The sequence below is a fragment of the Salminus brasiliensis genome, chromosome 1 (genome assembly GCF_030463535.1).
Source record: "Salminus brasiliensis chromosome 1, fSalBra1.hap2, whole genome shotgun sequence".
Lineage (NCBI taxonomy): Eukaryota > Metazoa > Chordata > Actinopteri > Characiformes > Bryconidae > Salminus > Salminus brasiliensis.
In genome coordinates, this window is record NC_132878.1 from 85784155 (window position 1) to 85928333 (window position 144179).

At 38.9% G+C, this 144179-nt stretch overlaps 6 protein-coding genes and 1 pseudogene across 13 annotated transcripts in view; 5 read left to right on the forward strand and 2 right to left on the reverse strand.

Moving 5' to 3' along the window:
* The window catches only part of LOC140565611 (ankyrin repeat and SAM domain-containing protein 6-like), a 15328-nt gene extending 14458 nt beyond the window's left edge, over positions 1-870 (forward strand). For both annotated transcript variants that reach the window (XM_072691630.1, XM_072691640.1), the window contains exon 16: positions 1-870. This exon is cut by the window's left edge and continues 555 nt beyond it. The gene's annotated coding sequence lies outside the window, so the exon portion shown is untranslated.
* An 8399-nt stretch (positions 871-9269) lies between these two features.
* Positions 9270-75061, forward strand: LOC140565620 (uncharacterized). The gene is made up of 9 exons (XM_072691652.1): positions 9270-9409; positions 10537-10626; positions 12395-12579; positions 60587-60699; positions 65887-65976; positions 69055-69187; positions 69269-69402; positions 71184-71392; positions 71839-75061. The coding sequence occupies exons 2-9, from the start codon at positions 10565-10567 to the stop codon at positions 72875-72877; spliced, it is 1965 nt and encodes a 654-aa protein (XP_072547753.1). The 5' UTR covers positions 9270-9409; positions 10537-10564; the 3' UTR covers positions 72878-75061.
* A 7354-nt stretch (positions 75062-82415) lies between these two features.
* Positions 82416-90025, reverse strand: pigm (phosphatidylinositol glycan anchor biosynthesis, class M). Of its 2 annotated transcripts, none has more exons than XM_072658810.1 (5): positions 89589-90025; positions 87581-88107; positions 85900-86158; positions 85677-85778; positions 82416-82724 (listed from the first exon to the last, which is right to left on the reverse strand). In XM_072658810.1, the coding sequence occupies exons 1-5, from the start codon at positions 89769-89771 to the stop codon at positions 82557-82559; spliced, it is 1239 nt and encodes a 412-aa protein (XP_072514911.1). In that variant the 5' UTR covers positions 89772-90025; the 3' UTR covers positions 82416-82556. The 2 variants fall into 2 exon arrangements, with proteins under 2 accessions (XP_072514911.1, XP_072514920.1); XM_072658819.1 differs by having other exon boundaries at positions 82606-82724; positions 85677-85734.
* Positions 90026-91824: 1799 nt separating this feature from the next.
* LOC140565632 (zinc finger CCHC domain-containing protein 2-like) lies at positions 91825-108541 on the forward strand. Of its 2 annotated transcripts, none has more exons than XM_072691664.1 (14): positions 91825-92736; positions 94495-94612; positions 94905-94975; positions 99572-99643; positions 99866-99960; positions 100075-100178; positions 100574-100621; positions 101149-101209; positions 101916-102027; positions 102784-102848; positions 103031-103128; positions 103946-104062; positions 104190-105584; positions 106102-108541. In XM_072691664.1, exons 1-14 carry the CDS (start codon positions 91939-91941, stop codon positions 106158-106160), a joined length of 3213 nt encoding a protein of 1070 aa, XP_072547765.1. In that variant the 5' UTR covers positions 91825-91938; the 3' UTR covers positions 106161-108541. The 2 variants fall into 2 exon arrangements, with proteins under 2 accessions (XP_072547765.1, XP_072547775.1); XM_072691674.1 differs by having other exon boundaries at positions 103034-103128.
* Positions 108542-111482: 2941 nt separating this feature from the next.
* Positions 111483-119169, forward strand: LOC140556066 (leukocyte elastase inhibitor-like; annotated as a pseudogene).
* Positions 119170-123487: 4318 nt separating this feature from the next.
* Positions 123488-130558, forward strand: LOC140565644 (leukocyte elastase inhibitor-like). 4 transcript variants are annotated; one of them, XM_072691706.1, is made up of 8 exons: positions 123488-123584; positions 124832-125010; positions 126345-126461; positions 127077-127217; positions 127948-128065; positions 128755-128897; positions 129589-129756; positions 129890-130558. In XM_072691706.1, exons 1-8 carry the CDS (start codon positions 123494-123496, stop codon positions 130295-130297), a joined length of 1365 nt encoding a protein of 454 aa, XP_072547807.1. In that variant the 5' UTR covers positions 123488-123493; the 3' UTR covers positions 130298-130558. The 4 variants fall into 4 exon arrangements, with proteins under 4 accessions (XP_072547807.1, XP_072547784.1, XP_072547792.1 ...); XM_072691683.1 differs by lacking the exon at positions 126345-126461 and having other exon boundaries at positions 123489-123584; XM_072691691.1 differs by lacking the exons at positions 123488-123584; positions 126345-126461 and adding an exon at positions 124411-124508.
* A 4907-nt stretch (positions 130559-135465) lies between these two features.
* On the reverse strand, positions 135466-143208 carry LOC140565672 (immunoglobulin kappa light chain-like). Of its 2 annotated transcripts, none has more exons than XM_072691718.1 (4): positions 143147-143208; positions 142685-143023; positions 136909-136944; positions 135466-136040 (listed from the first exon to the last, which is right to left on the reverse strand). In XM_072691718.1, the coding sequence occupies exons 1-4, from the start codon at positions 143193-143195 to the stop codon at positions 135724-135726; spliced, it is 741 nt and encodes a 246-aa protein (XP_072547819.1). In that variant the 5' UTR covers positions 143196-143208; the 3' UTR covers positions 135466-135723. The 2 variants fall into 2 exon arrangements, with proteins under 2 accessions (XP_072547819.1, XP_072547825.1); XM_072691724.1 differs by having other exon boundaries at positions 136909-136940; positions 142681-143023.
* Positions 143209-144179: the final 971 nt, after the last annotated feature.

The window sequence follows — 144179 nt, forward strand, 5'->3', positions numbered from 1 at the left end:
AAAGCAGGAGACAGATGAGGACAATCATTGTCATTCTCTGTGTAATACAAGTTATGTACCAAATGTACCAAAAGAAACAGATCAACAGATATTTTATTGTCAAATATTAGCAGAACATGTCTTAATAAGAATTCAAAATAAAGAAATAGCATCATGTAAGGTACTAACAAAAAGAGCAAAATGTACAGCTACAGGTCAGCTTGTTTGTAGCCTGATTTTGTAAATGATAGCTGTCATGCAAAAACATCCACTCTCCATAAAGGGAACTTTACAGGAGAAGGAAAAACTTCCCTAACTTTCAGTGAAAGTCAGTGTAAATATATTTTATTTAAAGTAATTTTGGTACATTTCTATTGGTCCATTCATAATGCAATTTTGAAACAAAGTAGACAACTACTTTTGTGAATATGGAAATGGAGATACAAGTTTTTTTTCATGACTGCAATGAAATATAGATATATTGGGTATATAAAAATATACAAAAATATGCCAGTGACAATAAGTTATCTAGGAATTAAAGGGAAATCAGGATCATACAAGAATTCCTATAGTGACCATAAAACAGCAAGAGGAGTAGGAAATACTCTTCGATTGCTGTCGTAAGCCTGTCAGATTATTCCAACCTCTGTTTTAATGACCAGATGTCTTATTTGTATTTTATAGCTTTTATATCACAGTATTATCAAAGAATATATTAATGTGTGAAGTGTTTTCACATGAGAAACAAATTGTAGTATCATATTATAGAACAGTATTACAGTATTACAGTTATTTAAGTGGTAAATAAGAAAGTGTGTAGTCTAATGCTTGTCAGTATTTCACAGAAAAGAAAAAAGGTTTTGTAAATCATGAAAAATGAGAAAATAAAGTTTAAAGGATTGTCATTTTATTAAAAACTATTTGTGAACTATTTAACAAAGCATGCAAGAAATATTGTATTCCTTTTCTCTTGCTCTCTCTCACACACACATTCTCTTGTCCCCTTTCCTGTTCATTATTAATCAGGCACTTCACTAAGAAACCTAAAACATTTTGCAGCGTGACATCTCCATCATGATCAGCGTCAAAAAAGGAAACGTGAGCATGAAGAGAAGTCATGGCTGGTTAGGTACTGTCTTTCAGACAGTCGTTTGAAGCATTTCTCTGGGCCCTCTGCACTGCACATCAGTACTAATGGAGACTGATGGAGTTGTGTAGCGTTGTGGAATATAGTTCAGCTGTGCTGGAACTTTCATTCCAAAGCCAGGATTTAATGGAAAATGTGACAGTGCTTTTGTGTGAGGATGTGTTGCAAACTGACCCTCTGTCCATGTTGAGAAACGGAAAGTGTTTTTTGTGTCCCTGTAAGATATAAAGAATCTGCAAGCAAACACAAAATATGGAAAACATTGAAAACCATCGTCAACCATATTGAGCCTGGATTATTATCTAAATTATTAGTTATTAGTGTGTGCACTGACAGCACTAATTCATGTTCTAGATAGTTCCGGGTTTATTGCTTTATATGAGTTTATTGAGGTTTAATAATCACTAATACATCAGGAAGTGTTCCATTTTCTAAAGGGAGGTTCTACCCATCAGGATTTACAGACTAAAAAGCACAAATGAAGTGTTTTATTTGTCAGTGTACCTCACAAATTCCTAATCCATTCGTGACTCTTTGATTAAAAAAAGTCAAATCTGCATGATCTGTATGTATGATGCCAGTATGTGTTCCATATAAGAGATTCTCAGCATTTGGTTGTTAAAAAGGTTAAATTAAGCTCTGCCTAGCTTGCATGTTGTGTAATGGACATTGCAAAAAATCTTATTCACCAATAATTACAGACTTAACAACAATAAATAAACTGCATAATGGATACATTGGATACATACATGAATTTGGAAAAATGAAAGACAAGAAGACAACCACATTTACCATTCATGTTAGAATTTGACATCTGACTTTAACCCATCCATGCAGTGAACCCGCACACACACAAACACACACACACACACACACACACACAGACACACACACTAGTGATCAAACACACACAGTGATCAGTGAGCAGCCAACGCTGTGGTGCCCAGGAAGCAGAGGTGGTTTGGCCTTGTTCAGGGGCCAAACAGTGGCAACTTGTCGAGCTCGGTTATCAAACCCACAACCCTGTCATTAATAGCCCTGTCATTAATATTCAGATTTACAGGAGAACTTTCATTGGACATCAGTGTTAAAAGATTTTATTCCAGGTCATTTTGGAGCATTTCTATTGGTCCATTCATCATTAGAATGGTGACACAATGTGAAGGATAACTGCCAGATTCACATTATGTCAAAAGGTGAGAAACCACAAAAATGGGCTTTACACTAGTCCTCTTACCTCAAATGTATGTACATCAACCAAGACATGCTGGTATCTAAAGCTAGCTTTTGTAACTTTGTCATTGGTAATAGTAACAGTCTGTGTGACCTTGTGTACATACTCTCAGTTATGCTTGCCAGAACTGAATCTCATGTTGGCTCTTGGTGAATAACACACGGTCATGCCACCTACCGTTGTAACAGTAGCTGTTCAAATCTCATACACATGGCTTGTGTGTGTTTATTCCTTAAGCTTTGCCACAGCATTTGGGAGTCCAGGTACGGCATAAGCTGCTTAACTACATTCTGGATGGAGAGACTATTGTAGCTTGCATAATGCATTTCTTCTGCTTCACGCATGATCCACTACACAAAGATGAGTCCTTCGAATGGTTTGTGAGAAGGGGATACACAAATCCAGGTTTGAAACCTTTACCAGTGAATTGATTACAGCCTTTATGTACTCAGAGCCTGCGCCCACCTTAGCTTACCAGAACTGGCATTGTCTTGAGGGGCCTTTGCAGTGTCCATAACTGCCTTTGAACGGCGGAACTGTACTGTAGGTGTGAAACAATGAAATAACCTTCCAAAAGATTAAGGCAAAATTCAGATGAAGCAGACTTTCTCAAACCCTGGTTTTCTGTTTCTGCTTCCATTCTGTATACCATGTATTATACAGTAGTACTGTGTGGTGTGTACTCTGTGTTATAAGACATCATGTAATACCCGTCAGTTGTTTTACTGAAACGGAAACCTTTTGTTTTCTTTTTTTAGTGAAAACCACCAACCACAAGCTTCAAAATGTACATTGCAAAGTTGAAAGATGGACTTTAGCCAAGCACGACTCAGCCCCAAAACCTTTAAAGTGAAAAAATAAAAACTCAGACACTATAGATTTATTTGGACAGCATTGGGCTTAAAAACGGAAAAACATACTGAGCCAAACTTGGAGAAATAAAAGACCCCTTGTCCTCCCAATCCATCATCTCAAAACTTCCATTTCTTACTAGTTCACATGTGCACAAATCACCCCGTCACATCCTTTTAACTCTGCCATATCTCTCATTCCTGGCTCCCTTTATCAGAGAGGGAAGTCTGGCCCTTTACCACATAGCAAGAGCCACCTGAATTCCAGCCCAGAGTTTTTTCATCCCCCCTCCCTTTTTTAATCCTCCTCCCATATCATCATATGCTGATGGCATGGTCCGAACTCGCAAAACCTGAACAAAAGCCCTGTTCAGATTGGATTGGTTTATCAGGGGTACGTCTGTAATAAAAGTTTTACACAGCTCCTCAGTCAAGAAGCCCTTGCATCCAGACAGCAATAAAGCCACCATGTGACGAGCGAGTTTAGTTCTTCAATGTTTGATTCACACAGTCACATTCACAACAGTTGCATCCAAAAAGAAGAAGGGGTATTTGTTCTTATTTCACTTTGGGATAAAACAAAGTTCCAACAACAGTTTAATTGTGAGACTTCATTTTCATTTGTGATTCAGAACGTTTTAATTTCTAAGGGACGATCTCAGAGGCTAATATAGCGCAAACCAGTGACCAAAAACGTTGTTTTTCCAATGCGAGGAGACTATCTGGGAATCACAGAGATGTGATTCCAGCGGTCCTGAGATCTAGGACTAAATCCTGAGATCCTGCGAATAGGACTAAAAGGAGCAGACCACCACTGAGTTCTTAAAAAAGCAGGTAGTTCTCAGGAAGGCTGGTTCAAATCCTGGATCATGCTGCCTGCCATCAGCAGCCGGAGCCTGGGAGAGCACAAATAGCCTTGCTCTCTGAGGGTGGATAAATCTCTCTCCCCCTCATCGCTTCAGTGTGGCGGTGGGCGGCACTGGCGTCTGCTAGCCGATGCATCCGAGCTGCTTCTTAGAGCGCGTTGGTTGCCTGGTGACATTGCATTGGTGGCAGGTTGAAAGGAGGAAGTGGCTGGTTGTTCTGTGGATGTTGGAGGAGGCATGTGTCAGTCCTCACCCTCTTAGTGCTGGGAGCATTACATGTGATGGGGCAGGGTTGGGTAATTAAATTTAAACAGAAATTGGTAGTTCTATCAGTCTACTGTGGAGAAGAGAGTAAAACAGACATTGCAGATTCAGATGAAATCACGAGAAACTCCAGTAAAAAGAGAATTATCCCATTAATTTACACTTACAGCTCTTACAAACATCGTTAGGAACCAAAAGAGTATCTCCACATTACTAAAAGCAGAGTTAGGCTACATTCTCTATCATGCTCTCAAAGTGCAGGCCAGACTGAAATGGTCTCAAATATTAGTAAACAATATGGACCACATTTTTTAATGCATCTTATTTTGCACATTTTATATTGTGGTGATTGTTAAAAGTGATTCATCCCCCTTCACGTGAAAGCCATATAAATAACTGCTGTGGTGAATTTAAATTGCTATTAGGCAGCAGTATCAGCAAATCAGTGGAAATAACTTGACAGTCACGTGCCTCTACCATGCGGTTATTCAGCAGGTGTGGTTCTGACTGGCTTCCTGCTTGGCGTGTGTTTCGCATTTCATGTATGTGGAGCACAGCCAACCGTGCTGGCAAACTGCCAGATAAAATTGTCACCTAATCAACAAGACAGTAAAATTTACATCATCTTTTTTTTTTAATGCTGCTGTTCTGCCTGAGGGAAGGGTGTATGTGTGTCTGTGCGTTTTGCATTTGAGAGAACAGCCTAAATGCTGCCAAATGCAAAACACTTCTGACATTTAAATCTTTCAATAATCATTTGAATCCATCTGTAGCTAATGTCCACTACCCCTGCATAGACACAGACGCAAAAAAACAAACAATTAATGTAAATAGTTATAGTTTAAGTCAAGGTAAGAGTTAGCTATGCATTTTCAGTAACTGTAAGCACAGTGTGAGTGAGATAATAATTATTCATTTTTTACCCTTAAAATTAGAACCTTTCTTTGTGCTTCTGTAATATCGCCATTTTGTAGATGCAAGGGTTTTTGGAAGGGTGGTGCGTATAAATATACACAATTTAGGACTAAAAGTATCCAGACACCTCCTTTTTAATACCCTTGATTTTGAAAGAATTGTTGTTGCAGCAGTGTGTCAGAAACTCACATTTTTTAAACCCTGTTTCAGTGCAGTTATGCGTTTAATATGCACCTAGACCACCTAGATATCAGCGACTTGTAAGCATATGGCCACACGGCCTGTTTTGTGCTTGCATATGTGACTATCCATTTATATGTGTTAACTGAAGCTCTGATGTTTTAGTGCAGGGTTTTGTGTCACACTATATTGCCAAAAGTATTTTGACACCCGCTGATTTATTGTTACTTCCAAAATCAAGGGTAGGAAAAATAAATAAATAAATAAAAAATAAAAATCCTGCTTTTGTTGGAGTAACTATCTCTGCTGTCCAGGGAAGGCTATTAGATTTTGGAGCATTGCTGTCAATCAAAAGGATTTGATTGCTTTCAGCCACAAGAGCACCAACTCATCCCAAAAGTATTGGATGGATCATTTCTAGAGAACACAGTTCCACTGCTCCACAGGTCAATGCTGGGGGGCTTTATGCCCTGGCATTAGGCATGGTGCCAATAGGTTCATGTCTGTCTTCTCCAGAGTGTTCTATTTTACGATCAATACCTCTCTATGGGTGGCTAGACAAGCTGCGTGTATGCATTCGGGCATTTGTGGCAGCAGTGGGTGTAAATTAAAGTAGCTTAATGCATTTAATAGAAGGGGTGTCCACAAACATTTGGACAAATAGTGTATTTTTAAATACCCCCAATCTCTACAAAGGAGCCCCAATCATTTTCACAGTTCAGTAATATCTGACAGCCTGATTCAGCTCATGAAGTGCTCGATAATGTGGGCTTGAATCAGACACAGAAAACAGTCAAGGGTTCAGGGCAGCTGAATCTCCAGACTTGATGTGTCTAGCCACTGCTTCCAAAAACCAATAAGTGAGAGTTAGTATTACGCCGTATTCCATTGAAATCTTTATATAAGCTCATGGAAAATGAACTGAAAGAAGTGTGGGACATGCTTACTTTAATCGCCTGTGCTCTCTTGCTCTTTAAATCAGGATTATTTTGTATTTATGCTCCACCAGGCTGCTGTGAGTCACGTGATGTTGGCTGTGCCTTTATGTAACAAGGAGGTCAGACACTGAGCTCCTCCTAACCTGTGTTGCATTTGTTTAAAGCATACAGTAATGCCTAGCAAGCTTGTGCTCACACGTACAGTATTCCCATTGCTTTAGTTCATACAAATATTTTTCTCATTTTGTAATTTACACAGTTCAGCCATCATATTGGCTGTTGGTTGAGCCTGGCAGCTGGGAGTAATTTGGCAAGATGTCAGTTTACTGGACCCTACATTAAACACTAGCCAGGTTGCGTGCAAAGGCTGGCCTCCCTGCTCCAACTGCCAGGGCTTATTGGTGCTTAAAGCAGAGCTAATCTTACAGATTCTATGGATAGGGCTGGGCTGGAATTTGGGCTTACCCCCTCCCCCGTTTCCATGCTGAATGAGTGTTGTCAGGCCCTTGCCTCGGCCTGTCACAACATTGACATATCGGCTACAGCTAACATGCTGGGTTAAGCTTGCTGACCAGAAACAATTCGGGTCAGTGTGCTGAAAGGGAAAAAAAAACATGTGGTTGTTAATAGCTGTGCTCAACTGTACACAACAATGAGGAGATCTGGGGTTGAGCCATATTGTTCTAGTTATATTTTATATATTATTTTTGTTAATTGAACCCCTAACAGTTTTTTCAAATACACTGTTTATAATAAATCACATAATGTTGGCTGTGCCTTTATGTAACACGGAGGTCAGACACTGATCTCCTCCTAGCCTGTGTTGTATTTGTTTGAAGCATACAGTAATGCCAAGCATGCTTGTGCTTCCATGTACAGCATTTCCCAACTGTACAAAACAATGAGGAGACCTGGGGTCAATCCATATGATTCTAGTTATGATTTAAATGCTAATTTAACCCTTAGCCAGCTTTCAAATACACTTATGCTGGTTTAATAATACCAAAATGTGCATCCTGTTTGCTTTGCTGTGAAGACCAAAAAATCACAGTGAGACTGAAGAGGGGTAGCTAGCTTAGTGACTTGGCAAACCACAGTGGGAAGTAGCTAACTAACTAACATTAGCTCATGGCTGCTGTTATTTACAGTGGAGCTGAAAAAACATTATTCCCTTATAGGTTAACAACATATTGCCATACAAAATGCAAAATAAAACAATAATACATTGTGAAGCTGGTTTAAAGAACAAAAAAACCTATGGCATTGACTTCATTTCTGATGTAACGAGACATGTCAACAAAAAGAAGAGAGAAAGTAAGACTATACAGTCAGGTAAGATTTGTCAGCGTTTTTGTTTATTAAAAAAATAACATAGCATAAATTTAAGTTAAAACACAAATGAATGTCCATTCATCTATAGAAATAAGACACAAATAACAAACAGCCCGTATTTCTTGTACATGAGTAAAATAAATAAATACATTTACTAGCTACAGATATTACTATAAAACATTTAATTAAAGTTTAATTTATTGTGTTCATTTTTTATTTTTATTATTATTTTTTTTTTACAAAATACATAAATCTGTGAAGAAGAGTGCGGACCGCTAGCCAATTTCAGTCTAGGTAAGCATACACTATATGGACAAAAATATTGGGACACCTGCTCATTCCTTATGAGGGTAAAGGGAGTCTATCCTGCTTTTGTTGGAGTAACTGTGAGATCTTTACTGTGAGGTCAGGATGTTGGTCACCATGATCACCACCCCAGCTCGTCCCCTACTCATCCCCAAAGTATTGGATGGAGCACCACCATCAGCTCAGTGCTGGGGGCTTTATACCCCCTCCCCAGCCCACGTACAGGCATAGGGCATGGTGCTAATGCAGAGTACAGAGGGTCCTACACTGTCTGTTGGTAAAAGTGGCTGAATGCATTCATTAGAAGGGGTGTCCGCAAACATTTGGACATATAGTGTACGACAAATACATACAATGAGACAGAATACATGATACAGAAATAGAATATTTAGCTGTAGATCCTACTCACAACATCGACTTTATCTCCCCCACCAGCCCACATGCATACACGACCCTTCACGATGCCACAGAACACACACATCTCTCCAGGGAACCGCACGTGGTTCTTCTAAGCCACAGCTCAAAGAACCTCTTGTAGCAGCTTTATGCTCCTACTGTAAGAGTAAGAGTGTAGCAATACGCTGGACGTGTCGGTACCTGACCCTCACACACCCTTCTGACTGCTCGTCCTCGTCTGACTTTCGACTGGTTTCCTCTCAGAGAAAGCTTAAGCTAAGCAGCCTGGCAGAGACAGGAACACTGAACCGTGCAGCTGCCTCCAGTTGTTTTGAGTACGAAAGCTGTACATACGCACACGCCTAACGCAGGACCTGACATTAGCCCTCCTCAGAAGCTTCGTCCCCATGTTTCAACACGGTCATTTTCTGTCCCATGTGTTTCCAAACAACGACGCAGAAGACACAGAGTGCACCCACAGTCCTCCTCCTTGTCCCTCCGTGTGCGCTCATCCCGGTATCCAGCCTGCGCCAGGGAGCCTCGCTCAGCCGTGCGCTCAACTGCTGGAACATTTGGGCTTCTGGAGAGATTTGTAGCAGACTGCTTCGTGTGTAATCCCTCCCCTCTCGCAGCTCAGCTCAGCCCCTGTGCGTGCCTGCGCGTGTATGTGTGTATGTGTGTGTGTGTGTGTGTGTGTGTGTGCACGGTTTGTGAGGCTCAGAGTTGCGTGCGAAGAGACCGGCTTGTCATTCAGAGGAATCCGCCACCTGAAACGCGAGGAAGCGAAGGCGACGCAATTGGGTATAAAACATGAACCACATCTGCCTTGAGCTTTGCACACTGATGAAAGCCTGAGTTTAGGACAGCACTAGGTCGGCTTTGGTCCATCCAGCTTAAATGATGAGACATTACATTTAGCTGCAAGCAGTAACCATTCTTCCCATTGCATCGAATGACACGTCTTATATACTGGAACTAAGAACTGTTGGTGAAGGGCCCTGGTAAGTGTATTTTTCATTTTATGCTGTTCAGATATGAATATATATATATTTTATATTATGGTATTTTATGTTTTATAAATATGTATATATTTTTGGGGAGAAACAGGCAGCATAACTGTTTGACCACTACTAGGCTTTTTCAGCCTGTTGGTTCTTGTGAGTACATAAGCTCAGCGGGGTAAGGTTTGAGCAAATGTGAGAATGCACTTTCTGCACACTTTCTGCAAATTTAATAAGCAACTGCAGCTTATTGGCAAGTTATAAACCGACTGATCTACGGAGGTTCAGGAAGGTCATGAGTTCATTTATGTTATCTGGTGATGATAGCTTATTTTTCTTGTAATCTCAAGATAACAAAAGTTGTTTTCTTGTGATCTCGGGATAACAAACATTGATTTCCCACAACTTATTCTTCTTATAATCTCAATATAACAAAAGTTGTTTGGTCAGGATGACTTATCTTTCTCGTAATCTCAATATAACAAAAGTTGTTTTCTTGTGATTTTAAGACAACAGAAGTCATTTTCTCATGATAACTAAATAACCAAAGTCATTGCTCATGATCACAACTTATTTTTCTCTTGATGTCAAAGCGCTAGGTTGGGATATATAGCATATATATATCTTAGGTTTTCAGCGTATGCTTTAATTTCATGAGACGTTATGAGGAAAAGGAAATATTGGCCTATGCATGTAACCATTTTATAGTCCCCTCCGTCGTGTTCAGTGGAGCACAGTTAAAAAGTTTTTTTTTAGGTACATTAGAATTCAGAAAGTCTGGTACATTTTGGTTCCTCAGATGTTGTTGACAGTTTCATGAGATCTTACTAGAACAAGGACATGAATTAAGTAGCAAAGGGTCATTTACAGATTTCAAGAAAATGTTTACTATACACTTGTTTGTAAACAACTTGTTCATGTGAAAAACACATTTTCTAAAACCACAGACAACATTTGTTATCCTGTTGATTAATGTTCATGGATGTCCATACTGACCAGTGATTGCACAGCTCCGGGATCATCCAGACTAAAGGTCTAATCGTTTAGCGAACTGGGCCCTGCTCACATGTTTCAGCTGACGTGTGAAGGATGAAAACTTTCGCATGTGTCCCGCATCACTCTTTCAGCGCACCTGTTACCTACAAGGAGTGCAAGATGATCCCACCAGGGGACTGCATGTACGCCGGTCGGAAACGGAGGAAGCCCATCCAGAAGCAGTTGAGTATTTTTATAGTTGACTAAGTGTGTATGTGGACTGAGTTTTGAGCTGCCATGATTGGAGATTATGGTATGATTAGTATAGTCATAGAGATAGTTTACATCTCTACAACAGCAACACTATGTAATCTGTAAAGGCGTCTAAAATTGCTGATAAAAGAATGCACAATAAGGTAGTGACAATAAGGAGAGAGAGGAAAATCACGGTGTCCAGTCTGTGAGTAACCTTACCACTGTGTGTGCAGTCTGCTGTGTTTGTCTTTACATCATTGATCCATCAGTGTACAATAAGATAATAACTTTAATATATATTCATTTATTGAAATATATTGTTGTTATTGCTGGTATCATTGTCAAAAGAGAAGGAGGCTTTTACTGCTTGAATAATCCAATCCTTTTGGGGCTTTTTTTTGTGTCAAACACAAAGCATATTGTTGCTGTCAGATTAAAACCTCATATCTCCAAAATGGCAACTTTACAGAAAAAGGAAAAAAAATATATATATTAAGAAGTCCTTCTGGAGCATTTCTATTGGTTTATTCATCATGTAATTTGGACACAATGTAAACAATAACTGCCAGATTCAAATCAGGTCAAAATTGAAAACAAGGTTTTTGTGTTTCATTATTTTTATGAAAAATATACATTATGTGTTTACATACAATATACATTATACATTTATGAAAAGTTTGATGTAATTTCATTTAGAAAACGGTTTCTCAATCTTGGTATAATTGACCACTTTTCACACTTTAACTCTCCGGACTAAAGTCCTGCGACCTCTTTCCGTTGATCAGCACATGTAATAGAAGCTACAGTGACTGAATCCAAGTGCACTTAGTCATACAGCATAATGAAATCTAAACCATGAATGTTTTTCATTTCTACAATTGCCTCATTTAATGGCTTACATGGGCAAACTGATTTGAGACAGCTGGCAGTGGGGTCCACGAATGGAAGTTATATGCTACCACAGGACCACCTCTGTCCAGAAATAATTAGACACTATACTTTCTCAGCACTATAGCAGTGTAACCAATGGTAGTTGCATTTTTGTGTGTAGCCAGGACAGAACCAGTGGAAGCTTTACAGCTGTATGACTAGACGTACTGTACACTTTTATTACTCCTTGACCTTGTTACAACACCATGTATGTGTATTAATCAGGTTGATGCATCTAATAAATGTGTAATGTAAATGGTTACATATAGCAGCTCTGGTTAGTCATTCTCTAGCCCTTTGTCAGTATTGGCTGGATATTTCTGGTTGATGGGCTGTTTTCAACCCTGTAGAGACAATTTGCAGCTGCTACAAAAAGAGTGTTCTTTAACCCCTTAAAAGCCTAAAAATGCCAAAGGTGTTAATACCAACTTCTATTATCAGAGAATAGCCCCATCAATTTGTACCGATGTCTCTGTAGTTACTGAGTAATAAGGGTGTAATAAGCCTTGGAGTGTTAAGGTGTTAAGTGATACCGTAGAAGAACTATTTTTGGCTCCTCCATGGCATCATTCAAAAATCCATTTGTAGCACCTTTATTTTTAAGAGTGTAAGCTGGTGTCACTGCTGTGCTGAAAATATACTCAAACAATATCTGGTCAGCAATGGTCACCTCTTTCCATCGATGGAGGTGTTAGAGAGATAGGCTAAATAGAAGGTGTGCCTGCTAAACATGGTTAATAAATAAAATAGGTATCAGGAATATGTTGCAGGAAGGGTTCTAATAATCTGGCTGTAACTTGTAAATTGTATTTTCATGTGTTCCAGCAGAAAGCCAGCCCCTGTGACGGAGAAATCCAACCCGTCTAAACGACACCGAGATCGTCTGAATGCAGAACTAGATCGGCTGGCCAGTCTGCTGCCTTTCTCTCCTGAAATTATCTCCAAATTGGACAAGCTGTCTGTGCTGCGTCTCAGTGTCAGTTACCTTCGAGTCAAGAGCTTCTTCCATGGTAAGCCACCTGCTTTTAATGCTCACTGTTTATTTTATACACTGAGTTGGGTTTATGCAAATGAGATGATGGAAAATGATTATTGTTTAATTAAGTGTCATTTCACTATGTTGATCTTAGGAAAGCCCAAAATGTATGTAACTTTTACCCTACTAATGTAAGAAGTGGCCTTTAGATTGAAAACCGTTTCTGATGAGTAGTCTGACAGTTAGATATAGTGTTGGCATTTGTCAAGAAAATAAATATTGTAAACTAATGATTTCATGTAGTAATTTCATTTAAAGCCTGAATTCAAATATGAAGTTCACTACTAATAATTTGATACTGGTTCAGTCAAGGTAAACTGAATAGTGCAGTTCATCTTTCATCTGGCCAACTCGTCTGACCTGTTCCACTCACATAGACATTAATAAGCTAATGAGGCATTTTTAAACTCTGCATAACAATTTATCTTAAGGAACACAAACAATAAGTTTATTTTTAAGTTTAAACAAAATAAGTTTGTTTTTAGTTCAATAAAGCCTTAATTAGACATTTCAAAATGTTTTCTTCACAACACATTAAACTTTAGTCATTGTGACCTTTCCATACATTCATTCATTCAGGTGTGTTATGTGAAAAACACTAATAATTGCATTATTATTTGCAATAATCAGAGACCAAACGCAGCTCATAGGTATTTAATTCAGCATATATTCATGGTACTTTAGTTGCAAAGACACTTGTGTACAACTAAAAATGCAGTTCTTAATGATTTGTACATTACATTACATGAATTATGTACCAAATTAATAATGAATAGTTTTAATGAAAGTTTGATGCATAGTGAATAACACATTAACTCATAACTCATTAAGAAATGTCTGATTCTGTCTTAATTTGATGAAGAACAAGTACAAGAATATACCCCTAATTTGAGTTCCTTAAAATAAAGCATGACCAAACTGTTTTTCTAATGTATGCAGCCACACAAATCTCCTTAACTGAAACTGTTTGTAAAAAAATAAGAAATTTGCTTGCAGTAGTTCTACTTTATATATGTATATCTGCTAAAATATGTTATAATAATTGTGTACTTTTTACTGAAGTAAAAAATAAACAAATTATATCTACTTTTACTCAAGCAGTATTTTACCAAATGTGTCATAGAAATGCAGTGTTAACATTGTTAAAAAAACATTCTGCAACTAATCTAAACACAATTGAAAGCATGGAGCTGTTGCGTATATTCCACAGTTTAATCACTGAATTGCAGTAAGTGATAAAAGTGGTTCGTGAAGCTCAGTTTCCCTCTGAGGCACTTGCTCATGTTTGATGGATATAGTATGAAGTTCTAGATAAAGATAAAAATGCATAGTGACAGGCTTCAAGGTTATCTGTTGCGTTCATATGTCGTTAAAAGTTTCCAAATCTTTCACAGATGCACAAAGACACACGCTCAAGCCCCCTTGTGGTCCTTTCTGATTTATTATTAAGCAGGCACTTCACAGAGAAATCTAATAACATTTTGCAGCGCAGCATCTCCATCACACTCATTGTCAAAACACTGCAAGCGAACTAGACCTAAATGAGAACTGGCTTACATACACTTCAGTTCTTAAGTGCATCTTCCGTGGACTACACATGCCATTGTCTCAACTTTCTTCAAGTATTAAGAGAGTGCCCTTTATCGAGGTAATGTCCTAGAGTACATGCTTTCAGACTCTTTAAAAGTTACAGCAGGCATCTGTGGGGAATGTCGTGTGAATACCAGCATCGTATTCTCCTCACTCAGGAACCTTTTCAGCCTTTCATATAGACCTACGCAGATTTACTTTTGAGAAATGTCTTTTACAGTTGCTTGTATTTGTTTCATGTTAGTGAGAGAGTTCAACTCATTAATGGTGCAGAAATGTGACTATATGTCAGTATTTTGCACTATATGTCCAAATGTTTGTGGACACCCCTTTTAATAAATGCATTCAGCTACTGTAAGTTGTACCACTGCTGACAAAGATGGGCAAATGCACACACACACACACACACACACACACACACACATACACACACACATTGTCTAGTCCCTGTAGAGAAGTATTGCCAATAGAACAGGACTCTCTAAATCAGATAAACATTAACCTATTGGCACCGTGCCTACTGCCAGACATTGGCTAGAGGGGTAAATTGAGCTGTGGAGCAGTGGAATTGTGTTCTCTGGAATGATGGTGCTCCATCTGATACTTTTGAGTGGACCTGGGGATGAGGTGGGATGGTTATCATCCAACATCCTGACTTCACTAATGCTCCAAAATCTAGTAAAAAGCCTTCCCTGGCCAATAAAGACAGTTACTCAACAGAAAGCCTAACTGTTTTGTAATACCATTGGTTTCAGACAGAAACAATGAATGGACAGGTGTCCCAATACTTTTGTCCATATAGTGTAAATTGCATCTGGCAGTTGTTCTTTACTGCCAGTTTAAAACTTGATGATGAATGGACCGATAGAAATGCTCAAAATGACTTGGTATAAAACCGGCTACATTGACTTCCATTGAAAGCTATAAATCTGCCATTTCACAATATAGCGATATGCTTCTGCTATGAGATGTAAACTACGACTGCAATCATTTTTCCCATTCATTTAATTTTCTTAATAACTGAATTGAGAGTTTTTTTCAACATTAAATTCTTTTTAAACTCTATTATTTTACATTAAACTTTTTAAATTTTATGTTTTTAAAGCACTTTAAATTGTTTTGTGCCAAAGGTCATTTAAACCTTTGAAAGTGCTGGAACCACAACAAAGAAATAAAATATGTTCCTATGGTAGCACTTTTGTCCTGGTGGCACTTTTGAGACACTACAGTCTCACCACTAGAGGCTGAGAGAGAGTGAGTGTGTGACAAAGAGAGATAAGTAGTTTGTTCTGGACTTTTCAGATATGATTTTTATCTGTCAAAAAAGCAAAAGATGGTTCTGTCTCAATGCTAGCTGTAAAATACTACCTACTGAGGAAGGAAAAAACCTATTTTGAATCCATGCTTGAGAGTCATCTCTATGTCTGCATAGGAAGTGGTGAAAAGATAACAAGCAGCGGTAAACAAACCATATTTGGGTTAGATAAAACCGAACATTTGAGTATAAACGCCACTGACTGACTGTGTTCAGTATCTCTGTTGTTTCTGCTGATCCTCACCTAGTAGTAGATGATAGTGACTGATAGATTTGTTGTTGTTTGGTTGTTGTTGTTGTTGTTTGTGCCTAATCCTAAACTAGTAATTCATTTGAATACTTGAATACAGTGGCACGTACACTTCACCAATCACTGTATGTGTGGAATGAGGAGATTATATTAGCTTAAAACCTTAACTTTTCTACAGATCCTTCCTGTCTTTTCTACAGATACTTCCTGTCTTTGTATATTCTGTATTTTGTGTATATTTTGTTTGCATTTTGTATTTATTTAATATAATCTTTATATAACTTTATATAATATGTTTAGTATGTATATAGTTTTGTCCTCCTGTAGAGCATCAACCTGAGCCTCACCACAAGCATTTCAATGCATAAATGTCCTGACATGTTGTGCAAATGACAAATAAACCTGAAACCTGAAACTTGAAACTTAACAACATCTAAACCATCAGTGTAAAACTTCATTGTGAGCTTCAGTGTGAATTGGGCCAGACTGGTTTTATTTGGACAACCCTATATTCCCTCCACTTCTTTTGGAAAGAGACATGCTTCCAGCAGTTGTTAACTAATGGATGAGCTAAAAATGAATTACATGGCATTAGAAGATTTGAGGTAAATGTGCACACAACTTGGCCTTTGACTTATTAAAAAAATAAACTTTCAGCACTACATATAGTCACTTTTAGAGCCTATTTATATCCCAGTAAACCTATTCTTAAAGAGGGTAAGAGTTGTGTGTTTTAGCACTGTGAATTTCACCACACTCTGTTTAGAGATTTAGCTATGCTTGCTCATATATCTGAAGAACAGCAAATCAAAGGTAGAACTTATATTCAAGAACATTAGTCCACAGTGAGAAAACACAAACTGTGACCAACTGCAGCAGTGTTTGTTTGTGCCTTGTGGTAAATAATATCTCATTAGTAAGTAAAGACCGTCTCTTTACTCTCACTAAACACAAACTGAAGCCTTTAAAGTGGCAAGAATATAGACCCTTTGCTGTGGCATGCTAAATCGTGGTCAGGTGCATCCTGTTTACTTTAATTATGCTTGAGATGGGTCTAGACATTTGAATTGATTGGACATAGTTAGGAAAGAGACACAACTGGGTCTATAAGACTCATGGCATGGCATAGAGTGGGACAAAGCCATGAAACAATATCTAAGACTTTGTGTTTCCTGGACCACAGGGACCTTGAATTCTTCTAGAGTCGGCCATCCAGCTAAATTGAGCATGCAGGCAAAAGAGCATTGCTCAGGAAAGTACGAAAGAATCCAACTGTCGCTCTAAAAGAGCTCCAGACGCCCTGTGCAAAGATGAAAGAACCTGTTGGACAGGCAACCATCTCTTCAGCACTCCATAAATCAGGCCTTTATGGCAGATTGGCAAGATGGAAGACACTGTTGAGTAAAGGACATGAGAAAGCCCAGCTGGAGTCTGGTAGAAGGTGGAAAAAGATTCTTTGGTTTGATGAGATCAAATTTAAACTCTTCGTACAGAACAGTAAGCTCTATGTCAGGACTCCTTGTCAACTGGAAAATACCATCCCTAGGGTAAAACATGGTGGTGGTAGCATCATGTTATGGAGTGTTTCTCAGTTGCAGAGATAGGCAGACTAGTAACAACTGAAGGGCAGATGAATGCAGCCAAATACAGAAAAATCTTAGTGAACCTCCTTCAAAGCGCTTGCAAACTTAAACCTGAAGCATACAGCCAAAACAACACTGAAGTGGCTTTGAGGCAAGTCTGTGAATGTCTTTGAGTGGCCCAGCCAAAGCCCAGATTCAAACCCAATCAAACATCTGTAGAGGGCTCTACAAAGTGCAGTCCACATGTGCTTGATATCTGATGCAGCTTAAGAAAATCTGCCATGAAAAATAGGATAAACTGCTGAAATCCAGGTGTGCAAAGCTTGTATAGTCATTCCAGGAAGACATGCAGCTGTAATCAGGGGCACCGTATTGGCGAGGGATTTAGGAATATTCTAAGGGCCTGTTTCTGACAGGGGCCCTGAATAATGCATTAATTGAATATTTTGGCAGAAGTGTTAAGAGTTGTGGGGCCCAGTGTAATATCTTTTCATGGGGGGCAAAGTCCCTGGCAGGACCCTCAGGCTGTAATTTCTGCCAACAAGGCTTCAACAAAGCACTGAATAAATGGTGTGAATATTTTTTTTGTTCTAATTAGTTCTCAAAACTCCATAAAACAGGTTTTCACTTCATCCTTATGGGTGATTAAGTGACTAATGGGTACAGATGGTAATTATTTTCAATAATAGTGGCTCTTCACTACACAAAGCCCCTGATTTAACTGAATTACTAAGCTTTTGAGCTCCAAAAAAAGATAAGGGACAAAGATCTGTGAAAAGTGAGAATTCTCAGCTAATAACAACACAGGTTGATGTGGATAGGAATGAATCAGCATTGTTCTTTTGCTGCAGTCAGGGTACATACATTTTTGACTATATGCATTTTAAGTATGACATTTTAGGGTGGGTGTGTCATATGCAATAGTATGCTAATACAATTATGTCAGAATATCCCACACTGCATTTTTAAAAGCACTGTATCTGCTATTTGTGAAGCATAAAAGATTTACACTGAAGTGCTCAGTGTGTGCATGAGTCATTTCCAAGTCTTACATGGAATCAACATCAGGCTGGAGTCTGGAATAAATCAAATTACTTAGTACACTTAGAATCTGGTGTACCCAGTAATCCAAGAAGTTCCTCTTTGGAGCTTTGGAGTTTCCACTGGCTGTCATACATTTCAGTCTTCGCTCATGGTCATGATGCTACTCAGAGATGGTGCTAATTAGCTCTTAATTATTTACCCAGAGGTGTGTCCTTTGCTTTCATTGGTTTCAAATTGTCCTGAGAGATTCACTTAGAATGTTTAGAAGTGTTGGACACTTGTGTAATGGAAAGAATCCTGGACTCAAATACTCTAAAGTTAACACTGTCTATAAAATCTTTGTGGCTGGTGTGTCATCCCATCATGTTGACCCCAACTTGAACATTCAGTATCCACTGTGATATTACTGCTCTTCAGCATTTTGCCTTAAAAGTTTGCATTAAATGCTAACTAGGTAAGCTTCACTGCTGGCTTCTGTTACAGAGTTCGGGAGATGAGCTAACCTGTTAACAGATATGCTTGGAAAATCTTGTCTCAGCTAACAAACGTTATTGGATACATAAATATAGGTTCAAAGGAAAACCTGTCTTTAGGAAGTGTGTAGATATATAAAGGCATTTCCAAAGCACAGTCTGACATTTTTATATCTTATGCAAAAGATTTAAGAATTTTGTAACAACAATTTTGAGAATTTCCAACATTTCTTACTTTTTACATTACTTTTTTTTCCATTTGCTAATTTTCAATGTTGTTTTTCCTGGATCTCAGATTGGAAACCAAGTCTGGTACTGGGAAGAAATACTTTACTATTTGAATGGGATGCTTTCATTATTATAAAGATTAGAAGGATGTTCTAATGCTTATGCTTTATGGAACCAACAGTGCAGATCCGCTGGTGAAATTTCTTTCCTCATAGATATTCCACCATCAACTGTGAGTGGTATTCTTAAAAAGTGGAAGCATTTAGAAACCACAGCAACTCCATGTAAGACCATGTAAAGTTACAGAGACGGATCACCGAGTGCTGAGGTGCATAGTGCATAAAAGTCGCCAACGCTCTGCTGACTCAACTCCATATCAGTGCCTATGGATTTAGAAAGGGATGTCATAAAAGCTCCTGTAGGTAAAGTAGGGAAAAAAGTATTTAGTCAGTCACCAATTGTGCAAGTTCTCCCACTTAAAAAAATGAGAGAGGCCTGTAATTGACATCATAGGTAGACCTCAACTATGAGAGACAAAATGAGAAAAAAATTTAAAGAACTTACTTGCAAATAATGGTGGAAAATAAGTATTTGGTCACCTACAAACAAGCAAGATTTCTGTCTGTCACAGACCTGTAACTTCTTCTTTAAGAGGCTTCTCTGTCCTCCATTCATTACCTGTATTAATGGCACCTGTTTGAACTCGTTAATAGTATAAAAGACACCTGCACACAACCTCAAACAGTCACACTCCAAACTCCACTATGGTGAAGACCAAAGAGCTGTCGAAGGACACCAGAAACAAAATTGTAGACCTGCACCAGGCTGGGAAGACTAAATCTGCAATAGGCAAGCAGCTTGGTGTAAGGAAATCTACTGTGGGAGCAATAATCAGAAAATGGCAGACCTAAAAGACCACTGCTAATCTTCCTCGACTAGGGCAACAAAGGAGTGGCTTCGTAAGAAGCATTTCAAGGTCCTGGAGTGGCCTAGCCAATCTCCAGATCTCAACCCCATAGAAAACCTTTGGAGGGAGTTGAAAGTTCGTGTTGCCCGTCGACAGCCCCAAAACATCACTGCTCTAGAGGAGATCTGCATGGAGGAATGGGTCAACATACCAGCAACGGTGTGTGCCAACCTTGTGAAGACTTACAGTAAACGTTTGACCTCTGTCATTGCCAACAAAGGATATATAGCAAAGTATTGAGATGAACTTTTGAAATTGACCAAATACTTATTTTCCACCATTATTTGCAAATACATTATTTAAAAATCAGACATTGTGATTTTCTGAAATTTTTTCCCTCATTTTCTCTCTCATAGTTGAGGTCTACCTATGATGTCAATTACAGGCCTCTCTCATCTTTTTAAGTTGGAGAACTTGCACAATTGGTGACTGACTAAATACTTTTTTTCCCCACTGTATAATTTGTAGGTGTCCCAATACTTTTGTCTATAGAGTGTAGTTCCTTGTGCAAATGTGCAAATGTTTGGATAGTATTGGAATGTTAATGTTAAGATCCAGGTGAAACAGTAAAGTGTTTACTGATGTTTGCTTTTTGTCTCAGTGGAAATAGATTAAAATCTGTCCGCCTCAGTTCGTATGTGGACCAGGTCATGCAAAGAACAAATATATGGGTTGACCTACATCTGAGCTTGTTTCAAAATGTAATAAAAAAAAAAAAAAAACACGTCAGAATCTATATTCAACTCACTGGAATACATTGTCATCAGTCTAAGGTCTTACTGTGACTCGGCAGTCCTGGGAGGAACTAACTGAACTCCCTAGTTCAAAACTAGGATCAAGAATAAGGAAGAATACCAGCCACAGGAATTGGTCCCAGTGGCTTACACACGTCATTCTCACGTCAAAACCCAGACACAGGTCCGCTTTCGAAAGGCTTTCCTGTCAGGCTATGGACGTTTGTCCTTGCTGGATATGAAAGTGCCTGTTCTGGATGCAGGATGTCAGCTATTTTTGTGGAAAAAACAAGTGTTTTGTCTTGTGAGGCACTGAAAGTTGTGTTGTTGCTATGTAGAAATCATTCTTGCCAAACACATGATTAAGGCCATATAATAATGATTCATTCAGCTGTTGGAAAGAATCAAACCTAAGCCATTCACACCAGAAACTCACGCCACAATGCTGAAATGTACGTCTGTCACAATACTTGCCTAAAATGGTTAAAATAGGAAATGCATGCAAAACTGATTTCAGTTACCTCATCTGTTAACTTATTATATTTGAACTGCGGTGGCAGGAGTGGGGAAATCTATCAAATAGCACACTTCTAACTTTGTACAGTACAGTACTAATACAGTTACCAGTAAATCAGTCACCAGCCTTGACATGGGATTCGCCCAAGGCACCCCTACAAATCACATGTAATCACTGCCAGGAATAAAGAACCTGGAGTAAATTCCTTGAATGTGTTCAGAAAGACCAGGAGTGTTGCACGATCAGTCACCCAGCACTGATACAAGTTATCAGTATTGAGCAACGGCAGGTTTAAAGAGCTGCTCTGTGCATCCGTACCCTGTGGTGAGGAATAATGAAGAGGAATGATCTCCTGGTCCAGCGCCATTGTTGGAATATGTCAGCAAGCATTATAGTCAAGAACATTGGGTCTAGACAATGAAATGGTTGTATTACTGACTTTTAGTGCTCCACCATCTATTCTTTAGATCTGATAATTAAATCTGTTATTATATTGATCTGTTCTCGGTTTATCTGGGAAGACGAGAAAAAAAACATTGTAACAGTGAGACAGAAAGTCATTTTGTTTGACATCCAGCCCTTGAAAAAGGCAAATACATTGGAAGGCACTGTAGGCCTAACTAATGATAACTGACAGATGTGTGTACATCATCATTTTCAAATTTTTCTCAATTTCTGACATTTTCTTTGCTGAGGTGCAGCTAAAAATACTTGAAATCTCGAAACTTCAGCTTATTGACTTGTTTGCTTTGACAGGTCAGAAGCTTGAGTGTTGTAGATGTTTCTGTAATGCCAAGTTTGTATCATGGATCATGTTTCCTGGCCTCATGCCAGTAATCTATACTGCATGGTACAGTTGAAGAGATGTCAGGCAGTTGAGTAATAGGCATCCCAGGTTTGTGTTACATGGTGTCAATATCACACACTGTTCTTAAACGTGTGCTTTGGCATAAACGTTTTCATTGGCATTGCTTTGACTGGGCTCCTGTTTATTGATGATGTTCTGTATGTAATTCTGCATTTGGTCGATTATTCTACCGTAAGATTAACAATTATAGAATGAAGAAAAGTTATTTTAGAAGGTTCTTGTGGGATACAATTAAACCTGGCATGAAAAGAGTGTATAACGTATTTCAGGAGCATACATCTACAGTACGGATACATCCATAACCTTTTATTTAACACATTTGCCTTTTTAAATATTAAGAATAAAACAATTTTTACAATGAACACATTCAGTCAGAATAATTGAGCTTGGATATAGGAAAGGTAAATATAATATATTTGCTGTTACTCTTTAGAAAGAATTGTTCTCCTTCAGAAAATTGACATTGACATTATTTGATTGTATGAATATTAAATATAAATGACACAAATTTGGTCTCTTAATCATTTTGATTATCTATTAGGAATACAGATGTGTGATGTTTGTTTTCTGAAATAATTTTGTAGTAAAATTATGTTTTATATTTGTAATTAACATCTATAATTTTAAGGTGTACAGCCTTTTATCTCCAAGTCACAGACATACAGAATGTAGAAATGCATAACATAGAATGGATAGAAATCTGGCAAAACTGATTACTGTGGTACACTGACTTTTGTATTTCCCTTTGGAATGAGAAAATGAACAGTAGATTATTTTGAATTAATGAATAATTAATAATATTGAAAGTAATGTGTAATATAGGTATAATAATAATAGTGTATATAATTAATAATATATAGTATAATAGTATAATTAATAATAGTGTACTAATAATAATTAATAATAATAGTGTAATACTATATATGGCCTATTCAGTGATTTATAGGCCCTAAAATAATATATTTTAGAGCCTATATAATGATTAATAGTATGATCACAGATTTTGTTGTGGAAAAAGACAAAACAAAGCCTGTCTAAACAGTATTAGCTGTTGTAGCACTTGTAATGTTGTAATATTGTAATATTTCCCAATCATCTAATAACACTTGGAAATACACTAAAATGATGCGCTTACCTTGTTCAAAAATGTAATAAAACCTAATTTACCTTGATCATTAATGTAATACTATTTTACAGTTAATGCAATTAAAGTAATTACATTTTAATACATTTTGAGGTTGATCATTTGTAATACATTATTACAATATTGGATTTTTACATTTCTGAATGAAGTGCATGTTATCATTTATCTGGGAATTTAAGTGCTACAGATCAAATAACCCATGCTAGAACAGTAGTAAACACTGTAGTGGATTACTGTTTTTACTATTTTCTAGGAGAGATAACAGTCATCTGTTATCATCTGTTATCACAAATGCTCGATATTGTTAGTTTTAGTAATTTCCAGTCACTGGGCTATTTCCTCTTGCATAGAGCTTAGTGCAGCTGTTTCATGAAGCAAATGTTATCTGATTTCCTGAGAAGATCCTATTTAATCACTAAACCTGCTAACCATCCAAACTCTTTGCCCACAACCTTCAGATCTAACACTCCTGAAAAATAAAACTTTCTAGGCTGGTTTCTCAGACTATTGCCCAAGTTTGGACTAAATGGGATTTTTAATGGTGAAGAATTACTGACATTGCAGTTAAGCCCCAGACTAGATTCAGTCCTTATCCATGAAACCAGGCCTTTGTTTCTAAGTTTTTTTACAAGTCACAATGTGTAACAGAAGCATGTGAGACCAGGTCTGAGGCAGAAACAAACTGAGCAACAGAAAAAATCAACAATGTGTGGGTGTGTATGTGAGGGGGATAGGTTTCCAGACCCATAAGGGAGTAATTGCTCTGAATGTGAAGTGGCAGAGGACAGTTTTGCTGGGTTTCTTCACTGCCTGCCTTGTTGCGTGACTATTTCTTGGCAGGGAACCTTATGGCCTGAGGCATAATTTGTAAGCCAGAAGAGAGGAAGGTATGTCTTAAGTGTTCTGCAGTAAACAGAAGGTCCTCGCCGACCCCCCCCCACTCCCCCTCCCACTGTTTCAGCTTGAAGTATGTGAAAGTCCGACACACTTGGCAGTGTTTAATGACATCATGGTGCACTGTGCGAGAGGGAGAAGGCTTCAAAGAGTGTTATTGGTCAAGATAAAATACCATTCAGAGGCCGTGCAGATTGAGGGGGGGAAGAAAAAGGAGACTAGCAGTAAATAAAGAGAGAAATAATAATAATAAAAAACGAAGCCTGTTTTATACTACGCATATGAGAAATGCTCATAAATATATCATTTTCAAAAAGTGCCTTTATTTATATTTTACTTCGCTTTCAAGTTCATATGAGTCAAGTGCATCGTCAGTGATCATTCATGGCCTGTTTCACTAGGGTATGAACCTGAGGTGACGTACATGCCAAACACTAGAGGTGGGTGATAGAAATTAGAGATAGTATTGAACAGAACCCAGCCACAGAATCTATTTTTTATCTGTTTTGAATAGATAAAATAATTTTTTTTTTTTTTAAGTTTTTCACTTTTTTGTGAAAAATGTGTTTCTTTAAAGAATGATATTTTCCAGTGGCAATTACTTGAACAGTTCAAATATGACTGGGTTGGGAACTGAGAACTTTCATGTTTGTCTATTGTCAGTTGTCTGTGGTAATTTGTATATGTTTTGTAATGGGATGCTGACTCGCTTACAGCAAATCGAATTAACCTACGAGTATAAATAAAGTAGCCTGCCTACCTACCTATTAGATATTATTGAATAAAGAACGTTATACACATTTCCATACATAAGTTAATGTAGAATGGAAACAGTGTGCATATTTTCTCTCTTTAGGGTTCCCCTGAGTTCCCCATATCCTAGTGATAAACATAGACAGAATGTATACAGAACTGATTCATATTTTGCAGGTTGTTATAATTATTACATCTAAATAATCACCTTAGAGCTTAGCTGGTGGCACACACATTAAGCAATTATATAATAATAATATAATGTCAGGTTGATCATTATTAAGTAATACTTTATTACAATGTTGGGTTTTTATTAAACTTCCGATAGAGTTGTTTGCAAAAAGTTTCTGGGAATTACAAACATATCCCTAAAATGTCCCATGCTAGAATTCTACAGTTACTGTTACAGCAGCTGTAGTAGATTATTATTTTGTCTAGGAAGCATAAGAGATGAGCAAACTTCCAAATACTCAGCCCTGATAGTGTGATATACAGAATTGTTGTGAATATTTTACAGATTGTTATAATTATCTTAGGTAATCACAGAATTTGTTAAATAAATAAGTGCCTTTTCTCTAAGTGTTAGTATCAGAATAAAACTAATCTGTAAATATCTGTAAATTAAGGATAGTTACTAACACACCTCACACTCTGTTTCTGAGCTTTGTTTAATTGCTCTTGTTCCCCTTTGTTTTCCAGTTAGACCATACTTAGTGGTTTAACTACACTCAGACCAGCTGTGTCTCATTACCAGCTGGGAAATAAAACTAATCATCATGCACTTCTTAGCCCAAGTGCACCAGTGTTAATAGAGTGATTCGGCTGTCTGAATATTAAACTATATTTTGTATGTGGGGTTCAAAAATCTGCTCAAACAGATCTGAGATTATTTAAACATGGGAAAAAAGTTAGAGTTAGAGTTATTTGAACATGTTTTGTACGAAAAGGCAGATTTTGATTATTCATATCCTTTCCCTTTAAGTTCACGTTCAGACAACCTCAAGTTTGTAAAAATGGGATATTAATGGTGTACAGTTTCCTTACAGAGTAATTCTATTGGAAGATAAAGTTAGGAATTTGGAAAACATTTGAAAAACCCAGCCTAGTTCTTGAACAAGGGTTTTTGGATGAGATTACTTGAGTATGGAGCATATCACGTCATCTGTTAAATATGGTAGAGGCACTGTCATGCTATTGGCATGTGTGGCTTCCAGTGGAACTGGTCACTGGTGTTTATTGAGGTTGTGTTTACAGATATAGATGACTATATAAAACAATGACTGAACTCCTGAATGCATCATTTTTGTTAATCCATTAATATCCATTCGATTTTAAAGCTGAAAGTGCATTTTAATCACATGCTGGTTGCTTAGTTTTCGACTAAATTACAGAAATTGTGCCACATTGTAGTTAATAAATGTTGGACGGCTGATATGTCACTCTATTTGTTATGCTGATAATATGATTTGTAATAAAACACTTCAGTTAAATTAGATGTGTGAATTTAGAGAGCAATGCACATTAGAAGCAATTTCACAAGTGGTCTAGAACTAATAGCATCACTGACATTATTGTGTCAATCAAATCATGTGGAAAATTGTTATGCGTGATATTAACAACTGAGAAACTGAATGTATGAATGAATTCCCCATGAATTGAATGAATTAATTAATTCAAGCATTACTTGGATAGTGAATAATTGGATAATTAATTAATCAATCAAATAATTATTCAATTAATTAACTAAACTTAACTAAATCAAAACTGCCAACAAGAACAAAGAGAGTCTTGACTTTTTTTTTTTTACTGAAAAACACAGAAACATTACTCCATTAAACACACACGCACACACACACACACACACACACACACACACAAACACACACACACACACTCAAAGAAATTGAATCCAAGCTTTATGTATATGGCCCTGAGTATCAAGTTTAAATATCTGGTCACATGAGAGCACATATGTGGGTGTGTTAGTGTGCGTGTGTGTCGCTGTGTGTGTGTGTGTGTGTGTGTGTGTGTGTGTTTGAAGTAGTACCGGTAAGAATTGTTAGCCACTTGAAAACATTGGGTGCCTGGTGCTCTTGCCTCTTGAGTCTTCCAGAAAGTGTCTAAAAATCAGGAATCATCAGGTCCCTGGAAATATCCTAATCCACCCACTTTCAGAGCCTGTGTGTGTGTGTGTTTGAAGACTGTTGTGCTCATATTCTGCAGCTGTCGATGCCTGCCTGGCTGGCATCTTAACTTCCCCATCACAGCCTTGCGTGCGGAGCGGGGAATTCTCTAACGGTGCTAATGGTGCAAGGGTTTGTTTTCATCTGATGCCCCATTTTAAATATGCATTACACACACACACCCACAATGCTCAGTCTTTCCCAATCAGGAATCGGATGCTTCCCAGATGGAGAGAGTAACCATGAGGTTTTTTTTTTTTTTTTTAATGGGGGCTTGTTGCTGAAGAAATACTATAGAGTTTTTATTTAGGAACCTCAAAACTCTGATAAAGAGATTTTTAGAGCAGGTTTGCAGTTTCAAAGCATCACCCCCTTCTCCGTCTTCCGGATTTAGAGGAACTCTTTCAAACCCTTGCTCACACACTGTAACAGTGTAATTTAAGGCCATGGAGAGCAGAGGCCATGGACATGACTAAGCCGGCCCGTTATGATAGACCATAATAACAGCAGTTCACAGTGATGGCCCTGTTTGAAGTTCCATCACCCTCCCCCCCACCCCCCTATTAGACCATAAATGCAGCCTGTCCATGGTTGCCGCCACTCAAAGGACACATTCATGAAGATACAGCCCCCCTTCCAGCAGGCAACCGGATCTTCAGGATAGCCAGGCCTTCGCACGCAATGTTTTGTAAACTTGGGTCAACAACTTTAGTATGGCAAAAATGACTGTAGTTAATGTCATTTCTTCATGTTAGATAAGAGGTTTTCACACGGGTGAATCACACAGATTAACACAGCAGTCTGCTCTGAAATACATGCTACACTTTTTAGGTTGTATTTATAATTATACAACAGTTAGTTCTGACGGCACAATCTGAAGTGTTCTAACCATGCTGTTATTTGTGATAACAGCACAGCTTTTTCGCCCTACAGTTATATCACTCCGCTGACGCATTGCCAGCAGTTGAAAAGGCTAAGCTGAACTAGCTAACTATCCTGAAGTCCTTATAGGCAACTGTGTTCACTCAGAGGCTATCTTTGGAACGCCAGCAGGCAGTTATTTCCAGCGTTATGAGAACTCCCATTCATATTTCAACCAGTATCCGGTCCCCTCTTTTATAGTGTTTCTGGTTGAACTTGATACTTTGCCTACTTATCGCAGACTGCGTACAGGGCTCAACAGTTTTGAAACTGTTCTTGTTGCATAGCTATAACTCATCTGTTGTGGAACTACTTTTTAGTGGAAAGACCTGACAGTATTAAAGTAAGTTCAGTATGAAATTTTGTAAAAACTGTTGTATAAAAGCAATAAAGCACTCAGTGTCATGTCGCCTGTGATGTTATTGGCGATAACATACTCCTGCTCGTGTTCTATTGCTTAAATAAAATCTTATGAATTGGCCCTTTAATATAAAATCATTTGACCAGATACTATGAAAGTCAGTTCAGGTTGCTAAGGCTCAGTGGAAGTGGAAGCTTGGAGAAGCTTAATGTGGTGTAATAGACATGCAATTGAATTGTTATTACTAACATTTTATTACATGTTCATTTTAATGCAACAGAATGAATGAATGAATATATATGAAAAGGATTTGAACTCTTGTATTTGCCATTTTGAAATGCTCCACAATGACCTGGAATATATATATATATATTGAAAGATAAGAAAGTTATTTAGTAAAGTAAAGGTCAGTGATGATACTGGAACAACTCCAAAAATCTCCAAAATGGTGACTTTATTGAAGAAAAAGAAAAGTTGTCCAGTTGTTCTGTTGGAAACTTCATTTGTATAGCACCTTTCATACACAGTGACAAATTAAAGTGCATTACATAAACACAGAAAAAAGCATTACCCCCCGCTAATAATTACAGTTTTTACCCCCAGGATAGCAGCCATAACTGAACAGAAATTCACTTAAAAAAGACCAGCCTCTAAGCTGTTAATCAAGTTTTTGATCAAGTTTTTGATTAACAGCTCATACATCTCATTTACAAAAATGAAACTTTGGGGAATCATCATTTGATAAGTTGGTCATTTAGTGAATCATAAATGCTTCAAAGAAGAAACATTGAGAGGAACCAAGACTCAAAAGGGGAACCCATCCCCCTCTGGTCAACACCGACAAAGAAGTGGCTGGCATGTGGCTAAGATTTGTATAAGTAAAGTTGGCAGTATCATTATACAACCTATACCATGTTTAGCCTTCTGGAAACAGATATTCTAGGTCAATTGCATCTCTCAGCTTTCACTAGATGTTTCAGTGGCCCTTTCGTACTGACGTAATGACTGACTTTCCTCATCTTCAGTTAATTCATGTACACAAAGTCACTCTGATCTGCCAGGTCACTCTGAAGAGAGGGTATGGGGGAGTTGTATTTTTGTAGTTTTGGCTTGGCCCACAGAGAGCACTGTTGACATGAACTGCTTAGGCTGTTACTCAGGGGTAATGCAGGGGTGTTTTCTGCTTTAGAGAATATGGATTCTGAATGTATTTGGCGGTCTGGATTTGAATTTTTTAGGGGGGGGAGGCGGTTTAGGCCCGCCGGCCATATGTTTCCCACTCCTGCTGAAAAGTGTGCTAAATATGAATGTAACATCATGCCTCATTCTTAGCTGCTTTTCAGTGGCAAGACAACAGCTTTGAAAAGGAAAGAAGGCTGTGTGTATGTGTGTCCTGTCACTGTGGATGCTGAGGACAGTAGAGGAAAATCAGAAAACAGAGGGTACCTACCTTGTCAAGACCAAGAAAATTATTCTGACTTTGCAATATAATATTTTAAAGCTTAGAAAAAAGACATTCCCATAATATATAGATACTCTACCTACATATCATCACATATCATCACTGTCAGATCAAAGTCCTATATGTGTGTTTCTATATTTGTACATAATTGAAATGTTATATGTATATATTTATTTACAGTGTGCCACAAATTTGAATAGTAATCGTACCATAAACATAATCAGAATTCAAACTCAGAATTGCTCTTGTTCCTGACATTATCAGAAAGGAAGGCTTTTCCCTTGCACTATCAAGTTACCATTTTAAACAAGATTCTGTTTCACACAGCAATGATATACAGTAACACACATGAAATATAAGCTTGACCCCTTTGTCCTATTAAGACATAAAAACAAGTCTATATGTGTTTGCATGCGCATTTAGTCAGCTGAGGAAATGACTCATATGGCTGAACATTGTTTAGATCACACCATGGAAAAGAAGTTAGAAGCTCATTCCTCTGGGATATGCTGTTTCATCCATGGCTTCCTCACTGAACCGGGGTTTCCCAGCACCTGTTTTCGCTCTCTTCGTTCTCTTTAGGAGAATCACAAAACATGGGAATCACATTGATTTCAGCTTTGCGAAATTGAAGCTTGGCTTAACGGAGAGCCCAACTGAAGTATAAACAGGGTCTATAATTAGGAAGCTTTTCAGAGTAGGGGTTCTGCTTTAGAATAAATAAAGTATGTGTTAATGAGAGAGCTTGTGTAAGCACTTGTGCTCTGAGATGCTCCAGTGTAGTCTTTACTGAAGCTAGCTAGAACTGCAGGTGTATTTGTTGTTATTCATTGTTCATGTGAAGCTGTTACATTAAAAATCATAAATTGACCTTTGGGTCTTATTTACAGAGTCTGACATTCTGATAATTTGCCACTCCATTTGATTTCCTACTTCCCCTTGAGACGTAGCAACACAACAAGCTTCATGGCTGTTTATTCGGTGTTAGGGAAACATTGGTATCAATTGGCGTGCTATGATTTCCCTCAGGAACCACATAGGTTTTCACTCTTTGGTCTAAAAGTTCACTTGAGTCATGAAGTGGTAAAGTAAACAGAAGAACCCTGTGCATAAGTTCTCCAAATGATGCACAGTACCAGTACCACTACAAGCCACATCTCCATATACTAAGCTGTAGCTGAATAAGTGGTTCTTGACTAAGTGATGTTTTTTAGGCATAGCTTGCTGCATTATATAGAGAATACTGGCCAAAATAATAAATTACAAGGTCAAAGTACCATCCTGATTGCACTCTTTTCAGAGAGGTGTAAAAGGTCTTTTGCGGAATGGGGTATTTCGTGCAGACAGGACATTACTGTAAATAAAAGGGTTTTTTGACGGGAAAGGGAAGCTAATGGAATTAGTGCAGAAAATACTTCAAACAACTGTACCCACTGTGGTGTAGCACGCGTTGTGAGGCTTTGGCTCTGTTCTGCTGGAGAGTTTGGATTTAATTAAGAGAGTTTACTCAGCCACATGTGACATTAGCCTGCGCGCTCACAAGCAAACATCTCAAATGACCACTTCCACCTTATCTTCCCCTTTGCGTTTTTACCATGAATGCACCAAGAGATGGACCTTTGAAACCCTTTGCTAAAATACAGCATTATGTGTTGCAAAGATTTATGGTCTGTAGCTTTTCAGTTAAACACCATATTGATGTAAAAAGTGACTTTTGGTAGATATAGAAGAAAGAGGATTTCCTGAAGAATCCAAATAGATGCTGTTTAACATGCCTATTTACAACCCTGTCATTTGGCCTTACAATGAAAGGAGCTGTTTTTTTTTAATGGTAGGGCTTGTGAATAATTGGATGAGCTCTGCTCTGATTGGACGGATTACAGCAAGGCACTGTCATGGCTTATGCAGAAGCAACATTGCATAACATTGCAAAGAATGGCTTATCATTGCATAGCATTGCATAGTGCTGTGCAGTTAGCTAGCTGAATAGATAGTAAAGCTAGTCAGCTAGGGGGTTGGAAACCCATTTGCCTTCCTGGCTTTCTGTACCTCATGCACCACTTCTGAGCACCCCCCCCCCCAACCCCCCACCCCCATACTCAGATCAGGCCTCTGGCAAAGCTGACAGTCATAAGGCATGGTTCTCGTAGCAACCCGTTTTCCAGTATCTAGTAAAGTCTGGCAGTGATGGGCTGCTCTCCAGTGTCACTGATTCACATCCTGGGAATGATTGTCTTAGATAACTGACTACAAAAATAAAAATGCAAGGCACACTGATTATTTGTTAATATTGGAGTTATGTGGTCAAGTTAAGTGCCCTGGAGTTAAGTGCCCTGTTAACAAATCTGTTGTAAATGTTCAAAAATATGCAGACAACGCTTCTTATTAGTAATCTTGCACCACACTCAATGGCAAGCATCAACTTAAGGGTTATAAAGCTTTCCAGCATGATGATCAATTGTGCTCCGCATTGCGACCTGAACTTATTAATGCTATTATGGCTGAATGCCCATCAAATCTTCACTGTTGTTTCCCAACAGCTTTTCCCAGAATAGTAAAGGCCTTTACTGTGGCAGCGAGGGGGGACAAACCTCCTATTATTAGTAACATAATTCCTGGAGAGCTGTTGAGTTTGGGAAAAGCATTCCACAGATGCAGTATTAGCTCCAGACATGTGTTTTCTTACAGCAAAATCCCCAGTGCTGAATTAACACCTTCAGTGTTGAATGAATTCTTACAGTGTTCATGTGTGCCCTGCTACAAACATATGAACGCTGTAAGTTGTTAATTCAAAACTGTTAAAGGGCTCTAAAGACTGCTGGCTGATTATGCAAGGCCTGTATAAATCTCACAGTGACAAACACAGAAGTCAATGGTCACTCAAGTCTTTTTTTGTAAATACATACCCACACACTTTTCTCAACCCACTCAAACCACATTCACGTTGGGCAGTCTTCTCATGATCTTACAAATCTTTACAAAACCTTACCATGTACAGTGGACACATTTGTTGCAAAAAGCTGCTTTGTGACAACAACAGTTGTAAAAATCGCTATACAAAAATAAATTTGACTTGACTTGACTTCACTTCACTTCTGGGAGTTGGATGAGACCAAACTGAAGCTTTCTGCCAAGTCTGCTAAGCTAGAACAGGGTAGCGAACAGGTAGTTGGGCCCACTCCTCCTGAGCAAACTGCTCCAGCTGTCTCAGGTTTGAAGGGTACCTTCTCCAGACCACATGTTTCAGCTCTTGTTTTACATGTTTGATTGGATTCGGATAATGGCTCATAGAAGGCCACTTTAGAGTAGTCCAGTATTTTGTTCTTGGTCATTTTTGGGTGCGCTTTAGCTAAATGTTTTGGATCCTTCTCCTGTTGAAGTATCCATGACCATAAGACCAAGGTGGAACCTCCTCCATCTTTCACAGAAAGTATGGTGTTCTTTGGTTTAAAGCCTCATTTTGTTCATCTGTGAACATAAAGCTGATGACTTTTCCAGTTTGATCTCCAGTTTTATCTCATATATCCAAATGACCTTATCCCAGAAGCACTGTGGCATGTAAAATATGCAAAGTTCAGTTTAGCAAATTCCACTCTAGCTTTTTTATGTTTTTCTGTCAACAGAGGAGTCCTGGGTCTTTTTCCATGGAGTCCGCTGTCGCTCACAAAGCATGTATCTCTTTGGAAGTTTTCCTTGGCTCTTTGTCTCCTATTATCACACTATCCTTCTGTTCAGTCTGAGGTTGATTTTCTTCTTGTGGCCTTGTCCAGGGAAGTTGGCTACAGTCTCATGGACCTTAAACTTCTTAATAATATTTGCAACTGTAGTCACAGGGACGTCAAGCTGCTTGGAGATGATCTCATGGTCTTTTTCTCTTTAACCTGCCAGTCTATAATTTTCTTCAGATTTCCTTAGACAAATGACAGCGTGATGCATACAATGATTCCTAAAGGCAGAGTGACTACTTTTCTCAGTTTGAACAGGATGAATGCATGATTGTAAGATTGAAGACCTGATTAAAGATACTAAATAAAGAAAAAAATCATTTCGAAATATCACTGTAATTATTTTCTAGGGATACCAACAACAAATCTCTCCAGATCATTTTAGAATAACATGAACATGAACCTTTTAGCACCATGGCTTATTCCAGGCATGGGCTAAGGGGATATAAAGCCCTTCAGCATTGAGCTGTAGAGCAGTGGAATTGAGTTATCTGGAATGATGGTGCTCCATCCAATACTATTGGGATGAGTTGAGGAGTTGGAGATGAGATGGAGTGGTGAGCATCCTGAATGCAAAATCTATTAGAAAGCCAATCAATGAGCAGATGTCCCAATACTTTGTAGAATAAGCAATAATTGATCTCCTTGCTGTATTGTATGACAATGTTTCTCAACTCTGGACCTGGAGGCACCCTGACCTGCACAGTTTACTGGACTCCCTGCTTTAACACATCACCTTCAAGTCTATGACAAACGATATGAAAGGGTGTATATTAGACAACCGCAATTAATGTCATCACTTCTCAGGAGGAATGAAGCATTGATTTATGAGCTGTAACAGTACCAACACATTTGTCCATGTCTGTAGCTCAACACTGGGGATAGCCATTTCAGACAAGTGTGGTGCCAAATTCCGATCCCCTTAGAGAGTCTGACTCCCCTTTGCGTGCATGCACATTGTGCAGGCATATGAACACTAGATTACATCATGACTTCTGTTGTTTCTATTTAGAAACATGCTGTATCTATATACACTATGTGCCCAAATGTTTGTGGACACCTGTTCTGATGAATGCTTTCAGCTACTTTCAGCAATATTTCATTGCTGACACAGATGTGCAAAAGGCACATACAGCTTGTCAACTCCCTGTAGAGAAGTGTTGCCAATAGAATAGGACACTCCAGAGCAGGTAAACATAAACCTATTGGCACCTTGCCTAATGCCAGGCACAGGCTAGAGGGGTATAAAGCCCCCAGCATTAAGTCGTGGGCCACATGTTCCTGGTTAGCCATGTCTACTGTAGGCCTGTAGTGCAGTGTTTATTATACTGTTGTATGCTGAGGGCACAAGGGACAGAGGCGTCAGTGAGAGCAGGATGTTGAGGCTTAGCTTGCAGCGCCAGGCAGCGAGGAAATAAAAGTACGGTCTCTTTAAGAGTGTGTGTGTGTGTAGTATTAGCGGGGGAGGAGGGAGGGGAGGATTGCGTGACTACAGCAGACGAGGAGCTGACCTCAGAGAAGTGGTTATGAAAACGATCTGTTGAACGGCACAGGAGACCAGCCCTGCAAAAATGACGGGGCACTTCCTCTCTGTGCACATACATTTGTGTGTGTTTGTGTGTGTGTGTGTGTGTGTGTGTGTGTGTGTGTGTGAATGTGTATGTGTGTGTATATGTGTATCTGTCTGTACTAAAACTGAGAAGAAGAAGAAAGACCTGTTATAGACAAGTAGCTACAACAAAAATAGAGATGAATAAGGAAGTATGTTCATTTACTAATATTCATATTATTAATCATGGTTACTTTTCTGTGAGCTGCCTGCTGATCTGTACATTGCTGCTAAAGCTCCTAGCATATGTACAGTATGTAAAGTTGGGCATAGTAAGATAATGATAAAAGCCAAAGCAGTTACTAGTGCTCACAGCACATGCAGGTATTCAGAGGTCTGCAAATGTTCAATTCCTGACTAAACCAATAACAGCACTGACTAGCTGTACTGTAACTGCACAACTGTAACTGTAATTGCATCTTGTTGCTGACATACACTAACCTTGTAGCTCCAAAATGTTAACTTTACAGAAGAAGGAAAAAAGCTTTTAAAGATTTTACGTCATGTTGGAGCATTTCTATTGGTCCATTCGTCATGAAATATTACACAATGCCAAATTCACATTATGTCAAAAATGAAGATGGAGTTTTTGCATGACATTGACAATATGTAAACCACTAGAGCAATTCATGTTGTGTAGTACACTCTTAAAACTTTAGGTGCTAGAAAAAAATAGTTGTTTATGCATCTTGTAATGGAGAGGTGAGTGTAAAGAATGAGTGTGAAGAACCTTAATATTAAGTGAAGGTTCTATAGACATTTAAAATGTATCTATTACTAACATGTGTATTGGTTCTTCTATTGGACAGGTCTTCAAATCTGGACCTTGAATCCAGTTTCCAGATTGTGTTCTTACTGGAAGTTAAGGGGACAGCTAATGTAATTAATTGGCCCCACCTACCAACAATAACAAAGTCCAGGACTGGAAACTGGATTCAAGGCCCAGATTTGAAGACCTCAGTTCTATAGTATTGCTCAAAGAACCATTTGTAGCACATTTGGTTTTTGTGTACATTATTTATTTCAGTTTATTTTTGTAATCGTATAGGTTATTGTTGCCGTCCTAACAATCAGTCTAACACTGAAAGTGAATATTTCTGTTTGTCCATTGATCATGAACTGCTCAGTAAAAGTCAGTTGGCAAATGTTTAAAGAAGTGCTTTGTTTTTTATGAACTGGACCAAAAAAATATGAGTGATATTTTCAGAATGATCTGATCTGTTTCTCATCAACAATCCGTGGCCCTCTGCCTTTCTTTTTTCCCCTTTTTTGGATTTTCTTTGTTTCAGCATAGCCAGGAGTAAAGGCTCTTGTGGATATTTCCCTCTTGTTTTTCCAGCTGTTGCTCACAGTGGTGTTGGTGTTAGTGGCTACAGTAGTGCCAGTCCACTGTTGTCTCCACTTTTGTTCATAATGTCTGTCTCAAGAGTGGGGTGGAGACAAAACATACCATTCAGCTCATGTAATTTTAATCACCTTGTGGATATTAAAAGAACATTGTGTGGAGTTGTTCTATACATTTCTGTTCATTCACTACTTTGTGCTTCAACAGGTATATGCCACTGGAGAGTTGTAATAAGTGCTACTTCATTCCTGTGTATACAATCATATGCAAAAGATTGGGCACAGTTGGCCAAATGACAGTTTCTATCAGTTTTTTTTTTTTGAAAAGCAGTAAACACAGCCCCTGTGCAAACTTTAATGCACAGTTGCTCTGACATTCATGACATAAAAAATAAAAACTATGTTGTACTTTGCAAGGGTTTGGGAACCTTACAAAGGCAGGACTTAATATCACACCCTTTGGCAGAAATCACAGATTGCACAGCTTTTTTAGCCAACTAAAAGTCTTTCAATTCTTGTAGCTGCAGTCTTCTTTGCAGAAGATGGTTTGACATTTTTTCATGTATAGTTTGAACTTTACATCTAGGATTTCCCTCCACCTGTGCAATATTGCTTATGCCACTGTGACGATACAACCCCAAAGCATGATAGATCCACCCCCACACTTTACAGTTGATATTTGTTTTTTGTACCTTTGCTGGTTGCGTTTAATGATAATGTATAAGGATGTTGATAGCGCCACTGAGTTCTTAAGGTAAGGAAGTAAGTGGCCGACACATTTTTGGGGTGCTGGAAATTACCAGAGATGTAGTAACTCAACACACTCTCGATGAAGCAGCAGTCGAATGACGCCAGCAGTTTCTCAGGCATATCCTCAGGAGGTGCAGTCCCTGTTGGGCCTTCACTTCTATATGCTGTCTCATCTCCAACTGTGATGAGTCCCACCACCATCATATTGTCTGCAAACCTGATAATGGCATTTGTAGAATGGGTAGGATACAGTCATGGATGAACAGGGTGTAAAGGAGGGGGTTCAACACACAGCCCTGTGGAGGTGGAGGCCTACTTTGACATTCTGAGGGCTGTCAGCCAGAAAGTCCTTGATCAATGACAGGTAGGCTAAGGAAGATTTAAGCCCATTAGCTTGGTAGACTTACAGTAGCTTGGTCTGATGGGGATGGTGGTATTAAAGACAGAGCTGAGAACTACAATTGCCATATAGAGGTCCCTTGACATTTACGATGAGTCCGTGCAGAGTTGTGACTAAGGCATCCTCTGTAGATACAGTATAGTGTGAGTCAAAAGTGGATGGGAGATGGTTTTAGTTTTGGTGTTCTGTAGGGTCAGTCCCTCAAAGCACTTTGGTAATGATCGGCATGAGTCACCAGGTGGTGGTCACTGAGACAATAGATAGACAGGATGGACAGGTTGAAGGTCTTTGTGAAGACCTCAGACAGCTGGTCAGCACATTTCTTCAGCACCCTTCTGGTCATAAAATCAGGTCCAGCAACTTACTTATCAATAACTATCTAGCAGGACTAATGTCTTCTAAGGCCAAGGTCCTTATGAGACATAATTCCTGCCTGATAGTTAGCCATTAAACATAATCTCATTTTTAATCTTTCTCACACAGTTTGACAGTTTGAACTATTGGCTGGGTTGTTACTGAAACATAGTCACTAAACTAGGAGCAGGGCTTACCAAAATCTATCCAAAACAACCTGGAAGTTCTTAGACTGGAGCATTATCATCAGGCAAACCAACTACTAATTATTCAGCAAGATGCTTTATTTAATGTTGTTTTTTCATAACAGTCCACACTCCACACAGGCTCTCAAAGGCTTTTATATTTAGTTTCTTGGTTTCAGTATTGGGATAAATAAAGTGCTCTGTGTTCCAGTAAATGTGCCCACAGAATAGTATCAGTGGGCTGGACTAGTTGTAGGTGTTGGACTTGGCACTTTTATCTATAGAATACAGAGTAAGAGAGATCATGGTTTAGTGGAGAAATACAAACAACATAGAAACAGAAATGTCAGAGAGAGTTCTGGAACAAGGTTTTTTGAATAGATGATGTTTGGACAAGCCTTTAGAAAATGAATTGCAAGTCAGAAAATGTCTGTTTCTGGGACTGAATTACTGGTTTGTGAGATTTAACTCATGTCTTTCAACATGATTCTATCAGCAGAGAAAGAGATGACTCTTTTTTCAGATGACTGATTTGTACCACATTTGTAACAGATTCACATTGTCTCTAGATTTATCAATCTGATGTGCAGTTTGTACTTGTTACTTGTACTATATTTTTTAATAGGAATGAATCAGGGGCAAAAATATGTGCAAACACACTAGCAATGCCATAGCAAATACTGGGGATAGCATAGCAATCACATAGCAAAAGAAGCTTCACTCTAGTGACCACATACTGTAGCAACAGCCTAGCAACTGCCTGGAAGTGGGAACCACTTAAGCTGGGCCACCACTTAACAATACCACAGCAACCACCTAGGATAACATAGCAACCACTTTGCAACACCATAGCACCTACCTGGGATACCATGACCACATGGAATAACAGAGCGACCATGTAGCAACACCAGAGCAAACATCTAATTTCACCCTATTGATCACATATAGCAGCAGGCTAGAAAAGTGAAAGCGGAGACCACTTAAACTGCTCAACCATTCAGCATTTTCTACAGAGAAATTGCAATGACATTTTTTACATTATATTTCTTTATGAAATATCAATAGAAATGCTCCAAAATGATTGCAAGAAAATCTTTTTACATTGACTTCCATTGAAAGTAATGAAGGTTTTTAACCTCTCCTGTAAAGTTGTCAAGTTGTCAATGACATTGACAAAATACCTTATATCCTTGCTAGCAGTCACAGTAGTAATTCATGGCATATATTTCTCAAAGATGGTGTGTGCTACCTCCACTATCTGTAACAATCTGTGGTGGTTTAAAACCATAGAAAGCATAGAAACCACATGCTCTGTTAGCTTTAGGCAAAGAAGTGGCTGTCCAATTCAGCAGCTCCTACCAGAGCATGACATGTCCAATGGGAAGATCTAGAGCCCGACTAAGGAGTCAAAGCTAACTCCATAGTTTGCGTGCCATGGTTTGTTTTTGCATGTTGGCCACATGTTTGACCATTGCATAACTCAGCAGCAGTTTATAAATCGTAGCATATTTGGCCGTTTTTTTTCTCATGCTCTACTTCTCCCTGACGGAAAGTTTTTTTTCCTCTGTAAACATGGTAAGTATTTTTTGAGCACCAGATGGGCTGTGATTTAGAACTAAAGACCCGAAAAAAACATCACTTCATACGTCATGTGATTCATCAGGAAACCTGAAGGTAGTGCAATTAGCAGAACCAAGTGTTTTCGTTTGTTCTCTGAATGTAATTGGTTAACTTCAGCCCAGCTTCACTTCAGAAAACTCTTTGAAAACTCAGTACCATCACAGAGCTGTTTACACAGGTGCTGCCTTCCCTGTGTTTTAATGGTAGTCAGGGTGTTCCTCTTGGAAATACACAAGTGGTATCACTTCCTCTAAAAAATAAAATAAAATAAAATAGAGTTCTACATAACTTACTCCTTACTGTACCACATAACACTTTACACAATCATTTTAATAGTTGTTAATTAGTAGCCAATTGATTTATTGCATTTACCCAATAATAAGCCTAACTGGTCAAACTGTCTGCACTGAATTCTACTTTGTTAATTCTACGGAAGAGAGGACAATCACAGCAAAACTTCTGTTTTCTGTCATTTTGAGGACTAAACAGGATTGAAACCATAGTGAGATCAGTGTGCTGTATGCATTTCCCAAATATTAGTTCTCATGAAACCTGACACCATCAGCTCCTGAGGAGACGTTTCTCATGTGTTCTGATAATAACACTATACATGCCATTAGAGATAATGGCAGGCCTTAACAATGCTAAGTCCATGAGTAATCAGACTTGCAGGTGTAGACTTGCCATTCATTAGGAATTACCAGGGTTCTGAATTCAATGGTAAACTGCTGTTTAGTTACCCACCTGCTCACTATTCTTGTTTATCTCATTATAGATATGGTCAAAAGTGCTTTGGGGACACCCAATAGCCTGAGAATATGATTGAGCATTAAGAAGTATACACTGTTCCTGTGAAAGTAGTTGAAGTTTGAAAGAATCCAGTATGAGCCACGACTAATCCATTAAAGCAGGCCTGAGGCATGTCACTAATTGTATTTAGGAACTGTCAGCTGAATCAAATTTCCAAGCTTTAGAAATGGCCTGACTCTTCAAACCTTACTAACACTCACCAACCATGGTGTCCTCTCAACAATTCTCAAAAACTCTGAAAATTATAGTAATTGATGCCCACAAGGCAAAGGGGATGCTTTAAGAAGATAGACAAAGGTTTTCAGCTTGCGGTTTCTACAGCTTGCAGTGTCTACAGTGTGGATTGTTACAAAGAAATGGCAGTTCAAGGGAACTGTGGAGGTCAACATGCGATCTGGAAAACTAGATAAACCCTTTATATAACTGTCTAGAACCTGCAGGATGTTCTTACTGAGTCAAGAGCGGTGTTGCACTGCTCCACGGTGCAGCATTGCATGCTCAAACATAATCTTAATGGAAGAGTCTTAAGAAAAAGTCTTAGTTCATAATTTACTGATCACCAGCAAAACCCCTGCATTTACTGTGTTTTGAACACTGGGAGCAGGTCAACCAGCACCACGTCCACACCACAGTAAACTATTCTGTTATCACAGTTATCACCCTTCCTTTTGAGTTTTGACCTACACCCAAACACTGATTTAAAAGAACACTGAAAATCCAGCTCTTTTAGAACAGTCACCTCCGTGGAAATTATGTTTCACATGTTTCAGCGTTACAAATATCTACAAGACTGCTAAGTAATTGTTTCTTTGTGAACATGTGAACGGCCTCTGACCCTAGTAAACAGACCCATGGACCACCTCTGAAGTGATCTTGGAATGGTTCAATCTCAAGGCTTTTCAAACACACACGCAATCTTCTTAAAAGAGCAGCTGTCCGCAGGTTTGTGTGATGTCTTAAAAAACTCTGCTAGGGCCTGAAAACACTGCTGTTGGAGCTGTGAACAGTGATGCTACTCTGGGTTTTCTGGAGTTGACTGTGACTCTCAGCTTCTGTTGCTCGAGTAAATTCACATTTAAAAAACAGATCTAGTAAGTTGTTTTTTCCATTTCGAAGCAGTTGGATGTTATCTAGTTCCTCTGTTCACAAGTAGCAAAAGTTGTGCTCTAAGTAGCTGGTGAGATACCCGGTTCCTATCTGCTGGCTGTCTTTAAGTTAACAAACGTGACAAACAAATCATTTTAGTACAGTACAAACTTACAATAATGGTACAAACTTAAAATAATGGTATGACAGCTCTTTATATTCCTTTCTATCTCTCATCATTTTTTAAAAATAATCACATTAGTTGCAGTCAGACTGTAAATTAGTAGGTCAGTGTCAGTGAAAAAGCATATTTATACAAATTTGATCTCTTAGTGTCTCAACATGTGGATTTACAAAAAAGAGGCATCAGGTCAGAAGTTGAGTTGAGTTTTATCTGTTCAAACAGCAATGTAAATTCATTGATCTCAGCCCTGTAAATCAGTTTATAAAAAAAAACACATGTCTGAAGGGGCAGTGTCTGATTAGGTGTCAGACTAAGCTGGTAGGACCTGCAGCATATCTATATAGAGAGCAGATACTGTAGCATTTCTTGACTTTCATACCCTTTCTCTGTCTTTTGGAAAGTGCTGGATATTGTTTGGGTTATATCAGATTTGTTTCCAATACTTACTATGAAGAGACAGATCTATTGTGCAAAAATGCTTCTAAATGGCCATATTTTTTTATTGAATCTATGTCTTCTGCTTCTGCTTTCCATTCTTTCTATTCAAACCTACCCCAGACTCCCCAAGTAAAGGCTTAGCTCCCTATCCATGAATCTCTAGTGACACCCCTGGTTGTGCCAATGTACAAAAGCCCCATCTTCTTGCACATAATGTTCAAGAAGCTGGTTTGTTTTGCAAATTCTACTCCTCCCCCTTAAAGAAATATTTCTGGTAAGTCCATGAGTGTGTATAGAGTGTAGCGTGAACAGGCACACTGAAAAACATTTAACGTTATTAAAAGCATGAAGTATTAAAAGGCATTGAGCAGAGGATCTCACCTGCTGGGTCATGTGGTCTCCGTTGTGGCATGTAAATATTTGGATAGCTTGATCCTTCAGTTTGGAAGAGCAGCGAGCTGCCTTAGAAGCATTTATTCATTTCAAGTATCAAGTATTTTGGCCAAACCAACTACAGGGACTAGAATGGGGTTAAGTGCCTTGCATTAGGCATGACATGCAGTGCAATGAACAGAGCCATTAACAAGGACTGGACCAAGGCCTTCTAAAATACATGATCTGCTTTGCCGTCACGCTGTCAGGCATATTGTAAAGTGTTACTGGGTTGTGTTAAATTCCACTTCCAGTTGGTTATCCACTCTTAAAAAATAAAAGTGCTTAAATGGTACTTTGAGTGAAGTACCACTTTTGGTACCACTAAGAACCATGAAGTTTCTTTAGGGTACTTTAAAAGGTTCTCAAACATCTCAGACATGGTTCTTTATGGACCCAAATGTGATTCATTTATGGCATCTCTCTAAGAACCATTTGAAGCACCTTTATTTTTTCACAGATGGAGGCCCACCTTACAAGAGGAATATGGTATGGAATAGAATTGACTTACTACATGCAAACATGGACAGACTTCCATTCATAAGACAGACAGAATATTTCTGAATATTTTTTTTCCTTTTGAAGGGGCGGAAAGTACTGTATTCCTCTACCTCAGTGATATGCTGACTTTAACGTACACAATTAAGACAATGGATAAAAACTTTTTTATATTTATTGAAAATTATTATAAATTATTGTGCAGACGGTGGAATGGCTGCTTTTAATTTGTTCCCAGACTCATATGCATATACAACCTTTGTTCTGAAGGCCTCAAGAATATTTTTTGGATCTAGGCATGGTGATACCACTCACCTCAACAATAAAGAACAAACCAAACTAAATTTCTGAGGTTTAAATAAGTCTCCTCAAAAATGCCTTCTAATGAAGTTCTGATCACTTGCAGCTGATATGCTGCACTTGATTCTAATTTTAGCCATTTTAAGTAGTAATAAATGGGGGGGTGTTCTAACATTTCCTCACAAGAATGATTGCATTTCTATTAAGTATATTTGGTAGATTATTTTAAAAGACATTTCTTCTGTTTTATTACTTTAGTTATATTACCTCCATAGACAGGTTTTCTCATTATTTCACATTTCTGCACCAATATCTCCTAGTATGTTATACATTTGTACCTTCTGTAACTTGCTGTAGTATTGCATTGCTCCATGTTGAACTATGGTTCTAGTGGAACGCATTTTCACTCCAGTCTGTACTTGTACACAGATGACACAACATTAAAAGCCTCTTGACTTGACTTGACTTGAGATGACCTCCTTAGACCTCGCATTCTTACTCTGACAATATGAATACAAAGTTCTCAAAGTAGCTAAAGGAAGACTACTCAGTAGTGATCTTTAAAAGCGTTACAAAACCCTTCTTTGTATTGTTATAGTAGACCACTGGCTTTTACCACCAACTTCATTCTAAATGCCTTAGGTTTTAGATGATAATGTGAGCGTTTACTTGAAATAATCAAAGATCAAAATGCACTAAATTAGTGTGGAGACTTTAAAAGGAAATTTCAGAATTTCACATGAAATGAAAACAGCTTGATTATCCTGAGCACAGTGTTCCCAATCAGATCAGTTATCAGTAATCAAATACAGTGATCAAACCGCATGGGAAGAATTTGGAGAATGTGGTATTGGACACATCCACAAACTTAAATAAAAACATGCAATCTGTAAAAAAAAAACACCTTAAAAGTCGGCACACTGCCGAACTGTACTGGACTCATGCTTTTTGTTGCATGATGGTACACCCATCATTAACTGAAAATGATATAATTACTTCCCTTATATACAAAGTTGCAAGGTTTTGTTGTGGGATTATGCCTCTGTGACTAATCAAGCATAAACATAATATTTTTAGCAAATCATAATGCACAATTACTCTTAGTTAGTCTTCCATAGCATACAAATCTAAATCATAAATGTGGCCTGTGCAAAATGTTAGGCCCCTTATAGAGTCAGGGCTTATTAACACCCCCACTGGAAGAAATCACAGCTTACAAATATGTTTATTGGAGCAGCTATTAAAGATTTTAGTCTTGCAGTTCTTGTTTTTCCCCACTATTCAATGCAGAAGACAGTTCTAGTTCAGAGTTTGTATTTCTGATTTTCCTCAGCTTCAGCCTTTTCACAGATGGTTTGACATTTGCATCCAGGATTTGCTGGTGTTTTGTGGTATATGTTCTTCCCTTCACCTGTGCAATATTGCCAGTGCCACTGGCAGCAACACAGTGCTTCACAGTTGGCAAGGTTTTTTTTCCATAAAATGTAGTTTCTATGTTCTCAAGCATACCTTTGTTGATTGTGGTCAAAGAGTTCTATTTTAAGTTCATCAGTCCACTGTCAGGCCTTCATTACCGCACCCTCCCCCTGGGGCGATCCCAGGCCGCCGCCCACAGGCCCATATAAGGACTTCCGCCTTGTTTCCTGTTCATTTGTGTTGATTCGTGTTCATGTGTTTCACCTGGGACTGGGAGCATTCAAGGAGCTGGCTGACGACTCCTCGGCCCTGTGAATTGATTCTCCACGCGTCAGTGGCGTGTTCATGTTGGCAAGTGTTCTGATCTGATTCGAGAGATATCTAAGTCTGGTTCTAGAGTCAAGCGCGTTGCGTTGCTTTCTGCTCATGCTCTTTGGCGACCCCAGCTTACGAGGCAGTCACGGCGTACTCAGGTTGGGCTTGCCTCGTTATCTAGTCAGGCAGCTAGCTCTCCAGCTACCCTTTTTTGTTTACACAGTGCGCCGCTCTGGTTCTCTGTTATAGTTACTCCTGTATCCCAAGATTTTGTCCCCTTCCTTAGTGTGCCTATTTATTGTATCCTGCTCATCTCCTGTTGCTCCCAGCTCCTCCCAGTCCCAGGTTTGTTGTTTGTCACGTTCTGCTTGGTTTCCTGTTTTAGCCATTAGTTCGCTACGCATTGTTTCTTATCGCACCTTGTTTGTATGCCATTTGTGTTCAATAAATTTTCTTGCTTAGTTCCATCTCTGTGAGTGTTCATCCCGTCTTGTCTGGCCGTACACGCCATGACATCCACAGCACTTTTCATGAGTTTTTTTTAACTCATCTGACCTCTCTCTTCTCTAGATATTCTGTAGCATAATTTGAACATTGAGTTTTGTGATGAGGCAGCAGGTAAAGTGTCCTCCTAATGACTCTTTTTAATGAACACGTTAATGCAAGCAACTCTGCACAGTGGAACATCATCTGGACTTTCACAGTTCCTCTAATCTGCCATTTTCAAATGTAGAAACTCTGCACTGTAGAAATGGCAAGCTTATGGGCATTGATTACATTCATCACATTCTGTATAGACTGCACTCCCAAACCTCCAGCATGCTTGCTGTATGTTGATGCTGACTACTGTAGCCTTGCTTTGAGAGTGAGGAAGATTAGTTCTCATGGCCAAGGGAGAGAAATGGAAAACTAACTCATCCCATTTTCATGGAACCAGGCTCTTTTGAGTGGTTGCGTGAGGAACTCAGTGGCAGGAAGGGTTATTTTTAAGCTACTAATAGTTTGCAAAATCAGCAGTGTTTTCCGTGCTTGCTAACACATACTGAAGCCATTTGAGAGAAATTCCTGTGGCAGTGTCATAAATCAGACTTCCGCCAAGGGGAATTAAAGCAGGGGATGAGTTCTAGAGAAATTATGTGATGCCTTTGACAAAGAAACTGGGGTCATGTGGTGCTGGCTTACATGTACAAGAGTGACAGTAATGCAAATTTCATTTCACCAAGAGCTTTATTCTCATGTTGTGGAACAAAATTCAGTTCCCTTACCAAAACAAACATGCAACAGTACAGAGTATGCTCAGTACTGTTTTAGGTTGTTCTGTTTTTCTTTCTTTCTATTTCTGTATACATTTATCATTGATGTTATGCAACAACCAACCAACCAACCAACAGGAGAAAAAATCAAATAATAGTTTTTGCATGACAGTTCTAATAAGGTTTGAAAGTATTAAGCTTATTTGAATGTGAACTGTTGGCCTGAATATGGCAATGCAAAAAGATATTAAACCAAAAATATTTTTTATGTCATGGTAGATTTGTTATGAACTTTTGATACAATGTAAAAAATTCACATTATTTAAAAAGTGCCATTTTTATATGACAATGATACATATATAATGATACATACTGTAAATATAAATCTTCTCTAAAATTAGTTTATTTCAAGTAATTTTGGAACATTTCTATTGGTCTGTTTATCATTTTATCATTTATTGTCTGGAATTTTTGCGCAGTCTGCTAAAATGGGAATTTTCATTGCAATTGCATAATGAACTGAATGAAGTGTTTGTGTTAAATATAAGCATTTTCTAAATATGCGTCTCAGCCCGACCCTATTCAAAACTTAAAAATTAACTTAAACTTAAAAACTTTAATAACTTTTAACTTAAAAGTTATTAAAAACTCTTGTTGTTTTTTTTTTGTTAGTTTGTTTGTTTTTTTATTTCACCATCATCAGTCTTTACAGCTGTATCTGCACAGCTGGTTGCGGATGGCATTCTACCACATCACCAAAAGCATGGGCCTAGATCCAAACCTGCAACACCACAGGCTTCTGCCATCTAGCAAGCCACCAAAACCTGTTTATTTATTCAGAACATTATGGGAAATTCATTACTCTGGTAGCAATAAATGCTACTGGTATCTGCAAAGCGTACCACGAATTACTGCCACGTGCACCACTTATCCAGCTTCCATCCATTTTAATCGGACTCGGAGTGTCTTTGAAGTTGAGGGAACATGAAGGCCTCATGGTTTCAATCTTGTAATCAAACTGACTACTCCTATTAAATAATTGAAATTCTTTTGATGGAGCCTTCAGCTTTTGCTGTTACTTGACAATGCACATTAATATAACAGCTCTGCGGGAATAGTGATCCAAATGAGTTTAGATGCCACTAGCAATGTTAATCCACTGCCTTTTCATGTTGTCCGCTGGTGCACAAATATAACCCTTAGAAATTGTAGTTATCTCTGACCAGAGGAAGAGCAAGAGTCAACCTTTTCCATGAATTGTTTTTCACCTGTAGATCACCAGCCTAGGGCCATGGAGTCAAACCCTAAGCCTGGTGCTTGGCTGCAGCACCTAACCCAAAGCCCTGGAGGCTTATAGCATGTGACTACACTCCAAGCCAGTTGTTTTATGAAAATAAGTGAATAAACCACACAAATAGACATGCTAGACATGCTTTGTAATTCACTTGTAATGCAATTATAATGTTAACCATTCGGAAAACCACCATCATGGTCCTTTTTTTCAGGCTATCCAGCAGTTAAAGGGTATAAGTGGGTACAATCTTGGTTATGCTACACATTTACATAATTCTGTCGTGGACCATGAAGGACTACCACTCTTGTGGAGTGTGGTGGCAGATCTCTTCTGGTGTTTATTTGCCAAATGCTTAGGAGGCTCATCATGTAACCCCCTTCCCCCAGCCAACTTCAACAGAAAAATCTGCCTAGTAGTAGGCCCATTCTGGCCTCAAATCAACTATGCCACTATTTTATTGTCAATCAAAATGTGTCTGGCTGGTTCTCTCCATTTGTCATCTGTGTAAACATTGAAGTTGATGGACTAAGAGAGAAAAGAGAGACAGTAGACTGGATGAAAGAGAAGTTGAGATTTGCACCTTCTGAGAATGACAGGAAAGGTGACCAAACATCAGTTGTAACCATATTCATTATTGTTCAGTAAACTATGCAGAAGGGCTATTGTTCTTCTAGATGATTTAACTTTGCGTTGTTTCATGGAAGATATGATAATTGTTTCCCCCTATATTGTGATATCTGGTTTTTGTTCCTCATGTGACATGTGACACCTTGGCAGTGCTCAGCAACGTCCAAGCGAGAAGGCTCTACCACGCTAATTTCAACATCTGAAGTGTAAAAAATGACATGTAAACATGTGTAAAGCTGAGTAGGATTTAAGGGTAGTTTACTGTATATATGCAGGCTAAGTTGCACTGGTTCAGTAGGATTAAGTGGGAGCACTGATCCATATCTTCATAGTTGATTCATGACCACCATTAAGGAAGATTGGCATCTTACCCTAGAGTGTTGGGTGTCTTTTCAGTGTGACTTTACACTGCACTTGCCAAGAAGCTTATTGGCCACCATCCAGATTTTTTAGTTCCTGAGTGAGTGTTCTCAATCATGCATAGTAGGTATTTTTGCACCTGGTATACTTAATCACAATCTTATATATCTGATCACATCATCCATACTCTAATTATTCATCCTTACTCTAATTATTCATCCTTACTCTAAATTATTATTATTATTATTAGCTTCCTGCAAAATTACAGTAAATTATGCCATAGACTAACCACTTTTGGCTCCATAAAGAGACTAGAGAGTGTCTAGAGAGTGTGAGTGTGACGGAAATTAAAAAATAATAAAGAGGTTCTTTAAGCCTTTAAAGGGTTCTTCTCACTCTTGGTTCTTTATGGAACCAAAACTAGTTCTTCCATGGTATTGCTCAAAGTACCTTTTGTGGCACCTTTATTTTCAGGAGTGCAGCTGTTCTTTGTTCTCAAAGCCTGTAAAGTACAGTACTGCCTAAAAGCAGAGTTGGTCCCTGCATAGAGCCATGAGTTACTCCTTTGATGAGTACTTATAATTACTTGTTGCATAACAAACATATCCAGTCTTTTATGTTACATAAGAGGGTTTTATTGGAACTTTTATTGGAATGTGAAGGAAAGCCCTTTGAAGAGGACTGACAAAAGAGCCACATTATATTCATCATTCTGAAAAGAAAGAGTCTAAAAAATGACTCACAGGAAAATATTAGTCAAACTGAGCTCAGTCAACTGACTCAACCACAGTTGTTTCTGCACTTGCTGGGTCACTTGAGCTATTATGCAAATGATTCATCCATTCAACTTTTTGAACATTAATCTTCAAAATGGCAACTTTACAGGAGAAAGGAAAAAACGTTGTAACTTTCAATGGAAGTCAATGTAGACAGATTTTATTCCAGGTAATTTTGGAGCATTTCTATTGGTCTATTCATCATGATTTTATACCAATGTAAAGAAGAACTGCCAGATTCAAATAATGCCAAAAGTGAAAAACAGCAAAAATGAAGTACTCTTCTTAACCCGCCTCCAACCTCACTACATTTAGTTCCTATCACAGTTTCTGTACATCCTGGTGGGGAGAAATTCAAATAATGAATGAAATAAGGTTATAAATAAAGCTATATTTTCAACAAATGTGTTGCAGGAAACCTGTATTTACTGTAAGTGGACTCAATGGTTGAACACTGGAGAATAGGAGACTGTCTAAAGGCAGTCCTGCCACCTGCTCTCTGGCCTAAACTAATGTTGTGAACATAAGAACTTGACATGAACAATTCAGCCAATCAGCCATAACAGTAATATCACCTGCCTAAGAGTAGGTCCCCCTGTTGTGCTGCCGTAACAGATCTGACCATTAAAAACATGGACTCCACAAGACTTCCAAAGGTGTCCAGGGGTACCAGGCACCAAGACATTAGCAGCAAGTCCAATAAGTTGTGAGGTGGGGTCTCCATAGATTGCATCAACAAGTTTTAGGTGCCCATGACCCTGTCATTGTTCATCATTTTTAAGAACATAAAAGATTATACAGAGAATAATGTATAATGCGTATGTTCCCTCCGAAAGCACTGGAGCGGCAAGGCCAATTCTGTTGTTTTGAGATGAAAACTGAAATGAAATGAAAAGATAGAAAAAAATGAGGCGACAGATCAGAATATCTGCTGTTATTTCCTGCTAATTACATCTGGATGTATTAAAAACTTCAGTGGCGGACCACCCAATTCTTCGGATAGTCTTAAAATAACTGCATCAAGCAAGCAACCCACTGACATCACTTAACTGTTGCATTCTTTGCCTGCTTTTTCAGCCTTTACCACAGCTTCTTTCAGATATTGTTTTTTGCAGAGGGGATTCACCCTTCGGTCTCCTCTTCAGGCTGTAAAATGCTTAGTTGCATTAAAGTCTGATGATTGACCTGGCTAGTCAAAAACCTTCTATGCTTTTCTCCCTGATGTGTCAGCAGTGTTTTTGCTAATTGACTTGCTGTATGATGAAGTTTCTACAGATATGTTTGGATGTACTGCTGTATAAAACTGAGTTCGGAATTCATTCTGCTTCTATCATTATAAGTTACATCATCAGTAAGAAAGAAGCTTTCACAGTACCTCCACCATGCTTGACAGATGAGCTTTTATGGATAGTAAGCAGGTCCCTTCTTTCTCCAAACTTTTGCGTTCCATCACTTTGATAGGGGTTATTATTGGTCTCGTCAGTCTGTAAAACTTTGTTCCAGAACTTTTGTGGCTCACCTGCATTGTCTTACAAAGTACAAACTGGCCTTCCGACTGCTGATGAATGATTTTGTAGTTTGATCATAATATTTCTGCTATTGAGGTCTCTTTTTGAATGTTGTTTGTAATACATTTGCTCAAATTTGTTTTTATCAAATGTTTCCCTTTTTTCCCCAAATTTGGTACTGCCAATTAACCCACCTGTTTGTAACGCTAGCAATCCTCCCAACACTAGGAGGGTGAGGATTTAACACATACGCTCTTCTGATACATGCAAAGCCAGCCACTAGCATTACCTTTTTCTATTTTTGTTTGCTAGTACACCAGTCTGGACATTCCCATTTGTTGTATTGACTACTTTTAATGATTGATTGATTGATTGATTGATTGATTGATTTTCCATTTTCTTCCACTTGAATTCTCCCATTGAGAACTCAAATCAAGAGCAGACATTCAGAGATGTTCATTGTCTAAACTGCCAATTTAAGAGGCACATCTGGGCAACAAGAAACAGTCAAATGTTTCCAATATTGTTTTTGAAAAATGGGTTGGTTTAAACAAACACATCTAAATATAAATATTAGGGAATAAAAAAGAGATTCTACTTCTATCATCTCTTATTCATCCTCAACTCCTTTGAGAGTTACTGTATATAGAAAAACTAAACAGAAAAGAGGCTTCCTCTTCCTTTCTGGGTTCCTACTCACGGTTTCATGCCACAGAAGTAAGAAAAAAAAGAAATAAGTCCCAGACACATTTTTTTTTAAAACATATGTTAAAGAATTAGGTTTCATTACATTTCAGGGTTAACCTTTTGCAGAGAGCATTCATGGCTTGCCAGTAGTCATCAATATTTAACAGCTGTTGTTCTTATGAAATTCTTTATAGGCTAATGTGGCTTTGCAGGCTTGCACGCAAGGGCTTGGCTGGGTGCCAGCAGTCTGTCACGGACGTTGGGAGATTGACAGAAGGCTTGTTCGCGTGACAACAACACTTTGGTCAGCCAGCTCCTGGCTCTAAAAACAGCTCTCTCTCTCTCTCTCTCTCTCTCTCTCTCTCTCTCTCTCTCTTACTCTCTTCCTCTCTTTCTCTTACTCTCTCTCTTCCTCTCTTCCTGGCCTGCTTGAATGGGGGAGGGGTTTCAAGGGAGTGAAGTTTAAGCAAAAGAGATGGCTGCCAGCCAGTAATCCCGCCCCTTTGCCTTGAGACAAATCTAATGTGTGCAGTGTTTTGTGTGCGAGGGTGTGCATAGGCTTGATTGAATATATATATATATATATATATATATATATATATATATATATATATATATATACAAAAACAAAACAAAAAGACAGTTGTGAATATTCAGATAAATATTAAAGACGTTCACCCAGGTGCCTGATAACATATTTAACATGCGTAACATGAGTGTGTGTATTAGGGTGCTGTGTCTAAACCAGAACTTCCAGAAAATAATACAGATAATAATACAGAAAGTCACGTCTTGGGTTTTGTACTGTATGGTATGTGATCAAGAAGAATAATTATGTTTGTAAACAATGTAACTAGTTCTGGTTTGAGCCTCATTGAGTCTGTTTGAGTCTCATTCCACCCCAAAGCTGCCAGAAAGCTAATGAGCATTTGCCTGGCAGCCAGCTCTATAGTTTCTTACAACTTTCAAATTCTTGTTGTAGCCTCTATGAGCTACAAACACACATGTACCCCATCTGAACTGAAATGATGCATTTATGTGTCTTCACAGAAGTACACATCAATGTTCACAGAAGGTGATAGAGGCTAAAAAGAGAGGTGAAAGAGGGATACTTATACTACTCCAATGTGAAAAAAGGGGCAAGTGTAGTACATCCCACTACATCTGTAGCATACAGTTAAATAACTTTAACCTATATATATATATATATATATATAGAGAGAGAGAGAGAGAGAGAGATAGATAGATAGATAGATAGATATTTACTCTATTTATTCTGATTTACATATCAGAACATTATGACCCCCCCTAGTTTGAAATGAACTTGGCCCATTACATCAGATATCAGCTTCACTTACCATTAAGGAGCACTTTGTAGTTCTGTAATTACAGACTGTAGTCCATCTGTTTCTCTGTGTATTGCGTCAGCCTTCTTTCACCCTGTTCATCAAAGGCCAGGACCACACAGGACCACCACAGAGCAGCTATTATTTGAGTGGTGGGTCATTCTCAGCACTGCGGTGACACTGACATGGTGGTGGTGTGTTAGTAGGGTGTGTTGTGCTGGTATGAGTGGATCAGACACAGCAGTGCTGCTGGACTGAGAACAGTCCCCCAACTATAATATCCACCAAAACAGTGTTTTGCCATGATCAATGTTAAAAAACACAATTTAAATAAAGTGAGTTAAACAGTTGTAGTAAGTAAGTAAAACAATACTCAAACCACTGATTGACTCACAGTGGGCACAAGCTTTAGCTTTATGTCAGCTGTTATTTAAAGTACAGGGAAAAGATTGTCAGTGTCCTTGTAAATCAAGCCTAGGATTCAGACACAGCAGACAGAGATTAACTTGGAAAAACACTGGAGTATTCCTTTAAGGACTGCCAACGCACGACTGCTAGTCATTTTAAATAGATACTTCGCCCATCATTCTCTGTACAGTTCCCAAAACTTTTATGTCTCTCTCATGCAGTCAGACATTGCGTGTAGCTCTCTTCCGATCTGCATGCATCAAGGCAGTTGGATGAATTAATGATTTGTTTTTGTGACTTGATGGAAGGCAGGGTGGAAGTCTAAATTGTGGAGATGGAGTATGCATGACCAAGAACATAGATGTTGCTAAGAACCCTTCCACCCCCCAACCCCTATCTCCCACTGCCAACCACCGCCTCAGCTACCCCCTATCCCACTATACTACGCACTAAGTACGCTCCTCGGACACCAGGGGCTTGCACTTAATACAATCAGTTCAACAGATGTCTTCCTCCTTAAGGACAAGACAACACAATGCAAGTACTTAGGAATACTAAGTGGTAAAACAGGCTTGTTTATTTATTCATTCACAACTAGCATACAGAAAGCTGCTGTAGACATCAGGTTTCATTCAGACCAAATTAACATAGCTGTCACATCTAATCAGTAACTGGTGTGGCTAAATGTTTATGGGTTACTAACATGGATGTTGACCTAGGAAACATTTGACTATTTTTCTTGTCCTACATTATTCTATATTATATTTTGTGGGAATAACTGGATTATTAATCACAAAGTTGTGGGTTTAAAAACTTAAATGTCTAGTAAGTTGCAAATATTGGGCCCTTAAGCAAGGCCCCTAACTAGAGATGCACTGATTGCAATTTTCTAAGCCGATATCAGATTTTTTAAACATATGACTGGCTGATACTGATTTTGGTTGATTCCAATTATCTTTCTTCCTAAGAATTATATCCAGGAGTATAAATGTGACCAGTGCAGTTTATGATCGGTGATCGTTTATGTGGCGCTGTGGTGCAATAAGCACATCTCTACCCCTAACCCTTTTTGCTCCAGGGTCGTCATAGCATGGCTGACTCTGCACTTTGATCCCAGCTTTCTAAACTGGCATATGTGTACTTAAGGTTTATTCCTCCTCCTGTAATGTTGCCATTTTGTAGTTATGAGGTTTTACATATCCATTTTTCATATTTTCACATTAGACACCATCCTTGTTTGGCTGTCCTTTATGTTGTGTCCAAATTTATTGATAAATTGAACCAATAGAAATGCTCCAGAATGACTTGGAATGAAATTCTTCCATTGAAAGTTAGAAGGCTTTTTTAAATTTTATATATAAAAAAATTATATATATATATATATATATATTTATATATATTTTTTATTATTATTTATTTTTTTTTTTTTTTTAATCAAATAAACAAAATGACAATCAACAAACAATTATACTACCCCTTTTAACCTCCACCTTCACTCACCACGCCCCATCCCACCCAACCACCACACACATACCCTTACATACATAGTCTAATACTTTGAAAATGTTTTAGAGTAGTTTTTTTGTTGTTGTTGTTCTGTAGATTTACTATTTTATAGATAAAAGGTTTTGCACAGACAGCAACAATACATAGTTCTGTATAAGGTTGAATTAAACATATGAGATCTCAATTTTATATTTAAACTTGAAAATACACAACGGATAACTGTAGTATTGTGAAAACATCTCTATTCAGATCTGTACAAATCTGTGACCTTTACAACATTAGCGTCTTTGTACACAAACTCACATCTTTGGTTCCCCCTGAAAGCACATATTCAGATGGTTGCTTTGGTCTACTCAACAGATGCTTTTACACAACTTTGTGGAGTCCACGCCAGTTTGAGGATGCTTTATGCTCTGTCGTTAATAACTCTTACAACAGGTTTCCATGCCAACCTTACAGTAGCAGTGTATAACATACAGTGTGTAGTGTGGAGCAGTGAGTTTCTAGAAGCAGACTTCTAGACTTTCTAGAAAACACCTGTGTCTGGCTTTGGGGGATGTTGTGTCTCTTGTTGGAAGTCATTACCTCACATCATTGAAAAGCACTACAGTGTCCGAAGTGTCGCACAGACCCTCCCTGATGTCATCCCACACGAAACAGTCCAAAAATCCGCTATCTAAACTCCCGACCATTAACTTTTCCGTTTTTCCTGTGAACAGCATGAATGAAGACTGTGTTAGCTAGAGAGAGCAGGGCCCGATAATTCATGCCATTAATCATGCCACATATTTACTTTTACCGACCTTCAAGGCAGTTTTGGAAGGCACGTGTGAATGGTTGAGGTGGAAAATGTCATTTGATTCATTTCCGTCTTCACTTTTTTACTTTCTATAATGACCATAAACGTTATGACACACTTTTTAAAATGAAAGTGCCAGAGGGGTTATTTTGAGCTATGGTATAGAAGAACCACTTTTGGTTCCTTCAAAAACCTTTTATGAAACAGTTCTTTAAAGGAAAAGTTTTGAACATAATGTCGCACTTAATTATTTACCTTTTTTTATTATTATTTTTTTTTTTTTTAAAAACATTTTTCTCTGTAATATGCCTATGGTCTCAAAACACACTGTTAATAGAGGTCATGGAGGTAAGTTAAGTTCATATGTTTGAGTTAACAGGTTTCTTTTCTTGTATTTCTTTTATTCTTTTATTTTACTTACACTTTTTCACTTAACCAATTACAAAAATATATTTCTTATTTTTTTCTGATTGGCTCTTTGAAACATATGGCAACAAGCAGCTCAAAACTGTAGTTTAAGATACATAGTCAGGGGCACTGCCAGGGATTTGGGGCCTCATGAAAAGATATTACACTGGGCCCCACAACTCTTAACAATATGTGATTATTACATTTTAAGAGCCCCTGTCAGTCACAGACCCTTAGAAATGTTTCCCCCTCTTCCAGCGCCCCAGTCATAGTTTTAGTTGCTTGATTGAAATCATTCCTAACCTCTCTAGCTTTCTATTTTTCCACATCTTTTCCTACATCTGTTTTGTAGCAGACATTAAGTTAATATAATAAGGCTCAGTTAGTTCTGTTCCACCTTAAATGCTTAATATCTGTCAGTCTATAGAATTTAACTGCTGCATTATTTAAGGTGGAACAGAAAGATTCTGAACAGAACAGTCAATTTTATTAACATAGCCACTATCATTTCTTCAGTTTGTGACTTTCTCAGTTAATAAATGTACCAATTAGAAAATTGCTACTCAACTTTAGCCCACTGTCTCCCACCAAAACCCCCAGCAGCTCTGATTCTCCCCTGAAAAACATTAACCAAACAGCTGCATTGCATCATCCTGTTCTCACCAACAGTAGCGACTCCAGCTGTAGACGATACATGTAAGCTGCCAATAAATAAATATTTTTAACCGATTAACTACAGTGTATGATGGTGCTATTTCTCCATTTACTTTCGACATATCTTTTGGAATTCATGTTTAATTCATGTATCTTTCTACAACCAGTTTGTGATCTAAATAAATGACAATTACTGTGTTTATAGATTTAACAGTAAAACATAAAAGACCATAATACCTTCCAGTAAGTGGGCTATTGAGTATTGAATAATACTCATACTCATTCTGTCAGATAGCTTCAGCTGTACCTTTTACGACTCTGTGAAGGCAAACCCATTTTGTTCTGTTTTCTATTAATTGAAAGGTAAATATATCCACACAGGAACTGTTCAATTGCTGCTTTATGGCCTGTGAGCTACATCATCAAGGGGTCAATGAGCTCATAGCATAGAAAAAAGAGAAAGGAGACGAACAGACAGCTTTTCATGCAAAAATGTTGGTCATGTTGCTTCTTTTACAAGAATCACACAAAAACATTGGCTCAGGGTGTCAGGCTGGGCTAAAAAACCAAAATAACGAAAAAGAAAGAAATCAAGCTAGCGACAACAAGGCTAAATGTAGAGTCGCCCCAGACCCCCCAAGGAAAAGCTTGTAGAGACTCTGCCAAGAACCGTGTAAAAACACTCTCTCCAGGGTTTGCGCAGCCAATCACATTCAAGCGTCCTTCAGCTCAGCCTTTCCACATTACATGCAGCAGGTGTTGCTCATCACTGAGAGAGAGACAAAACAAAACATACGTCCAGGGAGAAGTGCTCAGTGTAGGCCTTTCATATTCTGACTAACTAAAAACATGCCCTATTACATTTTATTGGCCACCCAGGTAAAGCAGCCTAGCGCTGGGCCTGCTTTGTGGTAACTGATCATATTATTGCTGTTAAACAAAAACCTTGTATTTCAATTTTTGCTTCTTTTTTTTTAACTTTTTGACATTATTGCCATTTGGTAGTTCTTCTTAACTCTGTGTCATCATTTGATGATGAATGGACTAAAATGCTGCAAAATTATATTTTGCATATTTTTTTTTTTTACATTGACTTCCATTGACATTCAGAAGAGTTACTATTTAGTTACAATGAGGTGTTGCTCTGACAATAACAATATATAAATATACATACATAGTAGTGTCCAAAAGTCTAATACCACAATGAAACTCTGGGATTTTGTATATTTAAACTCGAAATTCATAAGGGTCTATTTACATACATGAACATTTTATTGTGGCAAAATCTTGTGACAGATGCAACAGTTGTGACTCATAGAAATGCTCCAAAATGACCATGGAATCATTCTTTTTTACATTTAGACTTTTATTGAAAGTTGAGCCATTTTTTTTCCTCCTCCCGTAAAGTCGCTGTCTTGGAGCGTTTGGAGGCAGTGCTTTTACATGACAGCCACAATATGCTGCAGATGCAGTAGACAGAGACTGAGTTAATGTTGAAGTTTCTATTGAACGTTTCCAAAGAACCCTCTTGGCCCCTTTAGTTGTAAGAGTGTAATGCCATTAGACATGAGTGAGGAAGGAAACCAGAGAGACTCTGAAGTGTGCTGGCATGAAGTAAACTGCTGAGACAACCTGGGGAGTGTAGTATTACACAGAGTCGGTGGCAAGTGATGAGTAAAGGGGTGAAGGGATAGAAACAAGGGAGAAAATAGCGAGTGATTTGCAGGCTGTGTTTGGATATGTATCAGGAGAGAAAATTGTCAGGAGTCACGGAAGCAACAGTGAGAGAGATGATGGAGAGGAGGGGCATAGAAAATCTTGTGGGCAGGCCTGGATCAACACCATACAGGGCCCTGGGGCTTTGTTGAATTACACTGCAATCTGAGCAGCAAGTCTGAAACCCCAAAGCTTTGTACAGGGAACCAGGAGCACTTCAGTCCACATCTCTCCGCTTTCTCACAATGAATACATAACATGTTTTGAAATATATAAAATATATTATAAAATATGAAAACATATTTTATACTTATTGTTTTTCATTTGTTCATTTGGCTATTCCTAAAGTTTCTGCCCTCTCTGCACTTCATCACATATTTCTGTGATTCAAATTTGTTGAGGTGGTGTACAGAGGCGGAATTACAAAGGTTGTTTACTTAGGTATATCATCACGTTTTTTTAGGCTACTCAAAAAAATACCAAAGCAAACATATTCAAATTAAACAATAATTGTCATAATTATTATTTAATTACTCACTTAATTTATTAAGGTTTTTTTATGTTTATTAGCTTTTTGTTGTTCATATGCAATACTTCTTGAAAGTAATCAGCAAAACCATTTTGCTGAATTTTAACAATTATATTATATACTTCATTATTTGATTTTTTTCCCATTGAAAACATTTTTATTTATAAATATAGAGATTGCAGTGACTGTAATGACACCCTGTATTCAGGACGTTTAGTGGTTGCTTGAGTTAGTTTGCAATTAGTGGGCGGTTTAGATTGAGCACACTAGTACATGTCATATGCAGCATCCTTGAAAAGTTCATCATTCAAGCACTCTGAAGAGTGGGGTTCTTAGGCTGTGGGTGTATCAGCTAGTTTCACTCCACATATCTCTCTATATACTTCTATCTAAGTATACACTGATCAGCCATAACACAGCCACAACCGCCTGCCTAATATTAAGCAGGTCCTACATATGCCACCACAACAGATCTGACTATTCAAGGCATGGACTCCACAAGACCTCTGAAGGTGTCCTGTGGTATCTGGCACCAAGACGGTAGCAGTAGATCCTTTAATCCTTTAAGTCTGTCCTCTGAGTTGTGAGGTGAGGCCTTTATGTGCCCAAGACTCTGTCGCCACTTCACTGGTTGTCCTTTCTTGGACCAATTTTGGTAGGTACTGACCACTGCATGCCAGAAAAACCCAGACACACATTCTAGCCATCACAATTTGGACTTTGTCAAAGTGCCTAATATATCCACCTCTTGAAAGATGCACCAGTAGATGAATGTGTTTTACCTCAGCTGTCAGTGGTGTTAATGTTATAGCTGATGGGTGCAAAGTTTCATTCACGTAAACCTAAAGTGTTTCTACATGGAAATGGAAATGACGACTGGTTCGAGTCTGCTGTTAAATGTCTTGTGAGTTTGCTCGTCTTGTTAACAAATAAGCGGGACATTTTAGCTGGGTTTTTAAATTGTGTTTAGCCTTTCTTTATTCATTCATTCTTTTTTTATTTCTGCCAGATTTCATCTTTGGTGATTGAAAACTGTAAGCAGAAATCATTTGAGTAATCAGTAAAATGTGATGATATTTTACAGTAATCGTTATTGTCTGGCCTGCTTCAGGGGCACTGTGTCTTTAAGAGCCTCTGGGTAAGAGGTAGATGAAAAGACTTGGAATATGTATGCAGAACCACTGCCAGTCAGACCAGAAAGTAAGAAGGTTTTTCCAAAATAAGGAGGAAAACACATGAGGATAAAGTGTTGAACTAGTCCTATTATTTGAAATGATGTACAAACAGTATTCTGTATTTATTATTTATTTTTAAATGTAAATTATATGAATTCTTTCTTCTGTTTTTTTCTACACAGCAAGCCAGGATAAGCTACCTAGGAAGCATGTCAACCCCTCGTCAATTCAAGAGGTCAGGAAGGAGAGTGCGTCACCCAAAACCAGTGTCTCTGAGAGTGAGCTCCTACTGGAGGTGTGTGTCTGTTACATTACTGTATTTATTATTTGAACATTGTAATATTGTCTCTGTCCAGTGAAAAACATGTATCTCCAAAATGGTGGAAAAGGCAAAAATAGACTTAAAAATAGACTCTGAATGGAAATCAATGGAAAATAAGTGTTTATTACAAGTAATTTAGCAATTTCTATTAAATAATTAAGAATTATTTATGCAGTGTACAGAGCAAATACACGGCTCAAACCATGGAGAAAACTAAAAACAAACAAACACGGAGATACATGTTATTCACTGGACAGCAGCGATTACACATGTAAGTTGTTCTGGTGTTTTTTTTTTTTCTGGACAGTAGACTAAGGAGCTGCAACTGTATTCCACCATTCACAGTATATTTCATAATATCAGTCTAGAAGTTATTTTTGTGGGTCTAGGGGAACACAGTGGTGATGGACAGTGGTCAGTAGATTACTGGTGTTTTGGTAGGCATGCTGATTTTGTATAGAGACTCTAAGATGCTCTTGTAAATATAAAGGTGCTACAAATGGTTCTTTGAGTGATGCCGTAGAAGAACCACTTTCTGTTCCATAAAGAAGCATTTTTGTAACAGAGATTGCTGAGTGTGAAGAAAGTTTTTATTGGTAAAGAACCTTTAGATCAAGTAAGGAAGGGTTCCTTAGACCTTTAACAGCTATGCTAGTAAGAAGTCTTATGTTCTTCTTATTTGCTTTTAACCACTACTTAGTGTGGACAAGGTACCTGCAGGTTTTGGGTTTGCTGGACATTTCTAAAAGTAAAAGAATAGATGTACTGGCATGTGCAAACATAGTACTACTTTTTGTTTTATAATGGAAAAATTGGTCTCCAGGAATTTTATGAGCTTGACAGTTGTGGTCAGAAATCAAATATCCTTCTGCTGGTTTGATGGAGCTGAAGTCCATAAACAAGTTATTGGTCTATGGGCCTGGTACTGCAGCATAAGGGGAAAATTAAAAATGTAAAACTGTAAAGTCCTAAAAGAGATCATATCATTAATATATCAGATACTAAGAGAATCATGTTGGCTTTAAAAAATGTATTTTTTTAATTAAATTAAATTTAATACATATTGGGCCTAGCAGGAGGGTATTTTCACAACAGGATTCTTAATAAGCTGATGATCAATTACGCTAGTGAGTGTTGGTACAGTTCTAATGTATGACTGAGGGGAAAGCTGTCCCAATTTTGCATCATCTGTTAACCATCATGTTCCAGTATGAGGTTTATGATTATTTCTCACCTTTATAAAAACAGAACAGTACTTTTGTAAACAGGCCTACATACTTTCCCCCCACATTGTTAAAAATCTAATCGAGAGTATAATATGACTGTGAGTGAAATGTTAACTTCCTTCAAAGGAAAACAAAACACTGGAAAAAACAAAGTGGAATTTCTCAACAGTTCATAGGCTTGGCATTTTCAGTTGAAATGCTTTGAATAGACTTTCAGTTGACTGTGGTAATGTGTTGCCCCTCATTGCGTGACTTGAAAAACCACTGATTTCGGCCTTCTGCTATTGTGTATACTGGAGAGGGGGGAGTTGCCTAGCCTCCAGAGGGCAAGAATATTCCAGAGAGTCCCCCCACCTCCTTCCTACGATGACTCAAAAATGCTTGGAAAGCCTGGTGATGCTCCTTTGAAGTCCCAATAACAATGTGAAAAAGTAGCAAATGACCAGGATGTCAGCTCAGCTGGTGGAAGAGAGGGGGAAAAACCTGCTTGCTCCTTTCATTCTTTTTTTCTGATTTCCTCTGACTCTTAGTTTCCGAAAGTGCAGCGACCCTGGCAACTCAAGCAAAAAATGTCACTCTTACACAGAGTTCAAATCCTAAAAACCAAGAGTAAATAAACAAGAGAATCAAACTCAAACTGTAATGGAATTGAAATTGGACTGTGCTCTCTCTGGGGAAGCAGGTTAAAGCTTTCCATGGACTAATCGAATCAGAATCCTATGAAGCATGGGTATGGAATTCTCTAAGACTTTGAGATGATATGTTCAGGCTGAGTGAGTGGCGTCTGGTTTTAAGGTAAACATAGACAGAGGTAGCGTTCCAGCATTTGAACAACAAGTCTAGTGTGATACTTCTTGTTTTATAGCTGGACAGGGCAACTTTGGGTGATCAGATCAGACCTGTTCAGTTGCAAGTCAGCAGAACTGCCTAAAAACATCTGATCGATTTATGTAATAGGGTTGGCTAGAGCTCATTTTAATTATTGTTCAGTAAGCATGCACAGGGTCAGACTTTCTTTATATGAATAATTGGTGGAGTACATGAAAAGGAAGATTTAATTTTAAGAATTTGTAGCTGCTCTTACACTTCATATTAACAGTAAGATCAATTCATGAGAGGTTTTAGGGGTGCAAGGTCTGTCCTAGGCACTGAAAAACAAATTTAAATCCCCCGAGCTTTTCCACTTCCTTGTTGATTTTGCAGACTACAACACACCCACATCCACATACCCGTACCGAGCACATTTATTAGGAAGACCTGTACACCCACTCATACATGCAGTCAGCCAATCTCCTGGGATTTTCAGCACAACAGTCTCTAGAGTTTTCTCAGAACGGTGCAGTAACAAAAAAACATCCAGTGAGCAACAGTTCTGCAAATAAGAGAGGTCTATGGAGAATGGTCAGAATGGTTGGAGCTGACAGAAAGACTACAGCAACTCAGAAAACCCCTCTGTACAAGTTTAGGAAAGCAGAAAATCATCTCAGAATACACAACGCATTCAGTCTTGAGGCTACAACAGCAGAAGACCATATCGGCTTCCACTTCTGTCAAGAATAGAAAGCTGAGGCTGCAGTCTGCACAGGCTCACCACAACTGGACAGCTGAAGACTGGAAAAACATAGTCTGCTCTAATAAATCTCGATTTATACTGATGCACACAGACAGTAGGGTCAGGATTTGGCATCAACAGCATGAATCCGTGGACCAGCCCTACCTTGTGCCAACTGTCCAGGCTGGTGGAGGTGGTGGAATGGTCAAGGAAAGGTTTCCTGTTATACTTTGGGCCTGTTAATACCAAGCAATCATCCGATTTAATGCCACAGACCATGTAAATACCATTGCTGGCTATGTAGATCCTTTTCTGACCACAATTCAGCCATCGTCTCTACTTGTCTACGTCCAGCATGATAATGCAACATTTCACAATGCAGAAGTCGTCTAAGACTGGTCTCATGAAAGTAACAATGAGTTCAGTGTTCATCAGTGACCCTTCTAGTCCCCAGATCTGAACCCAATGGAGCAGCTCTGGGATGTGGTAGAACAGGAGATTCACTGCATGAAAGCGCTCTATAGAAATCTGCAGAATTGTGTGACATAGTCATGTCAACATGAACCAGAACCTCACAGGAATGTTTCCAGCATCATGGTATGAAATCCATACCATGAAGAATTCAGGCTGTTCTGAGAGTAAAAAGAGGCCCTACCCAGTATTCATTTAGTCTTACTAATAAATTGCTCAGTGAGTGTATATATACACATATACACTTATCCATACATAGAAATACATATATACTCGCTGGCACGGGACAAAATCGATAGCTTTTGCAGCACACACACACTCTGGCAGGGGCAGAGCCTAGCACTGTTGACCTGCTCTGTCTCACATTAAAGTGGAGGTGACAGGGCTTGGCCCACAGCACACTGCAACTCACGCGATCGCCGGCAAGTTGGCGGCGGAACAAACGCTTTGGCAAGTTAACAAACGGCTGTGTTCAGAGCCCAAACCTCTGCTCTTTCCTCCCTTCCTCTTCTCCACTACAAGCATGCTGCCTGAATGAGACTTCACCAATAAAGCTTCAGTGAGATGATTTCAGTGACTGGCACTGACCAGAGCGAGGAGAAAGGGGAGCTGACATTTTTATTAGACAAAAGGCCACCAAAAACATTACCACTGCTGCTTAGACGTAGGAGTGGTCAATATAGCAAAAATGGAATATTGCAGCAAGTGTAATGATTGTTATTTGGACAGCAGAGAAGGTTGGACACTTTAGCTTGATCCTCAGTATCTTTACGTAGTCATGCTTTACTGATCAGTACTGGGAATGCTTTACTAGATTTTGGAGCATTGCTGTAAGGATTTCATCGTGTTTAATGACAAGAGCGTTACTGAGGTCAGGATGTTGGACCTCATCCCCAAATCCCAGAATTATCCCAAAAGTATTGGATGAAGCACTATCTTCCAGAGAACACAGTTTAGTGTTGGGGGACTGTCTTTAGGCTGTCTTTTGTCTACCTGGCTTTAGGCATGGTGCCAAAAGGTTAATGTTCATCTGCTCCAGAGAGTCCTATTCTATTGACAATACTTCTCTACAGGGACTAGACAAGCTAAGTATATGTGCATTTGCACATCTGTGTCAGCAATGGGTGCAACTTAAAGTAGCCGAATGCTTTCATTAGAAGGGGTGTCCTCAAACATTTGGACATATAATATAGATACAAGCTTTCTTTTTAGCATTATTTTAAAGACATGCCTATTTCTTACTATGCCTAATTTATGTTTTATTGAAGGTGCATTGGTTAATGGTTTTTATGATTATAGCAAAATTTGATAGAGAGCATGACATTTCCAACACTGCCCCACTTTACCGATCTTCACTCTAAAAAAATAATGCCATAATGGGATAATATCCAATGAGCTCCTTGTTACTATGCACCAGTAATGGTGTCACTGGTTGAGGATCACGGCAGTGCCCAATTGCATTCTTCATAAAAAATACAAATTGGGACAAGCCCCCCAGAGAGAGTCAATGTCTTTGCTCTATCCCAAAGTGTTAGAAGCTTGCATAGTGGATAAATGTGAACCGTCTGGAGGACCCTGAGGACTGATTTGAGAACTGCTGGTGCACAGGCTCTCTACAACAGGTCTCAGTTGCTATTATTATAAAGAATGCAGTTGACCAGTGTTTTGTAAATACTGATGATATCTGTGATGTATTCAGAAAAGCGTATCTTGCTGTAATTCATTGTTCTAACAATATCTTTATATCAGCACCCAGACTCAGAAAAAAAAGCTATTCAATGCCATTGTAACCAGATTCTGTGACTTTTTGTTGTCATGCAAAGCTGCATGAGCTCAACACCCTGCAAATATCATATTTTAAAGAGTTTAAAGTATGAATAAAATAAAATGTTCTGTTTTGATCTTTTTCAGTCCCTCAGCGGCTTTGCTCTTGTTGTGAGCAGTGATGGAATGGTGTTCTACTCTTCATCCACTATAGTGGACTATCTGGGCTTCCATCAGGTGAGTTTTAGATCTAGTAGTAACTTTTTTCTATGTAGTTTTGTATGAACCGTCTCAAATACTAAAACATCACATTAATTGGGATAAACATTACTTGGGATTTTTGCGTTAAAGATGTAAGGCCTCATCCACCTGTATCTGGATTCTTTTGAACTTTTATCTGAACTTTTATTTTTTTAAAGCTTTTTTCAGATTTTTTATGGGATTTTAAGTTGTTTATTAATGATTGTCAGGGTGGAGTTTTACACCCTGACATACATTTTTGTGTGGAGAAATATCTACCATGGTAAGAATATCTGTATACATGTGGTAGGGTGTGAGTGAGTCAATGGCTGAGTTAATATTACTCAGTCAGAGAAAGTTGTCATTTGTCAGCCAGTCAGTCAGATAAATAAACATAACAGGCATAAAGAGTGAACAGAGAATGGAAAGAATGACTAGGCCTAATTGTCTGGAAGGTTCTTACAATGGCTTGGCAAAGAAAAAAATGTATCCAAAGAAAGCAAGATGGCTATTAAGTATGATTGGTTTGACAGCTTTTCATTTAAATTCCTCTAAATTTTCTATAGTTTATGCAGACTGTTTGGCCTCTATGACTGACAGGCCACCTAGCCTATGTGCTCTTTGTGTAAGATACACAGAACAAGGGCTAGACTGCCCGGTTGTGTCTGTGTGCCCCAGTATAACCAGCAGTCTACAGCAAATTTTGATATTGTTATAAGAAAACTTTGTACCTTTATAATGGTCACTTTATTAAGTAATGAAATGATATAGCATGTTTTGGACAACAATATCCTGTATTGCTTCCTTAAAGTAAAACTTTCAACATGCCAGCATAATGGATAGAAAACATATTATAGTACTTGCAACAGTAGTAAAATGCAACAGTATACAGCCTTTCACACCGTCACATTCAGTCCACTTTTACATGTCTACTGATTTCTCTCACTCTCGCTGTAAACATCATTCTCTCCCTCTCTGTATCCCTCATGCATATTTGAACTTATCAGATCATGTCAACTGAAGTTCTTTTTAGGAAAAACATGAGGTCAGTATAGAGTCACTGGTCCTAAGGGAGTCTGCACCACATGAGGCGCGTGGAAGGAAGACCTAGACCCAAAGTGCTAATCTAACGTCAAGTCTCCCCTGTCCACAAGCATTTCAGTCCAAAATCATTCAAGTGCTTAACAGCCAAACTGATCTAGCAACAGTGGCGCTAGGATGTCCATACCCCGCTCCCATTCGCTGCTCTTCCAGTGCCTTTAATTATTGATGGGATCAAATCTTGGTATATGCACCCACACTATCCACTTAAATCACACGCGTACACCCTACTCCTGCCGCCACCTAATGAATAAAGTGCTCTACATTATGAATCTAGCTCTCTCACTCCAGACAAGTAGAGAATTATTCCGCCACAACACTCTACTTGATGCCCACTGGGAGACGATTCACTGATACTGACATTAAAATGAAATTGGAAAGAAGCACTTAAGTGCATAGCAGGTTTTTCGTGCTCACTGTTGCTGAATGCTTCCACTTTGAGGCTAATGAAACTTTTCTGTTTTTATCAGCTGTGGAAAAAGATGGGAGATGGATATATGTGCGAACGCTATTGCGAATTAAGAAGCTGTAGCTTACAAATGAAAGACCCCTGAGGTGACTTGTAGAGTGGCTTTTTGTGAATTGTTTTCTTTTAGATATCTTGTCATGCAGGGAGAAATAAATACATAACTAATATATTTATATTATATTTATATAGATAGTGTCACTGTCACACAAAAACTTTGCATCTTCATTTTTGCCACTTTTCACTTTTTGACATTATCTAACAAGCAAAATGGAGAGATTTAACTGGGTCTGTGCTTTTAGCAGAATCATCTTTACAGGCATTTGCAATGTTTTTTGGCTGGATTGTCTTTTTGCAGTGCAGAGACACCGGCAGGTTGAGCAGGATGAGCAGCTGCCCACCAAATGAGGGCTGAAATCTCTGGGCCACCCCAACAACACCCACCATATATCTGGGATTGCGAATGCACCAAACAGTTCTGGCAGAGCAGTGCAGGGTCATTTTTAGACCAGTATTGGATGTAGCATTTCAGAATGTCAGAAGCAACCTAAGAAAAGCTGTGTTTCATGATCAAATTATGCGAGATTATGCATATGCACTCTCATTTTGACTTTCCCACCTCGGCCAAGCTTAAAATAATTTGGAGATATTTGGGTGTTATTTTTTTTGTGTGTGTGTGTGGGGGGGTTGGCAAAAGTTCACAAAGAATTGGTGGATTGAAAACTGGATATAGAATTATTCTTTTGACATTCTTAAAGGATTGCAATTTAGGCAATAAATAAAATCACACATAAATAAGTCACTGTCATACATAACACGTACCTACAGTTTTGCCTTTTTTTAAGTGACACATTTTGAATCTGGCAGTTATTCTTTACACATTGGGATACCTCTGGGCTAAGTTTGAGAGGCTTTTTGTCACTAGTCATCATAATTAGTACCTGACATCACTAATGTCATCAGATCCTCAAAACACAGTTATCAAATCAAGTGTAAGGCCTTTGCAGAAGGGTAGATGCTGTTACTGCAAAGTCCTTATTATTTCCCTTGATTTTAAAAGCAACTTTGGATGAGTAGGTGTCACACTATACACTTTTGGACATATAGCGTAGGTTCATCTGAAGTGTGTTTAACCTTCACTTTCCATAAACCAAAGTAAAGGACCAGAACTTACATAAAACTACAAAGGAATTTGTTTGCCGGTGTCATGCCAGTAGCCAGTGTTAGCCAGTTATCATGGGTCAGTTGTCAGGTTAGGGCATCATATTGTGTCCCTCTTCCTCCCACTGAGACACAGACTGTATTTACTGAAGTGGAAGAAGAGTTAAGTGGTTGGGGCATCATCTGTTTGCAAACACAGTGAAAAGCTCGCAGTCATTAACACAGCCGCTGGCAATTTGTCAAGTCTTCTTTCCCCAATGAAGAGCTATTTGATTTAGTTGTACCTGCTCTCATTAGTCTAACCTCTCCCTCCCTCTCTCTCTCTCTCTCTCTCTCTCGTCTTGTAGACTGATGTAATGCACCAGAACATCTTTGACTACATCCATGTAGACGATAGACAGGAGTTCAGGCAACAACTCCACTGGGCCATGAACCCTTCACAGCAGATGGCATCTGATCACCTCCAGGCCACAGGAACTGGTGTGTTAGGTTTCCTTCCTCCTGCTTTGACCTTAGATGACAGAGGGTGGTCCTTTTTAATCTCAAACATTTGCTTCGTAGGTGAAGACTTTGTGGTCAGCAGCTTATTTCACTCTCAGGAGGCAAGCAGCATTCCTCCAGAGTTTTCGTCCTTCCTCAATCGTTGTTTCATCTCAAGAATGCGGTGCCTTCTGGACAGCACCTCAGGATTCCTTGTAAGTGACAACTAATCTTGCAAGAGACCCTTTTCTCCAAAGTGAGATTAGCTTTGGCAATTACATCTGAAATGGATAGGCTCAAGAAAACACCTTTCTAGGGTAAAACGAAACAAATCTGTTACTGACAGAAGATGAACTGATCTCCAAGAGTCAAAGATGAATCATTCTTTAGACATTTAAACAGGATCACAGAATTAGTGTTTTTTCATTTGTACAATTTTAAAGTGAAGCACCATGCAAAAGTTACCTAAGTTTACTAAGGTCTCAGAATTAGCTTAATTAGCTTGTTATGACTATGGCTTGTTTGTAGTCATTGTTAGTAAAGGCCAAGTGATGCAGATATCAAAGCCATATCAATACCCTGACTCCTCAAACCTTGTCCTAGCATTTGGGAGCCATGGGCTCCTCTAAGCAGCTGCTCAGCACTCTAAAAATGAAAATAATTAATACTCAAAAAAGGGAAAAGGGGAAGAAAAGAGCAAAGCCTTTTGACACATTTCTTCAGTTATATATATATATAATAATATAATAATATAATAATATATATATAATTAAGAAATAACAGTAATTGAAAGAACAGGGGAGAGGTTGAATTGAGGTCTGGCAGGGACTCCAGTGGACTTAGGCGCTGCCTTGCTGGTTCGAGTCCATGGTCATACTGCTTGCCATCAGCAGCAAGTACATTTGGCCTTGCTTTTTCTGGGTGGGTATATGGCTCTCTCCCTCTCACTTCAGTGTGATGCTGGTCAGCACGAGTGTCTAGTAGCAGATGTATCAGAGCTGGGTAACTGCCACTTTCCTCCGCGCGCATTGGTTGCCCAGTGACTTTGCATCGGTGGTAGTCCAAAAAGAGGCAGTGGCTGGTTGCACATCTGTCAGAGGAGGCATGTGTCAGTCCTCACCCTTCCCGTGTCAAATGCATTACATTTATTGTAAAATTGGGGAGGAAAAATGTAAAAAAAAAAATTCATTTACAGCCTGAAATTTAAAAAATCAGCATTAGAAGCAAGATAGAAACAAACTGATGCATTTTGAAAAGTCTTGTAAAAGAAAAAAAGGTGCTGAATTTGAAACTGTTAAAGACTGAAATAAAAAAAGTCATCTTTAACTTCATATATTTTGTTGATCAATTCTCTTCCACTCACTGAACTGTTCACTGTTCAAGTGCTCAATATATCTTTAGAAACTATATATGGTTTATTATATATAGTGAACTGAAATCTGCTATATCTCAGTATTTCTACATTCATATGCTTGCATTTCTAGAATGACTCACTTTTATTGTTTTCATAAATACATTGACCCAATTTGAGAAAAAAAGCCAACAGGATTCAGTACAGATGCATTTTTATTGTGGGATCCACCATGTACAACTGAACCAGAGTAGCTTGGATGCAGTTTGAAGGTTGAGGTAAAGGATAACCACAGGCAAATGCAGAGGCCTCGGTGTGTGGTCAGAACCATCATATTGAATGATTTGACCAATAAGGTGCTCTCCAATATTCAGTGTGATTTACTGTGATTAGAAGTGCTCTTGGCTTACAAAGAGGAAAGAATGAATCAGCTAAAATGAATCAGTATGTTTGCTTGAAACCACTTGGGGTGGGACTGGTTGATTATGTTTCGCTGGTAGTGTTGTTACTCTTTGGGGAAAATGTCAAATTTGGGAGGTTATGTAAGTTTTTCATTCAGTGTTCTAGCAACATAAAAAAGATGTCTACAGTATTTTAAAGAACAGTAATCGATGCTGAATCTTCATTTGCTTCTTTGTTTTTAAGACAATGCAGTTCCAGGGGCGTCTGAAGTTCCTGCATGGCCAAAAGAAGAAGACTGCATCCGGCACCCCCCTGCCACCGCAGCTGGCTCTGTTCTGTGTGGCTGTGCCTCTGGTCTTGCCCTCCATCACAGAGATGAAGATGAAGAGCATAATGATGAGGGGCAAGCACAAAAACCCAGGCATGAACGTGGTCACAGCATTAGATCATAGGTATGAGTCATCATCTTATTGTGAGTTGTTACATGGTTTCGATTGCATTCTCAAGTGAGGGCATGGTCAGAAAAGCAGCCAATCAACCAAGACATTTTAATGTGTTCAAGGGTTGCCTTTTCAGCTTTTCACTGAAGCTATGGCTCAAATAGACCTTCTTACGTGGTGTGTGACACAGAGTGTATATAAGGTATATGAATGGATCACGTATTACTAAAACCACTAGTTTCAGCCTCGGTTTTGTCTGTACTTTTATCCATTTTATTTATAACAACATGAAAAGTGGGTCTGAGTCTGAATGGGTTTCCTGGGTACTGGTTTCCTCCCACCTCCCAAAAATACACAGGGTAGGGGAATTGGCTATGCTCAGTTATCCCTACGTGTGAATGTGTGAATGACTCCTCTGGTTCCACACAACTTAAGAGTATGTTCTTCTCCAATGACAGAGAGGAGCACTTAAGAAGACAGTCAGTGATGAACGAAGGTGGAGACCCACTGTTCCTGAATTGCCCCACTCCAGGTCCACGCCACCATACTCCCTGGGCACCCCTCTCTAAAAACAGCTTCAAGAACAAGACAGAGGACTATTACAGCCAGGAGGAGCCTCTCAACTTCTGCAAGTCCTCTGTCAGTGGACTAAAAGTCCCTCATATGGACAACATGTGGCCCATGAGAAGCTCTTGTGGGTCTGTCCGCACAGGTCATGGCGTAAACTTGTTGCCCGGTGGTAAACTAGGCAAATACAGTCACTATGGAAAGCCCTACAGAATGTCGCCAGGTTATCACAACAACAGGGCAGACCTTTGTGCTCCAAAGCTTTATGGAAGTCATCCACACCCTGGAGAAGTGGAAGGTTATTATGTGGAGGGCATCAAGAGTGAAAATGGCTGTTACGAAGATCAAGGCTATGATGAACATTTAATGGCTGAGTTGCCAATTAAGGTAGAGCAGGACTCTGACTCTGAAAATGGCTGTGATGTTTATGGCAGGCCTTGGACAGTCAGAGAGCGTTACCCAAACTCTTACGATGGCCTACAAATGAAAACAGAGGGTAGTTACTATGAACAGTACTCACCCTGCCAGAGGGGCAAGGCGGGTAACGGACAGCCTTACAGCAGCCACTATCAGAACGTCTGTGGTGTAACTCCACGACCACTGAAGTGTGTTCTCAATAAAGATCTAGAACCTCTCAGCCCCCAGAGGCTGGGACACACAGACCCCCTCTGCAGTAGTCAAAGCACTAACTGCATGGACAGCTACAGTGGTGGGCCTGTAGAGCACAAGGGCTACATGCAGCAGGAGTACAAACTTGGCTATGAGTTCAAAGGGCAGGGACTGCTTCACTCCATCAAGCGCGAGCCTATGGATTCTCCACCTTGGCATGATGGTAAACATGACCACATGGGAGTACAGAGGAATATCATGCCAAATTGCATAATGAATGCTGGGCAGCCCAAAACGAACCCATATATCTTTATGCAATAGTGCACAAGTATTTGGAATTACAGTCCTTGAGGACTGGGTACTACAAATTGTCCAGTCACCCTTTACCTAAGATTCAGGGGAAAAGACAAAGTGGCCAACATATTTAAATGGCCTATTCATGCTTTGCCAACAAATGTGCTATTTTATTGAAGCTGCCACCAGACTGGAGCTTTTTTTGTTGTGTACTGAAGGTAATATTAGCACGGTTGCACAGCTGTCGTGATTTCCAAACTTTTGATTTGCTAAAACCACATAGCCCATGGTAGTAGATCTGGGCCAGATGCTCCATGTTGCAGTAGGGATCATCTCAGCCAACCTCAGACCAGGCCTTGTGCTATGGTCCACCTCACTACATCCCACCTATATCATTGAGCTTACAGTGCCATGGGAGATGGCAGCTCATGCAGCTGATGATCAACAGCGTGAGCCAGCCAGTGGAAGTAGCATAAGCTCTCAAGGGATCTTTTCAAGGCTGCTGAAAAAAGCAGTCAGTCAAGGGTACCCCCCTGGGCAGTAAAAAGAGCACATTGCATCAAATGGGTGATCCCAGGACCCCAGGAATTAATGCTGAACCCTCTGGAGGTGAGGTTGTGGGCCTATCAGTGAAACACTGAGGAAAGAGGGCGCTCAGTTGATAACCCAGAAGATGCCATGGCTTATTTAATACCCCACTGGGTTGTGATGTGCCCCAGACTTGCAACTTAAGTGATAGCTCCATCTGTTCTTACAATATAACACAACATCACTGTCCTGCAATAACCTTGTATCTCCAATTTGACATCATTTGACACAGTTTGAATCTGGCAGTTTAAAATTACTTAGAATGCTCCAAATCTACTTAGAATAAAATCTTTTTACGCTGACTTCCACTGAGAGGTAAGAAGGTTGCTATTTTGGGAATTTTGCATGACAGCGACAGTGTGCATTTACAGTTTCTCATGTGGTTAAATTTTTTATTTTTTTAACCAATTTCTGAGCAAAGCATGAAAAGGTCAGTTAACTGCAATTACAAAATCCAAGACTAGATTTGAAATTGAGGCCCAAATCTGAATACCTCTGCACTAATGGATGCTTGTCTGTCAAAGCATTGGCTAAGTTTGGCTTAAACCAAAGGTCTACCACATTTTTTTTAAATAACCCTCATACTGTATTCACAAAGCCAGTATCCCATTTACCACGGACAAGCACACAGAGCTAAGCCATTTATACGCACACAATCTTTACATTTCAGGACATGGCTCAGGGGCAGGGATGTGCTGTGATTTTATTGTACGAGAGTGAACATCAAGCTTTCTTGTATTGTAAGGATTTTTCACATATTTTTTATTTGAGTGCACTTTTGATTGAACAATATTCTAATACATGTCGGACCCTCACATGATATCTGTGTTAGTGTTTGTGTTAGGTAAGACTGCTTTGGTTCTTGAAACATGACAAAAACACTGTGATGTGGAGAAATGTCATGCAAATGTCAAGTTTTACACTAGTTACCCGTCTAATTTGTGTGCCGCATGCTCTTCCTTAAGGTATTACAAGCATAAAATATTTTAGATCAGCTTTTAAGGTACTAAAATCATTTTTCTGAAAATCTCCTTTAAGAACGGATCCCTTAGCCCAATGTATATAAGCTACACAGAAGGTAACTGCAGAGTTAAATCCAATTGAATTCTGTTTCCTGAAAGATTATTTTCTTATCAGTACACTGATTGCCTCTAACTAACCCAGCACAGTTATCACAATCATTAGACACCTCCCTCACACTCACGTGACACGTCACAGAGCATGTTTTTCCTATTTTTTAAAAGTGTTGTGTCTGCAGCATTCTTATTAAACTTGCACTACGTGGACTGGTAAATCTCTAAAGCAGCTACCTAGACTCGATGTCCAATTATTATGCACAAATGTAAATGCTTTCCCTTTCTCTAGCTCTCGTATTTTTGCAGTTTTTTTAATATTGTAAATTTGATACCCAACAATTTGTATTTATTTGTCTTACCAGAACTTTTAAAGACCTTGCACTGTTCCAGGAAGGTTATAAGAAGACGCTTTACCCCTTACTTATTTAGAAATATGCAAACTAGAGTTGACACTTAATGTCCTTGCGAGACTGTAGCTGCAAAGCAGCGACTCTTAAACTGCATGTTCTCACTCATTTGTTTTCTATCTTGTATTTGTCAAAATTAAAACAATGCAATAAAACGATTGCACAAAACAAAATGAGTCCTGTTATTCTACTCTTATATAAGCAGTATTGTTTGAAAATTGTTCAATAATAATACAAAAGACCTAGAATAGAAAAACAGAATTGACTTTTCATGGGTAAAAGAGTTCAGCGCATGGAAGTGACAAATAAATAAAATCAGATCAAACAGGTGTAAAGGTGAGTAAAAAAGAAAAGATATTTACAAAATTAAATACTGAATATTTACAGTATATATACAATCTATATATTACATATAATACACTATACATACTGTACACACTATACATACTCTCTATGTACAATCTCAAATGTTTACAGATAGGTACTGAAGGTGTGAATTCAGGTGTGGGGAGAAGTCTTTGTGGGTGCAGCATGACTGAGCAGAGGTCACAGTTCCAGTAAGTCAGTGTAGGGTGCAGAGTGTGTTTGTATGGGGTAGATGCTGTCTTGGAACCAGCTGGTTCTGGTCTCCTGTGGACCTTAAACACTGCTGTATCCTCCTTTTACAGCAAACCAATAAAACAGCTGTGAATCTGGCCAGTTCAGAAACCTCAAAACTTTTGCTGCCGTCAAGTCATGTCGGAAACATTGGCTTTAAGACATGAGTCCACCACAAACCCATATTTACGAGCGGGAAACCCAGATTTTTCAATGAGTCCAACTTTCCGAGTCGGAGGCGTCAATAATAAAAAACACTAACTTGGTAAGTTGGTTAGTTATTCAGCAGCGACACAAAAACACAGCAGCCTATTTTTATAATAGTTTACCATCATCCACATGTGAAAAAAACATGAGTGCATGCTACCAATGCTTCTTCTGCTTACCTAATGCTGACAGAAATCATGTCGTACTTCCAAGCTCCAATGCCGTCAGCCGAGGTGGATATCACTTATAATATTTTCACCCCCAACCATCATTTACATAAACCCAAACCACCAGCAAGGGCCTTTCAAGGCTTAACACAGCAGCTAGTATGGGAGACTATGGAAGTAAGGCTAAAAAGGCTTAAAGCTAACACCAGCTGGCCGGGCGAACCGGAGGAAATGCTGCCATAGGTATTTGTGCGCCAGCCGGCTAAAAGCTAACCCTACCCTACTACAGTCTCCTTAGATAGCTACCTATCCTCACACCTTCCCGACTGGAGGCCAAGAGAACGTAGCACTAGCAGCACAATCCAGTAAGACTTGGCGATAACTCCAAAACAAAAATAGGTGGAAATAGGTGTGTAAAACTGCATCTGAGCATTTTTCACCCCAGGTCACATACCATGCATACAGCAAACAACTACTCAAATTAAAAAACGGTGGGTTGGTTGATAAATCATAAGTCAGTTATCTTATATAATAATGGTGTCATAGTCATGTCTCTTGCATGTCCTCATACTGAACGCACTAAGTATAAATCTTTGGAATCAGGACTTGCGGATCCCATTATATCCAGACATGGTAACACAGGAATCCAAGAATGAATGAAATGTAGGACTGACCACTGAGTTTGAGTTTGAAATAAACAGAGGGACACCCGCAACAGTAGAGGTGATATTTATTGCCCCTGCCTGTTCCCTCTCCAAATTCTACAATGTTCATACTGCTGCCACTGGATCATTTTACAGAACTTTATCTAATTTACCGAAGCCAAATTGAGCAAATGATTAAGGTACGTTAACACCCTTTTAACATTTGATGAGTTATAGCTTTTAATAAAACAGAAGCCTTCCACATTTTTGGCCAGAAATGTGGATGATTTCTATATTTCTACATGTATATTGATTATGTACAGGTAGTGTAGCTTTTTCATTGCAGAATGGTTGGCCTCTCTTTAGGATGGAGAACCCTGTAAACCTTTATTTTGAAGAGTGTAGCGTTTGCTTTTTCCCCTACTGTAAACAAGGTCCCACTGAAACCTGGGTGAGCATGCGTGATGGATTACTGGTCCATTTGAACCCATGTGCAGAGTTTACCACTTGTTTACCACTTGTAAAGAGATTAAGTGGGGTTCAGCAGGTGTGTGTGTGTGTGTGTGTGTGTGACTGGAAAACAAGCAATAGGCCAGTTTTTAGAGGAAAACATGCTTCTCTGAGTCAAGGGAGCTGTGCCACTTATACCGAACAGCAGGCTAGCAGGTAAAAGCCCAGCATGCTCAACAGGGGGTGGGGAGAATGATCCCCTGCTCAGGCACATTCTGACCTTCAGATCAACTCATACAGCCAGCAGCTGCCCTACTGCCTTCCTCACTGTGGTAAAGGCCACAGTCTTCACAGACTTTTGGCAAACTCCGTTTTTAATTTAGTTACATTAAATTCAAGTTTTTTTTTCACAGGGGTTGCATCAAAGCAACTTTATAGCTAAATGGGTTTAAGCCAGTGGTGACACTGGCAAGTAAAAAACCCCTCAGAATGAGTAGAGGAAACCTCGAGAGGAACCAAGACTTAAAAGGGGAACCCACCCTTCTCTGGTCGACACCAGATAGCAATAAATAAATAAATAAATAAATAAATAGCAGCAAATGCATGAAATGATGAATAACTAAAGGATATACAATAATGACAAATCATTAAATAAACAGAAGTGAGCCTAATACTTCAATGTACCAACGCAAACTATTGCAAATCCTGCATCCCTTAAGCTTCAAAAGTATTGGGACACCTGCGTATTTGTTGTCTCTTCTGAAATCAAGGGGATTATAATGTTTATCTTGCTTCTGTTGGAGTAACTGTCTGCTGTTCAGGGAAACACTGCTGTGAGGCTTTTGTTGCATTCAGCAACAAGAGCGCGTGTGAGGTCAGGATGTTGGATGATCACCACCCCACTCCATCCCCAACTCCTCCGCTCATCTCAAAGTATTGGATGGAGCACCATCCATTATTCACAGTTCCACAGCTCCACAGCTCAATGCTGAGGGCCTTATGCCTCTCTAGCCCAATGCCTGGCATTAGGAATGGTGTCAATAGGTTCTACTCCAGAGAGTTCTATTCTATTGGCAGTATTTCTCTACAGGGACTAGACAAGGTGTCATCAATGTGTGCAACTCAAACTAGCTGAATGCATTTATTCAGTCTTCATAGGACAGTAACGACTTTAAGTTACAGGAGATGCAAGTCCATAACCGTTGGTGGATCTGTGGAGTTTAAGAGGTTAATTATTTGAATCTTCAGCGGTGGGCATGGTTGCTATGTAGCAAACCATCGATTTCCTCTGGGTACTCCGGTTACCTCTCACCTCCCAGAAACACGCATTGTTGGTGAACTGGCTGTGCTAAACCACCCCATTGTAAGAGCGAATTGTTGTATGTAGTACCCTGTGATAGACAAGCACCCTGTCCAGGGGTGATCCTCCATTGTGCACAGTGATCCTGGACAGGCTTCCGGCCAGGAAGAAGTGGAACAGTGCTTTTCTGTTGCTCTCATCTCTCATGTTTGAGCTTTTGCATTTTATGGTGGCCCAGAAAGAGTCCCACAAAGTGAAGAAAAGAGCCTCCAGACGGGTTTATGTGCTGATACATGCTGGATACTCTAATTTAGGCTACTCTTTGCACATGTGAACAATGGGCCTTATCTTCAGTTTATTTTATTATTTAGAATTTGGTTAACTGACTAGGACAATGGCAGGGATCAGTTCTGCAGTTTAAATATAGAACAAAAATCTGACGTAGACTTTTTGTTCGGACTTTTCTTGAGTTATGCCACTTTCAGTGCAATGAATGTAAATAAATTGGTGCTTCACAAACAGTCGCTGCTTTCTGGGGATCCTTTTCGCTGGATCAGTACATTTTGGAAACATTCTGATAAAACCCAGCCGGCCAACAATGTCATCTGGGGAAATGTAGGTCGTGACGTGGGGTGATCAAAATTCAGGACGATGTCTAACGCCAACGTCAATCTGACGCAGAATAGTGACGACAGCCGACGTTGATATTTCTGATGGCTCAAAGTTGTGATGTTAAGTAACAAAAATCCAAATGTCACATGACATCATCATATTGACGTTAAATAGGAACATTTAGTTGCGAGGTATGGTAATCAAAACCCAATATCTGCTAAACTTCATACCGTTCATGTCCAAACAACGTGGCGTTCTATGGTTAGACATTGATAAGATGGTTTAAAGTCATTGTGTTAATTGCTGGTTTTTGACTGACGTTCAACTGATATGCAGTGCCTGCAGGAACAGTTTAGAGTATTAGAGAACAAGACCCGGTCATCTGGTGTCTGCATCAAGCCAAACAAGGGCTTCTGAATCAACAGTACTGTCATGTCAAAGGAACAGAATACTGGAGCAGCAATGGACTTCTATGGCAGTGAAGACTTATTGGTAAGTGAGGCCTAACGCTATAAAATATGGTTGTTGATTCTAGTTAAAGTTAAGGTTCCACTGAAATGTGCACTTTTAAAAAAGCAAGTGAAAAGCTGTGACAAAGTGCATGCCAAAGCCTGTGTGGCCGCAGGGTTTCACAGCCAGGCATGGTATGCCATTTTCAGTGCAATGAATGTAAATTAATTTTTGCCTAACAAACTTTTAAAAAAAAACAAAAGAGGAACTTATGGAATACCACCAATACTCAACACAAATGCACTGGTTTTGAAATGTCAGAATCTATTTGAAGTGATCATAATGATATTGAAAAGGGTAGCTATATGCTTTGTTTGTCCAAAGTACTATTCTCTGCATGTTTTCAAACATAATAATCCAAATAATAATAATAATAATAATAATAATAATAATATTTCTGACTTACAAAAATATCCAAATAAAAACCAAATAATGTTCCAAGTTTAAAAAGATGGAGATTGTTTTTCTGTTTGTTTTCCTGCACATTCAGACAGCAGGGATAATAAACCCAGAGGTCCTACCACATCATCTCCATTATCTGCCATTTACTGCCATCTACTGCCTTGTTAAAGAAACTACACCTTAAGGAATAGAATATACCTTTTTCCATAAAGAAAAAGTCTTTGTTGTCAAAGGGAATTAAAACGTTTGCTTATAAAAAAAAAACTGGGAGACCACAGGGGTTATATAATTAATTACAATTAATTGATAGTTTACCATTTATTGTGACATAATTTTGCAGTATACAGATCTGAAAAAAACCTTAATCTTAGTTTAAACCACGGCCAGTGTCACAATATATATTATCCCCTTCAATATGTAGATATGGTCAAAAATTCCACTCTAATATAGTGACATAAAAATAATGGTGGGGTTACAAGACGTCCGCTTTTTCCTGGACATGTCCCTTTTTGGGATGAGAAAACTGCGTCTGTAGGTTGTGTTAAAAAAGGGACTTCGCATTTACTCACCATCACCGTTAGTTTCTACAGTTTTAAACATGCCTGTTTAAGTCCCGCCTTCTCACAGCTATTGGTTTTCATTAGTTACCCTCACCATCGTTGGTGTACATGTACCTGCATGTACAATTGGTGGATGTAGATGCCAAGGCTTCTTGACTTCCTGTTAGTAATCATGATTGACTAGAACTGGTAGCTTCTCTGTGATCAAACTGAAGGTGTTCAACAGCACTCATTGAACTGATCAACACACAGTACAATGGAAAAGTCCAAAGAGGTCAGTGCAGATCTGAGAAGGATGATTGTAAATTTACACAAGTCATGAAAATCTCTTGGAGTCATTTCTAAACATCATCAGATCATCCAAGATCATCAATTTAAATGTTAGTACTAATGTTAGTAAGTTATAAGGAGGTGCCGCCTTTTTGCCAAGTCTGGAAGAAGATCCAACCTCTCCCCCTCAGCTGAGAGGAAACTGGTTTGGATTGTCAGGAACAGCCCAAGAACCTCCAAAAGACAAGCCTGCCATTACTGGAAACTGCTGTAACACCAGTGTCACCGTCTACAGTCAAGCAGGTTCTACATCACCATGAACTGAGAGGCTGCTGTCCAGAAAAGAACCCCCTCCTACAGAATTGACAGCTTCAAGCTCGACCAAAGCTCGACCAAAGTTCTGGAGGAAGGTCTCAAGGTCAGATGTGACAGACTGAGTTGCTGGGTCACAATGACCACTGGTATGTTTTGATCAGCAAAGGTGAGGCATTCCACTCCAAGAACAGCATTAAGGTAACATCATGTCCTGGGGCAATTTTGCTGCCACAAAGTGAATGGTGGACCACCAAAGTGGACCACCAAACACACATCGAAGTTCTGACCTCAACACTATTGGGAAGAAAATAATAATAAATAAATCTCCGTCTCCATTCTAACTAATCCCAAAGGTGTTCTATCGGGTTGAGGTCAGGACACTGTGCAGACCAGTCAAGTTCTTCTAAGCCAAACTCGCTCATCAATGTCTTTATGGACCTTGCTTTGTGCACTGGTGCGTAGTCATGTTGGAACGGGAAAGGGCCAATCCCCAAACTGTTCCTGCAAAGTTGGGAGCATGACATTGAACAAAATCTCTTGGTCTGCTGAAGCATTAAGAGTTCCCTTCACTGCAACTAAGGGGCTGAACCCACCTGCTGAAAAACAACTCCACACCATAATCCCCCCTCCAACAAACTTTACACATGGCACAATGCATTCAGACAAGTACCGTTCTCCCGGCAACCGCCAAACCCAGACTCGTCCATTGGATTGCCAGATGATGAAGCGTGATTCATCACTCCAGAGGACACGTCTCCACTGCTCTAGAGCCCAGTGGCAGCGTGCTTTACACGCATCCAAGCCTCAAACAAAGCTGCTCGGGCATGGAAACCCTGAACTTGTTGCACAGGTGGCATCTTATCACGGTACCAAGGTGGAATTCACGGACCCATTCTTTCACAAATGTTTGTAGAAACAGTCTGCATGCCTAGATGCTTGGTATTATACACTTGTGGCCATGGAATTGATTGGAATATCTGAATTCAGTGATTCAGATGGGTGAGTAAATACTTTTGGCAATATAGTGTATATATGAACATGTATGGTTTTTGATTGTGCTGACTGATTTTACCAAAATTAAAAAAAATCATTTATGTACATGAGTGTATTTAAACTGACCACAACTGTGATAGCTGGGATCTCTGAGACGGAACACTGCCTAATACTTTTACTTTATAGTTGCTCTTATGTTGCTCTTTTTTGGAAAATCCATGGGATAACTTCTTTGCTAACTGCGACCCCTGTTGAGAAGCTTTGCTTACATACAGTGTTATATTTGTAGAACCAATTTCCATTTCTATTACCATAGCCTAGTAGAGCCTATGATGCTTAGGCCATCATGTAAGATGATCTTACAAAAGGAGGTAAGTCTTGGGAAACACAAAGATATTTTGCAATTAGGTCAGTTTGCCACCAAAAACACATGTTTAATGCCCATCTGGTTTAAACAAGGATGTTTTTATTAAATATCTCATTGGTTTGGAGTGATACTCCTACTGTAACATATTCTTGAGGCTGATATGTTTTACAAAAATACAAATAATGGTGGCCTGGTGTGCACTATTGCTGTACACCTTTCACCATCCATTAATACCAGTCATTTACTCAATTTTCTTCCATTGCTGGACTGTCTCTGGCTTGTAGTGGGAGATGATCTGGACCATTACAATTGAGTTGATGAAGAGGAACAGCAGGCCAGCCAACCAAATAAGCACAAATGTGTTGCGTCCCTCAAACTCCAAGTAGTATGCTGGCATCAGCCACAGGCCCTATCAAGGTAATTAAAGAATAAGAATAAGAATAAATGTCAAATAAAAAATGGATGTGATTGATCTTTATTAATGTGCCTGTTGTGGGTTGAGAAATGGAATAATGAGCTAATCCATGTTTCTAGCGATGCTAGACTTAATTTACCCTTCAGTTTTTGTAACCCAGTTTCTGTCCTCCTACTAGACAGATAAAGGGGGAAAATTGATCAACAATTTTAGATCTGGGTAGATCTGCTCTTGCTGCCCAGTAACAAGAAGTTGCGAAAAGGCTCGTGCCATTACGGGTGAATGCTATTATAGTGGAGACACAATTAGTCTGAAATATTCAAAACCGTCAAACATAAAAAGAAGAGTGATGGAAGTAACATGAGAGGATAATTCATTCTGGCAGTAACGTTATAGCTTCCCAGCTACGCATAAACAGACAAGCGGTCAGATGGAGCAGCTTCGCTAACATTGGCTGCGGTTATTATTCATGTAAGCTGTTGCCACACAGAATTTTATTTTGTTACCCAATGGCAATCTAGCTCCTACAACTGGAGGAAGCTACCTAACATCCATGGTAACAATGATTTATTAATAAGAATCATTTATTTATAATGCTTATTAGTTATTAATATAATAATTAATTTATCATCGCTTTTGGTGTTTTGTATGCGTGTGGACCAAAACTACAGCATTATACATGTTGTTTTTTGGACAATGACATAGAACTTCAAAAGCCAGAACAAGATTTAGTTCTCCAACAACAACATATGACTGTATTTGTGTTACTTGTTACAAGATTTCAGAAACTCTTTGATTTGCACACAAGGTTAAGAGAAATCATAGATGTTATTAAAAGTATGAAAAAAAAATGTTATTTTTGTAATGATTTAGAGTGTTGGTCTGGAATGAATTGTATAAAATGTGAAAAGAAAAACTTGGAAAAGCTGCGTTAGGCTTTTGTAAGACCTAGCAGAGTCCAAGCTGTCAAAAAGGCTCCGCTTTAGATTTCTTTATCCATAACAGAATTATGTTCCAGGTCTTCAGAGGGGGTTTTTTCAAAAGGGCAAAAATAAAAATCTGATTGGATTAAACATGAAAAATGTTTTTTTCAAAACAGATATGTTCAGCTTGATATTTTAAAACTTGAGACAGAAACCATGGATACCTTTTAAAACCAAATAACAGGATGACTCATGCATCCTTGGGAGGTGGATTCAGTCAGGGTTGACTGTATTGAAAAAAAAATAAAGCTGTGTTCTGTAGAGTGATTTAAAACACTGCATTAAAATGTGGAATTATTTGCTCTTGTTGATCTTTGGATTTAGTTGATCTTCAGATACAGAATATAAAACAGATTAATTTAGTATTAGGACCTCTATGAAAACATTTAACATCTTTTTACAGCTATTTTATTTTACTATCCCAATTTGTTTGTTTATAATGATTAAGTGTGTAAATGGCAAATAATAGTATGCCGCCTCTAAAAGTGGTTCATTAATGATAGCTCTCATCAACAGAAAATGCTAGATCCTATCATTTGTCTAGCAGATGGCCGCATTAAGGGCTATTAAAAGCTCTAGAAATCCTAATCCTGTGATATCTGGATCAACTTCATACAGTCTGAAAATGTTCTAAAAACTGGGACAAAATCTGTGAGATCATTTACAATCAAACATTTTAGGATTTGATTATCTGAACAATTTGGATCAGAATTAAAACCAGTACCAGAGGATCATCTAGGTGTTTCCTGGCTACCTTTATGAGTGTTTACATTCTTCTTGGTTAATAATATTATCCATTATGTTACTCTGGATTTTTCTGACTGTGGAATTAAGACAACTGACCTCAGCCAAGGCAAAAGAAGCCTTCAGTGCTGTAAATGTTGTTTTTGTATTCTTGGTCAGCAATGGATTTGAAACTGGGGGACCGGCAGACTACCAATGTCTTTTTTTCAGTCATCTCCTTTGTTTTTCTTTGTTTTTAACCTGACCTTGTCTCTGTAGACTGTCTTGTCTCCATTTTTGATGAGGCCTAGCATGGTGGTATCACATAACTGCTTCTACTGTGTCGGTGTTACATTAGGGGAGGGGACACCCAAGGGTGCTCTGATCCCCTCACACCTTCCCTCTCTGGGTTGTTAATGTGTTGACCTGTTGATATAATTTTACTCCATTTTTATTTGAGGTTCTTTTCATGTAACTGTAATGAAACAATTTTAAGTAAATTGTAATATATTTTTTTGACTCATGGTCATCTTTTCACATTTCAAACAGTCGTTCAGTAGGACTGGGAGTTTGCATATAGTTTTAGGTTTTATTTTAGTTATGTTGTGGTAAATTATGCAACAACATGACTAACAACAGAAGGGGGCCAAGCACACAATCCTAGTGAGCCCCTATGCCTGGAAACAGAGTGTAGGAGAAGTTGTTTCCCCATTTTCAACACCTTAGGTCTGCCCATCCAGAAGACTAGACCCAGGTCTATGAGATAGAAAAGATTGTATTGGATGCTGAGCTGTAGTGCACAAACAGCATTCTCAGCAGTTAAGAGCACCAGGCTATTGATGACAGGGTTGTGGGTTCGATACCCGGGCTCGGCAAGCTGCCACTGTTGGGCCCTTGAGCACCCTCTCTGCCTACTGCGCGGATGGGTTAAAGGTGGAGGCCAAACTCCATCTGTGTCCAAAACAAATGGTGAGTATGGTTGTCTTAGGTTTGAATAGGCTGAATAGGTTTGATCCAGTAGCAAGCTATTAGCAACTATTGCTTCTCCTATTTGAGTGATCTGCTAGTGTACTGTTGTCTGATGTAAAAAAAAAAACCATTTCATTCAATGTCAATTCAACTCACATCTTGTCTTACAAGTGGATTCTCATGCTAATTTAATAAACAGTATTACAATTTTCCCTGCAATTTACTAAGGGGTTCAGTCAAATTTCACACAATGTAAGAATTGACTTCATACCTGGCCAGCGAACCACAGCAGCAGCAGCCCGACCCCTTGCTTTATGGAGAGCCTCAAACTTGGCAAGACAAGCGGCAGTAAACACAGGTACCAGAGAAAATACTGCATCAGAACAGTGGAAACAAGACATTCTGTAAACTTTGCCCAGATAACAGCACAGCTGATTACTTTATGTTATGCTGGAGCCAATGAGTGTCTGTACTACAGTTGATTGTGACATTACCTGAGAGGTGCACACTTTGTTGAAGCTGACAAAGATGGCTGTGTTGAGAAAGCAGCAGAAGGGCAGGTCAGCATGGAAGGCCAGAGAGGTGAGGACCAGGAGTATAAGCTGGGGAAGGAAGGACACCAGGCCCAATACCAAGCTCCATTCACTCTCCACTCTCAGGTACATCATGTAGAAGTAGGGGGAGAAATTATGACGGATGTCCCGTCTTGTTAAATGGTAGAGGTAGGTTTCATGAAGGAAATCCCAGCCATACCTGGAGAGTTACCACAGAAAAACTAATTCATTCATGTAACATATAGTATAAATAGTATAAGGTATAAAATACTGTATAAGGTCAGTCAATATCATGTTCATGTTCATGTTTGGTGCTACATTTTGTCGTACAAAAACCTTGCATCTTCATTTTTGTCAATATTCACCATTGACATCATGTGATCATCTCCGAATGAATGGACCAATAAAAATGCTCCACAATGACAATAATATATAAATATTAAGTCATTGTGGAGCATTTTTACATTGATGTCTTTTAAGAGTATATGGTATCATAAACCTTTCGGTATTAGTGTTGCAAGACTAACTATTACTCATACTGTTAGTTACTTAGAAATGGTACTCTGTACTCTACAATAGAGCATCTTGTTTCACTTCCACAAGAGTTAAGATACTTTTTCTTTAACTAAACGACTTGTTCACACATTCCATTCTGGTAAACTGGGGGAGGATTTACAGGTAAACCGACTGTCTCTTTCAAGACGCATATCTCCTGTTTTACCACATGCCAAAGGTGTTCTACTGGATTCAGATCCAGTGACTGCAAAGAACACTGAAGAACACTGAAGGTCACTAAAGAACACTAAAGTCACTGTCATGTTTATAAAACCAGTTTGAGGAAACATTGGCTTTGTGATATGGGGCATTATCATGCTGAAAGAAACCATTAGAGGAAGGGCTATTTGGCCATGAGGAGATTCCCATTGTCAACAACAATATTCAACTGGCTGTGGCATTTTAGTGATGACTGATTGGTATTACCAGGGCAAAGGCGTGCCAAGAAAACATTCCCTACGCCATTACACCAGGTTGGGTCTATGTATTTGTGCTGTTGCCAAATTCTGACTGTACCATATATGTGCCTCAGCAGAAATATAAATTCATTAGACCAGGCTAATGTTTTACCAGTCTTTTGGTGAGCACGGCTGCCACATGAGTGGCTGATGAGTTTACAAGTGTATAATAAGTAGATATACAGGTGCTCCTAATGAAGTGCTTGATAGTAGATAAAAGCTAAAAGCCATTGGACCTGGACTTTACAAAGCTAAAAAAATACAGTAGTTGGAACTGATATGGTAAACATTTTCAAATAGCCCAGGCAATCTTACCTTCAATCTTATTACCTACAATAGTGAGTAAATGCAGCATTAGGACTTGTGTGAAAAGTCTTATATTGCAAATTCTGACTAGACCAGTGATGGAACATGGTCTTATTATCATCTTATTATTTCACAGAATTTGCAAATAACAGAAATAACAGCTGTTGAGTCATTATGCACTCCTAATGCATGTAGGTTTTACCGGTGTAGCATTTTACACCAATAAGACCAAATTTGTGAGATGTTGCACAAGGTTAAAGGCACTGATAAAAAGATGTGTTTCCACTCCCACATTAACTTACATATAATAAAAGGCTGAAGTAAACACAAAAAACGCAGCTCCGGCTACAGCAGCAAACAGGACCACATCCTTACTGAAAAGTCCTCGGAATATCCTGAATACACTTCTACCCTGACCCTCCAATTTTCCACGAGAGGATATGTAGAGGGCGATGGGAAGGGCGTAAGTTACTGGGTAGATCTTCATATGGACCGAAAGGCCGTAGAGAAATGCTGCCATACAAAGTCTCTTTAGCTCAAGAAACAGCAGTGTAGAGAGGACCAAAAGAGACAACAGTGCCTCAGCATTCCCACGTGTGGACACTCCAATCGGTAAAGGGTTAAGCAGCCAGACAGCAGAGAAACAACAAGCTGCATCACTGGATAAACCCTGAAGAGACAAGATGCGGTACAACAGGACACCAGAGAGAACATCGCAGGTGACAAACAGCAGCTTCCCAAAGTGGGGGGTCATATAGATGTTTGGCACCAGCATCCATGCGAGGAGTGGAGTGTACCGATAAGTGGACCTGTTGTATGGAGACTCGCCCTATGGAAATAATGAACATCTTCATCATCATCATCATCATCATCATCAATGACAAAATTACTTCAGAGCTTGTCAGCTTCATCTCTATCTGCCACATCTGTAGCATATGACTGATTGTCTGTGTTAATCATTTTGACACGTGTTTATGTCTGTCTAATTTATGTTGTAGAGGGTAAATCAGAGTAACATCACGATAACAATTAACCTATGTATGAGTCAAAAAAGCCATTAGCAGTGCTAATATTATATTCCTCTAAATATTCACAATTTGATAAAGTAATTGCTCCAACAAAAAATGACTAAAAATGCTGGTTTCTCTTCCCTTACTGGGTTCTGATCTGCAGATCTATTGCTTTTGACAGTTAGAACACAGGAAAGACTGCAGCCTGTACTGGGGAACATTTGACATTACAGCATTTTTGCCAGTGATGTCTGTAATCCTGTGACCAAAAATGCAAAAGAAGGCACATTCATGCAGGCTTTTATGGCTCATTTTACCCCTCAGACAAGGGTGAACATGTACTCCTGACATAACTACTGTACCTACTAGGCCTGGAAGGAACAGACAACTCGAATATCTACAAACATTGTGATTTGCATGCATTTTAAAGTTTGCATGCTTGTGAAATCCTGCAACTGTCCACTGTATTCTATTATAGTTTCAGGTAAACAGTATTCACTTCTTTTGGACATACACAGACACACATTAAATGACTGTCGATGAAAATCAATGTTATGATACAAATGCAGCAGACAGAGATTTGCTATACCACTATATAAGTTATGTTGGGATCACTATAATAATAATTTGGTGAGAGAGAACAGCTGAAGCTCTGTTAAAGAACAGACATAAAAGCATCATTTGCTCAGCATCAATACCCATTTCTTGCCTTTTTTTTTTGCTATATGAATCAGCGCATATATCAGTCTAAGCATTTCAGGTGTATTCTTGGTCAGTTGCACTGACAAGTATACTGTTTTTTCCCTGGTTGAAATAATGACATCTTAATTGTCCCATAATACGACTTTGTTGGCCGCTCGACGTTCCAGTGGTATTGCCATGCAAAGCATTTGCATAGAGTAATAATAAAAAAAATTTTGTTTGTTTTAGTTACTTGTTTTTTAGTTTTAGTTACTTGGTTTCTTGTGTTTTTTATGCAAATTCTGATTCTTATTTTTGTATTACACAAACTCTTACTGTTATCATTTGCTTGAGTATTACAGATGTGTGTGACTCAAATCTGACAATAAACAGATGTATTTTCACCTCAATTACCTTATTTTTACACTCTGATATTGCAATTTAGGCTGTCAAAATATTAGCTGTAATACTGGAAGCATGTCTGCTAGGTGGTTAGGCTAATCAATAATCGTATCTACTGTTTTAATAGGGGGAGCGCTGTCTGATAATGTCATTTAGGCATTTAAACCATCAACTAATCTCCAGCATGCCTTTCCATTAACCTACTTGAGAAACTCACCTGTGTCACAAACCTGGACGCATCTGTGAACACGTGATAGTCGATGTCAGTGTATTTGACCACCATGGTTTTGTCTTGATAAACTCCATATCCGACCAAAAATAAACGTATAACAAATGCAAGGCTGTGCAGCACCCAAAAATTCAACAACCTGTATAACACCCTGTCAGCGGTGTGTGCCATAGTTCTTGGGTCATCAGATCACAATAGGTTAAACACACTCGGCAGGGAAGTTCGCTGGCTACGGAAATAAAAGGTAGCGCTAGCTTCAGAGGACAACATATTCGCTGTCTTTCAGCTTAAAAGGTGAACAACCTTCCAGAAAATATGTAATACTTGTTCTTGGAGCATTATAGCGTTCTGGGATTTCTAAAGAAATGAAAGCAACCTGGTTTCTCTGTTGAAATGTTTGTGCTGCCTTTGGTGAGCTCAAATCTCCAGACTTTTCACTTGAAATTTCAAAATAAAAGCCCCCGCACGGAGCCAAGCATACCGTGATGCACTGCGCAAACGGTCGGGGCCGAAGTTGAGCCGAAGAGCCGAGTTGAGCCGAAGAGCCGAGTTGAGCCGAAGTTCCGAATTGAGCCGAAGAGCCGAGGTTCCGAATTGAGCCGAAGAGCCGAGTTGAGCCGAAGAGCCGAGTTGAGCCGAGGTTCCGAATTGAGCCGAAGAGCCGAATTGAGCCGAAGAGCCGAGTTGAGCCGAGGTTCCGAATTGAGCCGAAGAGCTGAGTTGAGCCGAGGTTCCGAATTAAGCCGAGGTTCCGAATTGAGCAGAAGAGCCGAATTGAACTGAAGAGCCGAATTGAACCGAAGAGCCGAGTTGAGCCGAAGTGCCGAGTTGAGCCCAAATACCGGTTTGTCATGGAGTTGTCTATTCAGACAGGTTGAGCAAAGGAGCTTAGCTATCACACTCTGAAGGATCTGAGGTGAAGTTATGATAAATATTACGTAAAAAATGGAATTGTACTATATGCATTTTTCATTTCATTTGTCTAAAATAAAGTCTTTCAGAAGGTTTGATTTTTTTCTCATTCAAAAAACAGTCTATTTCCTCTCTGTAGTAGACTATTCTGTTTTCCACACACATATTAAGGTCACCAAGCTACGGAGACAGCAGAAAAGCTCACTGAATGAAAAGCTCCTTACTAATAACACTTAAACTTAAAAAGGGCTGAATAAACACAGCAGCTTTCCACGTTCTTCTAATGAAATATATATATATATATATATATATTATACAGCCTGCTGTAGTTTACCCAAGTCTTTCTGTTCATTTTGAACGTTTATTTATTTAGTCTTTTCTTCATTTAAATGACCACACAAATTTCTTAAAATACATACATGCTAACCATTTTAATAACTTTTTGTTTTAAACAGGGCTGTATTAATTATAAATAATGTTCAATCTTATTTTCGAGGGAAAAAAATATGTATTTTTGTTCAATATCAATATATGAATTAATAATATGAATAATAAAAGCACTGAGGTTTGTACATTTTTTGCCAAAATAAGTGAATGACTGTCCTTGGGAAGTTGCGACAGAATAACCACATTGTTTTAATGTCATGTTTAAATTTTAGAAAATAATTTTTTACTGTATAGATTCTTCAGGAACTTAGATATGTGATCCAAGCTGTTGTACTATAAGTTAACATTAGCAGTCTAAATTCAGTTAAGGCTTATTATTATTATGATGATGATGATGACGATGATTATTAATAATAATAATAATGACAAGACAACCTTATGTTGGACACAGATGGAATTTTCACAAGCGCAAGGTGAAGGGCCTTAACAGTGGAAGTTTGCCGAGCCCGGGTATTGAACCCACAACCCTGTCATCAATAGCCTAGTGCTCTAACTGTTGAGGCACCATTGGCCTTAAAAAAAAGTCTTTTTAATATATTCCACTGACAAAATATTTCTTGACACTGGGATGACCCACTGGCTATTTATATTTATTTATTTATTTTATTATTTTAATCAGTAATAAATTAACGTTTTCCCTGCTATTGTTAACATCATGAACAAATGTACATCTGTCTAAATATAGAAAAATATTAAGGTTCTCAGGGGGTGTCCGATTTCCCCCCACGTGACTGTATTGTGTGTATTGTATAATTTGCACTGCACTTTAAAAACATGTGAGTTTGCGGTGCTAGGACCCAGCGCTCTCTACGGCAGCTGGGGGGCGGGGTTAGTTAATGATTGACAGGACGTTTCCCCCAGGAAGGCTGAGCAGGGTGTTCAGCAGAGAGCGGAGAGCGGAGACGGGATGTGGAGGTTCTGATCACAACAAGTTTCACCGGCTCGTAACATTTCATTTAGTGGTATAAGATGCTTGTATATGTGTGATAGTGTCGTCGCTGGGATCACCGGAGAGCTGATAATGCTGAAAATGCAGCTACCGTTAAAGAAGGCGGAGGAGGGAGACGAGGCGGCCGAGGACGAGACGGCACGTTCCGGGCTGCTCTCCGAGCTGGCCTTCACAGCTGCTTCAGGCAGACTTCAGGACACTACTGCGGAACCAGGGGCTCCAGTTTTAACCAAAGAATCAGTCTATGAATGGTTCGGCTTGCACCTGAAGCCGGCTAAACGTATCGAGTTTATGTACGGATTGCTTCATATGTGCCAGCCTTTGGAGCTGCGCTTCCTGGGCTCCTGTCTGGAGGACCTCGCCAGGAAAGATTTCCATGTTCTCAGAGACTTTGAAATAAGAGCCAATTCTTCCAGTGATCTCGGTCTGCTGGCTGATGTAACTGACCCAGTGACTAGATCTAAGCTACTGGTCTGCCTTTCTCTTTTGGGATCTGATAACAGGGAATGTGCTGGGATACTATTTCGGATACTGAGCCATGTGGATCCCGCCCTTCTAGTGTCTTCCTGCCCAGGCTCCCCGTTTCATGCTTTTCGCTCCCTGTCTGGGGATTCAGACGAAGATGGGCCACACAACTGTGGGTTTGAACCATTTGTTGAATCTCGGTCTGGATTGCTGGAGCAGCTGGCGGTGCTTTTCACCATGGCTTCGCTTCACCCTGCCTTCCTTTTCCATCAAAGAGGAAAACTGCGACTGCAGCTCGAAAAACTCGAGCATGATCTTGTTGAGCAGCAGACCAGACGTCAGTGCACCAAACACAGCACCCAGGTGTGTGTCGGTGTGTGTGTGTCGGTGTGTGTGTGTGTCTATAAAAACACACGGGTGCTTTCTGAGTTTCGTTTCTGCTCAGCGGCGCATCGGTGTGTTTACTTGGCTAGCGCTGGCTGGCTGGCTAGCTACTTAATGCCCGCTCGCACTTTGTTAGCTAGACACACTCAACGTAAACTTCAAGTTACGACCAGATTTCCCGACTGGTTGAAAAAATATACAGTGTCTCTTTATAAACAACACTGTTAAAAAAAATAGCTGTTAAATAGAAGAGGTCAGCCGGCTAACGTTAGCTAGATAGCATATCTAGCTAGCTAGCCCCCTAGCGTTAGCTCTCTACATAGCTGAGCAAAGTCACCAAACTCAGTCCCTGTAAACAAGCCACGGCTCCACCATTTGGAAAAGGGGGGGGGAAGATACACACATTAATAAACTGCTGTTTGTGTGTAGATAATTTACTATAACATTAGCTAGGTAGACAAGTTAGTCGGCTAGCTAGCTGTTTAGCATCTAGCTAATTAACCTGGTGTGTGAAGAAAGTTAGCTGGCTAGCCAGTGAACCTGCAGCAGCAGTATACTAGCCTTAATATTCAGGGTTGTATGAAAACATGTATGATTTATTGTAAAAATAGGATCTCACACTGACAGTTTCGGTATATGTACTTACAAATTATATTTGAAGAGTAAACAGGTATTTTCTATCTATCTAACTATATATATATATATATATATATATATATATATATATATATATATATATATATATATAATCAATCACTTATTTGAGGGAACAAATAATGAGTAAATTTTATTTATTAAATCAAAGGATCGTTTTAAGTCTCGAAGTAATATTTTTCTACCTTAATTCTTTAGGAGACTCTTCCCTCACAACCCTTTGCCCATACAGGACACTGATGCCTAAACACTAAATTCTGCTGTTGCCCTAAAGCTGGGTCAACAGTTGCTGCTTCTTTCACTGCACTGAAAGTGAAAATGGATAAGTGTTCAGCGGTTAATATTGCTACACAATTTAAACAGCACTTTTTCAGGGGAAAAAAACAAAGATTTCAGAAACATGACCCTCCAAACCAATTTGATCTAATAATAGATCAGTAATAAAAAGATAATAGATGCCACACTCTCTTAGATTTATTTTTCTTTCAATTTTTGCTTATGTGAATGTGAGGAACAGTGCAGGATCGCAGTGGGCTGTGGGTAATTATCTCACGAAAGTGTGATCTGGGGAGGAGCACCCATAAGTACACTTGGGGTAATTTAAAGAAATGTGACACCCTACAGCCTTGCACACCTAGTAGACAAGAGCAAACGACTGGTGCAAGCAGGGGCAATGCCAGGGACTCTGTACCCTAGGCTGAGCAGTATGTATATAAAAATTTCAGACTGTGGATATAATCAGTACTTTTAAAAAAAGGTCAGTAACTGCAGATTTCATTACAAACAAAACGCATTTGATGCTGTGTAGTAGTCCTGTGATATATTTTGCCATATTGCTGCTCCTAACTACACCAATTACACTACACCCAAGTCCCTGGGCAAGAATCCTAACACTACATCTACATGTTTTATAATTAAATTGTAAGATGCAAGTCATTCTGTATAAGAGAGTCTGCCAGATGTTGTACAGGTAAATTGTGGCATTGTGTGTTATTAAATTAATATGACAATTAGTTTTTTGCCATTTTGCCAAATACTAGACTGATGCTGAAATGTACGCGTGTCTCCTTTTTTCCCCCCTAGGGCCAGCCAGAGTGCCACTTTGCGAACTCACAGGTCTGTGTGAATGAGAAAACACAATCCCACGACCTGACACCCGCTCATCACAGTAGAAAAGCAGAGAGAGATGGCAAAGCTCATGGTGTGTGTTCAGTCTGCACAATGGTCTATTGGTAATACATAGAATATAGCCGTAAACAAAGATGGTGGTAATCAGGGATGGTCTATGAATGCAGATACGGTAGGCATCTTCACCATCCACAGATATAGTTGGACACTTTTATTGGAAATTGCAACTGCTCCACCCAGTTTGGTAAACTAAAACAAACAAACAAACAAAAAAACTAATGTGGGCTGTTTTGCACATTGTATGAGGTCTGTGGCTTGTAAAATAGTCTGACTAATAGACTAATATCCTGTGTTTGGCATTTTAGCAGTCCATATAGAGAAGATTGTATTGAAGGGCATCTCGTGGGGCAAGACGGATCGGGAGTACAGTTTTGAGGTATGTACCAGAATATATGTGCATGCATACATGCAAAATGTAATTACTAAACTAAAAAAAAAACGAATTAGATAAACTAGATAAACTAACACCGTATTTATCAACCCTGGTCCTGAAATATAAAATCATAAGTCATTGTTACAAATAAGAAGGCCTTGAGAAGACTGCATGACCATCTCTGTGGAAAGTAAAAATCACAGAGCAGTGCGCTTTGTTTAACATGCAGTCGATAAACAAAAACAATTAAGATACATGAACAAGGTAAATGTAAAGGTAAAGGTAAGTAAAAAAACTTGTGCATAGTCCCCAACAGTAGTTAGAATAGAAATTAACATGCACTGTACACACATTGCACTGTTTAAATGTACTGGATTAATATATAATCTGTGAGTACATCATTTTTATATCATTATCACAATATGAGTTTCCGTGATGAACACATCCTGAAGGTCTGCAATGACGAAACAGATCGAATTACTTCACGCTTGCAGAGCCACAGCGGTGTAATCAGATTTGCTGGGACGGTGCTGCAGGAAGCATGGTAGTATTAGAAGTATAACTTTGCAGAAGACGACGTAAACCCATCTCTCCTGCAAGGAGAGCGAATAACTAATAGCCAATAGCCAAAAGTGCCCAACTCAAAAACACCTCTATCCTTAAGTACTAGCCGGGAAAAATTATTATTCTTGTGTGTTCAAGTAATGGCTGCTGTCACAACAAACCTTTATTGCTTTTTAAGGACTTTGTGTTGTTTATTTGTTTATTTAATGAGTTATCCAAATAAGGTTTAATAAGATTAATTTACATATCCCTCAGAAATGATTGCAAACGTAATTGTAAGCAGTATTATATCAAGACACTACAGTAAACAGAAAATCTATTTCAGTTAAATCTCTATCATGAGAGAAATAATACCACTCTCAACAGTTTTGCTTTGGAGGACAAACAGTGACTAAAGATGTATTCAGGATTGTTTTGATTGGGGTTTATGGTTGATCATGGCAGTCAAGAATGATTGCTTACATGCATGTAAGCAATATGAAAAAGGCTATTCTGACCCAACAACATGCTTGGAGTTTTGTTGCTTTTTCTCAAGCACTCCTGATTAAACTTACTCCATTATTTGCATTTTTTGGTTTAGTAGGTGTTTTAGAGCAGGACATTCACCAAACTGCACTGGACTCCAGTAATTCCAGAGCTTTTCACTAGGTAGCATATTAGTTTTATCATGGTATAATGTTTACTTTTTTTTTTTTATAATCAAAATTTGTCCTCCGCATTTGACCCATCTGTGGTAGTGAACACACACACACACACACACACACACACACACACACACACTAGTGAACTAGGGGCAGTGAGCACACATACACCCAGAGTGGTTGGCAGCCAACTCCAGTACAACTCCAATGTACACTATACGCCCAAATGTCTGTGGATTCCCCTTCTAATAACTGCATTCAGCTACTTTAAGTTGCACCCGTTGCTGACACTGATGTGCAAATGTACGCACACACACAGCTCGTCTAGTCCCGGTAGAGAAGTGTTACCAATAGAACAGGACTCTCTGGAGCAGATAAACACCTATTGGCTCCATGCCTAATGCCAGGAATGAGCTAGAGGGATATGAAGCCCCCCCCAGCATTGAGCTGTGGATTAGTACAACTGTGTTTTCTGGAATGATGGTGCTCCATCCAGTACTTTTGGGATGAGTTGGGGATTGTGGATATGATCAGCATCGACAGTGTGACTTCGCCTTGCTCTTGTTGCTGAATGCTCCAAAATCCCTGGACAGTAGAGACAGTTACTCCAGCCGTTTTGGAAGAAACTGTAAACGAGCAGGTGTCTCAATACTTTTGTTCATACAGTGCACAATAAAATAAGTAAAATTATTTCATATTCATTATAATAATAATAATAATAATGTAAGCAGTGTAGGGGCAGTGGGTGACTCAGCGGTTAGAGCTCCAGGCTATTGATGACAGGGTTGTGGGTTCAATACAGAGGCCCGGCAAGCAATTGAGCAAGGCCCTTTACCCTCTCTGCTCCCCAGGCGCTGCAGCAATGCACGTGTGCTCACTGTCACTGTGGGTGTTTCACTTGTGTGTATGTGTGTGTTCACTGCACAGATGGGATAAAAGCGGAAGCCAAATTCCATCTGTGTCCATCAAAAATGGTAAATATGGTTGTCTTGGCTTGTCTTGCAAGTGACCATCATACCGGAAGAGTGACATGTTGAGATCCTTTCCTTGCTTAAAGCCTGCATCGTGGCATTCAGAACAGGTGACAAATAAGCATTTAGGGCAGCCTGTACTAACCTCAACTTTGGCATAAGGAAACCTAATGACTTCTATGCTTGGTAAAACGTTTGTAGAAATGACCCACAATACATGTAGCAAGGTATTCAAACAGCCACTGACTATAGGAGGAGGACTCTCCTTACCTGTCTCGTTAATGCCAACCTCCCAAATGCTTTCATGCTTTCGCCTGGTGATAAGGGGTTCTCTGTGGATGCAAATGATGTGAGGAGGACCCTATGAGGGTTAAACATGCTAAGCTACCGCCTAGGACAAGCCCAGCATGTAACACCATTAAACCCCAGGAGCTAGGATCTGGTACAACAATCTCTCTCTGAACATCAGCAAGACTAACAAGATGATTGTGGACAAGCGCCTCACAACTCTCTGCACATCAGGAGCAATAGTGGAAGCTGCTTCAAGTTCATGGTTGTGACATCATCTGCCCCCTAAACACTGCTTAGTAAAGAAGGCTCAGCAGCGGCTCTGCTTCCTAACGAGACTGAAAAAGACTGGCAGACATGCACCTTTCCTCAACTGCTTCTACAGAAGCGTCATAGACAGCATCCTAACCTCATCGATTGCACTACCTGCAGTATCCAGTCACTTTACATATGATATAACACACTAAATTATCATTATATGCAAAGGTATTTAAATTTTGTGCACTGTCTGCACTTTTAATAATGATCCAAGCTGTTAAGAACTGTTACTATAATGCACTCCCATCACCTCATGTGCTCAATGGTTGTCTAGACTTTTGTACAGTGTTTTGTTGAATCTGTTGCCTGTATTAATTGTATTTAATGCCTGGCTGTCTGCTGCTGTTTCATGCCAAATGCAGCACTGTATTCTGGAGGAGAAATATATTCAGTTTATTCAACATCAAGGAATAAGGAATGAGTTGGTTTTGACTTTTGAAGATGTCTGTAATGTCAATTCTTACAAAGAAAACATGCAAATTAGCTAACTGTCTCATTAGGCCAGTTTAGTATAAATATTCGGTTCTTTTCATATTAAAATCTAAAAATTGTAAAATTCCTTTTTTTCTGTTTATGAATATATGAAAAACAACTTAACCAAGGTATGAACTTGATGAATTGATATTTAATATGTTTGGTTTCATTCAGTTTTTGCTAGCCTTGACAATCAAACATGGAGTTGAATATGGAGTCCTGTCAAGGAAAACATAAACAACTGGAAAAATCAACAGGGACTTTCTTGTAGTTTTATCTAAAACAACATCATATTTAACATTATTCTGTAAAATAGAACAGATACATGGAACAGACTACTTTTCAGTACTTTACAGTTTCCAAAAAAAAAAAAAAAAAAAGCTCATTTCTGTTTTTTTTTTTTTTGTTTGTTTTGTTTTTTCTGATTTTGGAATCTTAGTTGTATGAAAAGCGTTAATGATGTACTGGTTTCGTAACACTGCCTATGTTTTGCTTGTTTTAAGGTGTTGAAAAGCGTAGTGTTTGTGGGCTTTTCTCTACAGTCGATTTAAAAAAAAAAAAGGGTCTTAATCTCTGCACTGTGGTACATCTATGTGTGGTTTAAGCACTATCACTAGCTTGCTGTTTCTGTGATGAGATTGGACAAATATACATGGAATGCATGAATAAGCTGTGACCTATTGTGTAGCTGTATGTGAGGTGATAGAATCTGACAGGGTATTCATCTTGAACAGAGACACAAAAACCGCTACACCCAGGTCTTTCTCTCCAGACACACATCAACCAGTTATCAACTAATCAAAATCAACTAATATATATATATATATATATATATATATATATATATATATATATATATATATATATATATAATTAAAAACGCAATTAGCTAGAGCTGATGTAGTTCTCGTTCTCCAAGTGTCTTGAACTGTACAATGATGTTGCATTAGCCACAGATTAGATAAGTTGCAATGGATCAATACACCTAACTTGGAGGAAGCATGTGATGGCACTGGTGGCTTTTCTGTGATTGGGGGAGTCCAAACTACTGGGTGGGAATTGAATATCACTCAAAATAGGGTAAAACTGGGGTAAAACATGTCTGTTTCTGATAACCAGCCGTGTTATCCTCTCTTTGGATTGTTACTGAGTGGAGTTTTTTAGCTACAAAATATGGATTTAAGACCAAAATGTTATGGACCTGTATATAAGCTTTACATTTTCTTATGGCCATCATAAATGTTTTGATGCAGTATTGCTGACAAAGAGTCAGCAGTGCAGTTCAGTTGGTAAGAGATCTGATAATCGATTACACCCTAATGTCAATTTTATCTTTTTTTCAGGTAAAGTGGTCGGACTTGACGACAAGCTCAATCACAAAAACACATCTTGAAATGGAGAATTTCCTGCTAAAGGTATTTGCCTTATCTTCACTCAAGATGATACTTTTCACATTTGTGTGTCTTCGTGTGAAATGTCTAAGTATAAGTCAGTACATTTATAGAAACACACTGAATTGAAATTTAGAAGCAGTTCATATGTTTGGCTTTCGATGTTTACTCACTGTGTTGTGGGACCAACTGTATTGTAGTCCTTGTGTTTCTAATTGACCCTGTATCCTGCTCCGTGTTTTCCAGCTTCCAAAGGAACAGTCTACGGACTCTTTTGAGAGGAGTATATTACGATTACTCAACCAGAAGCATGAGGGCAGGGAGGTGGAGCAATCACTAAAGTAAGTGTAGTTTTGGCTTAGTTTTTTTGGGTACACAGTTGGGGGGAGGAGAATCCCTACTTTCACAAACCCACATTGTAACTTGAACTTAAAACAGTGTTTTGTTTTTGTTAGAGAGAAGTTTCTGTCTGCACCACATGCTTTCCGGCAGACGGGGAAAGTCTGTGGGTTTTTCCACTGCGGCTCCTTGTCATCCCCCACCCTCTCCTGCAACCGATGTAAGTCATTAAAGTTGTAAAGTTGTTTAAGTGATGTCTGTCTGTGTGTGTGTGGTTATTTGTACATATAAATTGCCACATAAATGTGATTTCGGTTTTATGACAAAAAGGCTGTAGACAGCAGGTTTCTGGCTAGATGAATTTCCTGCCTGTTATATTATTTAGTTCTTGGTTGTGGATATTATCTACATTTAAGTGTGTGTCTGTGTGAGATTAGCTGCTGTGGATGTTCATTGTTTTGTATGTGTAATGCAACACTGGTCCCACATGGCTTAGTAAGAAAACACATGGGCTTACTCTGCATTCATATTACTGTGATATTCAGATTAATCTGGCAAGTAGAAACTGTCCTGCTTTTGTAACTGTCCTGTCTTTTTGTAACCATGTCTCCTCAGGGAAGCCCTTCAAAGAAGACTGTTCAGAGGCATCAAGTCAAGAGGAAGGTGTGTTGTTGAATACATGTCTAAAGCACAATACATGTCTAAAGCACTTTTTAAGCTGTTAATTGTATGTTAAAAAAAAAAAAAAGAAATAAAAAAAAATGCTTGCTGTTTTGGTTAGTTTACCTATATACCATAATGGCTGGCTGAAATATCTGTTCATACTGACATTTTAAACCTTACAGTAAACACAGGAAGTTGTATTTGGATGAGATGGTTAGATCATAAATAGCTTTAATATAGACATGAACATCTGTAAACCAGGTTGAGATATTGGTACTACAGAGATTGAACCGAAACATAATTCAGTTATGTAATCTCCTTTGTAATCTCCATCTGAATATGGGTCTTAATAAGATACTCAATCTGAATAAATGTAAATATTTGTTTGTAATAATTATTTATTTGTAGCTTGACATGTTATTTAAAACACTGAATACAAATACACATTTATATCAGGTTATAACAGTAATTGTTTTGCTTATAGTTGCATTTGCTTATAGCTCTTTGTTTGTTTGTTTGTTTTGCAGATATGGAATCATATGTTCAGGAGCATCGTAAGAAACCTGGCAACAAAAGTCCTGGTCTTAAGTAAGCACTAATTTATTCTACTTTTAAGCACATAAGTAGACTTACTTTGCTACAATTATAATCACAGAATGCCAGCAGTGCACTTTTATTTCTAGTGTACTGCTTTGGAACCAAAACATTGAACACTTGTTTCTTTGCCAGCTGTTAATTGCTGTATTGTTTGTTTATGCACAAACGGTTAAACAGGGTTAAAGAAAACCCTGACTGTTAAAGGTGTGTACACCTCAAAGCATAATGTATTCTACAAAATTTCTTATTTTCCATAGGATTGAGTCTAGTGTAACATGTGTTGTCATCACAGTGTGACAACATCGACCTACTAGTAGAGAGATTTCATCAAACCATTTCTATTTATTTAATGCATCATATTTCTTGACCTAAATTTCTAAAGAGTTTAAAGAAACCCTGACTGTTGTGTTTGCTGTCAAAACAAGGACCAATACCGTGTAAATTGAATCTGATATACTGTACTTCACATCAGTCATTAGTTTTTTTTTTACTCAAAGCCAAAACCTCAGCAATGATCACTGTCTAAATACTTACAGCTTATACTGTATTTATTGTCAAATATAAGATAACGATCAAGAAAGCCTATGAAGAATGTTGTAGCTTCAATATAAGTGTTTTCGTTTACAGAATTTGGATTTTCAGAGTACACAGCAGATTTGAGTACCTGACCATTTGTAATTTGCATAACGTTTTTCAGCATGAGGAGTGCAGAAGGCAAAAGGATGGATCATGGCTCAGAAAACAACAATCTAACAGAGTGGAGGAAAAAGTGCTGTACATTGAAACCCATTTGCAGTCAGAACACTAAGGTGATCTAATGAGTACTGTTGTGTTGTGTAATAATAATGTTATTATTACGCACAGTTGTGGTTGGAAGTTCATATACACTCATTATGAAAAAAATATGTCATGAATATTTGGCTTATCTTTGAACAGTTCATTTTTTGGGCAGAATCTTTAATAGAATAAAAAATTTGAATTATTTTTTAAATAAATCAACATAAGGTCAGAATATACATACACCAACTGATATTATCAGTTTAGTTGTGCTGAAAGTTTCAAAATGTCTTTTAACTGGTCAATACCAAGGCCTCTTAACTTCCTGTTAGTGATCATGATTGTCTACAGCTGATCTATAGCAGTGCTCTACTTAAACTGCATGTTTAATGACTTGGTTCTTCTTTTAAAACCAAAATTTTAGAATCCAATTTACCACATTTTATTGAACTTTGAATACTGTATTAATGTGCTCCATAGTCCTTCTCAAGTAAATCAAGTTCTTCTGAAACTCATGTTTCTCATTGATACTCAGTCCAACATGGATCACAGCTTAGCCAAACTTATAAATATAACCTATAAAGGTTTCTTACCAAGTTATATTGAGGAATAACAAAAATAGCCTTCGACTTGACTGATTTATGTTCATGCTTAGTTTCTTCATGACTTATGTGTGACCAATAAATTCATATCTGTAGTATATGGGTCTTATAAGTCTTGTAATGTTAAAGGAGCTTTAATACTGCTACAGTGTGCTATGTTGAAAGTCTGCCTCTCTGTTAAAACAGCCAGCAGGGGGAGAGGGAGAGAATTCAAGCACTAAGCCAAAGGCTAGATCAGCCACATCTGATGGGTAAGACTGGCAATGATGCCAAAGATCTGTTTACAGTTTATTTATTTTGGGTTCTGTATCGCTTTATTCTCATTTAATATGTGATCACTCAAATAATGGATATAATGCCTTTGAGAGAGTTTTACTATATACTAGAATTGCTATATACAAATACTATATCCCATCTTTGACCTTTTGCTAAGCAGTGAGAAGAGAGGGAGAGGAGTTAAAGGAGTCCCTTATATCTCCAATGGGGTAATGCCACTGCCATCACTACTGACTCATCACTCCAAGGCAAAAGGTAGACCTTTTTTACTATATATTATCATAACGAATGTTCCAATATTCTTTGATATGTTCTGTCTGCTAGATTACAGTATATACGTACAGTGTAGGTACATTCCAGGCCCTGCACTCCTGTGCTGTAAATCAAGTTGCTCAGGTCCAGAAGCTTTAGAGCTGTTAATTGTTTAAACAATCAGTCTAATATGGCACAGTTGGGCAGTTACATGCTCCAGTAATTTTGCTCACTTGAAAAATATTGGGTTCAAAGTAAATCTCAAAGTTTTGAGATTAACACATGTAGTTGTAAAATCAAAATCTGAAATTCTGACCCATCTCATTTTGATAGATTTTTTTTTTATCTCGAACCCTTCTTCAGTGCATAGCAAAAGCAAAAATTTGCCTTACTGTTCCAGCACTTTCACAGAGTGCACAAAGGTATAAGGCTAGTCTAAACTGACAGGATACATAATTTTAAACCATTCTCAGTGTTTTGTGTTGGTGCAAAGAACTTGAGCTCTCACAGAATGTAGTTGTACTAAAAAGAGCTTCATATGCAAAGCCGGCCTGTCAACAAGGCAGAAGACCATTCTGCTTGCTGTTTGTTACTTTAAGGGATGCGAGTGTTCAGTCAAACATTCATAGTGCTACCAAAGCAAGACATTTAGAATCAGATCTAGAGAATGACACTGACACGTTTTGTTATATTTTATTTATTTATTTATTTATTTATTTTGGCTGGGGTTGAAATACTAATGCAGAGGTTTGGGGAAAACCCAACCACACATAATATTAATCAACATGTGAACGGTTTTCACCCTTTGTTGTCTATTCAGACACTGGCCCATGTCAAAATGCATATGGTGAGACATCATCTGAGAGTTACAGTTCACCATCCAGCCCTCAGCATGATGGCAGAGAGAGCCTTGAGAGCGAGGATGAGAAAGGCAAAGGTAAAATGGTCTGCAATCTGAAATCCCACATACTGTGTTTCCGAACTTCCCATATTGAAGTCCACTTACACCATGACTGTGTTTCTGAGCGTCCCAAACCAAGGTTCTCTTTGTCCTTCTTCCTTAGACACAGACAGCCAGTCCGATGACTCCAGAAAGTCGATTGCAGACTCTGTCCGTGTCTGTCCAGTAGCTGGAGGACTTGCTGAAAGCCTTCACTCAATTGTTTCTCTTGCACATGGAGGCCAGGAATTCCATCCTGAGGGCACGCCAAGGGACTTCCCTCAGATCCATTTTGCTCACCAAGCACCATACAAAATCCACAATGGACCTGAAGTATTAGTGACTGCAAGCTCTCCACAAGTGCCAAATAACAAAGTAGGCGCAGAGCTAATGATGCCACATCCTGTGGTCATGCCCACTCCATCAGGGGCTATAGATAACCCAGAGACATGCTCTTCAGAGGCTCCTTCTGCCATCCAGTCTTTCAACACCTCCGTTCTTGGCCTTCAGCCTCCTGGAAGCCCAGTTTTGCAGCCTATCTTGCATAGGTTTAAAACAGCTGGGGCACAGTCAGTTGCTGAGTGTGGAGTGCTGGTCCCTCCACCCCACCAGTCTCCAATGGGTGCCATTAGTGTTGTTCAGTCTGGCACAACTTATCCTCCAGCTCTTCAGGTGGGCTATGCCAACCCAGACCAAGTCCTTAGCTCGATTACTCCAGCAGAGTCTCACACCAAAACCCCAGGATTGACCCTTCCTTCTGCCCTGCCAGCCTCTTTCAGCCTGCCAACCCCCACCACTGGCATTCCTCCAATAGGGACTATGGGCACTGCTTCTTCTAGTCAGATGCCAGCTCCAGTAGTACCCACCCACACACCTGGACCTGCCCCAAGCCCCATCCCCGCTCTCACACATAGTATTGCTCAGAGTGATGGGAATTCGTACATTAACAGCAGTGCTAGCAGCAATATTCCCCAGCTGCAACAGCAACAGCTACCGGCAGCCCGACCGGTTCTAGGCTGCAATGCCTGTGGGTGTCGGGGCAGCTGTGGCAGCGGCCATGTCCCTGACTACTACTTCCACGCTCAGATGGCTCCACGGCAAGTCTTTAACGTCTCACCAGTTTTTCAGATGCCGTCACTGTGTAGCAGCAGTTACCTAAGCCAGCTCAACCAGACTCCACAGACCAATGGCGCCACCCAGGTGCCGTTTTACCCAACAGCCCCAAGTGCTTTTGCAGGTGGCACTCTACTGCACCCTCACGGCCACACACACTCTGACCATGTATTAAGTTCCCAGGCAGCCAGCTTTGGACTCCAACAGATGACTGCCTTTAATCGCTTCTATCAGCCCATTTATGCTACCATGGTCCCAGGGGCTGGCAGTGGTCCAGGCATGGCCCTTGGTACTGTGAGTGGGGGAATCAATAAGAAGAATGGCAGTATCTCTTGCTACAATTGTGGAGGTAATGGCCACTATGCACAAGAATGCAAACAACCGCTCATTGATGCTACGCAGCAAGGTAAGCAGCAAGATCTAAACACAAACACATGCCAATAGAATAGGACCCTCTGGAGCAAATAGACATACATGAACCTATTGTTACCATGCCTAACACCATGGAAAAGAGGGGTATAAAGCCCACAGCACTAAGCTGTGGAACTGTGTGCTCTGAAATGATGGTGCTCCATCCAGTACTTTTGGGACGAGGGATGAGGTGGGGTGACCACTCTAACGCTCTTGTCCTCAAAGCAATACTCCAAAATCTAGTTAGTCTCCTTCACTAAACAGTAGAGGTAGTTACTCCCAAAAAAAAGGGGGTGGGGTGAACTGTTATATCCTTGATTTTGGAAGAAACAATGCATGGGCATGTGTCTCAATACTTTTGTCCAGTGTATTTGCAAGTGAAAATAAAAATGGATTGTTTGATTAATTCATTGATTGATTGAAGACAGATAATTTTAAGACTATTTACAAAGAAATTGTTAGCATTGTCTTTGTCTTGTGAAATACTCCAGCACCCTTTCTTTCTCTTTCAGGTGGCTTCCGACTGAAGTATGCACCCCATTCTGAAGTACTAGACAACAATCCTGACTGAAAGCCGCAAAGCTTAAAGCAGCCTTGCTCTTTTGTCAGTGCTCCTGGGATTCTTACAGAGGTCTTTCCACTCATGGCAGAAGTCTTGTCATAGTGTGCTGTACATTCACATCTATTTGTTCTTGAAACATGCTTTGTGGTCATGGCAAACCTAAGTAACTACCTGTGGTGTCCACTTGCAACTTAAAGCTACAGGAGGGATCATTTGCTGAGGTAACTTGCACTGAGGACGGGCACAGGACAACAGCTCATGTTTGCTGATCTAGACTTCTAAAAGATTTCTTGAATTACAATTTTGTAAGTTTGTGGTAAAAGACCATGGCTGTATAGGACAATATTAAGTGGGTCAACTCTTGACGTCAGTGCATTTCTCAGTGGTTAAGTAAGAACAGAATGGATCAGTGAGGCCGTTCTGTAGAGAGACGAACAATATTGCAAAGGCAATATGGTGATCATTGTGCAGATCTTTGTGTCATGGATGTATTTGAATTCTTAGGTTGAATTGTTGAAGCTGTAAATGAAAAGGTGATATTGGAGCCTTTTACTATTGTGAAATTATAGATGTGCACATTCAGAACTCCAAAGCTCTTAAAATCAAGACAATAAGGCGTCTAGGATTATTTTTGCCTGAAGACTCTTAATTTTTTTTCTTTTAACTCAGGTTGACATCGGTTCTTGCCATATGTGGTGCGTTTTAGGGGTCTTCTGAATCATTAGCAAGATGATAAAGGGAACATGGCAGAGTTGTACACAATTATGAATGATTGTATTAAATCTTTGACACAGCTTCTTACCCCAGTTATTAAACTCTTATGAATGGATACCAAATATTCATACATATTTCAGATCCCAGAGATCCCTTCAAAAAGTAAATGCATTATTATTATTATTATTATTATTATTATTATTATTATTGTGAAATGAGAGATTTAGTGAGATGTTTTCCACTGCTGACCTGTTTGAATGTACATTTTGATTGTCAGTAGTATGATTTATGTTTAGTAATGCTAATACTAAAATAACTGACTTTTAGAGCATTTTCCAGCTGATATAATGTGAAATGCATATCAAGGCATTGTGCTTATATCTGAGGTAAATGCTGCTGATTTTTGTTTTATAGTGATGCACACTATACCACCTAGAAATCCTGAAGCCTTGATATGAAATGTTCATAAACTGGTAGCTGAAGCAGTAAAGCCTTTTGTTTAATACAGTTGTGCTCTGCATATAATCTGTAGCATAGTGCTTCCACAAGGTGGTGCCAACAAGAACTGCATCGGTTTTAAGGCAAGCGTGGGAAAGTTCAGTCATGAACCAGCAGAGTTTGTAGCTTTTTCCTACTCCTCATTTAATTAACCAGTTAATTCCCAGTTTTAATACATGTTTTCAGGAAAGTCAGCAGACTGTTCCCCATCCTTGATTGGTCGAAATCTCCTGCTGTCATTCCATTGTGCCGTCAGTGGCAAGATGCATTTCCTAAACATGATTTTGGATAAATACAACCCTCTAGTGTTATACTCTGGCAGCCCAAATTTAATAAAGCTGCACCATATTTCAGCCCAGTGTAAGCTTTTGTTAAGTTAAAAAAACAGTAATTATTGTTTGTGAAAACTTTCATTATTTTCAACCAAACAGCTTTAAGAATCTTGATTGTTTGGAACAACATCAAGGATGTTGGGTGTGATCAAGTAATGAATAAGTGAACCCAAAAGCTAACAGTTCTGAAGAACTGGCATATTTGATAGCTGGATTCAGTGGAATTGATTGCCTATTTCCAACAGTGAGGTCTCACATACATGGTTTTGTACAGCACTAAACCTGTGCTTCAGTGTAGTCAAACACTTGTGGAAGTCAATGTAAAAATAATTTATAAAAAAAAGAGCATTTCCATTGGTCTAATCATCATGATTTTTGACAATGTAAAAAAACAGATTCCAATTATGGAATAGCTTGAAAAACAGCTCAAGATACAAGGCTTTTGCAGGACAGTGACCATATACTGCTTACAACTGCAAGATCCTAGGAACTTGCCACTCATACTTGTTAAACTTACACTTTGACAAACCTGTGCTGTATCTCACTGTAACCTTCAGTTGTCTGTTTACTGTTACCTTTGATATTTGAATGATGTTCTGTATTGAAAAGGTCAAGTAGAGTTCCATATTTGCATAACATTTTGCATTTTTGCATAATATTTATTTTCCCCTGAAAATTGAAGCAATAAATATTTGACCGTATTTGACCCAAATAAGTTTTGAAAAATGACTACGATGAGTATACTCTGGGTGGCAGACAAGGTTGCATATGTTTTGCATATACATTTTGTATGTGGTGATTGACACTAATTTAATAAAGGCTTTTTACATGAAGGAAAAACGCAAATGTCTGACGTTGTTTCTTCAATGATTTGTGACTGGTTAAGGTTGTCAGAATATTCAAGTGAACTATAAAAATGAGGGGAATTATTGTATTTCTGCATTGATAACTAAAAATGTGGTCTGATTTATCTAAATAACAATTAGTTAAACACAAACTAAAGTACTAAACATTCACAGTGCAGGCTAGAAAAGTAAGTGAACCTAACCTAAGTTAATAACCTGTGGACCCCCCTTTAGCAGCATTACCTTCACTAAATGTTTACTAATTGGGGGGTGGGGGTGGTTTGGAGCTGAAAATAGGAATTGCACAATGATGAAGAGGAATTTTGGGCCATTCCAAATTTGTTTGAATGGTTGCACAGCTCTTGACCAGCATAGAACATGTATCATTTAATTTTAAAAGGCTAGATGGTCTGCCAGTATGACCAACTTGACCAAGCTGATCATCAAGGGAGAACTTAATGGGACTAGATATATATTGGGACTATATTATCAGTGTTCTTGTTTTCACTGCTAATAAAGATTGCAAAAGTAATTTAAGTTAACCGCTCACTGTGAAGGTATACTCTTTAGACAAAAGTATTGGGACACACCTCTCAGTCATTGTATTTAAGTGTTTAATTCTGTTCCATTGCCACACATGTAAAATCAGGCACTTTATGCAGCCATGCAGTCTGCCTGTCCACACTCTTATGGCACGGGCTTTATGACATGGGTTTCCCTGACTGAGCAGGTGTATACAAGCCCTACATCACCAAGCAGATGAACTGGTGTAAAACACTCTTGTTGGACTATGAAGCAGTGGGAACATGTTCTGTGAAGAGACAAATCTGAATTCTGGCAGTCTGATGGACGAGTGTCGCTCTGGCGAATGCCAGGGGAACATTATCTGCCTGAGTGCATTGCCCCTTAGTTCCAGTGAAGGGGGGTATTAAATCTTCAGCAAGACATTTTAGACATTTGTATGCTTTTCAAACTTGAAGAAGAAGGCCTCTTTCTGTTCCAGCATGACTGTGCCCCAGTGCACAAAACAAGGTCAATAAAGGCATGGTTGGGTGAGGGAGTGTTTGGTGTGGAAGAACTTGACTGGCCCAGCACAGAGCCCTGACCTCAACCCCACCGAACACTGTTCACTGTTTAGTACCTAACAATCCCAAAACTGCCTGTTTCGTTTGAGGAGCGGACTTTCTCAACTGCACATTTCATCAATAGATGTACATTTAGATTATTGCTTAATGGAAACCACTGGTATCAGTACGTCTGTATAAGGATCTAAAATGCAACTCTGACGCTGGTCTACAAAGCCAAGAATGGACCAGCCACTCTGTACTTGATGGCGATGGTCAAAAGCCGATCTGTACTAAGTGCCCTTCGAGCTTCGAGTAGGGCTTGGCTTGACCTGCCATCCTTTAAGATCCACAGAAGACAAGCATTCAGGCTTTCCGTCTTGCCACCTAAGTGGTGGAGCGAACTTCTCCTGGGTGTCTGAACGGCAGAGTCGCTTGCTGTCTACAAACGTGAACTGAAGACCCTCCTTTTCCACAAGCACTTGAGTGAGTATTATGGTCTTCATACTGACTTCTGTGATAATTAGTATCTAAGCTTAGAGGTACAGTGTATCACAAAAGTGAGTACACCCCTCACATTTCTGCAGATATTTAAGTATGTCTTTTCATGGGACAACACTGAGAAAATGACACTTGTCTGTGTGCAGCTTATATAACAGTGTAAATTTATTCTTCCAAAAAATAACTCAATATACAGCCATTAATGTCTAAACCACCGGCAACAAAAGTGAGTACACCCCTTAGTGAAAGTTCCTGAAGTGTCAATATTTTGTGTAGCCACCATTATTTTCCAGAACTGCCTTAACTCTCCTGGGCATGGAGTTTACCAGAGCTTCACAGGTTGCCACTGGAATGCTTTTCCACTCCTTCATGACGACATCATGTCATTAAATATCTGCAGAAATGTGAACGGTGTACTCACTTTTGTGATGCACTGTATCTTTTGGATCCTAGTCTATACAAACTAGCTAAGGGTATTTTCTGAGTAAACAGTGAAGCACTTTTGTAAGTCACTCTGGAAAAGAGCTTCTGCTAAATACCTGAAAAGTAAATATAAAATATATCCCATTCCCATCCCATATATCCCATTTTATCTTATTATGCATGTATTTCCCGTTCTCTGGCAGCAGAGCTTTATCTGGGGGAAGTAATGCTGCCGGTATGATGAAGCATAATGAGTATGCTATTTTGCCTTTTAGTTAACACCTACGTGTGGTCCACCCACTGCTGTAGGGGTCATCTGCTAGTTCGCTGCCAGACCCATCATTCTGGGACAGTGAGAGATTCCACTTTCCTTCTGCCTCACTGTCCCACTGCATTATTCTGTAGTTGGCATTATGCCCATATGTGGCACAGTAGAGCTTTCCCTTAGCTTACACAAGGCCTACAGACAGCACTGAGGCTACACTGCTCATCAGGACCAGACTGAATGTGGCGTACACCTTGTCATGCCTTTATAGGACCCTAAGCACATTTTCATTTAGGTCTCCCATACCACCACCTCAGCACCAGATGCTTCATCATTTCATAGGGAGAAAGATATTGCGCAATACGCTGAAGCACCCGGGACCCGGGCGGCACGTGTCTGCATTTGCCCAACAGTGGCAGCAGTTACCTGTGTAACACTACTTTACCATTTTATTATTCAATGTTCTTTGTATTTTTATCATAATATCTTGGTGCCCTTGGGGCCCCCCTGGTGGTGTTGGGGTCCTAAGCGACCACGTCATTTAAGTCTGCCTATTCTGTAAAGCAAAGCCGACTGCAAGCTGACTACAGGACTTTAGAGGCAGATAATCTGCTGTGTGCTCTGCCTCTCGTTGCTGATTGGTTAACACCGCTGATACATCTTTTGAGAGACAACGTAGCAGCCCTCAGATGCCGTTGCAACGCTTTGAGGCTGAAAGTGCCCCTGATGTTCTTCAGATCTACTGGAGCACTGCTTTGGACCCGAAGCTGCCTGACCGCGGGGGTGAGTGCCCTGAAGTGTCGACACAGCTATACAGCAAGTAACACTATCTGTAACCACTCTGGGATTAACTACTGGCTCGTTATATAGAGTTAAGGGTTAAGAAATATCCACCCTTTATTTGGAGCATGGTGGTGTTGTGGAGCTGTGTCTGCATTTCAGTCTAGACGTGATTCTGTGAGCATTTTTCTTTTAGATTTGTTGTTTCATGTAATTACAGTCTCTGATTACATGGAATCCAGTGTTCATGTCCAGGACGCGCTTCTGTGAAGGCCACTACAACCGTGCATTCAAGAGCTGTCGAAATCTGAGCCCCACCAATGCTCCCACTTGTGTACTGAATTGAAGCACTCCATAAAATTTTTATTTATGATTAAAAAGTGAGAAAGTTGAAGCTAGATTAAAGATAATTATACATACATTTATAAGATGAAAGTATAATGCGACCTCCACCACTTCTCCACCAGTGAAAAACTGTAAACCTGCAAAGATTAAATTTACTTGAATGATTTTGCAGAAGAGGCTGCACCATTTTTTACAGTCAAAGCTCGTGGTTGTGTTCATCTATCACTCCTAAGGAAAAATTATTCTCAAAGAAATACCTTTGTTACCGTACTAATGTACAACTAGGAGCATCTACTTTTACTTCAAATATTTGTAAACCAGAGTATTTCTACTTTTTCTATAGTATAGTATGAAACCTGTGTACTTCTGCCACCTCTAACCATAATGCACAGAAGTTTTCACATAGCTGTGGATCATCACCATAATGCAATTACCATGTGGTGTTTTGTTGTAGAAATTCCTAGGTGACACAAAAACGTACTACCATGCTGAGCTGGAACCTGTTGATTTTAAAACCAAATCAGAGGCTGCACATGTAAATATTAATACATGGGTGGAAAAACCTGTAAACCTGTGTGATCTCTGTGCTTTTCAAAAGCAGGATGCTATAATTCACCATCTGTACAACTTATACAACCTTCAGAAGAGAAGCTGAATGCAGCATTATTGACAAATAGTGCACCATCATTAGAATTAGGGCACTCGTTAGTGTACTCTAGCTGTGTGCGGATTGGGACGTAAATCCCTCTTCTCGTTAAATTCTCTTCTTGTCCTTATTAAACCTGGCAGGATGTTTGTAAGATACTTTTTTTACCAGTGCTGTGAAGTGTCAGTATTCTAAACTCGGTATAGTCCAGTGATCTCAGACTATATGCTTTGCATATAATATATGGTTTCAGACAGTTAGCTAAAATTAATGTGACCTGAACCTGGGCCACATCTGGCATTTACTAGTGACCCACATACCTCTCTGAATGAAGAGAAGTAAGTAAATAAATAAATAAATATATATATATTTAATATATATATATATATATATATATATATATATATATATATATATATATATATATATATATATAAACAATACAATTTAGCATAATAATCAAAATAAATACATTTCTATTTAAATCAATAATGATGTTAATAATAATTATTATAATTCCAATTAATGTGCAGTATTTAATACTACACATTTAAACAAACACTCAGTCAATAGTTTAACAACTAGATCTAGTTTAAAATTTCCGGCAACTGCATCTGGCCTACATCTGGACCAACTGTCCAAGTGGTGAGGGGGCAAATAGGGAATGCAGATGCAGATGGCCGAGTTTTGGGCTATGTCAGTGTTGCTCTCGTTAGAACAGGCTCTTGATATTGCAGAATTTAGTAACAGCCTTAGGTGACAGGCTGCTTCACCCCAAGTGTGTGAAGGAGCGATATCGCAGGTCCTTCCTTCCTCCTGCCGTCTGACTCCACAACCAGCACTGCTCCCAGCGGATCACATACACACACACTTAAACTACACACACATGTTCAGGGAATAGAGATCCCTCAATGTAAAAATACAATGTGCAATACCCCCCACACGTGCAATTAAGAGTCATTTGCAATTACCTGTAAATAATATTGTTATTGCTTTTTCACTTCTATTATTTATATTGTGTATATAGTGTAATTTATCTACAGAGTGTCTTGCTTTCCTTTTCTGCTGTGACACTGAGAATTTCCCCACTGTGTGACTCATAAAGGATTATCTTATCTTATCTCTTAAAAGCAGTGTGCAATGGTGGAACCCCTGCAGTTAATCATCGATATAACATGAATAGTCCTGTCTCAGGAGGGAGCTACTCTTCACTGTCACTTTCTGCAATGGCTTTCTGGCCTCAATGTCAATCTGTTCACTGCATTTATTTTCTAAATGTATTCATGTATCCTCTACCCCTGTAGTCTTTGCAGTTCAGCAAAGCCAAGGATGACGTCCACATTGGCTTCAGCAAGCTCATGGGTGAACTGAACAAAGCAAGAGCTCCATACGCTCCCAGCCTGGCCAATCGGCTTTATGGAGAGCAGTCCTGCAATTTTTTGGAGGTAAGGCATGTTTTTTATAATGGCGGCATGCCTGGCATGATCAATGTGAGTAACTCTCCAGCAAAACTGTGCTCCAGCTTAAAAATATCCTCCAACTGCAGTGCCTTCTACAGGTGCTGGCTAAAGACTAGCAGATTAACCAAAGATGCTGAAAATAGGGAATGGCATTTGCTAAATTGTCTCTGTTCTGTTCATCTTGCATAGGGCAGAACACTGGCTCACTGCGGTGGCTTTTTACCTCTTTGCCCTAAATTTAAAGAAGGATTCGTTTACTTACTACATTTTCAAAACAGACTTGTTCATTCAAATATGTAATTTATTTATTATTTAATCGAGCCCGCTACTTTTGGCAAATCTGAATTGGTGAAACCTTCGGTTCATGTGAAAGGAAAAGCTGAACTTCAGTTCTGTGATTCAATAGAAAATGTAAACTGATTCCAATGTACTCAGTATTTTAAATATAAAAAAAAGAGCAAAGATTAAATTTACTGGTATGATTTTGCAGAAGAGGCTGCACCATTTTTTACAGTCAAATGCCGTGGTTGTGTTCATCTATCACTCCTTAGAAAAATTATTCTCAAAGAAATACTTTTCCCTTTTTTTTTTTTTTACTGTACTAATGTACAACTAGGAGCATCTACTTTTACTTCAAATATTTGTAAACCAGAGTATTTCTACTTTTTCTATAGTATAGTATGATACTTCTGCCACCTCTAACCATAATGCACAGAAGTTTAGTTTTCACATAGCTGTGGATCATCACCATAATGCAGTAATTACCATGTGGTGTTTAGTTGTAGAAATTCCTAGGTGACACAAAAACGTACTACCATGCTGAGCTGGAACCTGTTGATTTTAAAACCAAATCAGAGGCTGCACGTGTAAAAATTAACACGTGGGGGGAAAAGCATACACAAGGTTTTATTTATTCCGTACTGTTTGAACTTAACCATTTCTCTTAACCATTTTCTTAACCATTACAAAACTTCCCTTGTGTTATGTGTAGTTATCATCCACTACCTGATTTAGCTCATCAATACCTTTTAGTAGTTTAAGTTTGCTAGTGATAGAATCAAACAAATCACAGAATCAAAACTGAGGATTCTGTTTTGTTCTTACTGAGGAAATACAAAATACAAAGCCTGTTCTCATGATGTACAATGTTTTTACCAGAAAACACAAACTTATGTGAATGTAAATTCATGTACATTTGAAATGTAAGTTGATTTCATGAAAAAAATATCTTAAAAGATCTTCAAGTACATACTGGCAAATAACCAGCACATATTTACCATATTAATGCTGTCCTGTTTTGAAGAGTGAGCCACCTGGTCATCTGGATTTATAAACTTTTTCCTGGGTGCTGTAGTTCTGTATTGTCCTCATACTGACCAAGGCAGATATCACACGTTATCAGTAGAACTATATACTCCATAGTCTAACTGCTGCAAAGCTAGATGTTATTCTTCTTAAAATGTGCCTTTAACAATTCAATGTTCATTTTAGAAAAGATCAAGGACTTGCTGGCTGAAGGAGATGTTGACGAGTTGACCAGACTTGTCTTGGTGAATGCCATGAAGGGCAACTGGGAGAAGCAGTTCCAGTCCGCAAGGACAACAGAGGTTCCATTTAAGCTGAACAAGGTAATCAGGGGCCAAGCACCCTCTTAATGATCAGTCATATCCTCACTGTCCAGCAAAAAAGGGTTCTCCGAAATGGCATCTTTACAGGAGAACCTTAGGTTTTTGTATGACAGCAACGACAGTCTCCTCAGCATTCCAAAGGACATTGTGTTACATTAGGCTCTCATAGTTTTAAAGAAATGGATCCTATGGTATGCCATTTATTTGGTGAGAACATTTCTCCAACCCAACGTTATTTTACAGAGCATTAGATAAAAAAACATAAAAGAAGCAAGACAATACTAATCAAATTACACAGAACACAACATCACAGAAGACCAGACCTACAGCCCTGTAGACAATTTGAGGGTAAATTATTTGTAGAATTTAGCTGATTGAGCCACAGCACTGCAGACTGTACTATTCTGACAGAATTTAGGGAAGGAAAACCCTTATCTCTGCTGAGTTGTGGCCTGGAATGAATCCAGTTTGACAGGCATTGGTGCAGATATGGTGTTTTCAGTGACTATGGTGTAACTTTAGCAGAAGACTGGTCACTTTGAGTAAGCTGTGTCTAAAATAAAGAAGTTATGTTTTATTATATGAATTAAATGTTGCGTTTTCTATTCGATTCATGCAGAAAGACACTTAACCAGTGCAGATGATGTATCAGAAAGCAAAGTTTCCTCTGGCCCATATCCCTGATATGAACTGTCGATACTGGAAATGCCGTATGCAGGAAGCATGCTAATCATGCTACCCAGTGAGATGCAGGACGACACTACTGGGCTTGAGAAGGTAAAGTATAGCATTTAATTTAAGTGAGTTAAACCAATGGCAGTCTACTTAATCAATGTATAAGACATACAGGAGGAAAACTTTATTATTATTATTTATTTATTTGACCAGTAGAGATTGGTGTTTGTAACAATGTCTGCTACGTCTTTGCTGGTTGTATTCAGATTCAGATGCCGCTTCCTGAGGGCAGCCATGAAGGAACTGTCAGAAGTAGCTGAAAGATTTAGTCAGTGATTGTGGATAAGAAGGGAGAGAGCAGCCTTAAGGCTAGATTACTGCAATGCACTTTTGTCAGGTTGTTCCATCAGGAACCTCAATAAACTTCAACTAGTTCAAAATGCTGCAGCCAGGGTCCTTACTAAAACTAGAAAAAATTACCATATCAGTCCAGTTCTATCAGCACTTCATTGGCTCCCAGTTAAATTCCATATTGAATATAAAATTCTTCTATTAACATATAAAGCCCTACATGGCCTCGCTCCTGAGTACCTGCAGGATCTTATTACATATTACGAACCATCAAGATTACATAGATCTCGGGGTGCTGGTTTCCTAGTAGTTCCCAAAATTCAGAAAACCTCAGCAGGGGGAAGAGCCTTTTCTTATAAAGCCCCCCAACTCTGGAATAAACTTCCAGATAATGTTTGGGACTCAGACACAGTCTCAGTCTTTAAATCTACGCTGAAAATCCATCTGTTTAGTTTAGCTTTTGGTAATTCATGTTTCCCCTTAGATAAAGGTTGCAGGTCCAGGGCGCAGACACAGGGAATTGTAGTACACTGAGATGCTGGAGCTGTCGTCTCGCTGCTTACACGCGATCACTCAGATTTGTGGACGGTGGAGCAGACGGACACTAGTGTTTCAGGGTGCTCCCATGTCTGTGTTACCTTCTGACTCGCTCCTTTTAATTAGGCTGTTATAGTCAGACCTGCCGGAGTCGTCAGACACACTCTGATACTGTTCAACATTCCCTGCTCTCCATAAAATCCTCTCAGAACTAACTCTGTCTTTTTACCTTCTCAGAGTAAATGGTCACCCAGCCCGACCTGCTGGAAGATTGCCTGCTGAGGTCCCCTCTACCTGCGTCAGAACAGCTGCCACCTACCAGTACAATCAGCAGGCCCCTCCCCCACCACTACCCATGTCAGACCAGCGGCACACCCTCCTACCACTGCTACCTGTTAAATGACCATGCTAAAACCTAAATGGACTCTTAACTATCTGCCACTATTAATATCACCACTATTAACTGTCATTACTCTCATTACTCTGACCATCACTGCCATGACTATATTAAGTTATACTACACCATGATTAATACATTATGATTATGATCAGAGCAGTTCAACAGTAGATGGTTTGTTAACTTTTATCAATAACTTATAAATAGTTCTGACCAGAGGAGGATGGGTCGGGTCCCTCTTGTGAGTCTTGGTTCCTCCCAAGGTTTCTTCCTCTAGCTCTGTGGGAGTTTTTCTTGCCACTGTCTCCATTGGTTTGCTCACTGGGCGTCTTGGATCTTTCATGTCTTCTTGTGTTATTTCTTTTTTTCTGTCTTTTACTAATTACTAATTGGGTGGGGAAGTACACTGTGTGATTGAAGTGTTGCATGGGGTGGGATCATCTCTCTGTATGATTTCACTTCAAACAGCTAAATGTTTAACAAAAGATAATAACGGGAATGTTCATAAATAAACGGGAATTGGGTCATAAATGCAGACAGCAACAAAGAGGAATGAGAGAGATGATCACGGAAGTGAGCTAAATGAAGAGAAATACTGACGAAGGGAGGTACCTTCCTGATAGAGCTTGAGATGTAGTGGGTGTTTAGAATGTTGGGAAGAGAAAATGTGTAATCCCAGTTGTGAGGTGCAGGATTTTGTCCACTTCCTGTAATATTTCACTTATATAATTTCTAGGTATCTCTTATATATTCACATTGACACTTTTTTCTTTCAGCTTGAGCAAAATTTCACCTATGAGAACTTCATGGAGTGGACACGGCCTGATATGATGGACAATGTGGAGGTGCAGGTGTCTTTGCCACGGTTCAAACTGGAAACGACCTATGACATGAAAGGGTTGCTCGTCAGCATGGGCATGGTGGATGCCTTTGACCCAGTCAAGTGTGATTTCTCACACATGTCACCTTGTGACGATCTAGTGCTGTCCAAGGTGGTGCATAAATCCTCTGTGGAGGTGAATGAAGAGAGCACAGAAGCAGCTGCGGTGACTGCTATCAAAATTTTACAGTGCGCTTGGCAGTGCCAAGAGAGATTTGTGGCAGACCACCCATTCCTCTTTTTCACCAGACACAAATCGTCTCAAAGCATTCTCTTCTGCGGACGATTCAGCTCTCCTTAAATATCTAATGCTTTCATCGTCTGTTTGGTAATTTGGCAAAATTGAAAATGAATGTATTAAATGGTTATAGGCAATTGTGTTAGGGGATCATAATTCCAGCTAAACATATGATCAAAAATTGAAGGCACTGCTGCTTTCAGTTTAATTAACCTGTCCTCATCCATCTGTCCCATACAGCTTTCTTTGTCTTAATCCTGTTATGTAGTCTATAGTGTTAAGAAATGGCTTGTCTGATGAATTATTATTATGAGGTGCAATCATCACAATAACTATGCTTATTTTTGCCATTGAAATAAGAACTGTTATAACTGACATACACATTTTTGGTATACCTGACAATAACATTTAACTGAAACAAGCATGGCAAATATGTCTGTTTTTTTTTTTTTTTTTAGCAGGGACGCTAAGTGTTTTCTTGTTTGTTGAGTAGGGGTGTGGTATGATCTTTGCAGCTTTCCAGACAGGAAACCCCAATTTTCTAAACTGGATAAGTACATTCTTTGACTGAAAATAGTAAAGGGTGGTGTCCCTTTTGGATAGTTTATTTTGTAGCATTGATTCAGTGTTAACCATCTGGTTAAAAAATAAATAAAGTGAAAAACTTCAGATATTGATTTCATGCTGATTTTATATTGCTCAATTATACATTGCTGTTAGGACTCCTGTACACATATTTGGCATGGTGCTTCCTCTCTTAAATTAGTTTTTGCAGGGTGCGATGTCTGCTGTAAATTTCCTGCCTGGAAAGCTGCAAAGATCATTCCACACCCCTACGCAACAAACAAGAAAACACACAGCATCACTGCCAAATTTGGTTCCTGTGTTTCAGAGCTGTGTTCCAGGGCTTGTTAATTAGTTGGATCCAGTGTGTTGCTCCCAAATTAACAAGCCCTTCCTGAATTTAAGGTAGTGTTTTTGAGCAGGAATTCACTAAGACCCTGCCCATACTCACCCCACTTACAAAACATACTACTCACCTACTGATAATATAATGGTAGTTTCAATTGTGGAATAGTTCAAGACCGCAAAGGGCGAAGCAACTTTCACACAAAAGTGTGGTCTCACCCTGGCAAAAAATACTGATGATGATATTTCCTTTGAATTTGAAATGCCTTTCTCGTGAAGAGTTTAACACTACCAGTAAGCATTTTGTGAAATGTTATGACGCACCAATTTCATCACTCTAAAACACCACAAGGCACCATTATGTGTTGCAAAATAACTAAAATGCACTGTTTTAGGTTCATGCCATGGGTTCAATATTTAATGCATATGAGCTGAAATTTATTTGTAGTAGTAGTGACTGTTATACAGTTGAATTTACCTGGTAAACACACACATTTCTTGCCATTCCTATTCAGGTTTGTGCTTCACATGTGCAGATCCACAGTATTATCAATTTACGTGTCTGCACCCTGCTGAAAAATCCAGCCTAGCCAAGATGAGCTTTTGCTTGTAGCTGGTTTCAGATGGTCTAAGCTGGTCAAAGCTGGTCTTTGATGGTCAAGCTGGTTGAAAAGCTGGTCATCCAAGAGAAAATATAGCCCTATGCTGGTAAGCTAGCTGGTTGCTCCTGATCAGCTTCATATATATTTCTTTTGAGTTTGAGGGACTAGCTAGCCCACCAGCATGACCAACTTGACAAAGCTTGATCGTCAAGCTGGTCATACTGGGGGATTGGTCTTAGCCATGCTGGACATGCTGGTCGACCAACTTGGTCATATTGGTTGATCATTCTTATAGACCAGATAAACCATCAAAAGCTCAAACAAAAACATGCCCCATGCTGGTCAAACCAAGTTTAACCAGCTGACCAGGTTTTTTCTTTTTTTCTCAAGCATGGCAAGGTGAGATTCTGAGTAATTACAACCTTCAGACCAAGAACTTTGTAACACTAAACAGCTTGGATGTGGGAGAAATCTGATCATGTTAAAGCAGCATTAGGCAAAAATTGTCATTTCTTGCTCCTGTCAGGAACTGGAATTTGTTATAACCAGGATACAGAACTGACATATAGTCTGACACTGTAGAGCAGAGTTTCTCAACCCTGGTCCTGGAGACACACTACCCTGCACATTTTAATAGATTTCCTGCTTTAACACACCCCCTGCTACTCTGAAAAGGCTTGTTAATGTGCTGATTAGTTGTATCAGGTGTGCCTCCAGGACCAATGTTGAGAAACACTGCTGTAAATCAATACTGTGGAATGTCATGCAAATATGACTCTGGTCATGGCTAGTTCTTGTGTGTGTTGCCCTGCCCTCCAATGTTACATTTTCTGGCATGCTGAGTCTGGAGTAGCAACAATAGTGTTGCTATTTTCTCTATTACTGGTCAGATGAACATCAACATGATTTTGAAGCTGTTATTTTAAGGTTAAAATGCTACATAATGCTGCTTTAATGAAGAACATGGCATAGCAAAGCTGTCACTCTTACACTTGTACTACACCATACATGTACTAAACCATGGAGCAGAGCTCACCTGCATAAACTTTAGGATATGGTTTTACTCCACAACATAACGTATGTGAATATGTGCCTTTATGTGGCAGCAGCCTTTATTTACAGGATGTGATGCTGCTAGTGTTATTCTGCAGCATCAATGTGGCATTTTGTCCTGAGATTACAGAAGAACAAAAATTTAATTGTGAAAACTCCAGTGATCCACTAAGAATGCCATTCGGCCCAGTTTCTGCTTTAGTTTAGGACTATGTTAGATGTTGGTTTGTTTCATGATGATGACTATTGTATTATACCCTGGGTGATAATATGTTGTGTTTTTTTTCGAAAAGGTCCTCTTTTCTGAATGTAAAAAATTCTGTGTTCAGATTTATGCAGCTTTAAACATGTTTCTTTAAGAGAGAGACTATTTAACAGAAAGGGGGTGGGCACATGGAGATTGACCAAATAAATGTAAATAAACACAAACCAGTTTCAGATAACTATTCTGTGAGTTTCAAATAAGAAATGAAATCAGTCACACACAGTTATAGTCTGTCTGACACACCAGGAGGACTGAACAGTGTCGAGTCAAATAGAGGATTTTCTAGTATCTGACTATTTTATTTATGTATTTTTTACATTGTCATAAAAGTGTAAAATGTGGTAAAACCTAAACTGTTTATTGCTTGATTTTATTTCATTTTATTTTACGTATTTGATTTTTTTAACTTGTGAGAGCTGAACTGAAATGAAATAATTTGGCCATGTAGGCAATTAGAAAAACTGTTTATGAATGTTGGTTAGTGAATAAGTGTTCATATATTAATGTTTATTAGCATACTCCAGTGTTTCAGTGGTTTACTTTAATGCCATATCGTTATCTTTACATGTTACATTTGTAATGTATTTGTAATATCTTGCTTACAAAAATATAGTTGATATATAAGTATGCTGAAGTAGGTTGAAGGCAGCAAAGATAGAATTGGTCACTTGGATCAATGGTGTCAAAGGTTATAAATGTAAACTACTAGTTTGTTGCTTTCTCTAAACTGCTGACTATGACAATACCTCCAAAATGGTGATTCAGTAAATACATGTGACTGTCAAAGACAGAAATAGAAAATAGATACGTTTTTCTGTGATTTCCACAGTGAAAATGAGTAAATGCTGACACCAGAAATTTGATTTGAAAGGTTTTTCCTTAGTATTAAAATAAACTGCCTAATAACTAGTGAATAATTGTGTTTCAGTAAATATCAATTCCAAAATTGCCAATGAAGGGGCACAGAAATATGGCATTTTTTCTATCTAGCATCAATCATACATTTTATTTAATATAATATTTAGTTACTATGTTACTTTGTAAGTATGCATGTTCATTATCCCTGCTGAGACCAGGTTTAGCTGATAACTAGTTTCAGCTGGACCAAGCTGATCCTTCAAAGTCATGAAAGTTGGTTGACCAACATAGTAAATGTGTTTTTTTTTTCTTTAGGTTTGCTTTTATTATGGTTTACCTGGTCTGTCAGCATGACCAACTTCACCAGGCTGGTCATGCTGGCCATGCTGGTCAACCAGCTTGGTCATGCCATTGGGTCAGCCATCTTGGACTGGCTGGTTGACTAGCTTGGTCAGGTTGGCCATGCTGATAAGACCGACTAACCCAGTCAGCATGTTAATGTGGAGTGTGGGCTAGGTGGGTTAATGGACAAAGCTTTCTGGCTCCCAGTTGGACTAACCATAAAGGCCCCACATGGGCATGTTATCTGGGAAACCATCAAACTCCAATAACCTGCCTCTGCGGGGCCTCATATTTTACTTGCTTAACCAGCTTGAGCTGCCCAGACTGTTCAACAGGAATATTTGCCCGTCCTATATTTATTCTTTAATAAACTTTTTGATGAACGAAGTTGGAAATGCTGCCTACATCCTACATACTTTAATAGAAATCCAATAGACGGAGTACATAGTGTCCAATGCTTGGTTAATGTCAGTTTGCCCATTTTATCTTATGATGCATGTGTTTCCCTTTGTGTGCCAGCAGAGCTTTATCTGAGGGAAGTGGTGCCACTGACAGTGCCATGAGGCATGATTACCCTGCCCTTTCGCCCTTTGGTTAACATCTGCATGTGGTCCAGTCACTGTTGTAGGGGTCATCTGTCAGTTTCCCAGTTCTCTGCCACACCCATGGCTGAGACAAGGGTGAAGCTTACATAGTACTTGCGTCACATGCTTGGGGTTTAACCCTTATGGCTCATGACTCCACCCCAGTGTCAAGCTACATATAAGCCAGGTGTTCTTCTTCATATGTACTGGAGCACTGCAGTGGACCTGAAACTGGATCGAGGTGAGTGTCCTAAGGGTGGGTTGAACGCCTGTATTGTAGAACCTAGTTGGTCGTTGCTTATGGTCTGTATATAGTGCTGTAGGACACTTGAAGGGTTGGGCTGAGCTCGACTTTGGACAAGTAGAAGCTCTCTATCTGTAAACAACCCGCTCTGTAACCCCTGAATCGCTGCACAGAACTACGGAAATGTCAGTAGGTTGCTGTGCATGTTAGCTCCAGCCAGCTAGTTCACTTGTGAGCGTCGCCGTGCTAGATAGCAGTAGCTAGGCTAAAGCATTGTAATCGGAATTAAGGCTGTAATCTTAGTGCAGACGTGCTTCTGTGGCCAGCGATTGTAGTTTATCGCTTAAGTTAAGCACAGTCTGCGGATTTTACAGAGTTCCGTGTTAATCTCCAGCCCCCTTTTCTTGTTAAGGCCGCGTCCCAAACTACGTAGTACCACAGCAAGGCTGCCTTCGAGTGATCCCGGAGAGTGGGACGTCCCAACGCCATGCAAAGTTGTATTTGCAGGTGGAGAAACTCTGTGTTATATCTCAATAATGTTTAGCGAGTGTAATTCGACCTTTACCACTTTTCCACATTTTTAAAAATGTGGAAACGTGGAAATAATAATAACTAGCTACCTGCCGTGCTTCTGTGTGATCTGTGTGCTTTTTATGGCAGTAAAATTGCAAAATAAAAGAGCGGGATACTACAGTTAACCACCTGGTAAAAAATACCCATCCGAGGAGAGCTCGAATACAGCGGAGTAGCAGATAAAATAGTGCACCACCATTAGAAGTGCACTCACTAGTGTCGCTTGTGAAGTATACAAGTGTGCGGATTGGGACGCACTCCGCTCTTCCTCGTTAACTGGAGGGGCGTCAACTGAGAGGACTGAAGACGCTCGTTTCGTCGTTTTCTGTCTTGTCATTACGTATTAAGGTACTTTTGTGTGCTGGCAGTGTTATAAGCTCAGTAATCTCGGGTTATAAACTCCATATCTGCATGTAAGATATGGTTTCAGACGCAAGTTGTAGTTTGTTCATAGCTTCCTATTCTCCTGGTCTCTGGAAGGGTTGGGGAATGTGACTCATGAATAACTTATGCAGTCAGTGTGGGCTGTGCAGCACAGCTGCTGTCTTAACCCACTGAGCCCTTTCTGTGTCTCATTAGAACATGCTCTTGATCTGAGATAGTGGTCTGGTTTTGTTGCTGTGATAAATTTCATCTTTTCCTAACAAGTTTCTTTTGTATTTCTCCCTCAGAACTGGGAAAGATGGATTTCGTGTCTGTGGCAAACACAAGTTTCGCTCTTGACCTGTTCAAGAAGATCAGAGAAGGCAACAAACAGGGCAATGTGTTCTACTCTCCTCTCAGCATCTCCTCTGCACTGGCCATGGTGTCTCTGGGAGCTGCAGGCAACACTGAAGCTCAGATGTCTGAGGTTAGAACTCACACACTTGAATTTCTCTCTCGTTTAACAACCATGGAAATTTCATGGACTTTCATTGTCTGGGATATGAGTGGATAAGGGCACATTTCGCCCAGCGTCTCGCTTTTGTACGTGTCCTGTCCAATACAATTGTGGGGCTGTATATGTCGTAGGTTTTGGCTTGGACCTGCAGTCCTAAGACCCAAAACTTTTACACAAAAGCTCTTCAAAACGTCTTCACATCACATTCACAAAATCAGCTCTTTGAAAGGTTCATTGGGGTTATTCAGAAGTATGGCTCCGGTGAACCCTTTTTGACACCTTTATTTTTTAAAGACTGTATCTCCTTTTTTTCCCCGGTGAAGTCTTCTGTGACTCAGCTTAGCTATCTTCAGATACACCCATTTGGACACACCTTGGTTGTCTCCGTTCTCATGCATTTCTTCACACTGTCTTCAGCTGAAAGTGATAAAGTTGACATGGTTACAAAATCCCTGGTGCTTAGCACAGAGTTCTCAAAGGGAGTCTGACCTTTGGTCCTTGCTATGCTGTGGATCTGAGCATACAGTCATTCTTTCATCTATTTACTGTGGTTTATGATGTTCCTATAGCAACTCAACCTATGTAACAGGCATACTCCCTCCTCTTAAAGCCAGGGATGGCTTGTTACCATGTTCTGGCATGATGTTCTTGGTCAAATCAAGCTTTTAGAAGTCAAAGTTATTATTGAATTATATGCTAGCAAGCAAAGTGGGTGGATTTAAATATGTATTGTTTTGCATTTTTAATATGTATATTATGGGTAATTAAATTAATGTGTTGGTGTTCTGTATCTTCCACTGTATGGGATGATTTAATATTATAATTCTACTATATTCTCCTACTCAGGACCAGCTTGAGATGTTGAGGCAGGTCTCAACAAACCCAAAACACAGCATGTTAACTTTAGTTACATTTTTTAGTTATTTTTCTTTCTTGGGGGAAAAAGTGCCAAGCCTTCTTTGTGCTTGCTTAGGCAAGACTGTGTCATAAAGCTGTTCTTGTGTGTGTAAAGCTTATGTCATCATGAAAGATAGGGTGTAGGGTGTAGCCTGCTTAATTCCTGTTTGATCAGTCCTACAGTCTTTGTTATTTTCAAAACGTGCAGGGGAATTTAAGGTAGTGTGTTGTAGGCTGTGTTTGTGCAGGTAATGGAAATGCTGTCTTGTTTGATTTCTCTGTGCTTTTATTTGTAATATTTTACTGGAGGAGAGTATTACAGCTACTGCATCTGCATGACCTACAGTAATTGTACTGGAAGTACCGAGCAGTTACACATATGTGTTGTTCAATTGATCGTTCAATAGGCCTTACGTTTCAACAAACAAGTGAAACCTAAACCTGCCCAAGCAGCAACATTTCAGCAGGCCCAGAAAGCCCAGAAGACCCAGAAAGCTCAGTTACCTGAGGCTCTACAAAAAAAGGTTATTGAAAGGTTCTACTCAGAGGTGGTACTAACATCCATGGTGGAAGTTCTGGTTAAGCTATAGTGCTGGCTATAGCAGCATGTAATGGCATACAGTACATAAGTGCTTCTACTTCGGTGGTGGATAACCGGGTTTTTCAGGGTTGCCTTCATTTTATTGCAGACTGTACAGCTTACATATTAACCAGTTTGTAGAGTAAGGTGAGTATTTTTGCCTTTCCCATTGCAGTATTGTAAGCATGGGTTTGCATTTTACAGATCTGGGGTTTGATAAAAGTTATTATATATTGGGTAACCATTAACCTTATGGGGTCCTTCATCCAAGTAGTCATTATTAAATATAAATATTTGTTAGTTTAAAAATGTCTAACATATACTAACTGAAAATAACCCCAAAATAACAGTGACCTAATTACAAAATAATGCAGCAAGAAGCAGGGTGCAATGGAGGAACCATGGGGTTAATAAACTAAATATTAATATTATTCTCTCAGGAGGCAGCTGCTCTTCACTGCCCCTTTCTGCAAAGGCTTTCTGTCTCCTAAACTATGTCCATTTGTTCACTGCTTTTATTTATTTTCTAAATGTATTCATGTATCCTCTACCCCTGTAGTCTTTGCATTTCAGCAAAGCCAAGGATAACGTCCACGTTGGCTTCAGCAAGCTCATGAGTGCACTGAACAAAGCAGGAGCTCCATACGCTCTCAGCCTGGCCAACCGGCTTTACGGAGAGCAGTCCTACAAGTTTGTGGAGGTAGGACATTTGTTTATAAAAAAAACGGGGAGTAAAAATGCTTGGAATGATCACTGTGAAGTTCTCTCCAGCAAAACTGTGCAAGATCCTCCAACTGCTCCTACTGCTTTCTATAAGTATTGACTAAAGACTAGCTAAAGCCTGAACCGTCAAATAATTGCTAGAATATTTTAGTCTTCTAAAACTAAAACGTTGATTTGTTGATATTTAAAAAGAAACAAATGAACACATTGTATCTGTGACTTTTATTTTGTATTCGATTTGATACATCCAGAATGTATTGCTTACAGCAGCTTTTTAAACATAAACTAAAACACAAGAAAGTTGTTTAATCCCATATACTTGCCTTTAAAGGTTTACTCAAGTCTTTTCAAACTTCAGACATTTAAAAATCTGTATATATTTTCTGTTGCATCCAGGTAGTTGATTTTTTTTATTATGTAATTAATTATTATTTATGTAGTTACATGTATATTACTGTGGTATATAATTTATATAGAGTTTAAGATAGTTAATTATTTAATTATCAGACTGATGCTGTTGCAGAGCTCACAAAAACTCAAATATGTATCAGATGTGGTAAACTGAATGACTTCTAGCCGCTGGACACACCCTACTACCCAATCTCTGATACCACAGAGTTGGTGTACAGAAGTTTATTTTTCACATAGATGTGGTATATTTAAATAAATGAACCAGTGATCATAAAATGTGTTTTCTTTTGTTGTAGAAATTCCTAGGTGACACAAAAACACACTACCAAGCTGAGCTGGAACCTGTTGATTTTAAAACCAAATCAGAGGCCGCACGTGTAAAAATTAACACGTGGGTGGAAAAGCACACACAAGGTTAGTACTCAACCCAAATACATGTTATTTTATACTGTACTGTGCATATGTTTTAGGCATCTGCAGTAATCATGCATTTACCAATTTCTAAAGCTAATTAGAATCATCATGGATAACCTTTTATACAGTAAGAAATATTTTTCAGTTGTCAGGTTGTCCCCTTAACCATTTCCAAATCTCTCTTTGTGGCAGCCATGCGTTATATATTTAGATATATTTTTTATCCTTTCAAAGTTAATCTGTGGTGTTTTACAAGCAAACACATGTGTATTGTAGATATAAGGGAATTTAAATAGCTGTAATAACAAAAAAGGATCCTCAAATCTTTACCTCACGTTACCACCATCCAATCGTCCAATATTTCCAATCCTAGTCACAGAGCTCGATACCACATTTTTGCAGTAAGTCATTCAGTATATTTACATTCACTACAGTTACGTACATAACTGTACATACTAACAAAACAAAGAATATTTACAGTATTAATGCTGCCCTTTGAACCTGTTTATTGCTTCTGAGGCAACCTTATCTGGTTTCATTTGTGCATGTTTACAAATGTAAACAAGTGAAATCTAGGTGTCTGTATCAGATTCTTGATATAGTGTTTACATGATCTATTGAGTAACTTTTAAACCACAATTTTTGGTAATTATTATTTTGTAATTATATAATTTTAATGTTCATTTTAGAAAAGATCAAGGACTTGCTGGCTAAAGGAGATGTTGACGAGTTGACCAGACTTGTCTTGGTGAATGCCATTTACTTTAAGGGCAACTGGGAGAAGAAGTTCCAGTCCAACGGGACAATAGAGCTTCCATTTAAGCTGAACAAGGTAATCAGGGACCAAGCACCTCTTAAAAGTACCCACTTAATGATCAGTCAAATCGTCACGGTCCTTAGACCTCTAAAAGGGTTATTTTTCCTCCTTCTGTTAAGTTGCCTTCTTAGAGTTCAGTGGTAGTAAAAAAAGGTTTACTCTAAGTCATTATGGGGCATTGATGTTGGTGTATTTGACATGAAATTTGGACACAATGTAAAGAACAACAGTCAGTGTGTTATCTTAAGTCCATTCAGCATTCCAGAGGACGTTGTTACATTAGTCTCTCATAATATTGAAGTTTAAATATTAAACTCCCAGCCTCAAACAAATATTACAAAGAATTACACAGAACACAAAAACACAGAAGACCAGACCTACAGCCCTGTAGACACTTTGAGGGTGAATGATTAGTAGAATTTAGCTGATGTCAATATCAATTGCAGACATCACCATTGTACCTCAATACGCACACCTCATTCAGATCTACAGAATTCAGGCAAGGAAAACCCTTCTGGAACCCAGTTTGACAGGAATTGGTTAGAGGATGTAGAGGAATTTCCCTATAGTGCAGATAGGGTGTTTTCAGTGACTATGGTGCAACATTAGCAAAGGACTGGTCACTTTAAGTAAGCTGTGTCTAAAATAAAGAAGTTATGTTTTATTATATGAATTAAATGTTGTGTTTTCTATTCAATTTATGCAGAAAGACACTAAACCAGTGCAGATGATGCATCAGAAAGCAAAGTTTCCCCTGGCCTATATCCCTGATATGGACTGTCAGATTCTGGAAATGCCGTATGCAGGGAAGGATCTCAGCATGCTAATCATGCTACCCAGGGAGATGCAGGACGACACTACTGGACTTGAGAAGGTAAAGTATAGCATTTAATTTAAGTGAGTTAAACCAATGTTAATCTACTTAATATATAAGCCATACAGGAGGAAAACATAAATATAGATGTTTAAAACGATGTAAACTTTAATATCTCTAATATCTCTTTCAGCTTGAGCAAAATCTCACCTATGAGAACTTCATGGAGTGGACACGGCCTGATATGATGGAAAATGTGGAGGTGCAGGTGTCTTTGCCACGGTTCAAACTGGAAGAGACCTATGACATGAAAGGGTTGCTCGTCAGCATGGGCATGGTGGATGCCTTTGACCCAGTCAAGTGTGATTTCTCACGCATGTCACCTTGTGACGATCTGGTGCTGTCCAAGGTGGTGCATAAATCCTTTGTGGAGGTGAATGAGGAAGGCACAGAAGCAGCTGCGGCAACTGCAGCCATTATGATGATGCGTTGCGCTATGCTACCCCCAGAGAGATTCGTGGCAGACCACCCATTCCTCTTTTTCATTAGACACAATGAATCTCGAAGCATTCTCTTCTGCGGCCGATTCAGCTCTCCTTAAAATACTTGATGCTTTAATCGCCTAGTCAGCGTTTATGCAAGATGGGATCATAATTCCAGCTGCAGATATGATTAATAATTGAAGGCATTGGTGCATTTTGTTTATGAACCAATGTTTTCGCTAATATGCCTTGTCCTATAAAGCATTATGCCTTAATCCTGTTATGCAATCTATAATGCAGATATTATAATACTTGATTATATTATGCCACAACACAAGTTTTAACTGACCTTTTGGATAATAAAAATATACAGAAACAAAGATGGCAAATGTGAGTTGTGCTTTTTAATTCTGAAAAAATGCTACATGTGCTACAAAATGCTAAAAGTGCATGTGGTACATTCTTGTGTAGAGATGTGGAATAATCTTTTAGAAGCTTTCCAGAGAGGGAATCCAGTATCCTGACTGAAAATGGGTAAAGTTGGTGCCCCTTTTGGTTGGTCAATTTTGTAGAATTATAAAGTTGCAGCTACTGATTCATGCTGTTTTCATATTGCTTAATAATGCAGTTGGTAAGTTTGGGATGTAAGGACTCCTGTACACATGCTGTAAACACCATTGTGAGCCATATGTGTCAATGGTATAACAGTACCTCCATCATGTTTAACAGATCATGTGGTATGCTTCACACAATAAGCACTTCCATTCCTCTCCATAGTCCTTTCCTCCCATCATTCTCTGTATAAGTTGGTTGGTATGGTATGGTATGACTTGGTTTCTGCCCAGAATCTTTAATGCAGCTTTACAGACAGGAATCTCACTTTATAGGCCTAAAAAAAACACTGTTTTTGACTGAAAATAGTGGAGATTTTGATTTCCCATGCTGATATACATACTGTATATACAGTCATATATATACTGATTGTACTACAGTTGGTACAACTGGTTTACAGGCTGGTAAATTTTTTGCCCACCAAACAGGGTAAATGAACATGTATTTTAACTGTGCTGCTTAACCCTACCGATTAAGGTTAGACAGCACAATCACAGTAGGTTACAGGGTGAGAATACATGGGATAAAGATGGCTTTCTTTTTCCAACACAGTAGATATGACTACAAAAACATGCAACTATCCTTGCATATCCAGCAGGTGGCAACATTACTCAATGCAGCCAAAACCGGAAAGTTGATGAAAGTCAACCCTCCAATGAATTTCACAAAACTTAGTATCTCGTCATTGATCACTGTTATCTCCAAAACATCAGCTTTACAGAAGAAGGAAAAACACCTTAAATTGAATGAATTTTGGACAATGTAAAGAACAGCTGGTGGTTTTAGATAATGGTAAAAAGTGCTAAACAACATATGGCAATACACGGTTTTGGCCTGATAGCAACAATATCCTCCTTCTTAAGTTGCACCCATTGCTGACACAGAAGTGCACATACACACCTGTCTAGTCCCTGTAGAGAAGTATTGTCAATAGAATAGGATTCATATAGGAAACATGAACCTGTTGGCACCATGCCTAATGCCAGGCATGGGCTAGAGAGGTATAAAGCCTCCCAGCATTGAGCTGTGGAGCAGTGGTACGGTTTTCTCTGGAATGATGGTGCAACAATACTTTTAGGATGATTTGGGGAGTAGAGGGTGAGGTAGAGAGAAGGAAAAATCAACTGTCATAAACTGTCAAACATACAGTTGCTTCCATAAATATTTGGACAATGACACAATTTTCAGAATTTTACCTCTGTACACAACCTCTGTGGATCTGAAATGAAGCAATAAAGACTGAAGACTGACTTTCAGCTTTATGAAGAAGTTTCACAAAAATACTGTATTAATACTTTATTGTTTAGGAATAAAGTATTAATAAAGTATTAATACTTTATTCCTAAAAAGGTTACTGACTCAGATTATTTAAAAACCTTAAATTTCTATGCATTTTGCAGTTGTTTTATTTTGTATGTGGCATTTTTGAGCCAGACTCTATGAATAACGCTATGATATACTCATGAGGTTTGTTACAGATTTGATCAATGATTTAAATATGCTTTTAAACAGTATTTTGACCTTTAGCATTGAGTATTTTGGTCTCTCCCCAGTCACAGAGATAGAAGCCTGGTCTCGTATGACTGACTCGTATGACAGAATAACGATGATATTGCATAGACTTCCTTCATACAGGACTTTCTTTCGTTGTTGAAGAACATCTTTGCAAAAATGTGTCACAACAGTTGTCTTTAGTTGGCAATGTGATGCATTTGAGTGAGCCTTGGTGATCAGTATGGATGCTTCTGTTCTGTATAGTCTTATTACTGCCACACACATTTATTAATACACCAACCAACAGTGCTGTACATATTGTTACTGTCCTGCAAAAGTAAAAAGTTTACAGGAGAGAGAAGAAAGCTTCACTTCCAATAAACATCAGTGTGTTTTAAGTTTTAATTTGACAGTGGTGGTTTGACATTGCTCACATTCAAAGCAGTCCATCACACCCACTGGCAAACATAACTTGAATGACTGGACTGAACACGAATGACTCACCCTATTACACCATGTAGAGTTAGGCAAAATTCACTTTCACTGCACATACCTCATGATTTCTGAGGAAGATGCATCAGAACAGTGAAAGACAAGTGATTAGGAGGGCAGTGAGGAGGTGCAGGGAGGTGGAGGTTTGCTTTCCCACATTAGTTCCTAATGTTAAATAATATTATTATACTGATTATACTGAACTGATCACTGTTAAGGTGCATACTGTAAAAAAGGAAATGTGTATAAATGTTGCTTTGGCTGGAACGTGAAATGGAAAGAAAAATGTGATTTGAAAGAGTTCCACATCCACAAAATGTCTCTCACTCTACTTTTAATCATGCGGAAATTATTACATGGAAAAGTAAATTTGATTAAAACTTAATCAAAACCTAATCAGTAGATTGAAGATAAAGTCATATATTTAAAACCACATTATGTAGCAAATTTACCTTTAAATAACATCTTCAAAATCATGTTCATACTCCACTGACTGTAGGTCTATAGTAGGACTATAGGAAAAATGTCTGTCATTGCTACGCTGCATCATATTTGTGTCAAATCTTGTACTATCACTCTACTGCACTCTTTTTTCACTTACAGATGTCAGTTCTGTATCTCTCAGCTTGTAAACAAATGCATGTGTACAGATGTCAGATTATGAGGGGGCGCTCAAAGATCAATTTGCATTTACAACAGTGAAGCAAACATGATAATGATAACACTGCTTTAGGGAATAATAATTCATTACTTTATATGACGTTTTTGAGTGAGTTACCGCCTTCTGCAGTTACACTATGTAATTGTGCTCAACTATTGTGATCATTTCAGAAAGTGTGTTGATAGAAGCCGTAAAAGCAATCCAAGCTGCGTGACACCTTCAAGTCAAATCCAGTGTGACTAAGGCCAACCTAACCTGTGACCACACCTCACTCTTGATTTTGACACAACACTCAATCCTTTTTCCTCTAACACACACACACACACACACACACACATATTAGGCTTAATAAAACTTTACTTAAGCATTTTGCCTTGACCAGAGAATGACCTTTCAGCCAATAACCATTTGACACATGTGAGTCATTATTGAGTAATCACTTGGTGCTTGTAATGTGATCTTTTGTTTAATCCCTTATGATCCTGTTGCACTGTTAATTTCACCTTTAGTCGTGTAGTCACATAACTGCTCCTAGAGGACCATTAGTAATAGGACAGTCCACATCTAGCCAGTTTACACTACAGGAGAAGAAATATTAACACAACCACTTACTAAGTGTAATATTTCAATATCATTAAAGATCAGACGGTTTTAAAGGGTAAACCTCTTTTCCCTTCAAAATGACTCTATGTGAGCTATAATCCATACACCAGCCAAATCAAAACCAACTGTGCTAGCTCTATGAAAGTAACACCCCACCTCTTTGGCAGCTGTATTTCAGTTAGTCAAACACTAACATTTGTGTGTGGTTATGAAACTCACATTTGCATTGGCCTGGTTCATCTGTGCCCAGAATAGTGCACCAATGCATCCCCAGATGTTCATTTTCCCCTTGAGTATTCAACTGAATCTAAATACACTCAGCAGCAACAACCACGTTTATATAGTCCCTCCATTGTCACAGGCTGAAACGTAATTAGACAACTGACTGATAAGCCTGGGTTCATCAGGTGTGGCCTGTTCCCTTGTTATTTTGTCCATTCAATAATCTGATAGATTCTTAAGATGAATGAATGCAGTGGCGAGCTCAGTACTCCTGAAAGGTCTGGAAGACAACTAAAGTAGATGAATCCAGAATCCAGAACAGTGCTTTACATCGAAGTAAACTGAACGCCTAACTCTTTGAGAGGGTTCAGACCTTTTTTCTTTTAAATTTGTCATGACATAATGAGGGAACAGGTTACACCAGGCCATGAAACTCCAATCAGTTTTGAGCCGGTGAAAATGGAAGGACTATATTAGCAGCTGTTATTCCTAAACAGAAATAAAACTAATTTATAAAATAATTAATAGTATTTGAAACACTCTCTGTAAATCCCATGAATGATTTAATATTTTATTAACACTATTATTACAAACATTACTATGTAACAAAGAAATAATAGAACCTTCTGGCAACTGCAGATGTTGTACTTTAGATCAGGTTCAAAATGTACAATATTTAATATTTACCAAACTAATGTTTGGTTCTTAGAATAGATTTTTCATGTTTGACAGGGACATTAGAGAGGGACATACCCTATCCCAGTGGCTGCCATTTTTTACATTTTGCTATATTTTATCTAAGGTGGTATCTCAGTAGTTGAGGATTTGTGCTGGTGAGTGCAGACTGCCAATTTAATTAGTGATCTCCCAGTCTTGTCCTACCACTGTTGGCTCCAGAGCAAGGAATGTATGAATTATTGAACTTCTACAAATGGTGGACCCTGCATGCTGATACTTCATATCCACTCTTATATTCAGAGCAGATAATTGGGTTATAAGGAGACATACAGTAACCTGATTGACCCACTGGAGAATTCTTCTAGTGCTCTGGATAGCAGTTTATTATTACGGCACACTCTTGGGGGGATTTCTTGAAAACATAAAGCAGCTGATTCAGCAGGTGTTCCCATGGCTCAGTGATTAATAGTCTAATTATAAAATAAAGACTACCTGAGTTTCATTTCACATGTATTGTCATTTATTTTTAGATTTAAGCAGAACAACAGCAAAAAAAAAAAACAATGCACAGAGTGATCATGAAAGTATGTATTGATAACTTTATTCATATCTAATACATCAACAGCAGCATCAGATAGTGAATGGTTTAACCACAATTGTGCTACAAGAGCAAGCAGAAAAAAGAGAAACTAAAGTTGAATAATGAACAATAAAGCCAAACTTTTGTTCCAATTTGAAGCGTGAGCAAGCAGACAACAGGAGGGCACCCCAGAGGACAATACTCTACTCAGTACACTGCTCTCTCCTGACCTCTCCAGTGACGGCAGACTGGCCACTGCGGGTGGCCTCACAGAGCACTAAGACGCCGTTTTCCCACTCCTGTTGAGTCAGAGTTAGGGTGCTGCTCCAGCTGTAAAGGCCGTCCTGCTGCAGGACCCCAGAGCTAGTCTCCTGAGATCTCCTTCGTCCCTCTACCTTCCAGCTCAAAGTCCAGTCTGAAGGGAAGCCTTGATTGGCCAGGCACATGATCAGAGCCTTGCTCTGCATGGTCATCTCCTGACTTGAGGAGGGCAGCACTGTGAGTTTGGGAGGGGTGATAACTGAGAAAGAGAGACTGAGGTCAATAGGTTGATGTGCACACATACATTTGATATAATTTTGCTTATGAAATTACTCTAAACCTACCACATAAACTTTAAATACTATTCATGTATTATGTTTAATGTCATGATCTAATTTATTCCAATGATGCTGGTTAATGTTTCCATTCAAAATATATATATTACAGCTTAATGTAGTCATGTAGCAATTTAACCCGTTTTATTTCAAAATAATAAACGCTTTGAATTAATATTTATTAATATTCATATTTATACCTTGCCACTGATCTGCAAAAGCCTTGCATCTTCAATTTTGACATTTTCCCCTTTTTGACATAATTTGAAAATGACAGATGTTTTTTACATTGTGTCAAAATTCTTATAAAGCAATTCTTATAAAGCATGCTCCAAAACTATGAAATTACTTACATTTCTAAGTACAAAAAGTATACACATTTTAATGCACTATTAATATTTTTTGCCTATTTTAACATATTGAAATAACAGTACATAAAATGTGACATGTACAATATTTGCACATTGTGTTTGCTGTGTTTTATTTTATGTTATTTTTGTATGAACAGAAAATGTCATATTTCACCTTGTTACCTTGTTTAATAAAGAATTTTTAAAGAAGTTTAATTTAAATAGGGTGTCCGAACTTAGAAGTTAATTATCGCTGTCACACAAAAGCTCTAAAATGTCAACTTTACAGGAGAAAAAACATTCTTAGCATTCAGTTGACGTCAAAAATGAAGTGCAAGATGTTGTGTGCCAGTGATTTCAGTCTTATTTTGTTAAAAGAGATCAATAAGGAAAAATCAGGAAAAAAGAAAAGAAAAAGATATTAAAAAGGGGTTTTACTCACGTCCAACCTCAAGTCTTGTGCCACCACCAAAAGTGTAGCACAGTGATTCAAACTCCACCAGTGCCCGTACAAAAACCTCTGGCACAAAAACAAGGGCTAAATCACCAATTAACTAGACTAAGTGAACATTATATTAAACACATTAAACCAAGTATAACGTATCCAGATTATAATTTCGCAGGAAGAAACATGAAAAAGTTATGCAAAAGATAAGAGAATCCAGCTTAATTAAAATTCTAGTAATAAAGCTCACAAATACAAAAAACACTCCTCTCAGAGGTCTAATGGAGACACATTTCAAATAAAAGGAAGAATGAAAGGTGGCTCTTTTATAAGGGGCTTACCACTGAACCCTTGAGACACTTACTGACGAGGGAGAAAGAAGAACTAACGGTGAAATCCATACAGAGTCCTCTGAATAAGAAATGTTTTGTTTAAGTTAAGAATTGGATATGTGTTATGTGTGATTTGCATTCAGTCAACAAAGACAGGGTGATTACTGGGGTAACCTTTCCCAGTTTAATAGCCTATATACACCTTAGAACTAAATATAATTACTATATTATGTAAAACAATTGAAAAAAAACTTGCCTGTATTACTTTCAAAACAGGTTTAATTTCATTTTGGGATTTTGGTAGAACATTGCAGAAAGGATGGTTTAAGAAATGTTAGTTGTGTTTAGACACTAAACATCTTACTTGTTGTGAATGAATTGAACTGAAACCACAAATGACATCAGTATGTAAACTGACACAAGCATTAGCTCACAAACGTTCCTCATGACTTGCCTTGTTATTAACTCCAAGACTAACCCATACTCTATCCAAGGCAAAGCACATAGATAGAGTTCACTGCAAGCTGGAAACCACTGGTAACACTCATAAAAACAAATGTCAGATTAGAGTTGGCTAAAAACATCTAAAAAAGGCTGCTTGACAAGAGTCTTTAGATATATAAAAAAGACCCTGGGTATTTATAAAGAAGAAAAAAAGGAAATTGCTTTTGATCCAAAGCAGTACCACATCATCTGTCAAACATGGCGGAGGCACTGTTATAGAATGGGCTTGTAGGTCTGCCAAGCTCCACTGGGTCACTAGTGTTTAAGTTATAGGTTTTGCTAGTGTAACACGTGTGATGCAAAACATGTGTATTTTGTCATGTATAGCCTAGTGTACAACATTTCAGAATAAAAAAAAACACATTCAGTTAAGTTTTAATCATTGGTCCCAGTCTTGGAGTGCTGGAGACAGCACAGTTTAGAGGTTTCCCTACTGGCAAATACACATACTAAAGCTGGCTATTAACTGGTTAGATGTTGAACATGTTGATGGGTGGTTGAACAGAGAATTTAACTGTGCTAAGTTCATGTGTAAGTTTAGGTATTAAAATTATACGGGTTGTTTTGTAAGATTCTCTGTTCAGATCATTTGGTTTGGTGCAGATCACTGCACCTAAATCTAAACTTAAACTTAACCTAAGCTAAATGTAACCTAACCCTCACCCTAACCAGTGAAATTGTATTACCTGAACCTACACTTCAACCTAAATCTAATTCTAACCATTACCTGACCTAAGCATAGCCTAAGCCTTACCCTAAACCTAACCTTAACTATAGTGAATTGTGAAGGATTGCTTTTTCAGAAGCTCAATAAAGGAGAAAGTCAGCATGACTGTAGCTGCGTTCCAAAGCCTAGGCTGCAGCTGAGGTCTGCATGATACAATGATGAGATGAAATAATAAGAGATAGAAATTATATACATTAATTAAAATAAGCTTCTACTACCTGTCAGCTATATTAACTTAATGCACAAAACTGAAAATGTATAAATAAATACATTTCTTTAAGACTTGGTGCATATTCAGTTTAGGACATTTTCATGGCATCTTTAACGTTGTTCCAAACTGCGGAGTAGCGCAGTGTGCTATGACTAGTTTTATTGTGTTTTACTTTTTTGAGTCATTATTGCTTCTGTGTTCTCTCCCACATTTTAGCTGTACAAGAATCAGCTTTTGGGTGATCAGTCTTAAAACAGTCAGTAAGACATCACAACTGTCTAATAAAGACGACAGACAGGAATTACTTTCAAAACTTTTTTTTTTATCTCCTTCCCCAGTTGTGTCTTTTGTTGCCTTTTCTCTTAGCATCCTTCAATTTAAAACATCATCAGAAATACAACATAGGAATGAAGAATGACCTGTGACATGTGGCTTGGAGGACATGGGGAGATTAAATGCAGTTATTGTGAAGGCCTTTGCTAAATAATAAATGTGAATCGATATGTCACCTGCCTGAATACATGTCAATTCTCAGCAGAGTTCTGCCCTATGAATCTACTTTCAGGGCAGCTACACACCCAAAGCAAAGATCCATGACAATCCGGGTGTGTCTCATTTAAAAGCATGCTTTACTTTACAGAGACAAATGACTTATCAAGTATGCAGTGTTGTCCTGGCAGGCGGTAGACCTGGTGTGTCAGCACTTTCCTGGCAGTCGTGCCCTTCAGAACACATTAGTGGTACTGTCTCAGCAGGCGGTAGCACTGGCAAGCCCTCCGAGGCACCTGGTGGTTCCCTAGTATTGGGTCGTTGCAGCCATTCTAACCAGGGGAAATCCATGCCCTCTGTGTCCAATCCCCTTTTCCCCTCCACCAGGGCGAACAGAGCCGTGGAGATTAATAAAATAATCTAACAGTGGGGAAATTCACATTCTATTCAAATGTCTTTGTATAGTGCTTTTTACAACTGACATTGTCACAAAAAACAGATCAACAAATCAATAAATCATAAACACAAAAAACCCTGGTGGGCAAGCCAAAGGCAACAGTGACAAAAAAAAAATCCATCAGGGCTGGAGGAAGAAACAAAGGGGATCCATCCTCATCTGATCAGAACTACTTATAAATTGATTGGTCTGATCACAGTCTACCACAAGATGCCTCTCCCTCTGGTGCCATTCACCCCAGTGGTAGACCTGCCAAACAAGTAGCAGCTGTCTGTGATCAGGGGTAGAGTATTCACCACGGGATTGCGGTCCAGTCTGCAATTTCACCTCTCCCTTAGAATAATGTTTAAAATAAAAAATGGCTAAAAAGGCTTAGATTCAAAAGGCATAATGTCCCAAATCTCAGCTAACAGTGGTGAACTTTTATCTTATTAACTATTCATACACAATTAGTTTAGTAGTTTAGTAGTTACACTGAGATGCTGGAGCTTTTGTCTCACTGCTTACCCGTGATCACTCAGGTTTGTGGACGGTGGTGGCAGACGGATGCTAGCGTTTCAGGGCGCTCCCGTGTCTGTGTTACATTCTGGCTCTCTCCTTTTAATGAGGCTGTTACAGTCAGACCTGCCGGAGTCGTCAGACACACTCTGATACTGTTCAACATTCCCTGCTCTCCATAAAATCCTCTCAGAACTAACTCTGTCTTTTTACCTTCTCAGAGTAAATGGTCACCCAGCCCGACCTGCTGGAAGATTGCCCGCTGAGGTCCCCTCTACCTGCGTCAGACCAGCTGTCACCTACCAGTCCAACCATCAGGCCCCCCACCCACCACCACCCATACCAGACCAGCAGCACACCCTCCTACCACTGCTACCTGTTTAATGACCATGTTAAAACCTAAATGGACTCGTAACTATCTGCCACTATTAATATCACCACTATTAACTATTAATCTGTTGTACCTGGTTTGGTAACTTTTATCAATAATTTATAAATAGTTCTGACTAGAGGAGGATGGGTCCCCCTTGTGAGTCTTGGTTCCTCCCAAGGTTTCTTCCAGCTCTGAGGGAGGTTTTCCTTGCCACTGTTGCCGTTGGCTTGCTCACTGGGGGTCTTTGTGCTTTGTGATGACAACAGTTGTAAAAAGCGCTATACACATACATTTGATGACCTCTGACCTGTCTGAAAGTATTTTTAGAGGAGGCTGTTAGTTTATTAGCTAACCCACTGACCAGGTCAGCTTACTGTTCTGTTCTGTTGGTAAAGTACAACACTGGTGTGAAATATAGTGTAGCTGTTTTAGTGTTGTAGTCCTCGAGTCTTGTGTCTCAAAACCATAAACGAACACCTCAGTCTTGTCTCGGTCTAAACTTCTATTACCAAAGAATACCCCACCATTTTGTACAGAAGTCCCTGTAGTTACTGAGTATTACATTAGAGTGTAATAAGCCTTACTGCATAATGGGGTTAATTCGGACTCTGTCTTGTCTCGGCCTCAGGGTTAAGGTGAATTCAGAAATTGTTGTTGAGACCAGCTGTTGTGTCCAAAGTGTCTTTCTGAGGTAGTTAATCAGAAATGTCACATGTCAAGGATCTAACTGTTCCTTTGCATTATGGCTCAACTGGATGGTTTCTGTTTGAGGGCAGATTGATGTTCTGTCTTTAAATCATAAAAATGGTGGAATGGATGTTGGCTTTTTATTCAGTTGTCTTCTGATTGCATTTTAGAGAAAAAGGGACACAGAATCACAATCATTTGCTTCCAAAAGTTACTCTGCCTTAGTTTGGCTAAGACTATAATATAATAATAATTTTAGGCTATAAACTATTTATTGTATATAATATTTCACAAAATCTATAATACAATATATATTCATTAGTGTATATATATATACACTAATATATACACTATATATATATATATATATATATATATATATATATATATATATATATATATATATATATATGAATGCTAGTGAATGTATAATGAATAACAAATTATTTAATTTATTTATTTTCTTCATTTAAATTTTTTTATAATGACTATTAGCTATCTCTTGTACCTGGTTTGGTAATTCTTATTAATAATTGTTTAAATAGTTCTGACCAGAGGAGGATGGGTCCCCCTTGTGAGTCTTGGTTCCTCCCAAGGTTTCTTCCTCCAGCTCTGAGGGAGGTTTTCCTTGCCACTGTTGCCGTTGACTTGCTCACTGGGGGTCTTTGATCCTTCATATCTATCTTCATAGATATGATATGATATCATATCTTCATATTTCTTTTTTTGTCTTTGTCTTTTACTAATTACTAATTATGTAAAACTGCCTTGTGACGACAACAGTTGTAAAAAGCGCTATACAAATAAATTTGACTTGACTTGACTTGACTTGACTTGAAAATCTTAATCTGGTCTCGGCCTTGTCTTGGTCTCGGTCACTCCTTATCTCAGCCTTGACTGCTAAATGTCTTGATCTTGACTTTTATCTTGACTTGACTCTATGTGTCATGGTTTTGGACTTGACTTGAACTCGAGCTCTAGCGGTCCTGACTACTAGACTGAACACTAGATTGTTCCGTTAGCTTACAATAGCTATATTAGATAACAGGGCATCATCATTTTAAACATTTTAGTGACTGGTAGCGTGCTTACTGGACAGTCTAAAGCTTAACATACTAATGTTATACAAATGGTTATCACACAGCTTCTGCAGCATGTTATAAAGACCCCAAAAATGAGCTAAAGGAGAAATCTGTTTGGAGGATTTGGCAAAATTGTAAAACTAGTACTATTGCACACACTGTGTGTACTGTTGTTTTCAGCTGGTAATCTGAATCTCTCCATGTGGTTGAAATGAAGATCAAATATGCATACATTGAAATATGCTGAAATGAACAGGGTTACACTTACTTTGTCACAGCGCTATATGCTGAAAGATTTGCTATATCTTGTTGATGTTCCAGTGCTTCTGGAGTACACTAGATATTCTGTGCTGGATGTAGCTCTGTGCTGATGAGTGCACAGGGTTTTTGTATAGCTCGTTTTCACTGTGGGAACACTCCTCTGCTGTTTATCCAGTGGTAACTCTGACAGTAGTAATCTCCTGCATCTTCACTTTGAACTCCACTGATGGTTAACGTGAATTCAGTTCCATGGTCAACTCCGCTGCCTACGAATCGAGATGGAGTATCAGAGTGAAGTGTTGAGATACTGTGGATGAGGACTTTAGGAGTATTTCCAGCTCTCTGATAGTACCAGGCTAGGCATGATTTGCAATCTCCATCCGAACGGCGTCCGATATGATTGCCTGTCTTACAGCTCAACACTACTGTCTGTCCCACCTCAACAAGTGCAAAAGAAGGAGCCTGATCGACTGTGGCTTCTGCTGCATATTCTGTAAAAAAAAAGATGGGAAAGCGGTTGTTAGTTACAAAGACCTTGATGGACAAGGTCTTACAGAATGGTTTTAGAGTCATTTAATTTCAGGACTACATAACTGTTTTTATATTAATTATACCTTTGATGCAGACCAGAAAGGTCAAAATGAAGACGTTCATCAAAAACATTGCTGCTGTTGGCACAAAGGACAGCTCTCAATAAGCAAACTGTCTAATTCTCAGGGCTATAAACACTCCCAAAGCGGTGATGCACATGCTGTCTATGCAAAGAGTCCTCTTTATGGAAATGCTGTACTTGTACTGAAATTCTTTCTGTATCGCTTCTGTACACACTTGAGAAACTGTGGTTATCTTATTATCTCATATTTAGTCATTTAAGATTTAAGCTGTTCTGAAACATTGAAATGTACATCAACACTCTCATCCATATTTCATTTTCATTTGTCTCAGAATCAGCACTAATACTGTGCCATTAAAAAGTGAGTGTACATCTTCAATGAAATAGTGCTCTGGTTTAGAAATTAAAGCAGCATTATGTGAGAATTGAAAGTACTCTTACCATAGTAATGGCAGAATACTGACTGGAGCACTGTGATGCTGTAAGAAATCAGAGAGATCACGGGGTACTGCGCTCTCCGCCCCACACGTTAAGATCAAGATGCTTGCCTTTTCTAACATGGAGAGTGTTTTTATTTATTTATTTATTTATTTTAATGGATCTGATGGACGTAGCCTGAGCTGGTTGAGTTGCTGTGATGTCAAAGCTGTTTTCCTCATAGCGTAGCATGTGTACACATTTAAAAAAAGATCTTTGATCTTTGTTTCTTAGTAAAGTAATGGTTTCATATAGAACCATTTCATGATGAAATGTTTCTTCATACTGGTGGAGCATGTGTTATATATGGTTCCATATAGCTACCGTTATGTCAAGCTTGTAACAATAGCAGAACCCTTTTGATGCTATAGAAACATATATGCATTCTCCATCTGAACAAACATTTCAGCAAGAACTGTTTATGCATGAAAGGGTTCTACAGTCCCATGAAAAACAAAGTACACCCTTTTTGAATTCTATGGTTTTACACATCAGTTCATCTGAGGTTATTTACTTTATTTTAAAACCTGCTAAGGACTAGTTAAAATGAATCACTA

What these genes read in the sequence shown, in the direction of transcription:
- LOC140565632 (XM_072691664.1), top strand. Translation starts at nt 91,939, where the DNA reads ATGTGTGATAGTGTCGTCGCTGGGATCACCGGAGAGCTGATAATGCTG. An exon ending in GAGGTGGAGCAATCACTAAA is followed by an intron (nt 99,961 to 100,074) that starts GTAAGTGTAGTT and finishes TGTTTTTGTTAG; the next exon opens with AGAGAAGTTTCTGTCTGCAC. An exon ending in CGAGGATGAGAAAGGCAAAG is followed by an intron (nt 104,063 to 104,189) that starts GTAAAATGGTCT and finishes CTTCTTCCTTAG; the next exon opens with ACACAGACAGCCAGTCCGAT.
- LOC140565644 (XM_072691706.1), top strand. Translation starts at nt 123,494, where the DNA reads ATGACTCCACCCCAGTGTCAAGCTACATATAAGCCAGGTGTTCTTCTT. An exon ending in CTGAGGCTCTACAAAAAAAG is followed by an intron (nt 126,462 to 127,076) that starts GTTATTGAAAGG and finishes CTACCCCTGTAG; the next exon opens with TCTTTGCATTTCAGCAAAGC. An exon ending in GGTGGAAAAGCACACACAAG is followed by an intron (nt 128,066 to 128,754) that starts GTTAGTACTCAA and finishes TGTTCATTTTAG; the next exon opens with AAAAGATCAAGGACTTGCTG.
- LOC140565620 (XM_072691652.1), top strand. Translation starts at nt 10,565, where the DNA reads ATGATCCCACCAGGGGACTGCATGTACGCCGGTCGGAAACGGAGGAAG. An exon ending in AGTCAAGAGCTTCTTCCATG is followed by an intron (nt 12,580 to 60,586) that starts GTAAGCCACCTG and finishes TTTTCTACACAG; the next exon opens with CAAGCCAGGATAAGCTACCT. An exon ending in AGAGTGAGCTCCTACTGGAG is followed by an intron (nt 60,700 to 65,886) that starts GTGTGTGTCTGT and finishes GATCTTTTTCAG; the next exon opens with TCCCTCAGCGGCTTTGCTCT.
- LOC140565672 (XM_072691718.1), bottom strand. Translation starts at nt 143,195, where the DNA reads ATGTTTTTGATGAACGTCTTCATTTTGACCTTTCTGGTCTGCATCAAA. An exon ending in CTTTCTGGTCTGCATCAAAG is followed by an intron (nt 143,024 to 143,146) that starts GTATAATTAATA and finishes TTTTTTTTACAG; the next exon opens with AATATGCAGCAGAAGCCACA. An exon ending in GATAAACAGCAGAGGAGTGT is followed by an intron (nt 136,945 to 142,684) that starts TCCCACAGTGAA and finishes AATCACTGTGCT; the next exon opens with ACACTTTTGGTGGTGGCACA.
- pigm (XM_072658810.1), bottom strand. Translation starts at nt 89,771, where the DNA reads ATGGCACACACCGCTGACAGGGTGTTATACAGGTTGTTGAATTTTTGG. An exon ending in ACTTCAGCCTTTTATTATAT is followed by an intron (nt 86,159 to 87,580) that starts GTAAGTTAATGT and finishes GTAACTCTCCAG; the next exon opens with GTATGGCTGGGATTTCCTTC. An exon ending in TGCTGTGGTTCGCTGGCCAG is followed by an intron (nt 82,725 to 85,676) that starts GTATGAAGTCAA and finishes TTACCTTGATAG; the next exon opens with GGCCTGTGGCTGATGCCAGC.